Raw genomic sequence first — 125,158 nt, 5'->3', positions numbered from 1 at the left:
ATTTCGTCCACCATGACAGTCGACATAATTATATATGTTGTTATATTTATGCGTTCGTCCACTCGTGTACCGCACGATGTACCTACCCATAATACCTATTGTAATATTATTTTACATATCATTGTACAACGACTATACCAAACCTCTAAAACGGTCGTCCGATATGAGAAGTTGTGCTCGTCTGTTCCCCGCGTATTAAGTATCTAGTATATAATATTTACGTATTAATAAGACCCTCCGTCACACAACTTGTACGTATTTTACAGATTTATATAATATTTACATCATGTTGGCTGTGATTATAAGGCATCGCAAGCTCAAACTGTTTCCCTCTACATTTATATACCTATACGTTATACTTGTATTTATTCATATTATTACAGATATCCGGACAACGTTCTGTCCTTAAACAGGATTAAGCTCCGGCTAACCGGCTGAGATCGAACCCGGCAACTTGCAGCTTCGTTCTCGTCTGTCCACCCATGCGACACGGCATTATAATATGTACTCCGAGTCATCGCAGTTGTAGCAATGTAAATACATCCGTGTCTATTTTCGGTATAAGAATGATGAGCGATCAGTGATGCATAAAACTTTTCCTCTGAATTTTGTAATATACAACAATTTAAATTATACCAATTATTTAGCTATAACTAATTATTTTTTCTGAGATTTCTACAATATAGCTTTTTATAAATGTTTTTTAACACCTTAATTCTTATTGGATTATTCGCAAGGTTCTTCTATGATATGGCTTACACAATACGTAAATAAAAAAGAAATTATTATAATTTGTCAGATTAAAGCATCGGAGTGTATAAATATTATTATGAATTAACTTTACTATATTTGTCTATAATTCTGTAATTTAATATCAAGCAGACTTAATTTCACTTATAGAGTTACGTCACTAATATTTTTTGGTTAAATTATCTTAAAATGTAATGTGTGAAATTATGTATATAAATGCAAACAAATATGATAATTGTTATGATAATAACAGTGCTCCTGAATGATAATAAGATTAAACACAAAAATTAATTAAGCAAGATTGCCTTTAAAATCTTTAGAAAATGGATATTGCACAAAAAACGTCAATGCCCACAAATAGAAATTCTATTGTGTGTACTTACTAAGAGATGCATTTTTCCAAATGTATTATAATAGTATAATATATAGAATAAGACGAGTAATTACCGACCACGGTATTAGTTTGTAGAACTTATCTAAACTCTGAATTCAATGAGACAGATTAAATGTATGTACAAATATATTCACATACCAAGACGTATAACGGAACGTTATTTGATAAGTCGCCAAAATACAGATTATTTGCAGTATTATGCCGAGATAGTGTAATATTTCTAAAAAACTACTTTTATATAAAATAAGATTTAAGTATGGACTTTGAGGAATATTTTATCCGATTTAATAATAAAAATTTGGCCATAGCTATTTCTATAATTAACCATTTTAAATTTACATTTACATTTATTTTGTAATAAAATGAATACTTATTATTATTATTATTTTACATCATGTAGCAATTAAAACGATTCTAATCGGAAAGCTCAATTAACTATATCATATAATTAATTGCATAACAGTGTGTTTTATTTCTTAATTTCTGATGTTTATAATTTATTTATTTCAACAAAATAATAGAATCATGATAGCTTTATTAAAACACTACTTGATTAGATTTCTTCACAATATTCTGTTGAATATAGCATGCAAATTTTACTTGTATTTAAGAAATCTAATAAAAAAATCTAATCATCACCTCTTAAATGAACCAAAGTAGACTAAAAAATGTTCAAACTATAAAGGTAAACAAACTATCACATGATACTTTTATAGATTTTTGATGAAACAAAAATGTTCATAGAAAAAAAAACTATGCACATACCTTGCTTTAATAAAAATCTATGTAAATAAAACAGTTAATGTATTTCAATTAAGCAATACAACAATTTATAAAAAAAATTTCGACCGTTTTTCCAGTAAACCAAACTCTGCTCTTAATCATTTAAAAATTATTTATTTATTATTATATCGTGTACAAACTTAAAATAAAAATACACATCCAATCCTCGTTATATTGTGTACCACGTACGCATGGTCCGTATGTCAGTTATATTTATATATTAACTTTTTTGAAATACAAATTTAATGTATTCTTTTTGTTTTATTTAAACCTACTTAATAATATTATTCACTATTGTATTTTACTATACTTTAAAATGTATAGAGTTTAAACTAATTTGTTACAGTAGAATCGATGCACTTATGCTGTATCTTAAATTACATTTTGTAACTGGCATATTTATACTAATTTAAAACATATGAAAATGTGCTAATGTGTGATACCTTCGATGTAACATATTATTTTTAGATGGTCTAAGACTTATAATCCGTGACGAGTATATTATAATAAATGATCCATTTTAAATTGCATTTTATTATTTATTTCTTTGAGGAGATAATGAGTATTACCACATAACGCGTGGGGGCCAAACAATATTTAATAATTAGAGCACATAGGTCGAGATTCAGCTTACCGTAAATAGAATAATCAATTTTATAATTGCAGATATTTATTGACATTTAATTTAACTCAAGTAACCTATACGTGAAAAATTAATAATATAATATTATCAATGTAAATTATAATTTCATCTTGCTACCGCGATGAATTAAATTGTTAGTACTCATCACTTAGTATATACTGTACATACTGATATATTTTATAATTTATTTAATATTATACAGTGTACACTACTACACTGTATAATTGAAAATAATTAACGATTTTATATCTTCTGAATAATTGTTAATAACAAATATTTTTAGACACTACTTAACCAAGTGTAAGACAAGTTCATATAACATATTTATTGATACTTTGATAGCTATCCAAAAACGATGCATTTGTTTTTTTTATTGAAAAACAGATTTTTTAGTACGCAATTTGAATCATTTACTAAGACTCAAATTAAATATTTGTATTTCAGTTTTTATTTACAAATTTTAATATTTTAAGATTATTAGTTAATTTTTATCAAATTTTCCCATTTCATATCTATATACATTTTTATAAATAATAAAAACTAAATAAAATTGTTACTTTGAAAATAAAGAAAAGTAATTAAATAAATATGTAGAATGTATAATATTCACATTTTGTACACATTATTGAAAATTTTAATTACTTTTATATTAATAATCATTACTATTATTATATGGAAATTAACTTTAAACAATTTTTCTTATTGACAATATTTTACTTACATCATTTTTCCTGATAAAATTATTGATTATCAATATTTTAAAAATTCTAAAGTATCAGTAAACATTTTTTTTTATTTAGAAGATATTTTTTTTCAAGTTATTTTGAATTTTGAGGATTTTAAGTGTAATTTGTTGATATTTTAATAACACAATATTAAAACTGTTTTATGTACATTATTTTCATAGTTCCAACTACTAAAACACAATAAAAAATGATAATATCATAATGCTCATTAATCGTTATTATAACCGTGCTTGCATAATATTGGTATAGGTATACTATTTTGAACAAATTTTGCATTATTAATATAAATAATTTGTATTTAAATTAAGAATAAATAAAGACATTTCGTAAAAATGTAAATTTAATGATCAGTAATTCCTAATAACATCTACTACAGAATACACGTGCTTATTATAATATTATATTAATATATTACTATCAATAAACATGTTCTATGAAAAAAAAAATATATATATATACGATTTCACTGTTGACTCGGGGCCACACCACCACTTTATTCTACTTTCACATTATTATATTATATTAAATTCAATGCATTTTAATGGATAAATATATATATATATATATATATATATATATATATATATATATATATATAGTGTATATATACGCACGTGTAGTGCCGATAATGCGTGATTTTGGAAGACTCATTGGTTCGTTAAACTCTCCACGTCAGCACATGTATTATATAAAAATATATCAGATCCGAACTATACTACACAAGAAATTACAAATATTTAGCGATGATAAACTATAATACCTAATAATAATATGTACCTATAAAATATAATAACATATTTTTGCAACCATGCCCTGCTCGCATCCAACCGGATCTGTAAGAAGCGCACAGGAAACAGGTGCCCTTGTTACATGCATCACAAGTTTATTTTTTTTTTCATTTTTAAAAGACACCAATATCGTAACGTTAACCGTTATGTACTTAAATATTAATTTTGAAAAATACAGTATAAAACATTATATACTTACATTATAACCATACATGTATACAAGAGCAGCTGCGTAGAGCGCAAGTCAAACACAGATGTATGTATTAGTAATCGCACACTGCGTGCTGGCGCCACCACCTCTACTCACCACTTGCCACTTGCTAGTGGTGTATCTACGCAATGGTGTTTAGGACAGTAGTATACTGTGTAAGCCTGCACTAAACATACATATATGTGACACTTTTGTTAAGTTGTTTATGTACATTTATAAAATTCAAAAACAGTAATCGATATATTATGAGACCGACTATCCGCGGTTATTGACTTCAAAATCGACATCTGTGGTTATAAATTGTATTATAATACAAAATGAGACAACACAATTTTTAATCAACGTAAAAATTAAAAATATTGTATTTATTAAAAACTAAAATTTGTATTATCTTGTATCATTTTTTAAACACACTATACGTACTATACGTAATCTTAATTACCATCATTTTTAACTAATTGTTAAAAGATATACTTTATAATAATACGGATATTTAATTTTATAGTTCCCATATTAATTTAAAATTATGATTCTTAAAATATATTCACTTGATTTGGTAATCATATTAATACATTTCTTATTCATCTAAATTTTAACAAAACAAGATTTTTTTTTTTAATAACTAATTTCTTATAGAAACCGGGAGTTAGAAAAATATGTATATTAATATGTAATCAATATTTTTAAAAAAAAGGTAGTCTCTAAATGCTGTACACTGTACAGTAAATTTTAAGTTCACTTCATAATTTTTTGTGTAGAATATATTAAATTTGAATTCATTGATAAAACACTATAAACAATGAAAAATTATTCTGAGTAAAGAACTTCCATCACGTATATTTCTAAAAATATTTTATTTTGTATTTATATTTTTATTAATTATTAATTTAATATAATAATGGGTTGAACTATTTTTCACAAAAAACTAGTTATTCATATTACAATATAGTAATTATTAAAATACCATTAAGTATAAAATTACTATGTAGTTGTCATTAATTGAATGGTCATAATGTAAAAAGCTGAAAATTAATAAGCTTTTTTATTTGCATGTCATTGTTATTTTCTACTCCTAAAAATATTTATTTTATTTTAATAAACAATATCTGATTTCTTTTTTATTATCATCATCATATTGTATTGTGTATAAATGTAAATATAACAAAACATCAAAAATCTTGAACGTCAAGTACCTACGTATTATGTTCTTTTATTATGCTATTAAAAATTAAAATATGATATTTATTTTACATATGTTTCCCTGAATTACCTCCCTAACTTTTAAAATATTACAATTTCTGTATGCGAATAACATATCAAGCAATTAACATAAATTTGTATGACTATTTTCGCAATTTGCACAAGACATTTTTCCATTTTTTCAAAAAAAAAAAAAAAATACAGCGAGGAGTTGGACCTACGTTTCTTTAGTCCTGTCAAACATAAATATGTTTATACCAGAATTTATTTTTGTACTAATATTCAGCATGTGCTTAGCATGAATTTGCACGACTAAATCTGAAATTCGCATGATATTCCTACGTCCTATAAATCCGTTTTTCTTTTTTGTACATTTCTTCGGACTCCTCGGGAAAACAAGGGAAATACACGACGGGTGTGTCGTGCGAATTTTGGGTTTTGTCGTGAAAATTCGTACTAAGAACTTGCTAAATATTGGCATAGGAACAGTTTCTGATATAAACATATTTATAATTGACAAGTTTGGAAAACGTTTCTCCAGTCCCCACTGGTCATCACCAGTCATCACTATAATTTTTTGTTTTTCTGCAAAATCTTGCAGATTTCAAAAAAGTCATGCATTATTAATAAACAATAATTCGCATAAAAAATTGCAGTATTTTTAGGATGGAAGACAAAAAAATATACGTGTATATTTTCTTAATCATTAAAACTTTTTTCGTAATTTTTACATTAAATGGAATAAATAAAATACAGTAGCGTCGCAGTAATCCAAAGGGAATTGAGGAAAGGACCCGTTTGGATTTACTATGAGCTATGACTATGCTTACGTGGGACCATTTTCATTTACTTTTTTTAAAAATACATGAAACCACTATAAAGTATGACACACAACTAACAATCGTTATCGACTTGTGGAATCTAACAACACACGTGTGTGATATGCAGTCGTAATAATCGTTATGATTATTATTTTATTGGTCTATACAAGTACGATAATAGAACGATGGTGATGTACACTCAAAGCCGTTCAGATTAACGCGGCGCTACTGTATAGTAAGTAAAATCGTATATTACAGACATAATCATTCGTCGAATAAATAATAATCAAATAATATCAACAATTTAATCAATTTTACAATTTACCTAGTCAAGATCGTAAATATGCAATACATAAAAATTAAAATAAAACAAAATCATACGTTTTAACAAATTGTTCAAGTTATAAGTAATCTCATACAAGATAAATTATAATAAAAAATATAAATACAAATACAAATATTAAGATCAGCAATAGGTTTTATGTCATTAAGGTCAAATAAATTTAATAATAACGCAGGATGACAAAAATGTCAGATGGAAATTTGTTTTCGACTACCCACGTATATATAATGCTTTATTGTAGGCGTTTTGTGTAGGCAACTAAATGCCAATATATAAACAATAGGAAATATAATTTGTCGTTCTCTAAACTTAAAATGATTGGTAATAAATTAATATTCATGTCGTAAAGATTTTTCTCATTATGCAAATGAATAGTTTAATATTAACCAAAACTCAAGTGATAAACACATTCATCATTTTATTCAATGAAATAATGAATTAACATAAGATGGTATTTATTCTATTTAACTATTAATCATACAGAAAAATTGAATTTAACCCTCATCAAAATATTACCAAGAGTATAGTAGTTATCAGTAATTATTTATTGTAATGAACAGTTAATACTTTTTATTAATAATTATTTAAAAGGTTTAATGGAAAAAATCAATATTATCAAAAGGTTATTATTAAATTTGATGATAAAACGACTTATTTACATTCGTGAAATATTATAATAAAAACTAAGTAAATTATATAAACATATTATTTTCAATTTAATACCATGTCATTTTCAGTTTTAAGATTTGGTCATCCACTTATTGTAATAAAATTTATTTTTAATATAATCGTTAGTGTAAAATTCAATAATTAGAATATTATTACATTGTATTACCAAACAATTATTATTTATTCAATTTAGTTTTAGACATACAAATTATAAATACTTAAAGTTCCAGCAATTTCACTCAATAACCATCAATTGATTGAAAATCATTTTATTTTAATTACTCAATGTAATAATTGTGTATATTAGTTTAATATAATAGACAATGCTTGTCATCTACCTTGTTGCAATAATAACAGAGTATAAATTATAGTAATAAAAATAAATAATAGGAAATAATAAATAAACTATTAGATAAAAAAAATCATTATTTTTATTACACAAAACAAAATTGTTACTGTAAAACATTAAAATGTCAAATCAATGGATGATAAAAATGCACGTTCGCGTGACGGCGAATTGGCATTTCAAAAAAGTTTATAATAGGTAAATAATAATATTATAATATGTATATTGTATAATGTAATAAATATCGTGCGAATTATTGAGATCGATTTCTGTGGTCAAATTTTATTGCAGCGTCACACAGCATTAAGACCGCATCAATAATTTTACAATATATTTTGCTGTTCTTATTTTTATGGTTCATATGAGTTTTTATGTTCATACGTAAATGGAATTCCTTAACGGCTTAAAAAATATTGAAATAATTATCAAATATATTCATCTACTAATTTATTCTCATATTTTGTAAAAATATTATAATATATTTAACTAATAAGATTTATTGTCTTTTCTGTATCTTTAACAAAACAAATTAGGAAATACCGATTTTTTTTTGTTAGATTGGATAAAACTATATTATTAATACTATTAATTAAAATGAATTCAAGATTAAAAGATACATGGAAGTTTTTTTACAATATAAAAACTAATATATTGAATACGAAGATAACAGTTTTAATGTTTTATGTGTATTATTTGGTATTTATTGTTATGTAAATGTGCAATAGATAATATTATTTATATTACCTTAATATTATGCTATTTTGTTATTAATTTTATTTTAAAGTAAACATCTCAACATTTAATAGTAACACATTATTGTCTCAACTGCTAATAAAAATATAATACTATGTGTGCATTTAATCCTAAATATGTATTTTTTTTTAATATTTCTTAAAAATATTTTAATGCATCAAGTCTAGTAGGTGTAAGTTTATGATTAAGTTAACACTGTTAAAATCGTGTATTATATATTATAATTAGTGCAAATCAATGAACACAGAATAACTACATCGAACAAGAAATATGTAATCTTCTTTGACAAGATCTTGTATTGGGAAAGTAGCCAACACAGTTGCATCATAATAATAAAAAAATAAATAATTCATTGAATTTCGATTTCACCACCTTAGAGTTTCCTACTACATAAAAACTGTAAATTATAATATATAAGATTATAGCATTATACTATTAGATTTAATATACTATTCTATTCATTATTCTTATTTTATTTAATATATATATTTCTGTGTCATAAAGTAATATTTCTTCTAGCAATAACCATTATAATTTGAATTCATAATTTGCAATAGATAAATAATTTTTGAAAAACATAACTTGATTACATAATATTACATAACTATATAACTTAAATTTTGTTAAAAATTACATATAATGATATGAATGAATGAATTTATGTTTCTCAAGTTTTAATCATTCATTAATTTTGTATGTACTAGATTCATACGATATAAAGTAAAATACATAAAATTAATTACGAGTACTAAATTATAAACTATAAGTTTAAAATTCTTCGTGGAATTATGAAAAACCATGATTTGGAATCGATAAAATACTCAAACAATAATTTATTCCTTTAAAAATGTATCGACAATATTCGCAACACAGTAACTCTATCTCGTCTGGTATTTAAATTATAGTATTGTGTTATACGGCGTAACGTATAGGCAATAAAGGTACACCCCTGTATTGGAACACGTTTAAAAATAAATTTTAAAACATTCAATATTCACTTATTAGTTATTAATTATTATGATATTATTCAAGCTCATTACTTATGCATAATAATTTTAGAACTAAGTTAAACCTAATTTTGATAAGGGAAAATTAAAGCTATACCTAAATAACCTTAACATTCAATAGGTACGACTTTATAAGTCCACTTGTTCAAAAAATTAAAACTAACAGTAATATTTCAAATATTGTCTGAGGAATACTTCTATATTATTTTTTATAAAATCATGTATCTAGGTTTTGAGTGTTTGTTATAACCCAAAAAACAAATTCATCGTACGATGAATATGGATGAAATGTTAAATAAAATTTTTAGTTAAGTGGACATCCAAAGGCAAACATTTATTAATTTTTTATTTCTCTTGTATTATAAACTTTTATGGGAGAACAATATTTTTCAAAGTCAAATAATAAGCATCGAAATTACTGACTGGTTCGTTAGAAATTGCATACCCTTTACCGATAAAGTTTAGAGAAACTTGTGTCATATAACCAAAAATGTGAGGGGGAAAACAGTGATTTTATAAGAAAATAATGTAAAGTACATCCTGCTATGAGTAAATAATTTTTTTTTTCAAGTTTTGTGTATTTTCATTGTTCCTAACATAGGAGTGTATTGGAAATTAAAATAGACTTTTAATGGTCAAAGTTGTAAAAGTAATGAAACAAATAAATATATTACCTATATAATTCAACTACCAACAATTTCAGAAAAAAAATCAATGTTTTTAATGAAATAAAAAGTATACCCACTTTAAAAATTATTTTTAAATCTAAATTTATCGATTATAAATTATATTTCATATAATTATATTATGGTTCTCAAAAACGAACTTTAAATTGGATACTTTTCTTTATTTTATTATTAATTGTATATTGAAACTTTCGAGATAGGTAGTCTACAAGTAGTATGTAAATATCTACAAAATTAATATAACAACAATAATAATTTATTATAAACTTTAACATAAAACTCATATTTTAGTAATTTAGTGTACTGTGATAATATTATGTTAATAATATAATTAAAAGTAAGATTGTACTCAATTAAAATTTTTATTTATTTTATAATAAATTAATAATTATCAATTGATATTAATATATTATGTACCAAATGGAATCTTATCTATACATCTATTTCTTTTATATACTATTTATACTACATCCTAAATGTTTAATTTACGTCATACTCGCTTTTGTGCTTATATATGTTTTTTAATAAAATTGATAGGTATTTAAAATTTAAATTATGATTATTATTTTATAATATCATATTAAGATTTTAATTTCAAGCTCTATTAATCACACTGATGATAAATCATTAGATTACCAAATTATAAACAAAATATCCATAAAGTCATATGATTTAGCAATAAATGTTATCATTCTTATTTTTGCAGTATTTATTTATTCTAAAAAATACCGAGTAACGGCAGCCAATATTATATGATATAATATAACAACCATCTATGAAAAGTCCGTAATCTATTATAATGCTACATTGCGTATAACTCTATAAGATATATATATATATATTAGAAAATGGGAATCTTTGCATATATTTTAATATAAGTACTTAATACGTATCAAGTTTTATAAATATAATGTATAGCAAAACATCGATACAGTAGTATATGAGATTTAAACTGCAATGTTTTTCTCTTCGACCAAAATAATATATGATATTTATTTTTACTATTTAATTTCTCAGCTGGGACCTATTACTTCAATAATCTATATTATGTTATATATTATAAATTTTAATAATGATTTTAAATGGGATGCAATATCTTGTAAGACGACTTAATAGTATATTATGTATACATCGTTATAAAACATTGCATTTGAATTATTTTTACATATCTATAATTTATTATTAAACACCCATACTGAAATTAACTACTTAATTTTATATAGGTAACTATTAAGAATTGTATGATAGAATAATGTATTAATTTACAATGTTGGAAAGAGTGTCTCTTGGTAATTATTCTGTTTAGGTCTATGTTTAACCCATATTATTAAATAATATAGCAGGAGGTTGCCAACACAGAGCTTACATAGAATTTTAAATTTATAAGTCACTGTATATATGATAAAATAATAAACAAAAATAATTTGTTTCCTAATTTTTGAAAATTAAATTATTTAATATCCAATACCTACTAATGTAAATGTATATCACAATTTAATAATTCAATGTGATCTTATCTAAATTCAACATCATGTATTTAACTTCTAACATTATATGATTATAAGGAAAATATAAATATTTTTAATAATTTGTAGAATATGTATATAATATATTAAAATATAATCTAGTCCACTATAATAAATTAAATAATCATTATCAGTTTAATTTTGACTATCTGATGCGGCTAGTGAAGGTCTTCTTGTTGACCACGCCTGCAACTGCAGTTATGTACCTATGTTATATATAATATTAAATCGTATTACTAATATTTTACATAAATATCTTACAAAAGCACCCAATATTTCAGCACCTACCCACTTGCCAGCTTACAACTTATTCACTACATATCAGATTTACTGTTAAATTATTAAATTATTTATTTGATCTGAAATAACATTAACAGCTAGATGATGACTTCATTAAAGTTATATTAACTTTTACATAATATTATGTCACGTCCAATGTGATATTGTATTTTATACATTTCCATATGTATAATAGTTATGTATTTGTGTCACAGCGTGGAACATGTTGTACCGACCTCTACGAAAATATTAAAAACTAATTTATCGATATTATGCTATACAGCTATAAAACAACTGGTGCGGTACAATAGTAGCGAGTGGCGACGACCAAACGGCACCTTCGGCAGTCTAAAATCAATAACCTTATCTGTGCAGGCGGACGCGCATCTTATCGGTACGGTTCCTATGATATACAACAATAAATAATATAACATACAAAACTAACAGCGACTATACACACGATCAAAAACAATATATAATTGGTGGCAAACAACGGACGAAAACCCGTCGAGGACGGAAAGGTTATCACGCCGACCAACCGAAAATGAGATGGTCGAGATGATGGTCGTAGAGCCGGTTCTCGTATGAGCATAATTATGTTTTACCAAAACAACACACGACGGTTCTTATCCCGTACAGTATTAAATAATAATATAATTCTGTGTTAAATACAAACACGATATTAATATTATAATACATCGACCTACTGCTGCAGGTACGATGTTGTCGGTCTTCACTTCGATATCATCGTAACCCGAGAACGATAATAAATGTGTGCGCATTTGTCGTCTGATGGTCGATGTCGGTTATCCGACGGGATATCGACTTTTGTTGGAGGGGAAAAAACAAACACAATAATATTCAATTGCGTGGGTGTATAATATGTCAACTTTCGTGGGAAACTATATTCCGTCGGCCATACGACATTCCGCGCTCAGACCTACATGCATTGGGTATATAACAATATTCTGGTAAATATATTCATTGGTTATTGCTTATTATAATATATTTTTTATAGACGTTTTATACGAGCTACACTGCTCCGGTATATAATAATATATTACAACTTATTGGGTATCTCAAAAAACTTCTCGCCGCGGCAATGGTTCACGGTAACCCGTCATATATTGATATAACCGGTTTTCTGGTATGTCGTACACACCGTCGTCATCCTTTCGCAATCGTCCGTAATCTCTTGTACGCGCCGCAGTCCTATATTTCTCTCCAGTCTCCATTCGGTCTTGATCCTTCGCCCATATATTATGATAATGACGACGACAAAAACAACAACAACAATCACGTCCAAATCCTTTCATTATAAATTATAGTAATGTTAGAACCTACCTTTGATGTCAACGTGTTAGGTATTTGCTTAGCGCGCGTGCGTGCGCGGTCCGTAATGGCCTATACCAAATCGTGCATTGGTACAAGCCGGTCACAAAACGCCGGTTAGATGGAACGTTAAAACGTTAGGTACCTACCTAGTATATTGTTTGTTCGACTCGGACCACGGTGGTGCTCCGGAAAGGCCCGTCTACCGTGGTCGTCGTCGCCGCCGTCACAATATAATATTTCTACGACCGTTGACGTCCGCTGCAGACCGAGTGGCGGAAGCGTAGCACCGGTCGCGGTGGCGGCTCGCTTATTACCATGCGCCGCCCGCCGAGTGCTAGCGCTGCCACCCGAACGTACCGTCGAGGAAGCGGCTACGGGCCGAGCCCACGCTATCGTGCGGAGGTGGAGAGTGTGGACGGTGGTCTGAGTTTCAATGTTAGCCAGCCGCACCGTGACCGCCACAGACGTCGGAACGGTCGACAGTTCGCTTTTATTTTCGTATCGACGAATGTTCGTGTTTCGCCGGATGCCTTCGGAGTCCGAAGACCGTATTTTGGAGTGAACTGGACGACGATCGACGGTAGTGAACCGACAATAATTATTACGCAAATATCGTTAACGGTCTTACGCGTAATATATAATTATATCATTATTATGTTGAGCTCGGTCCGGTGTTGTACCTATACCACGACAGATAAATAACCGGCGAATTTATAATTCGTACAACTCGCGTGCGCTCGTGTTGTAGTAATTATTGTAACAACAATAACAACAACAACAACAATAATAATAATATTGTAGAATATTATAATACTTGCGGGAAAAAAATAAACCTACTACGGCGACAGTAATTATGGTAAATATTTTTTAACTATACATATCTTTATTTATCGTATATAACCGTACACAATATTAAAATATGTACCTACTATTATAGATTAACCGTAGTTTAGATCGATATTATAATATTCCCGTGTTATTATATTATATGTTTATACCGTAAATTGTAATATTATAAACACTTTAATAATAAGTAACATCGACTTATACCTGTATTACGGGTATTCTAAATTACTTACCACGAGTATCTCGTATGTGTAAATACTAAGTACACTCAGCATACACTATCCATATTATTTATAATATGCACGTGTACTGTGTATAATAGTGTACTGTGGAGCGTACGTATAATTTTGTTTTATAACTAACAGTTTTATTAAGAATAATAATATAGGTTCTTTGATAAAGTATTAAAAAATACTATTCAAATAATTATTAAAAACATTCAAAATAGTTTATTTTTTTTTTTTTTAACTCTCTATTTATAATATTAAATTATATTATTTTATGATACCTTTTTTTTTATATATATATATATATAAGTCATTACTATTTTGTAACATTATTTATACGCCATGTTCATCCATACATTTCCATTGTAATTTCGAAATTTAAAATTGCATATATAGACACGATCGTATTCAATAATTTTAAAGTATTAAAATACTTTTACTCAAATAGGTACTTAACAATACTGATGAGCACGTGTGCGTGTGTGTATAAAGTTGTGGCGAGTAATGTACTAATATATGTGCATATAGGTATACTTATTATTACTATTATCAGTAGTAGTAGTAGTAGTATTATCGTAGATTATAATGATGTAACTGCTCAACACAGACGTAATCGAACGGAGAGGAAAAATATTAATAACTACAGTAGTGATATTATCATAAATGTTAAACGTTGCGCAATATTTTCAAGAGAAGAATATAGTAATAGAGTGCACTCTTCAATCGTGCGATCAGTAGTACATGTTGTGTTGATGTTTCGCGTATGTCTATAATGTATTAAAATTATATTAGATCTTACTAGTATATTATTATTAAGAGTTACTTTTTTCATTTCATTCGTCGATTTTCAACCGAACACCTGAGTGACAGTTTATCAGAGTACCTACATACGAGTATATGACATACCAAGTATATGTTATTATAATATCGCAGCAGTCATTACTACTAAACACACGGTTTTATTAATTTCTTTCGATTCCGTGATTTATGGCATTTAAGTCGCGCGCGTACAAGCACAGGGTGCTTTTGGAAAGTTCGGCCGATGACACAGACTTTTCGGTGAGTATTTCGTCCTAAGAACAGACCTTCGTGGTACCTTTATATTTACATACAGCTTTACAATTAAATATTAATACAATATAATAGATTGTGTATTTCCGTTTAGAACTCGTAGCCAAATGAAATTCGTGATTTTATTATTTTAGTATAATGTATAATTATTACGTGGTATATAACGTGATATGTGTATAATACATTTCAACTCATAAGGGGAAATAAAACCCACATACCCCATGAATATATTCAACTCGTTACACAGCTATGTAATATATACATATATGTAGATACACATAATATATATTATATAATATTTTAATACTGTCTGATTTTTTTCATTTATTAATTATAATTTTTATAGTAAAAAATGTCCCCTCGCACATTATTTTATTTGCTCGTAACATTATTTAACGGTGTCCATTACAAGATACTATAGGTGAGCATATTATGTTATGTGAACGTTTTGCCTATATATTGATTGAAACCTTATATTTCGGTTGCTTATGAACTGTAATACTACAAATGGTTATAATCTTAAGCCAAAGTTTCAAAACTTTCAACTTAATAAAGTTTTACCATCAATAATATGCGTACCAACTTCCCACGTTCGAAAATATTATACTTTTGTAAATATGCATATTTATAAAATTCGTAATTTAATCATTACGTGTTTACGTTTAATGTTTATTATTTGTTACGTAGAGTTATTAATATGATAATTTATTAATTAAAATAAATTATGGTTTATTTGCTTTATAAGTCAAATATAAAAACTAATATTTAGACGAATCATCTGATTCTTTTCAATCCCTTTCACTACATACCTTAAAAACAAATTTGATTATTATTATTATTATTATTATTTATTACTGAATAGTTTGATATCTTAAAGTCATAAATTATAATTCATGTTAAATATTTATAATTTTAAATATAAAATATGTATACATTTTTTAGGGCCGAGTTATCAGAATAATAATTATGTAATAATACATAGCATTTATTAAAAGTAAATAGGTTATTTATAAATATGAAACGATATATATTTATTATTATATAGACGTATGATTAATTATAGGTATAGCATAAATTAAATAACGATATTGTTTTTCCTCGTATATTATTGGTGTGAACGGTAGACTTAATATAAAAACAAATCGAAAGTAAACGCACTAGTGCATTTATTAAATTATTAAAGGCAGGAAGAAAAAAGATCGATAGGTTTGTTTTACGAGATGTAATATAATAGGCGTATACCAGGAAAACTCATTTCTTAAGTGGTAAAGCTATATAAAATTAAAAACAACATTTAATATTAAAAAAAAAATAGAAAACACATGCGAATTCAAATTCTGGTTTTGCATGTATTATTATATTACAACATTGTATAACATTATACAACAATCACCTATCGCACGTAGAGAACTATACGGCTATTTTACTAAAGAAATTCACTCAGTGTAAATCCATATAGAATATAAATTTAATATTTGATACTTTTAATGTTGGTTATTAAAATGTTCAAATACCTTTTATATTTATTATAATATGTATGAATAATGTATGCATTTTATGTTTACTGAAGAACCATAATTTTATTCAAATTTTATTAAAATAATAGAACACCTGCTAACATAATATATTGTAATATATTATTACTACTATATGACTATTACTGAGTAGTACATAAATAAATAGACTTCGATTATTTCTTGTGTTACAAAACACCTATGTTCAAACTTTAATAGCAAATTAATGTAAGGTATTTAATTACAATTATTTATGGACTAATAATGTCGTATATATTATTTTGTTTTAAAACACTTTTGGAGTTCTACAGATTACAGATTCAAACTTTATTTTTATGAAATTATTCCTCAATAGCTATATTATGTGTCTGCGTGTTACATGGCAACATGCTTAAAGTATAAATTAAGTTAATTTATTTATTATAATTATTTATTACATATTATACTAAATTATAATATAGAGATACATAACACATTCATATATGCACAGCAGTACAGCACATATGTGTCTCGTGGCTTGCTTATGCTTATATTATTATAAATTATAATTATTACAATTATTCATTTATAATTAAAACAATATATTATAATGATTAATAATTTTGAAACTTTTTTTACTTTTGTACAATTTCTTTATATTATAGGTATTCTATAGTTTTTTAGGTTATCATTTTTGCGGTCCTAGAAATAGATAGTAGGTACCTCTGCCGAAGGTAGACTACTTACCTATAAGTACGTTATTAATAACCGTTAGATAAAAATGGCATTAGTATGATAAATTAAAATATAATTAAATATATATATAAGCATATAAATTGAGTAATTAAAAACTATGTCTTTCACTATCATAAATCATTGGGTATCAACGGTATCGCAATGGTTTGAATTTTAATCCATAATCTATAAAATACTAAAATGTTAAATAGTAGTAATAATTTATCAATTTATCATGATACACAAATACAGCTGAGTTTTAAATAAAGATAATACCTAATATAATGCGTGACGTTTATTCAAAATTATAATATTCATATTCAAATTCAAAGCTATAAATGATAATAACCGTTTGGTGTTAATTAGTGTATATAAATATATACAAATAAATAAATAATGGTATATCAACTTTAAATAATGATTATGTATAACATTTAACGAATTGTATATTTATTATATTTTGATAATATTATAGATTGATTTATTTTTCCATTTCAAGGTCGTAAAATAAGAATTATGTGTATCAACATAATACATAAAATATTTTTACTCTAATCATAAACCAAAATTCCGATAATAAAATTGTAAGAAAACTACAACACGAAATCCTAGTTTATGATGTATACTATAGGTGTCAACTAGCTACACGTATTACACTTTTACGATTGTAAAGATGAAAATATAATTATAATTATTTTTTTAATTTAAGTATAATATTTTGTACAAAAATAAAAATATTTAAAATTATTATATAGGTACAAAGTGATTCATCAAACATGGTCACCCCCATTTTTTCCTTTAGTAATTATTTTATTCAAATTTTGGTTTTGGCATTTTTTTAAATAGGTACTCTGACCACATTTTCAATTTTTTTAATTTTTTTGTATACCTACTTAATAAGTGTATTGTGGTCTGTGATGATACCAACTTATCTTTCTCAAATGAAAATTGCCGTTTACTGTAAATTATTTAGTTGGTAATTTTTTTTCAAAACGTTAATGTGCCTAATTCAAAATTTGAACAAGTAATTTCTCAGTTATTAAAATATTTATATTTATAATAATGTTATAGTCCTTAAAAATTATTTTACAAAAAATATAAATTAAATGTAATATTAAATTTAGTACCTATATTAAATTGACAAGTAACAACTGAGTATTAGATATTAATAGACTAATATTAATCATTAACATTTTAAAATCATCATAGCACCCATATCTTCCAAAACTATTATCATTTATCGTGGGCTGTTTAGAACCCTTTAGTACACAAAATTAAATAACTAATAAACTACTCACATGAATTTTAATATTCTGATACGTCAACATTTTACAAAAATTGTCCGCTAAAGAATTTACAGTAGAAAAGAGGGGTTGTCATTTAATAAATAGAAAAATTATATTCCTCCAAGATATTATTTAATTAGGTAGTATAAAAATCACTAAAATTTGAAAATATATTCTTTAAGTTTTTTTAAACATTTCAAAAACTAATTCCCTAATAGTTGCAATATTGAAGAAGATAAAAAAGAGTAAGCCGTAAGCATGCTATAGTAAATCACTCTGTATAATAGGCATTGTAATCATATAAATCATTTTTAATAAATTCAATTTTGTTACGTTTTAATGAGCAGTCGAGAAATTCATCATTGGCTCCTACAGAATACCTGTTCAAGATCTTAGTCATCGGTGAGCTTGGTACCGGTAAGACTTCCATAATCAAACGATACGTGCACAAGTTTTTCTCGCAACACTATCGCGCAACAATCGGTGTAGATTTCGCATTGAAATCGCTTGAATGGGATTCCAATACTGTCGTCCGATTACAACTATGGGACATAGCCGGTGAGCATATAATCTATATATTATAAAAATCATTGTACTTAATCTACTCTAATATTGTTTTGGATAAGCCACCATGTTCTCCATAAAATTAACAAGGTTAGATAACCTAACCTAACCGAAAAACACGGAACGGGTGCCCAATAATATATTATTATACACTTCTTTGTTATATATTTTAAAAAATATACTTCAACGTTTAATTTGAACTACTATTCACTTCTTACGTTACTCGTGCAACCATCATTAATTTATCTTAAATAACTAATGTCAAACGTGAATATGGACCTAAATTTTAAGTTTATATTTTTAAATCTAAATATTTGTTGTTTTCCTTTTTCTCTTTTAAATTTTTATGGTCGTTTAAATAACAATACTTAAGTACTCTTCGCACAATAATTTTTGTTACAATATATTTACATTGTTAATTTAACCACGTTTTATATTAGATAAGCATGGTCATATTTACACAAAATATGTAATTACAAATTATATCTACACCTACGAGTATATAAAAAAGTTACCAGCCTTTGGAAATAGAAAAATAAATATTGGAGGACAATCGTTTTATATACACACGTTTTTGTTTAATTGTTTAATACTTACATAATATAATATTATAATATAGCTATACTCAACTGATTGCCACCCGAGTAGTGAATTAGTAGTAAATAACATTTTAAATGTCATAAAAAATATCAAATTTGTAGATGTCTTTATCTTTAACTAGCTGTAATAATTATATTCCTAGAGAAAATTAATTTAATAATACATATATTTATAATACTTTAAATTTTTTTTAAAATAATTATTATAATGATATTTGATTATATTATTATAATTGTTTAATTGAGTCAATAAGACAATAAAATATATTTAATTTGGTTGTGATATTTTGAATAATTTATAAATTTGACACCATTGGAGCTTATTTAGTACACAATCGTACCATCTTTAAGCAACTGAGTTCTGCCTTTTAAAATACATTTTCTAATAATTTAAATCCAATAGATATCTATAAATTTACCTCGTATTATTTAAACTTACAGGTCAGGAAAGATTTGGAAACATGACCCGGGTGTATTATAAAGACGCACTTGGAGCATTCGTAGTTTTCGACGTCACGCGACCAGCTACGTTTGACGCAGTGACCAAGTGGAAACAAGACTTGGACGCTAAAGTCTCATTGGAAGACGGTACACCGATACCATGCGTATTACTTGCAAATAAAGTAAATATATACAATTGGACAATAATAAAATAATGGGTTTAAGTAAAAAACTACTAGGTAATTTTTTGGGAGACAAAAGAAGCGTAAAGTAATATAAAATATAAATACCAAGTAAAAGTAATAATAAAATTTAAAATAGGTTGGTATCTACTTAACGTTTAAATATTTTACATTCTGAACGGTGCAACGAATTCATTGATTTTGCAATGATTTGTGTTTTTTTAGTTTCTTTGCAAACATTCCACTAGTATTTAAATTTTCATCTTAAATACTCAATGATATTATTAAAACATTTAGACTCAATTTATTTAAGTTATTTGTAGATATTTGTAATGGTTGTGAATTTTTTTAGTTTTTTTTTAAGATGTGGATAAAAATGTTTAAGCTCGATTAAACAATTTGAAAACTTAACATGAAGTTCCTCATAATAAGTAGTTGATACTGAAACAAAAAAATCAAAAAATACATAAATACAATTTTTTATGAACATTTTATGATCAAATTTGGTTTAAATTTGGTCTTTCAACGAAGAATAATGATTTTAGTCTTTTCGTTGCAATCCAAAAATATTATAATTCGTGGGTACTCGAAACTCTTACATTTATTATTATATTTTTTACACACAATAACATTTTCACAATATTTAAATTAATTTTATGCTATTGCCTCTTTGTACCACGGTCCTGTTTACACCGTTCAACAGTAAGTCTAAAAGACTCAAATACTAATAAAAAGAATATAATATATATATATATATATTATTTTATCCCAAAAGATAATGGGCCCACTAAACATATTCGTGTGGGTCCCATAACTTTACATTTTAAAATGAAAATTTAATAAATAGATACTACAATTAATAATTACAATACATTTGTCTTATATAACTAGAACATTAATGTTTAAACACATGTTTATTATTCATATAATATAATTTAGTTAACATTATAAAATATAGAACCACGCATTGAAAGAATACAATATAAAGCTATATAACTATGAATAATTACTAAAATCATCATTTGTTATAATAATTCAGTAAGTACAATGCTGTAAAATTGTTATATAACTTTATTTTATTTTTGAAAATTTTAAATGAATACCTAATTGCTATGTTTAATTTCTAATAATAGTTTACTTATGATATAAATATATTCTATTGTAATACCTAATCAAATATTAATGGTATAATACCTAATTAAATATTAATAGTATAATATAATATGGAATGTTTTCAGCAAAAACCTAATAGTAAATATCTATACTGTATAGCAAAGCGGTTACCTACTTCCCCCTTTTTTTAATTTGGTTTACACACCAATTATACATGTGTTATTCAACTATTTTACTGTTAATTTTTTTATTTCTTTTAATTTGTTATCATTTTAGATAAGCATTTTGTGTCATGACCTATAGGCTTATGTGTTTAGTTACACACTTGGTAGCTTATTTAGACACTTATTGGTTGCATAAAAATATTGATTAATTTAATGTTTCATTAAATATCGTGGGTTAATAAATCATGTTTAAGGGACCATTAGCTCACAACTGATTAATTTTATTAATTTCAGATACATATGATATACTGATTATTTGTAAAACTTTCATTAGTTTTTGATGCAGTTACTATATCGTATGCTTATATGCTTATATAATGTAATTTACTCTAAAAAGTTATGAAAGTTAGAAGAATATAGTACCTACCTAACCTTAATATTATTACCATACACTTTATATTATTGTGACATATGTAATTTATTTTAATTTTTCACACAAGAATAATGATACAACCAAATTAGGTAGGTATCTTCTAATAAGTACCTATAATGACTTATTATTTCAAAATGTTTTTATTTTGCATTACTTGAATTACTTATTTAATATAAAAATCGTGTAAGTAGATTTTAGAGCTATAGAAAGGGGTACAAATAAAGAATATATAGCAAACATTTAGCAACTGATCTAATTTTCCATAATACTAAATTAATGTATACCTTATACATAAATTATAAAATATTCGAAATTTGAAGTAAATTTTCGTAGCATGAATTGTTCATAAAGTAGGTATTTACAATAAATTCAAACCTATTTAATACTTAAATATGTTTTTAATTTATTTCGTTGTTTTGTAGTGTGATGAGACTAAAGAAGGTATGGTGAATAGTGTGGCCAAGATGGACGAATTTTGCAAAGAAAATATGTTCACCGCTTGGTATGAGACGTCAGCTAAAGAAAACGTTCACATTGATGATGCGGCAAAAACACTTGTGTCTCAGGTAACTATATAAATTATACTGTTCTAATATTTCGAAATTCCAATACGCATAGTAAAAATAAATACATATTAATTTTGTTACGTATACATCACTGATTACTATTACAATATTATATAATTACTAACTTATGTATATAATATATTTTGTTACCCATACAAAAACATTCAGGTTGATAATTATTATTAATGGATAATGGACTCATTAGTGTTTGTGTGTTTAATATAATTTAATTACTTTATAGTTTAAAGCCAGTAAAAATATATTTTCCATGTATGAATAATGCTATAATATAATGCTAATATACTCTACCTATACTTACTCGGTTTGTTAATTATCCTAATGACTTTTTTTTTTTTTTTAAGATATCGTAGAATTTTTATACAACTATCTCCTGGGACATATGTCACAAACTAACTCTATTATAGTAGGTAACTTACCTAGTTACCTATAACACAATTATTTTGCCATGTATGAGCTATGCTTATGCAGCTATACTATAATTATTTGGTAGTTGTGAATTACAAAATTATTAAATATAATCTGACAAACTATGGACAATGAACCATCAATATTGTGGGTGAAATACTCAAATAAACCTATATGGTTACCTATATTTATAATTACAAGAATTTTTACTACTTTAACCAATAACCATATTCTTATAGAAGATTAAGATATAATATAATATATATATATATATATATACTATCTATAGATCAGGTTAGGTTATAACCTAACCTGGTATATTAAATGTATAATTTATGTATAGGTATATTTTGTTTTTGTATATACCTAGGTATATTATATTACAAACAATAAAGTAAACACACTTAGGTAGCACTTCAATATTCGTTGTACTTACTTTGAACAGTTTGTATAAACGCACTAGGCAGATACGTGAATAGTGAATCGGCGGTACTTTATTATCGCAGGTCGTCTGTATAGTTTGATATTATAATAATTGACAAATTTTTTTTCCAACCATCGTGGATATTATCGAACCGATTACACATTATCCACTTACAATTTGATCGATTTGAGATTAAAATTAGGTATCAATTATACATCAACTACCAATTTATACACACCATAATAATATTACGTTCATGTTATACACAATTTATACTTTTAAACATTTCAATGACATAATGAGTTATATCAATAATTATTATAACACTTGAAAATGTCTGTTATCGGTCGTTCATTTTTACTATTGTACCTATACGTCCTATACTATTAATTATTGATTAACCTAAGCGTGTGCACACATAGATTCTGAGTATTTACATTTAAATTTACGGTATCTTATCACATTCCAATAATTTTGAGTACTTCAGATTTTGAGAAAGATTTATATATATAGGTACCTATATATTATTTTATTAATTGCATAAATATAGTTATAGTATCTATATTTATTTTATTTTAGTTTTCTGCAATAACTAAAAAAACTATTATTTTTTTCAATAATATTACATATTAGCATTGAGTATATCATCCTGTATACCTACTCAATGCTGTTAACTACTTTATGAAAACTTATTTTGAGGGAATTTTACACTAATTTATGTCATATTTGCGCAAAATATGAGTATAAAGGTATTTACAAAAAATAAAACAAAACATACCATAAATTATTAAATATTTATTAATAATTTATGTTTTTTTAAGAATTGCTTAAATGCTAGACAATAACAAGGTATCTTCAAATTTTTATAACTCCAAACAACTGCTAACTGCTTGATTCAAATCTATTAGTGAAGCTGTTTCCTTCTCCACTGCTATAACTAGCAAACCAATAAACATACAGTCATAGATACCCTATGATTATTTACGTGTTAGCACGAGCCACGAATCATGGTTAAATTTAATTTAGCAATGACATGGATGTCATGAATGTTGTTTGCGGACTTGCGGTCCAAAACTATAGCACATACCCGGCCTGCTACTGTTAGGGGGGAGAGGGAAATGTCCCCTGCTCACCACAAATTACACCACTGATTTATACTTCAATAGGTACCCAGTCTTCGCGTCTTTCTATAAATACATCATAATATACTTATATACATTTATAATTATATTTTTATAGAAATGTCCTTGAGTCTGTGTACAATGTGTAACATTATAGTTATTACCTACTATAATAATAATTATAGTCAAAACTCAAAGGTCTCCCTCCTATAACTATAGTATGTACAAGATAAAATCATACTACTTACCCAATACCCATTTATCATGATATGATATATTATGGTCTATCAATAATCGACAACGGACAATGTAACAAAAAAAAAAAAAAAAACATATAAATAATCCATAATAGGTAGTCAACAGTCAACCCTGAATACTTGGCGCGTGTTTATGCCTATTAAAATTTACAGTATTATGTTTTATTTATTAAGTAAACAAATTTACAATAATTACTAATATTTTATGTCTAATAAAACATTTTTAAAACCATAAATTTATTTCAGATTTTGAAGTACACTGCTCAATATAAACCGACGTACTTAAAAACAAAGGGTCAAGTAATATTAAACAGTGCCTCAAACGATACGCAAAAAGGTTGCTCCTGTTGATTAAAATTTGATGAAGTTAATTAATCATTGTTTATTTGTTTATATTATTATATACTACAGTACAAATTGATTTTTCTCAATATATAATGTCAATTATTATTAATGTTAGTGTCTCAATAATATATTAAATAATTGTAGACATCTATTTCAATATTAATTCATAGGTAAGCAATAAGCAAATGTAATACTATAGGTATTAGTGCATTACATAATAGTTAGAACAAAATTAAATTACTAATGAAGCCAACATTTTGTTTCTAACTAACAAAAACTATGTAATAACTTATAATCCATACATTTTTGCATAGTATTCTGACCTAATATATTTTAATGCAATATTAGGCATGTACCTATATATAATGTATACTTACACCTACTACGTACTTGTATTGTAAATATGGTAAAATTAAAGCAGATTTTTATTTCGTAGCTCAACTGTTTTTATTCAATATGTAAAATAAGTGCCTTACTTAATCAAATTTATCGTTTAATATGTGTATTTTTATGCATTTGTAAAAGTGTTCAGTTTATTTTATGTTTATTATTATATACTCTTAAGACCTAGGTACTTAACCTACGTATATTATATTTTTATAAATATATAAATTAGATATAGACTGTTATAAGTTGGATAACTAATTTAATATTATTCAATATTGTTGACATATGAAAATAGATTTAAATAAAGTTTTTACCTTAAACATTAGGTTGCGTTTTATATGTTAATACAATTATAATAAGATTTTTCAACCTTGTTTCTAAATTGAACAAAGATGTAGAATTTATATAGACTCTAAGGCATCGCAACTAAAAGGGAAACAGGGAGGCAGATAAACCAGTCAGAAATACAATCAATAACCTTAATATCAGGGGCGTATTTTTATGTTTACTGCTAGTATATCATTGTCTACTGTCCAAATTTCACTTAAGCTATAAAGAAATTAATTAAAAATTCTAGATAACTTATATGAAACTATTAGTTCATTATCATTTATCAGTTACTAAATACATAATTTTCTATCTTAAAAAAGATCAAAATGTTAACTCAATATATATAAAATATATTATTATTAATGTTAAAATAATATCCTTTGTGCTATATAAACAATATATACAAAAAAAATAAATTAATAATTTCTTTTGAAAAAATTTAAATTATGTCTATACATAAATATATAAGCAATAAGCACTATCTAATATTAAACTGAAATTCATCAATACCTTTAATATTATATAATACTCAAGTATAATAATTAATGCAAATATATTATAAAGACAATTTTTAGATTGTAAGTAGATTAGAGTAATGACAAATGAATAACTTTTAAGATTATCATTTAAGACCATAAAAAAATATACTATTTAGCATTTTAGTAAGTATCTAACTTTAATATAATATAATTGATAAGTATGTAATAAATAAAAAACATACAATTTATTTACAAGTAAATTTAAATTATACATATTATATTAAAACTAAAGATAGTAAAATATAAGATAATGTTACTTATCAGCTATTTTTTACAAATAACATATTAAAAATGAATACTATCATAAGATGAAAAAATGCACATTAATTATAATCTGAAAGCCAATTTAATTTTCCAATAGCCAAATGCTCAGATTTATATTTGATCTTGAATATCTGCCGAAATCCCATTATTTCACATTTTGTATATCAATACATAATTATTAGTTATTAACGGATTTTTGATATTTTTTTGTTTTGATAAAATTATTCTCTGTATGGATATTGACATAGTTATTAATCATCTGTGAAAAAAATATATATTAATATTATAATAACACTTGACATTATTCTTTTGCTGATGGACCATACAGTACATTTTAAATACTATCCATACTACAAAAACCTTAATAAACATTTCAAGAAATGCAATTCATTTATAGATAAACACACATATTTTTAAAATATATTTTAGTTTTTACACATCCAATTTTAAAAAATAAGTGTTCACCTATAAATAATTACTTAATTTCTTCTCATTACTTCAAATCACAACGAAACATCATTTAAAAAAAAAAAATGAACCCCCAGGTACAACCTTGGTAAAGAGTATTTAATGCAAAAATAGAAAGTATCTGAAAGACGTAAATTTAATTTGTAATTCAAGATTCATTATATGACTTGTGGTTGGTAGTGGCACAATTTTTTTTTGTATTGTGGTGTGCTTAGATTTAAAATACTATTTTTAATAATTAATAAATGAACAACTAATTTGTGATATTATTTTATGTTATATCATACTTAGATTTTTCATACAACTAATAACTATTTATTGTTTTAAACATTTATTTCAAAATATTACCTGTTTATCTTTTAAATACAAGTTTGGATCACATTTAGCACTGCTATGTTGACCTTTGTCATGGCATACAATATGTACAAGTTTAAGATTAACTGTTGTGAAGAGCAAATCATAGAAATAATTCATATTAATTGAACAAGCAACTTTAGATGCCATTTCACTGGCTTCAAACAGTGCTGGTATTACAGATCTAGATCTCTCCACCCTATATAATAAAAATAAAACCAATAATAAACTTTGAGTCTATAATAAAATAATATAACTGTAGTATTTTAACTTAGAAGGAAATGTATTTTACTATAATAGTATTATATACTATACCAATGGTCCAAGTTCCAAGTAGAAAATATAATTCTGCTCTCTCTGTTTTGGTATGGATTGATTTTGTGACCAGTACCACGTTCATAAGAACAAATAGATTGATTCCATGCTCCTTCGCAAATAAACATCCCAGTCTTGTCACATAAGCAGTTTGAATTCGATCTATCAAAATAATATCCATGATGTTTGTTTTTTGTTAAAAGTTCATTGAATTGTTTATATACTTCATCCAAATACTGCCTGCAGTTTTTATGTTGTATGTAAAAGTCTGACTTAATCATATCTGTTTTTGTTTTGTACATATAACTCCGAATTCGTTCTTGGCAGCGCTTGAACATGAATTCTTCCTTTGTTTTTGCCCTAGTGTCCAAATCTTAAAAATATATATATATATTTATAAACGAAATACCTAAAATTATATACAGTTAATTATTAGTAACTTGAAATTGAAAATGTATGACAAAACAGTTAAATTATTAAGAATTTAGATTAACAATGGACTAACATTATTAAGATTTGTTGTCATAACATTTTTTGATAAAGAAAATTATTTAGTTAAAAATTTAAACTTTAAGTAAACAATATTTTAATACAATTACCCTATAGTTTAATGTATGTATAATGCATATAATATAATTATGGGTGCTCATAGGTAACATTTTAAGAAAAGGCAAAATAAAATAAATTCTAATTAGTACAAGAAAAAAATATAATCAAATGTATTATTTGGTATCGGTAAGTAAGAATTGTACATTTCTTTGTTTTATGATATTTAAGTAATATACAAAAATTATTTATACAATAGAGAAATAATTATTATATTTACCTCGAAACCATTCTGGATCTTTTGATCTTAGACTGCATGATGTTAAATTGATTTGTTTATTATGATCTACATCCAGAACTGAAGATAATATTCTTATTTTTTCTTTGATGTTTTCATCCATAAACGATTTTATTTTAATTGAAGTTTTTAATGTATCATTATTTATAGCTGCAAGCACATTATATACTAAATCAGCCCCTGAAAAAATAAAGATAATACAATTAATTACACAACTAAAGTGATAATTTAGATATTATGTCATTATTTTAATATTGTTACAGAATAATAAGAATTTCTTTATTGACATGCAATAAAATTATTGTTTTAGGAAAATGGAAAAAAAAAATATTTCTGGGGATAATAAAATGGCTTACTAAAAAAAATTAAAGAAAATATTGTGTTTATTGTTTATAAAAAAAATTATGATTTTTACAATGTTATTACTATTTTAACATAAGTTGAATCTAAAATAAAATTATCTTTATTATAAAATATTATATAATACATGTATTAGCATATAATAAAATAATAAATTCATAGTCAAAATATAGATAAAAATAATAAGTAACCAAACAATAATCTCATAATTTGTTATGATTGTTAAAAAATATTACTACAATACAGGATGTCAGTATGTAACATATTGTTTAATATTAAAAACATTACTATTTATTAGATATACTTGGCAGGCAAATGTAATTAAAACATTCGGTAATTATTTCTTCATAATTTATATTATTTGTTCTATAGTTATACTAAATTTAAAGGAAATGATTGTGCAAAAATAAAACTATATATTTAAAAAAATGTTATAATGTTAATATAACTTTATTTGTACGTTCTCAGTCATGATGTGTAAATTAATTTATATATTATTTACTATTTACTTGTCGTCTGTACAGAGTTCCAGAATCAAAGAAGTTTTTAATTTAAAACAAATTTATTTTTCTCCCATCAATGTGACAAAACTTAAAAATGACACTAAACATGAACCAACTAATGTAATTCCATTGGCTTTAGAACGATGGCAGAATAAATTATTTTTGGTTACACCCAGATTCAAGCTTGATGTACCAGTAACGCTGTCATACATCAATATAACAAGTAAGAAAATAACTACATTAATACATTACCAAAAGTATTAGGTATAAACATATAAAACAAATGTTTGATCATTATTTAGACATGGAAAGTTATAAAAATAACACACCTATCTTAATTCCTTATCCTAATCAGAAAATGCATGAAATATCTGAACATAATTTTACATCAGTAGTCAAAGTAAGAGCTGATGTTTGCGACCGCTTATGGATATTAGACAATGGAAAAATAAATAACAAACAAGAAAGTATTCCCGTTATACATGTGTACGACTTAAAAACTGATTTGCACTTGAGAACATTTGATCTCGGACATTTATCAATAGTGGATTCAGATATCACCAACATTGAATTAGATGTAACATCTTCAACTTGTGAGGATGCATATGCATACATACCAGATAGCAAAACTTATCGATTATTGGTTTACAGTTGGAAAACTAATAGCTCATATGCAATAACACACAATTTTTTTCATTTTGATCCTCTTTGTGGCGATATAAACTTGGGTGAAATTCACTATCAGACTCAAAAAGGTTTATATGGAATAGCTCTATCACCAACAGCAAGAGATGGTTTTAGAACCATTTACTTTCATAGTATTGCCAGTACAATGGGTTTTGCAGTTAATTCAAGAATAATACGTAGTGGGAATTATGATAATGATCGAAATGTATATGATTTTAAAGTGATGGGAAATAGAGGTACTAATAAACAAGCTACATCATCATCATTTGACATGGAAACTGGTGTTTTATTTTATGGGCTTCTTTTAAAAAATGTACTTGGTTGTTGGAATTCATATAGGTGAGTTAATGAGTATATTAGTTATATATAAAATATGTATAATTAAATAATTATAAATAATTACAGTGGAGAAGAATATAATGAATTAACTCAAGGCGTAATAAGTTTGGATAATAGTATTGATATGTATCCAGCTGACGTCAGAGTTGATCGAACTGGTAATCTTTGGGTGTTATCAAATTCATTTCAAATATACAGTAAAAAGGATTATGATCAGAACCTTATTAATGTTAAAATATATATGACTCCAGTTCGACAAGTGATTAAAGGATCGATTTGTGACGAAATGTAATCAACCGTAAATAAATACCTGTTTGAAATGTTTCCCCGTTTGACCGAAATATAAATAATGTTTGTGCTGGTAATGATTGAAAATAGTCTTCATCATCTATCACAGTACCATCAAGTGTCATCATAGTCACATTCACACCATCTAACTATAAAATAATAAAACAAAACTAAACATAAATTGTATGTAATTAGGTTAATAGTTAATCACTAGATATTAAATTAGTATTATATTCATATACTAAACAAATTTCACAACTAAGTAATTTTTAAAAACTTACATTATAAATTACTTTAAGTAAGCATAATCCAAGCCTATTGCATTCTATTTTATAAGAGATTGTTGATTTATCTGAATTCAAATATCTTTAATAATATATGTCATAGACTTTAAGAGTAAAAAAAATTGAACTAAATAAAAAATATTTTAAAAACATGTCTAATAAGAGACAAAATTATATATTTTATTAAGAATAGTTAATGACACTCGATGTTTGATTGTACGTGGAAATATTATTATACCTACTATTTCATAAAACACTGAAGTACCTACCTAAATAGTATTATAATACTTTTAAAATAATATAAGAGTCAATTGCTTGATGAAAGTAAATCAAGTCAAGTAAAACATAATAATAACTCTACAGACAATTTCAAAATACATAAGTGCTAGTGTAAGAATGAATATGTTTGTGGTTACCTTTAATTTCTGGCATCCTTTAGCAAAAACTTCCTTCAATGAATTACCGACAATACCAATTCTTTTATCTTGTGCACAATTAGTGATCTTATAGCCTTTCATGTTTATAAATACATAAAATTAAGTTACCTAATGAAAAAAAGCATAGTAAATATGAATTAGAAAAATGAATATTAATATAAATGATGTTTAATAAGTATACTTATAACTGAATTGTACTTACCTACAATTAAAATTGAAGTCAATATTAATGCTTGATAATATTTTATTATGAATTCATAAACATCGCAGGTAGTTGATAAATATTAAATAATTTAAATGTTTTACTCTGTGCAATTGCAATAAAAATTTTAGTTTCACCTATCACCAACGAGATCAGCACTCAGCGAAAAACCGTTTGGCTTTGGCACTCGCTAACTGTGTGTCTTGTCTTGTGTAAACAAATTTTATTATTATTTAAAATTTCTTCTTATCAATCGGAATAGATAAGTGATAACCTCGATTAAAGATAGACCGTCTCTATTTTAAATCGTGCTAATTACTAGATCTTTTAAAGCCGTGGACCAATGCTTTTCGGATATTATAACAACAACAATAATAAGATAATATTATCTAAATAATAATAAACTAAGAATGGATTGTAAGACATTTTTAACAGAAAATTGGATTTGAAAGTGTGGTGTTGCATTATATATACCTATTAAATAGTACCTATAATTTATACATTATAGTCTTCAATCGTGTTATAAAATGTTGATAGATTATTAATTCTAATATCCATTATTTTTGTTGAGAGACAAAATTATTAATCATCTCACTTTTTCAAATATTTTGAAGTGTAAAAATGTTGGAAACAGAAAACGTTTTTGATGAGTGGTTTTTTAACTCTTTCAAGAGGTAAGACTATTTTTGATAAATTTTATTTTTAAACATAGGTAATAAATATCATATTGTGACTGATAAATATAATTTTTTTTAAATAAGGTATCATAAGTTGCAAATGTTTGGTGTGGATAAGCCAGTATTTTCAATGGAACTGAGTTGTAATTCCTCAATATGTTTGGCATGTGAAAAGCCTGAAGAAAATGGTTTTGAAATATTAAACTTGGAACTTCCTAATAAGCTTTACCAAATTGAAAATGAACATGATTCTATAAGCACAAGTAGAGATTTGAAAATCAAATGTGGCACATTAACTGATAATCGATTAATAGATGTAAACAAAAATTATAAGTATTATGGTATAGTACTTATATTATCATTGAAATTAAACATTAAAATAAAAATAATAATTTATCGTTTATTATTTGAATAGATGAAAACTCTCTTTGGAAAATCCAAAACAATTTTATCTGAAGAAGGAGCTGGTAAAGTTACAATTTATGAAATGGATCCCCATAAATCAGGCAAGTAAACTAAATTAAAGTAATGTCTTATAAGTTTATAATTTAAAAATATCAAGTCATTCAGGTGTCTAATATAGTAATATATAACAAATATTATATATTTTTAGATCAAATGATTCCATTGGTGAATATTGATAACAAAGTAGAGAGTGGACGATTAGCCGTTGATTGTACAACTGATACTTTAATAATTTGGGGAAAAGAAAATGCATGCTATACTGGTTGTATATTTAACATTGAAAACAATAGGAAAATGCTCATGATTAGAGATGTGCCGAACGACCCAGTATGTATTTATACACCGCATTTCATGTCTAAAAACGAACTGGTTGTTCAAAATTCAGATAATGGATCATTTGATCTATATGATTTAACTAGCGGTCAACATGTGAAAAACGTTCATTTACCTGGTAAGTATTTGGTCGTATTTAGATTTCTAGTTAGGATTTTAAATAAATCTATTGGTAATTTAGGTAAATTTTTCTAGAAACATAATATATAGTATATTTACTTCTAGGTATCTTTTATTCTGATATTTGTATTTGAAAATAAAAAATATTTTTTTTGAAACATAGGTATATTATTGAGTTTTAAAGTATTTTATATGAAACCTAACTCACTTTTTAATATTATTAGTTTTTAATCAGTAGATACATAAGTTAAAATATAATTAAATTATATAAAGTATTCTAAAAACAAATTGTTATAAAATAATCTAACTAATGTGCTCATCTACTGTGAATCATATTTCTAATATAAAAATAAATAAAATATTGATAATTCTAAGTATGTAAAAAATATTTTATGTATTAAACTCTAAACCGTGTTTTGTAACATCGTCTATTATAGCAGAGGTGGCTAACTTAAATAGACTTGTGATCAACCTCTGATATTTTCCCTGGTTATTGCAATCGACAAAAAAATAGGTTGTCAATAAATAAAAATATATTTTGTATACATGCGTGTTACATTTATAAATATTGTTTAATAACACAGTTTTACACAACACGTAAAAAAAAAAATGCTACTTTAGTTATTTATTTTTGTATTCATAAGTTAAACAAAGATACATAAATTTGCAAAAAAAGAAAAATATTTTTATTGTTTTCTGAAAAAAATCCAAAACTTCAAGAAAATGTCTAACCTAACCTGTTGGTCACTCCTGTATGACTGTATTGTAGGAATAATTAGACATAACATAACAGCATTAGGATTTTGAAGTATTACTTTGTTTTAAAACTTTTTTTACTTTTTATTGTATCTTTGTACATTTGTACAGTTTTTCTATGTTCAGATTCTAAAATGATATTATATTGGTAACATTAATTAAATAATAAAAATAAAACACCTTCTCAAAAAGTATAAAATATAATAAAAACTACACAATTAAACTAAAATTTTGTTTCTACTACTTTATATAAATTATAAAAATTAAAGATACTTTTATGTTTCAGAGACTGATAGTAATGGAAAATGGTTTTTAAATACCTGCATACACAAGTTCTAAAGAAATAACCACATTCAATTTAACGTTAGTTTCTAATTCTGGAACTGTACTTTCATATGATTTAAGAAATTGTAAAACTCCGTCAATTTATCAAAAAGAATTGTTTTTAAAATGTAATAACAATATAAACATTAGTTTTGATCCTTGTAATTCACAAAATTATGCTGTTAGTGGATTTGACAGTAACGTGTATATACTAGAAGAATCAAATTGTAATAGAAATATTATGTACAAGTTTAAACACGAGGGCCATATGTTCACTGAAGATGAAGACTTATGTCCAAATACAGTTACAAGTAGTGCATTATGGTTACCAATGTGTGGACGTAACACACTGTTATCAACTGCAAATAATGGATCAATTCAAGGATGGCAATATATTTCGTAAAAAAAAATAATAATAATTGCATTTTGATGTTGTACAAAAAGTTTGGTGTATTTAAATACTCAATTAAAAATAGAATTAAATTATAATATGTTTTAATTATTTTTTGAATTAAATTGTTTCCAAACACAACAAGTATTATCCTTAGACGCTGTCAAAATTGTATCACCAAAGTAACTCATTACAACCGAGAATACATGATCAGTATGCCCTTTTAATTCTTGTAAACATTCTCCAGTTTCTGTGTCCCAGAACATTGAACTATGGTCTTGTGATGCGGTGAGCAGATAATGTCCTGCTGGTTCCCAAAAAACCTAAAATCACAAGAAGATAATTATTGTATTTTATTAAATTCATTCTTGACAGATAAATTTAATAGATACTTTTGTAACTTCTTTTGTATGCTCAATCATTGCGGAAATCAAGTCGCCACTGCTTACATCCCATATGCAGGCGCTACAATCACTGCTCGCCGTGGCCACTCGACGACCAACTGAATCAAAACAAATGTCCAGTACCTATAAAATAATGAATCATTTTAGTTATCTGAAACTAGCAAACACAATATTAAATATCTAACTACCTCATCTGTGTGCCCAGGTAATTGTGTGACGACAGCTATCAGTCCTCCTCACATCCCATAACTTGGCTGTACCATCCAATGAACTGCTGGCGATCGCTCTGCAGCTGAAGTCATAGTGACAAGCAGTCAATTCAGCTGTGTGGCCGTTTAAGGTTGCTATACATCTGTGAGTAATTAGATACAATTATGTACAAAGCTTTAAATTCAAATGAACAAAAGCCATTAAATAGAATAACTCAATTATAATTTTTAAGAATAAACAAAAATTAATTGCAATGTCTGAAACTCATTTAAATGTACAAATGTACAAATAAATGTTGAGCTGAATAAAAATTCTCTTAAGTCTAAAAGGTGTATATCAAGTATTTAAGTATATTGTACCTACCTACTTACCTAGAATATAATACTTAGGTAATAATAATACATATAAAACGTTATATCTACTAGTAATTAATAAGTAGTGTTTGGCAAGTTCCTTATAAAAAGGAATAAGTTCGTTCCTTGTTTCTTAAGAAAAAAAAATGGTTCCTTAAGAAAACGAACTAGTTCCTTTTTTAGTTCCAAATAAAATAAAAATTCTAATTTAATCATTTTTTTTTCTTCGTGTATATTCCTACACTTGTACTTTACAGAAATAGTAGTAGTAGGTAATACTGGTTAAATGAAAAAATAAAAATATTCAAATAATAACCAATTAAATAGCGTTGCAAATTATTAATTTTTGAGTTTAGTTTTTAATTATACATACCTATCTAAAAGTACATCTTTTTAAAGTTACTATTTAGTTATTGTAGTTAAAAGTTAAATAATAAATAATAATTATTGTAGTTTTTTCTTTTATTGATATCTTTTAAACAATACAAATTAATATAAAATAATAATAGACTGTAATATAATTTGGTTTTGTTTAAGAAGAACTATTTTTTCAAAAAGTTCATCATTTAGTCTATATTGTTTTAACAATTAATGTCGATAATCGATAACTTAATATAATAACATTAGTAATATTGGCAATACACAAACTAAGAAAAAATATATTTTAATTTCAATTATTTAAATATCTGTGTAAATTTAAACTCGAAAGGAACAAACAATTTCGTTCTCTTTCCTTGAAGAAAAGAATTCGTTCAACGTGCTGGTCCTTCCAAACACTGCTAATAAGTAATAAAAAAACAATTAGGTTCAGGCCTTCAGGGGAGGATTTACACATAGGGCGCAACATCTTTCGGGGGCGCCGCAATTTTTCACTATATTCCTACTTTTATTTATATTCTATATATGTGTATAATAATGTATGTGTTATAATGCCTTGAGGCGGAAAAATGGTAGTCCGTTCTTGATTAGGTTTAGTTCAAAGTAATTTATTTTTAATTTTAAGTATTTTATGTTATTTTAGATAATGAGCAGATAGATGGATCTTATGGTTTTACAATGGTGTTTTTTTTCATTCTCTGGATATTTATAGAAATTGGAATTTTTTTAATTTATACTGGAAAAATTTTAATATATCGGCTGACCGATTTCATTAAATTAACTCACCGGGCAGTGCGGATGTCCCAAATCTTGATCGTGTTATCGAATGAACCCGTGATCACCGTCGACCCACCTCTGCCAAACTGATTGACCACCACTTCGCCAGTATGTCCTCTCAACGTGACAACAGTTTTGGCCTATGAACAATTCAACAATGTAACTATGTATAGTATACTTTTTTGTTTATCTATAATATCATGTAGTATAATTGTGTAGTTATAATAATATATTAATATGTACTATGTTTAATGTTACCCAGGGTCGGACTTTGGACTATCTAGTATAAAGTATAACTAATATCTATTGTCTATAATAGTAGTAACTACTAGGTACAACTAGTTATTTAGATACTATATAAGTACTAATAGTGTATTCAAGACCGTAATTAAAAAAAAAAAAAATTGGGGGAGAGGGTTCAATATTTTTTTAAATATATTTACCCGTATGCTCTAGGGCCTCTTGTTCTTTATAATTAAAATAATGAATGGTGTAAAATTATTTATTGCCAGAGTAGAAATAAAAATTGCGAAATACCCACAGGCCACAGCAGTCATAGCTCAAATATTACCGCCGGATCGGTTATGAGTTGTTAGCAAGGCTGAGCAAGTTAATGTTTTTTTTTTTTTAACTCAGTTAAGTTAATAAACATCACTAAGAAAAAGTTAAAAGTTAAAAGTTAATAACATTTTTGGTTAACTCAGTTATGTTAAAAGTTAATACACATTTTTTTAAAACTTTTTATGAAGTTGAAAAAAGTTATTTTTTTTTATTCGTTAGCGTACTTTATTTCTTATCAACACACAACTAAATTATAAACTATAATGCTTATACTTCATACAACATACAGCATTTCTATATTTTCTAATATATACAGAGTGTTCCTTTAGAGTACAGAGTGATTTGAAAAATAACATTTTTAACTAATAAATTCACAATAAAAATATTTTTTGACATAAAAACGACTAAATAGTGAATGTAAAAAAAAAAAATTAATTAACTTAACTTATTTCTTAAAATGAAAAATAAATTCGTTAATACCACGTTGATTAAAAAATAAATTTAGTAAGTTAATTGTTAAGTTAATGAAAATCTAAACGTAACTAGTTAAGTTAATGCCCAGCCTTGGTTATTAGTTTATTACACACGTTGACGTTAATATGCGTTTGATATAATATTGCAAAAGAAAAAATATTTTTGATTTGTTAAAAAAAAAAAATTATGATATTGTGATGGGAAAATTATATAAATTATGATCGTTAGGAGGAAAGATGAGCTCTAAAAACATTTTGTCTATGTTGTCTGCGTCATTAAATCATATAACTTGATAACTTGGGCAACGACGTAGCTTTTTTCCTATATATGTTTATATATTTAGCTAATTCTTCAATGAAAACCTGTGACGGCGCTGAACAATTTGGTTGTTTGGTCCATTGACGAAGTGGCGACAGTCTGCGTAGACTGGTCAACGGCCACCGCGACTACTTCGGCTGAATGACCTCGCATGGTGCATAGGCACTCGCCACCGTCGTCCAGCGACCACATCCGCGCCGTTTTGTCGAACGATCCGGTCAGCACCCTGAAAAATTATACGTTTGGTTCAAATTTTCACACACACACAGTCTTCATATTTGATCGATGGTAGGGCTGTATGTGTGTGTGGGAAGAGCGTTTGCGCCTGCACAGATGATTATAAGAGTAGGTATATGGTGTCCGGAGCGAGTGTCTTTGTACAGAACTACAGAGTGATTCTTTTATTGCAGGCATAGGTCCCTATGAGGCATGAGTGTATATCGAGTATTCTGTAATAAAACAATGATTCTACGGTATATAGAAATATAATGTGTATGGTAATATACTAATATGGATGTATGTTTAGTGGGTCTGGACTTCCGACTTAGTGTTAGTTTAATTGTCAGATATCGCTCCTCTTCCTCGATTTCGCTTGGGGGTAGTGCTTTGCTGGACATCGATTCTCGCCACTTACACATATTGGATAAAACTCACCTTCCCGCGATGTCTAACGACACAACGTACACCGCGTTCTCGTGCCCGACGAGCGTCGACGTCTCCATACCCGTTCGGGTGTTCCAAATCTTGCACGTCCGGTCATAGCTTCCGGTGGCGCAACTGTATAGTTCACGCAAAAATCTAGTTATATTTCAGCTAAATAACTAAATCTATCAATGTGCAAATACTAAGGATTTAAGAGAACGATTGATTTAATAAATTGATAATATTTTATGATTTATTGCTGTAGATACGAGCTCAGGCATTGAGTATAACTAATATTATGCACTTAAAATATTTGTTGGCGCGCAGAACATATAACAATCCATTATTTATTAAAGAATTGTAGTATTTTGTGTAGATTTTAGGTACCTAAATGTTTTAACTGTTGTAAGGCTAGTACAACATGGATCGGAATTCGGAATATTGAGTGGTAGGTAGGTAATATTAGAAGTTATAACGAAACAGAGAGTGAGTATATAATGGAGATGAGAACCAATGCTAAATTGCTAAGAATTTATGTGTATAGGTGTAATGATTAGAGATGGACAATTTACGTAAAAAAATAAAAATAAATTGAACTTAAAATTTTCGTTTCTATTAGTAAATATGATTTTTATATATCTATTTTTGTATTTTTATCAAATTTATCTTTCTTATAATAACACTAACAATAAAAAATTAAAAATTGTTCTGCATTAGTATATTTTATGAATATTTAATTATTCATAATAAAATTAACGCGTAATTTTCTTTCTTATTTATTTTTACTTAAAATAACAAATAATAACATTAACAAATTAACAAAATATATAGGTACACTATAGCAAGTATATCAATATGACAAATTATAATATCACACTTCACTGTATAAGTTTTTTTTACGATGATACTACCCTTAGGATATATTATGTAGAAAGTTACTAGGTACCTACGTGGCTACATAGTAAATTGTGGTAATACGTACACTATTACCTAACTACCTACCATAGTTCGTAACAGGGACGTACACAGGGGGGAGGGGTGTTTTGGGTGCTCAAACACCCCCCCCCCCCCGAAATATTTGGTTATTTACTTATTCTATTTTAATGTCAATTGTCATATTATAATATTATACTTTGAATTTTGATTAACATTTATGGTATTACATTGTGATTGCGATGATAAACCGGTTTAAGCAAAATAAAAATTTAATAATAACAAATAAAAATAATTAATATAGTTTGAATAAAAATAAAAATACTTAAATATAAATTATAAGCAAAAAAATAAAATAAAAACCTATTGTGTATAATTGACGTGGGTACAAAATAATTCTATAATGTACACGAACACGAGAAATAGGTACCTAAGCTATGACAGAATAATTAGTATGGTTATCCTATTACTCTTATGAGTATTATAAATAACGTCTCTCTTATATTTTGTTATCGACATCACCGTAAATGAAGAAATAAATGAGATGAGAGAAAATTCAGAGTCCTTTTAAAAACGTGTTTAAATGAACATTTCTCGGTGTGTTAAAAATCAAATACATCGTGAAGATTTTATATTATGCAGAAATTATCCAGAAGCATATTATTGTAAATCGATAATTATAAACAAATGTGATTCAACACTGTACCGATTAGTTCGTCAATTTTTGCGTATTGGTGCTACGCTCCCAGTATTCGTAACTACTATAGTGAATGCTCCGTTTTCTTCCCTTTGAATATAGAAAACGTATTTAAGTAACAAAACTGGCGACGAAAGATTAAATGGATTAACATTGTTAAATGTACATAGGGGCATAGATGTTAACTGTGAAGATATTCTTAACATAAAGGCTAAAACTTCACGAAAATTAGATTTAGTATTGTAATTTTTTTATTATATCAATGTTTATACTTAAAAAAGTATTGTAAGTACCTATAACTAATTTTCATAAAAAAAATTCGTATGTTTATTAAAAAAGTTCTACTTTTCAATAACTGATTTTCAAAAACACCCCCATAACTTTTTTCTGCGTACGTCACTGGTTCATAATTTAATCAATAAACTAAATAATATGAAATTGTATTAAATTTGTTTATAATTTGTAAATTTATATTTTATAAAATTAATAAAATTACTAATTAAGTTGAAAGGCCTAAATTATTATAATTTATAATGACAATAACCGTCAATAAGTAGGTAGGTACCAAATTTAGTTTTGACATGTAATGGAATAAATATGTAATAAAAAAGTATGAATTTTTCAATACAGACATATTATAATATAAAAGAATGTATGATATGAAATAAAATAAAATAGATACCTATAAGCTAAAATATTGTTAGTATAGGAAATAACACGTTTTAAAAGAAATTGGTATTAGAACGTATTGAAAAAGAATGAGGATAGAAATAATACTTTTTGAAAAACAATAACAGTGCCAATTGATTCTTTTCTATTTTTCAATAAGAATCGATGCTTAACTCGATTTTACAAAAACTAGCAATACAACACAATTTGGAATTTGTATAGATAGACTTCAGTTTATCTTGATGATGAACATGTTTTGTTTTTACAACCTCTGAAAATGAGGAAACAATACAAAAGAATTTCATTTTGCTTGTAAATTCAAAATCATTTTTTTAAAATATATTTTTACATAGTAATTTTTACCTACTTACCTACCAAAATTATTACTGATTTTTGTCGAATAAATTCTGAGTCAATATTGTATTTTTTTTTAAACTTATTTAAATACCTATAATCTATATAGTATATAAATACCTAATAAATTTTATTAATAACAGTATTCAATGTTCATATTTTTTTCAAAAATGCCTTTTCCTAATGTTGTGCCCTCAAGCATTGCTTATTAAGTAGCCTTGTTACTTACATATCTCCGAATTTATCAACGGATACATTTGTTATTGGTAACAAATGACCACTGCTCAGAGTTTTGTCAATTTGAAAAAAATCAAGGACATTATTCCAGTTTTTGAAAAATGTTTTATCTTTAAGTTTTTGCAAGATCGTTTTCAGTTGAGGCAATATCTTAGGAGTGATCAATGGTTCGTCGCTCGCTATCCGAGCGGCTAATGCTTCTACATTTGTCCTATTTTAAAAACGTAAGATTTAATAAATTCAAATATACTCAGTTTATAGATGCCTACAATTACAATATCAACCAGTGTGTAATTTGTTTATGTTAAAATAATAAATGTTAATTTTAAACTTACTCTTGTTCAATATCAAACAAATCCAAAATCTTTTGCTTAATTTTTCTTTGTTTCTGATATTCAAAAACAATACCTATAAATCACAGATGACATAAATATTGACAAGTATGTACTATGATTACCTATATTAATAGAAAAATATTACCTGGTGGATAATATCTAATGTAAAATTTATTTAATTTCATATAAATCTCATTATTGCAAGTAAGTACATTGCTCAAATTGTTCAATTGAACATGTCACATAAAGCTTTTTCAATGTTGCCATAGTTACGTAAGATGTTGGATTTAAATAATATTGATCCTGGGTATTTTGTTAAAAACATACCATTATAAGCAATAATAATTGATATAGTTTTACACTTGTAAGTATTGTAACTTATTAGTATAGTGTTTATTAATATTTTAGAATTATGATGTACTTATAACATTCTTCTTTAATTCTATAATATTGAAAAACAACGAATAATGAAAATAAATAAATGTATTAAGCTAACAAAATATAATATATAAATATTTTTTTATTTAAAACAAAAATAAAATTTTACAATAATAATAAATGGATAATTATAATGATAATATATATATATATATATATATATACATTTAATTAACTAGATGAAATTATAAACTTTAAATTTGTATAAGAATTTATAATGGATAGAATAAATGGATTTTTTTTATTTCAATATTATTTAATAAGTTGATGTCACTTAATTATAAAATATATACAATTTTCTTAATATAAAAAAAATTTAATTAAATGGAGTATTTAAATTGGTTTGTATGGTTGAACAAAATAACAATTACAGTATTAAATACTGATTATAAATATTAAACACAGAACAAAATATAATAATTTACAAGGACTAAAGATTAAAAAGCTTATAATATATTATACATAACATAAAAATAAACATTAAAATTAGTAATTATCATAATAATTTGCAATACAATTTTAAATAAAAATAAATTGTACATATCTATAATATGTATAGGAAGAAAACATTATATAATTATCATTGCATGTATGTAAATGTCTTATACATATTTCCATCATAATGCAAACTGCAAAGTAAGATAAACAAAATATTGCACCTAAGTTAACAAGCAACACATTGATCAAAAATTATTTAACACTCTTTGCGATCTTAGCTGCTTTTTTTGCTTCATGTTTTAATGTTTTTTTAATGTTCTGATCAGCTTCTGTCAATTCATTAAACTTCCGGGTAGCTAAAAAGAATTTAATATAATAAAATATGTTTTATCGTTATTAGTTGTTTTCTAATAACATACCTGCATTCTTGCGTTTTTTGTTGGAAACATCAGTACGTGTTGATTTTGTTTTTTGTTTGATTAATCCAAATGAAGCAGATAAATTGAAACCATTAGAATTCTGGTTGTTTAAGAATTCATAAACCATCCAAGCTTGTGTAGCTAATGCACCGATTGAAAATATTAATTTAAACGTGGGAGTATTGAAGTCACGCAATTCTTCACTGTACTGTACGTTTTTAAGACCAAACCATAACATTGTCTGGGATAGGATAAATGTTAGCGCTTGTACAGCATAGAAAAACCAGTTGTACACATTTTGGGCCACTAATAAAAACATACATTTTAATAAAACAATTGCTTGTTACTTAGTTCACTAAAATAACTCACATTGAACTTTTTTACTATCTTCTTCTTTCTCAGTGATGTCAATCAATTTAACGGCATGTTTAATAAATCCACAAATATAATGTAACAATAGTAATACAACACCAATACGGTGGAAGCTGAAACAAAAACCCAAGTTTAATTAATACAATTCTTATTTAGTGATTTTTTGCTATTTTCATAAAAAAATGCTTTAAAATTACTTAGTTATATATATGGCCGATACAAATGTTAAGTACAATACAGAATATTTCACTCTGCTAAACATATCTTCTTTTTTAACTTTTTGGAAGTACAGTTCTGGCATAATATGTGCCCAGTAAGCAAATTGGATTATGTAAAAGAATTTTGTTGAGAATGATAGAGTGTTGTATGGATATCCAATCCATATTGATGAAAGATCAGCCAACCAATTTCCTCTGGAAAATATATAGAGTATAGTAATTATAAAAAGTTAGAAAAAAATTATTAATGGATTTTTCATTTTAAATTAAATAATTATTTTTATAAAATGATTACTTCACAACAATGTCTAATGCCCAAATCATTGAAATTGCATTAAATACAATCAGTTGTCCAGATTCATTGAATTGTGAATTCTTCGATTTTGATAAATGTAATTTACGGCAAATTTTCTATAAATAAAAATGATTAGATAATTAATTATTAACTACTATTCACTATTTAGCAATTGCAGATGTATTGTTAAATGTATACAATGATGGATTAGAAAGTACTCATTTTCTAGATTATTTTTTAAACTGTTACTTTAACAACTAAATTAGAACATCAAACATGGTATCTAGTTTGATATTTATTGTTTTTTTAAAACAAAATTACCTATCAATGTTTTATGATTAAGGGGAAACCTCAGAAGTTACGTGTAAGTAACTGTGTTATACTTACATCCAAAACATATTCTTGAATGATGGCATGGAATATGATGCAAATGAGGAAATAGAAAAATATAGCAAACAAATCCTTTAGACCGGTACCATATGTTTGCAAGGCGTTAGGGTTTTCTCCAGAGGACTGAACATATTGCAGGGCTACAAACAACGACGACACTGGTGCAGTTATCTGAAATGCAAATTATAAACAATATAGTACAACAAAAATAACTTGACGTAAGAAATTATTTGCAGCGCCTTTAACTTACATGGACCATGAGACCGATCACTATAACCATGGCCACGCAGGACATGATGTCGGCATGGTTTTGGATGACGAACTCGTGACTAAGTATGGGCAGATTCTTGTTGGCGGCAGCTTTTCTGCCTTTGATTGGGGCCATTTTCCAAACGGTGCGGTTCCTCAGCAGCTGCACAAATATCGATGTTTAGTCACGTACTTAGACAAGACGTGACAATTGACGAAAACGGCTCAGACGGAAGAGACTAAAAGTACGACTGTCAGCGGTTAAGAGTGACTGTGGAGTACATCGGGGAAAGCGGCCGTAGTCGTTGGCACCCGGACCTGAGTGTGTGGCAGTTGCGTTGGCCGCTTACAGGTTGCTGATGTGTCAATATAATACACCTGTCGGCGTGTGTTTACATTTTCCGTTTATTTTTTATTGATAATGTTGGCGGCCAGTGATAACCACATATCGGTCACGGACATAGTGCGTCGAGCGGCCGCTAGATGTCACTGTTGAACCGCTAACCTATTATTTAATGTTATTACTTATAGCATTGATTAATGATTAATTAATACAATATTTAATATCGTGTATGTTTATTATTTAATCAATGCTTATAGTGTTATATTAGTAGGCAAGGATTTTTATGTACCTAATAAAAAAAGTCAAAATATGTATTAAAATAATTAATAAAATGAAATATAATATAACAAAATGTTTTTTATTTGTAATTAATTTTTAAACTTTGAATTGTAAAAAAAAAATAAAAGTACTATACATACAAAGGAAGGCACATACAACTTACAAGACATCGACTTACATGGACATTGAAATCTAGATGTGTAAACAGGGCTATATATACCTATATGACGTTTATAAGTTACAAGGTTACAATTTTAAAAGACGTTGTAAGAACTCGAAATTCTAATACTTAAAAAATTGGCGTGAACGCCAAACTAGATTTATTTCTTTATTCCTGTTTTATAAATAAAATGTAACTATACTAGTATCTACTGTTTAGTTAGATACTCACCAATTTTTCTCAATCTGGTTTTGATATTTTGTCGTCGTTAAAAAACGAATAATAACTGTAGATAGGCACTTGACATTAATTATTCTAAATATGATAATTTTGAATTTTCTAGACATAACATAAATTTTAAAGTATTTTGATTATGTTAAAGTTTTTTTCTTTAGATGTCGATGCAAAAATGTTCGTTTGGATAAAAAGTTTAAATAAATTGAATATTAAATTCATCACAATTCACAAGCACCTATCTCAGAAATAAAAAAATCTAAATTAAGTAAATAAACTATTTTTACTTTTTTTTATAGATATTTTAAGTTCGAATTTGGACGGAATTTCGCGTTTAAACGAAGAATAACGATTTTAATTATTTTGTTGTGATTTAAAAATATTTGTCGAGGAAATTTGAAACTATATTACGTAAATAAGTTATTAACCATTATATTTTATATAAATATAAGCAATGATATTTTCAAAGTATTTGGATTAATATTTTATGCTATTTCTGGTGAATTTTTATTACACACGAAAGACACTTTTATATAATTAAAAGTGCACATTGGATTGGCGTTTAGCCTATTTATAGTTTATACCATAATATTACTACAAATAATAATATTCTGACACACCGCCTCTGCTCAGAATCATTTTCGTATGCAGTGATTTACCATTGAATTAAAATTTAACAAATCCATTATAACGATGAGGTACACTCGACTTCTACTGTACTGGTTTTTTATTATCGTCCTTTTTAATTTTATTTAAACAATTCTTATAACTCTAAATATAACAGTTATAACTACTTACGAAGTATTAAAGGGAGATTGTTCTTAAAAAACTTGTCATTTTTCACCCAATATCATTCAGCTAAAGGTTATTTGTGTTCTTGATACATTAATGTTTATGTTTTGAGTTTCTAAATTTGTTTACATTTATTTTATTTTTTTTACAACAATTTTTTGAATACATCATTTTTACTTATTATTTTGATATAAGAAAATAATAAATAATATCATTTAAAATGTAGGTATAGATAGGTATTAATTGGCGACTGTAAACACTTATCGCTGTAAATTTATATTATATATTATGATTGGTAGAGTAGGTAGGTACATGGTTTGTTCATAATTAATTGAATGAACAAATTACTTGTCGTTGGCATTAATAAAATAAACGTTATGCTCTGTATTAAACAAGACGTATAAAAAACATTTTGACGTCTTCATTTGCTTTATTCCAACTTCCTTTTATAGCTGTATAAAATATATTCAAAGACTTTCTTGTTTTCTTATCTATGTAGGAAACTAGGAACCTTCTATATTAGTTTATTACAAACAATATACACGGGAAAAGCATTTTGATAGTGGGAAAAACTGACAGATGTCTGTTCATGTATTTATATTTGTGGTCTTACAACATAGGTATGCATCATTTTATAATATTTGAATACGTTCGACATTGTTCGTATAATATAAATATGCAAAATTAAAATAAACTGGAGAAGTATTTTTGTTGAAAGTATCGAGTGCAGGTGTCTACTTTGTAATTTATTTATACAAGTAATTGCCGCAGTAATGAATGTATTAATTTTTTTTGTATATAACTTCTGACGAGTTAAACAACAGGCATATCTATTTCATTATAAATAACTAACCTAATTAAAATATTTAAACCCATACCTTATTATTGATCTATTGAAATTAATAAAAATAATAATAATAATTAATAGAATTATCTCAATTATTGCGTTCAAAAGTCTATTACATGCATAAGTCTTACATAACCATAAGATTGAAACTCAAGTAAGTATAATATAAGTTAGGAAATGTTCGTTGGTTTATGGTAATATGTATAGGGTGCAATAAAGAGGGTGTGGCGGAAAAGCCACCCATGGTTATATTAGGTATATAGTATATTATTAATTATTAGATTGAGATGCTAATTTTTTCTGTGTCGTCAGAGTTCCTACCTCTACTATTTTCAATGCAAGTCGAGCACTTAATATACATACTCATATTCAAATGTTCTCTGTCTGTATTATAAATTTGTGGGTCAATAAATTAACAACAATAATTGGTATTTAACTAGAATGATTTCTGTAATATTGGCGAAGCCATTATTTGAATTATTGAATTATGTATTTGTCATTATTGGTTATTTAGTGTTTATTAAGTTTTGAAAGCTATTGTATATTTTTTGATTAGATAGGTAGTATAAATAATTTAGAATACAATAATGAACTATTATACTAAGACCACTAAATTAAAAAATTCAAGATCATAGAAGCGCCTTGGATTTAATTTTTTTAGTTTACTATACAGAATATAGATTAACTGGATCAATGTTAGTTCTATTTAGATATACGTTCACCACCTCAAAGACGCTTTAAACGCGGCCATACACACGATCTTATTAATTAACTATCATATTTTAAATTAATCTTTATTTTAAGTCATAGGTAATTAAATAAGGTTGGTTAGATATTATATATAAATAGTAAAATGTTTAGAGGTATTATTACTATTGTTATATTAAATTATTTAATTGTTATTTATTATCATGTTAAATACTCATAAATTTATTTATTTGTATTTATCCACAGATGTACCTTTATAATCTGAGAATGTCTTATTTTATCAAAAAGAATGAACCATTGTGAGACTTTAATGTAAAGTCTCAAAAAAGTTATTTTGCATCGTCGCTGGAGTTGATGTGGGCGGGTAACAGTAACGTTATGATCTATTGATATAGACGGTTATTATTTATTTGTTTACCGTTCAAAACAATTAAGCATTGATTTATTTAAAAAAAAAAAAATAATGTAAAAGTAAGATAAACGATAACTTACTTACTAATCAAGTTGTTTTTATTTTTCAATATTTTATTTTGTATAGCCGGTATTTTACTGTTTTGTATTTTTAACTTAAAATGTTGTCTGTATTTCACAATCTCTTGGTACGTTTTTTTTTCTTTTTGACAAATGGAATTGAAGTATTATATAATATTATATTGAAAAAAAAAACAGCACTGAATCTTCGTCTCGTTGAATGAAATTCGAGATTATAAGTATGAATTTGAGTTTGCTATTTTATATAAAAGTAAAAATGTGTATAATTTAATAAAAATAAATATTAAATTAAATTGTTAATTTAATATAAGTTATAAATGATGTTTTTTCTTATGAATTCTGTCGATTAAATTTGTGTTTATATTTTTATTTAGAATTCAAAGTTATTATTGTTTCCATTTTATTATAATATTTCAACCTTTAAACGAAAATCAGTAAAAAAAATTTTTAGTTACGGATATTGAGTTAAAAATATAATAACATAAATAATATAATATGATGAATGGACATTTCTATCCAAGTATTGAATATTTTTCCTCTATAGTCTATAATAATGATATTTATTACCTCTGATATACATAAAACTATAAAAGTGTGTATCTACCAATACCACTGAAGCTTATGAAGCTTACAATGTTTCCGCTGTATTATAGTGAATTAGATAGGTAGATTTTATACAATTAAATTGGAATAATGCTGAACAAAAAATATGAGTAAATCATAAAATAATAATAAGTTTAATGATTGTATTTATGATTATTGTTAAGTTATCATGATATATTAATATATTATTGGTTTTCACCTTGAAAGCCTGCATATAATTATAGCTATAATTATAACGTCAATGCATTTTTATTAAATAGAAGTTTTGAATTTAAAAAAATGTCTTACAAAACCGTAAATATATTTTAATTATCAATGATAATACTATGTAGATGAGTGAATTTCCAGTTTATTATTAATTAAACTTTCTAGTTATGCAAAATATATAAGAAAAAATCAATATAAGTTCCTATATTAAAGTTCTGGTTTTCAATAAACCTATAAATAAGATTATTTTTTTAAACTATTCATCAATACTGGTATACTCCCGAGTACAGGTATTACATGACTTTACTTTTTTATTTTATTATTTTTTTTTTTTTTTTGAGACCCTAGCTAAGTTATTTTCTTTATTAAAATATTTGTACCTTTAAAAGTTGAATAAAATAATATTATGATGGCTATAAGTAAGATATAACTAAGTCCACGGTAAAAATACCATATATATACACTTATATATTACGTACTTTAAAAGTTTGATACTATAACAATTAGGTAACATCAAACCGGTTCATTTGATCAACAAACTATTTGCCGTTCATCCATTTTTCAATACACACTTTATTAATTATTACATTATTTACGTGAATATCAGTGCACAATAGTCATATTCAGCACGTATAGTACGTGTCCTACTCTTTTGTACTTAATATTTTTATTTTTACTAATCGTTTTTGCATAAATATGTAAATTTTGTATGAATTTAGGATTATTCCCAAATTTAATTTTGAGAATGGTTATATATACCTATGTGTGTGTTTACATATCCACAAAGTGATTCTTTTATCACAAACCACTCAATATTTCAAAAGCTATTAAAATTTTAGAAAATATGAAAATATTTCTTTTGTATAATTTACAGTTGAAATAAAACAATTATTTTTTATTATATTTTCAATATTTTTATCGTTATATTTTTTTAAGTTTTTTGAATAACATCCATACATTAATTTCATATTCTGAAGTTCGTGATAAAAAAAATCATCCTCTAGAGCTTATTCTGTTAGCAATTTCATAATTCAATGTAAGCACCTAAGAATATACGATATGCCAAATACACCTATATATATATAGATAAATAACGTAATAGTTTTATTTGTAGAAACATCACATACATTTAATAATTATTTCTTATTCAAAATGTTGGGTCCAAGACTACGAGTATTATTCATATTTGTTAATTTGTTATGTATAATAATACATTTTAATTTGTAAATTTACTATGCTAGTGTCTCGTATTCTCTTAAAATGTGTTTGTAGGAATAGAAGATACATCAGCAATAGGGTTATCATATTAAACAATTGAGTCAGAACATTAGTACCTGCTGTGACTGCTGTCGTTTAATTAATACTTGTACATTAATTATAATTTATATTAATATTTAAATAATAAATAAATAAATTTAAAAAAAACATTTTTTTATGTATTGCAGTTGTATATTGGCAGAAATCTGTTTCGCATCATATTTTTTAATTTTTAATCATTTTATACGCGAGTATATTTATATTTACATACATAGAAATCGTTTAGAAGTTATATTTAAGGTATATTGCAAACGTCAAAAACTTAATTTTATTTTTTGTAAAATTATTAAAATATTCATATTATTAAGCGTAGCTACGTAAAAGACCTACCACAAGAATCCCAAACCTTAATTAGATTATAAAATATTTTTTTCCCATCGGTTGTCAATTTGTCATGTTTACCGAAAAAAAACATCCTTCTAAAGGTTTGCATTTTTTTATATCACGTATATTATAATACGTATAATATAATAAGTACCCTCAATATTATTTTTTTCACTAAAATGTAAATTAAACTTTATAATGGTCCATCATAATAGACAGTACACATCAATGTACGCACACTCATATATATATTTTATGCACGGTATAAAACAGAATTTATTATCTTCAATTAAATAATAATTTGAGGTCTATATTTCTCCCGCTTTACGCATTTATGTACTACTCGTGTGAACACTGGTTGTATACCTCTTGTACCTATAAAAATATATGACTATAGAATGTACGAATGTGGTTCATTATATTAACAGGGCGTTTGAACGAATCTTGTAGGTTGTCAGTCATTAACACAAAACAATTCTTGAAAAATTGTTTGGATTAATTAATTCAAATCGTGTATATTTGGTTTATGAAAGTGGCGGACGGACGTCGAACACTAGCAGCGCACGGATAATATAATGTCCATGTAGTTATTACCTACGGATCGTCGGATAAGGGTGACGGAGTGAATGACGTACCTATAATAAACTCAAAAGACGCGATTATTTGTCGCGCGTACAACGAAGTCATCGACACGCAGCGACGGCAATCCAAATAAACCGAATGGTAATAATAATATAGTTGTATTTTATTATGCTATATAAGCATTAGGGACCAGGATTGTATTGCACGTTTTCATGGATTATTTCAATAGCCGTTGAGGTACCTGAGTGGGGTCGGCCTGGGCACTTGCTCAGGCAGGAATACCGGCCCCGAACCTAGGCTAAATGTTTTTTTCCATATTTTTGACAAATATTTGGAATATTTTTAATAATTATTATAATACCTACACATACACTTAAAAGTTGTTCTATATTAAAAAAATATCGTTATACCACAGATATATTATAGTATCATCACAGTCGTCACATTTTGATAATTTTCAAAATATGTATTCTTATACTCGCGTACGATTTGGCCTTTCGGTAAACACTGTTGTAACAATCTCTATGCCGACACGAGCTGGTTAAAGGCAAAGTCGTACCGCGACTCACAAATTCGGATTTATAATAACGTTTTCGTTTAAAGCACAAATCATTGATTTTATTCTTGCCGGCCAAACGATAAGCACGCCGAGGGCCGAGCGCGGGCGACGGGTTTATCGCTGTTGCGCAGTTGAAAATAATAATAATAATAATAATATAATATTATGACATCACGCTGTATACAATGTTGTTATTATTGTACGCGTTAAGGGTCGGCGGGCGGGCGGCGGCGGCGGCAACCGGTTCGCCGTCGGCGGCGGTGGTGGTACGGGCGGCCGGGTAGTGGGACAGCGGTGCAGATGACGATTCGGAAGAACCGCCGAACCGGCGGCCGCGCGGACCACTGGCAGTGTATCGCGAACGCGTGTCTCCGCAACGTATTCGCAGTAGCGCGCGCCCGTCTCGCGCGTCGTTGTCCGTGTAACGCGCTCGCACGCCGCCCCGACCGCCGTCGTATCGCCGCTACGTCACTGCGTCCCCGCGGACCGCCGTCACAGTGGCCACCGTCGTTCCCGCCGGCAGCATGGACGCCGCCGCCGCGGCTTATCCGGGTTTCTCGGAATACGCGGGCTACTCGGACGACAAAACCACCACCACCACCACCACCACCACCGCCGCCGCCGCCGACGCCGACGGGTCGGCCGCGGCGGCGGACGGCCTGGCCGACGATGGAAAACGCCTGCGCCGGCGGCCCCGGACCACCGTCTGGACCGGGTTGCGGGCCGTCTTCGAACCGTCCATGAACCGGTTGTCGATGAAGATCTACGGTAGCGAGAAGGCCGTGCTCAAGGAACGGCTCAGGCAACGGTCGCTGGGCGCCTGGGTCATCCACCCCTGTTCGAAGTTCAGGTAATGGCGGTGCACGGCCGTAGCGTGGGGCGTGTATTCTCGAGTGTCTGTCACCGGCCCGTAACCCGTCTAAACGGATTACACGTAACGCGATTAATTGCAATAGTTATCTGCCAAGATATATTATCACGTGGCCGGGGATCGTGGCGTTATGTGGGGGGGGTGGGCGGGCGGGTGGAGGGTACGACCAAGTGTTTACCACCACACCTCGTTAAGGGCGTTCGGGCGCGCCGAACAAAGTTTACAGGACTTTCACACCTCGTACACTAAGCGTCCAATCCAAACAACATTATGAATGCGTTGTGTATATTATACTAGAATTATATATATATAAAACATCACATAAAAAAATGTGTATAATTGATTTTACACTAACCGTCGACTGCGAACTGTTTTTGACTTGCGTTGCGCGTTAGGTTCGTCCTATTACGTTTGTCCATTTAATAGATGTATAACGTGTAATGTTGTAGAAGAAAACCACCGCAGGTCTACGCGCCCCCATTACGGTATTCTACGCATCGTTGACGGCAGGCGCTCCTGGTAACGATGTTCGAGTTATTTGACAATAACCTTTTTTAAAAAATATCACTTGTTTCGTTGTCTCGTAACCGGTTTCGATTCGTACATAAAAGGTTGTTTCGACAAAGTCGGTTGGGGCCACCTGCAGTTCGGATGTCCAGATGTCCTAAAATATGTAAGAAATTCGAAATCTGACTATAATAGGTATACTTTTAAAATCGTATGTCGTTTTCTTTACATTTCACGATTTTTACGAATGCGCCGACCACATTGTCTCGTCATGAGTTGCGATCTGTGTGCGATTTTCAACCTAGAGAGAGTTGCTTCACGAAACTAAGTTTTTTAATGACTTCAAAAGTCTTATCTGTAAATATTATATTTCAAAAAATCTTGAAAAAATACACATTATTGTATAACTAATCGTCTTACACGTTGGTTTAGAATTTAAAAAACAGGAAATTGTAAACGAGTTAATTTTTTTTTTTTAATAGGTGTGATTGCAAATAATGATGTCAGTTTGATAATTGTTCATAGTTAATCATTGCCTAGTTTTCATAATACATTTAGTGATTTAAAAAAATTAGTGTATAAGAACTTACATGTTCATATTAATTATGTTAAAATGTAATATGACTATACAAATATTAGCATTATCATACTATATATGTACTTGTATACACAATTTGCATTGATTAACTTAATAATAGTTTATTTTAGTATTGAACAAAATATGTTAATTAAATTCAGTATAAAATATTATAAAATAATACTATGTGTCTATGTATGTTCTTATATATGTTCTTTAGTTTATTTAGTGGTTTCATTGAGTACCTGACAGTATTACATAATATGAATATTTTGGCATGAAAACTAATATTATATTTTTCTATTTGGTAAACAATTCCACTTGACTCAAAAGAAATAAAACACATTTGAGTGGAAATCCGTAAAAAATTTGAAGGAGGTGTACGGAGTTGATTAACATATATTTACTTACTAATAGTTAAATTATTTGATAAACAAAAAAAATATGATACCTAACGTAATATGAACTTGTTTTCGGGGTTTTAAATGTTTGGATACATAATTTTTGAAATGAATAAATGCATTTTATATTTTTACGTGATATTATCTAAGTTCTCGGATGTGTTCGTTATACCAGTGTCGACCACTACATATAGTAGTAGTCTATAGTAGCCAGTAGATATAGACTAGATATGGACAGTTTGACAGTCAGGACACATTGGAATAGGTATCGATACGTGTAATGTATTTTTGAATTGAAACATCGAAAGGGTATTAACGATATTCATTGATTTATACGCATTGTACTGCATGCGAGGCTTGCAGTGTACTCTACAATTTTTAATAATGTTATTACAAAATATTGATTTTGAAAAAAGTAGTTAAATGCATGTTTAAATTATAATATTATGTCATGGTTTTTTTTTATAACAATCGTAATCTGTAGTTGCGTTTATAATTGTTGTAATTAAGGTAATATAAATACATGATTTATATTTAACGTCAACGCGTATAATAAGTTTCTACCTAGTTATTTTTAGTATCAATGAGAAGCGTCACGGCCCACTTAGTAAAATATTGTTGTTAGAGCATACCCACCAAAGATTATAGCGAACATATTTTTCGTCGTTTGTCTATGTGCTTTGATGTTTATACGGCAGGTCTAGTTGACATGGAAATATTTGCTCATTTTAAATGCTTTCAATATATTCTATACACATAATTATTATTTTCGTATTGCATTATCCATGATAATATAACAAATTAAAATATGATTTGTCTTTTGATAATTATTTTAATTATTAGGTAGGTATATTATGTTATTAATTATTATAATCGTCAGGTAAAGCTGTTGTATTCATTCGATGTTGTGCAGATATTGAAACTTGTAAACTCTACCATTTTTTTCTTCTAAATATTTAAAAAAATATCACAAAATAATTTGACGAAAAGTTTAGGAAAAAGGTGTAAATATATTAGGTAAAATGGTTCGAAAAGTATTTTGGCGTTGTATACTAAAATAAATTTGTCTCTCAAGTCGCCGATATGTCGTGTTTAAAAAACAATTGTTCAGATATCAGTTTTTTTCCGAACAATCGTTTTATTTATTTAGAGCAGACTAGACGAAAATATATTCTAAATTGTTTTCATCGAAATCCTCAAACTTAGATCTATTATTATACCTACGACATGTTTTGTGTTACGTTACATTTTTTCTATATACGATTGGGAAAAATATTACTCTCAGTTGTATTGGTGTTCAAAAGTCTGCTATTATTAAGATTTATTACTTACTGTATTTATTATTTTTTACCGAATTTCTGGTATTATTCAATGTTTCAAACCTACGTCTATGGATGAGGGAGGGGTCGAACAGCAGACCGGTTCATTTTACGCGCAACTCAACCCCACCACCCATTAAAACCAACCCGCTCAATCTCGCTTACTACTAAATACATCACACAATGTAAAGTATAGTACATGTACTACGCATTAGGTGTCGTCATTTTGTGCGTTTGTTATAAACATTAAATTTATTCATCCGACTGCATAATATTTCATCGGCGGGGAGGCGGTGTATAAATATGTGCGTGGTATTTTCAACGTACGTTGATCAAACGTATTATACGACTGCAATCGTACAATAATAAACCTACATAAATATTCAATACACATTTCATATACTACAGTACACCGATGCGGTGTTTCGTGGCAAATATCACGTTGGTGGATAATAATTCATAACCAAAGCTTAAAGGATCAAAAACTGGTTCATTACATGAATTATTTTTTTAAAAATATTTTCCACGTTGATTTAAGTTCCCGGACTAAATTACATATGTTAGTACACTAGCTAGTTGTTCATGATTCATAACTCATAAGCCATAACGCACGTATATAATCGTTTGAACTGTCTGTGCCAAATTGAATGTGTATAATATATAATTTTGGAATTGATAACAAGTATAATATAATACACATAATGCAGCTACAAGTATTATTAGATTTGCAATATAAGTTTTTAAATTAATTTATAAAAATCTTATATTTATTTTAATTTGATATTTATAATAATAAAAATAATAATAATATTTATTTAGCAAAAATTTGATTATACACAAGTGTTTGTTAAAAAGTATTTACATATTTGTAACTCCTCTTTAAGCAAAGTTTGTGTTGGGGGGTAGGCAATCTGAGTTCAATACAACACAAATTTTGAAAAAATAAAAATAAATGAAATATGTATAAATATTAAATATTAATATGTAATAGTAATAGTGAGAAAGAGAAAAAAATATATATAGCTTAATATAGATTCAAGTAAATTACAATTGATAATACAAAAAGAAAAAATATTAAATATTTAAATAAAATAAAAATATAAAATTTATTATAAAAAATTAATTTCAGAGAAATCCAAGTTTTTTACAAAAGATTTAAAAATATATATGCTATTAAAATGATAAATATTGATATTAAGTTGTCTACATATTTGAGTTGCAGTTAAAAAAGAACTATTAAGGGCAAGTTGTTTTTTAAAATTAGGTATACAAATATTAACATTTATAATGACAACGGATATTTCTAATGTTATTGTTCATATTAAATGTTTGAATAAATTGGTATTTAAATGTATTAATCATAATTTTAAGTAGTCAATTTAATTTTGATGTGTCTTTTATTCCAATTTATCGTAATAAACTAATAAATATGATATTATTATGCTTCTTATAAAAAATAATTATGTTCATAAGAATAATTCGTTACTACTAATTCGACGTTGTACGTTGAGGTTTGGGAACAATTATGTATTAACAGTAATATGTATTGCTAGTTACGTAATTTTTGCTCTAAAACAAATAAACATCATATTGTCCTTTTGTATATTAATTATGCTTGCAAACTAATATACATATTATATTATTGTTCTTTGTACGTTTATGCCCGTGAATGAATAATGCTATATTACGCTTGGAAACTTAAACGTATTAAATTTATTTGTTTAGTTCCTTAAGGTTTGGGAACAAAATGCAGTTTGCGTTTAAAAAATAAGTTATTGTTCTGTTCTCATCCCTCGTTTTACATTAAAGCGTTGCGATGTGTAATTGGTATGGATAAACTTTGATACATAATACATATGGATACGGATTGATAATTTATTTAATTTTGTGTCTGTTTTATGGTAAATTAGTGCAATATTTGTAATTCAGAATACGCACGGGAATTCAAAGATGGTTTTGAGCGATTCCTAGTACCTCGTATGGCTTATTTGTAATTCATATTTCCATTTAAAAATTTTTGCTATCATACGATTATCTAATTAAATGTAAACATAATGTTCTCTGCATATCACTGCGTCTTGTATAACATACAATAATGCACTCTTCCAGCAGATGCATATGACATTGCAAATTTAATATAATTATGTTATATAATGTAGGTAATTATAGCGATTACTGAATGGTGATACTTATTCCTCTATAACCCATTTGCAATATTGACGTTTTGATTTATAGAAATATTACGGTAATGACGACATAATGAAAAATTAATACTATAGAACGAAATTGAATATTTAGTAAATATTGAATTTCGTCACAAAAAGTATTATATTATGCACATACGCATTATGAGTTAAGTGTACATAAATTCACATCGAACCTTTTTATATGAATATCATAATTATATTTTTAATATTTGCTCAATAATAGTTGAATATCTCTAGTTTTTATGAATAGTATAATATGAATTATGAAATTGACGTTTTTTTCTTTTGTAGTCGAACATTTGTCCAATTATTATTTTCTCTCAGGTATTAAATCTCTCTTTTATAATAATAACGTTAATTATTGTTTTGAGATCAGTTTAAATTTTTCGAATAAACACATTTTTACTGAAGAAAATTCATCAGAAAAAATGAAGTCGACGGGTAATATGGGTAATTCATATTTATTATTGAACTTTTAATAAATATCTGTTGGATTATACTATAGTATATTTACTTGTTGTTATTTAAATTTAATCTCTCTCTCTCTCTATATATATTGGTTTGTATAAATATACACAATAAAATATAATAAATTCACTAGTAATTGCATACAGCTAGTAATATAATTTGAAATATGAAATGAGTGATCCATTTTGTGAATTTTTATTTTTTCAGTATGCATAATTAATATCATAAGTCATAACTACTAATTAGGTATTATAGGTTATTTAAGTTTGGAGAGGAGGAAACATTATTTTTACATTTAGTATTCATCTCACTTTCATGATAAATTTACAACCATAAACGCCGAATAGAGAACTTAACTTGATGTTTTCTTCTCGACATTAAGCTATTAATCGTACCAACGTAATAATGTATTATAATCCGCAAGTATTGTATATTATGCCATTTAGTTAAGCTGTATATTTTATATTACCCAATTATGAAATATATGTATATTATTTATGTAAATTGTATCAATATTATTATAATATTTATATATAATATTAGACTGCATTGAGAATGAAACTATGGGTTTAAACAAAAATTATCAGAATGTTATCAAATGATATATTTTTTTTTTAAATTGCCCAGTTGTTTTATGAAAACCACAAAGAAAGTTGAAAACTTACTTTTGTAAGAATTATTACACTGATATTTGTGTAAAATTTATATTTACAAGAATCCTGCTAGAAATTGTTTGAATATTTTTACTAAGATTTTTATAAGCTAAGTAGGAAGGTATTACTGAAAAATGTAGTTTTTATTTCTAAATCAAAAATAGTTGAAAACTAATAGAATTTTCATTCAGATTTATCTGTTTTTAAGATCTTAATTTAATATTTGTTTTAATTAGATTTTGAAGCGTTTGCTTAATACAATTACAATATTAATTAAAAATTATAATATATCATATATATCTATATTAACTTTATTTCTATTAAGTCATATTTATGGAAAAAAATGTTAGTTTAAATTTTTCAAATATCACAATTAAAAAAATATAAAATTAATTTAGAAAATTTACATACTTAGTATCAATGTTTTGAATCTAAAACCTAACCTGTTAAATTTTATCAAAATTAATATTCAAAAATAATAAGTAAATATTTTTTTGACATTTTTCTGTAATATTTTGCTTCGAGAAACTTCTAAGAAATCGAAATAAAGTACAAACTATAGACTCTATTTAAAATCGATTGATACTTGACATTTGGTCCTTTTTTTGTATGAAGTATCTGCAGTGAAAAAGATACATCATTGTACAACTTACACATTTTTCACTTTGCTCAGAGTTTAAAATTTTTAAGTGAATTTCTTACCCACTGTACTGTGTCGTTGTTTTATACTAACACATAATATTACATAGCATATTTAATAAGATATCTGTATAATGTTGGTCCTACATGTGTGAAAGGATGTAACAAGAAATAAAATATAGATCTTTGATTTGTAGATTTGAATTTGAGTTCTTATACACCCACACATAGGCGGCCTTGTGACTGTATATTATATTATAATACATATAATATAAACAGATAAACATTGATAGAAGGTAATTTAGTGTACCAATTTCTAGAACATTTACCAAATCAAAAAAACTTTTTTGAAGATATTTCGTGTTTAATGGGAACAATAGTATTGGCCATAATAATACATTTTGTATGACCCGTCAAGTTTAGTTTGATTTGGCAACTTACAGGATCCGTATATTTTGATTTATCATAATAAGTATATAATTTATTATAAAATTTCAAAATCATATTATGAAATTACGTTGCCTATAGTATACATATTATTTGTACTTAACTTAAGTTATCGTTCGTTCAGGACTTTTTTTCTTAAATTGTTGGTTTAAGTATTGTTGGAATTTTATTACCAGTACATACATTATTTACTAAAGTTTTATATTTTTTGTTTCTTCTTCTCGTATATTCTTCAAAGCATTTTTAAAATCCATTAGTCATTACTGTTCTTATATATTATAAATTGAATTAATACTCTTTATAATTTATAATTTATATGAAAACGAATATTGTATGAAGAAAATAGTATTTATATATACATACATAAATACATAATACGTATAATTGTATCGAAAGATTTTCTAACTTTGAGCAATATTTAAACGAACACATGCGAATTTCGAATAAAATTAGAAACTCTATGAATGATTATAATCTACATTCATAAATTAAGTTCAAATTAAAAATATAAATATTATAAATTCGGGAATGCAAATGGTTAATTTTAAGTAATCCTGCATGAATTATAAAATAGATTTTAGCATCTACGTTGTGTAGTGCCCAGTTGAAACGCACCTGTCGAACCCGTCGGTTTTGAAATATCTTATAATAAGTCATGTGTTGTTTTTATGCCTTTTATCAAAAGTCCATAAAACCAATGTACAAATAATATGAATATTAAATAAAAAATATAAGAAGTATATTTTATTTTTATACTTTGTAAAAAGTAGTTAGGGTAGGTTTTAATTTATTTCAAAATTATATGTTCAAAATTGCGTGTTTTAGAGATCGAATGGGACCGAAAATTTCTTTGTTTTTAGAATTTAATACAATCGCAAGTATCCATTTAGTTGTTTTTAAATATTTTAAAGCGTGGTAAAGGCTGACTATTTATATAGAAAAATATTCTTAATGAATTATATTTGGAAATTATCGAAATAAATGTGTCATAAAAAAGTCAATTTATGGGTTCAATGTTGGATAAATTATGAATAAATTTATTTATTCCATTTAAAAGTAATATTAAGTATTTATAAATTGGTGTAATTTTTTCAAATTACATTATAGAAATATTATACCATTTTAAAAACTAACAACCGACAAACGTGTCACACTTCATTTAGACCCTAAAGAATACCTGGGTACTTATTACGGTAATATATTGTATTAGGTTTTGTTATGGGTTTTAGGGTTTGTATCTTATTCGATTTGATATTCGGGGACATTAGGGACATTAGAATACTATATATATATATGAATACAGTTAACTATAAAAAAGTACGAGTATTCTCAAGGACAGCTATTATGTACATCTTGATTTAAGTTGGATAATAGACATATATCTAGTAATACGCGATAATATACGGAAATATATATATTTTTTTTTTTTTATGTTAATGTTATTTGTTGTTTTTTTACCGTAACATTGAAAATATTATTTATTTATGATTATCCCCAACGCGATCAACAAAAATCATTGGGTAAAAAGGTTTACATTAAACTGTTAAACTATGTCCAGTCATAAAGAATAATTTAAGGTGTATATTATTATACATATTATAGCATTGTAAACTATATTATAGTTTAATAAAAGTTTGAAGAATTCGTAAAATTATTTGGGTTCAATATAATTTATAAATAAAAAAAGCAATTTGTTTAGAATATTACTGTTGTTAAACAGAAATATATATTACTTGGCTTAACTTCAGTCCTAAGTTTGATATACAGTTAATTACATTACGTCAGTTTTTTGTTTGTAAATGTCAAAAAACAAATTATATTTTTTTCTTATACACAGGTTGCAAGTATTATTAATAAAAAAAAAGTAATTTAACGATAACTCAACGAAATGTGAACAATTAAATTCATATATTGGTAGTCCATATATAAATGAGTTAAATTGGTTTAGAACATAAATGATGAAAAATTCATTTATAAGCTACACGTAATATCTTTTTAAAATTAGTATTTGTTATAACAATTTTATAAATTATTGGTGCTTAAGAAACGAGATGCATATTAAACGCATTTATATTTGCATATAAATAAACGTTTAATATAAATTTTATTAATGTAATATACGGTTAGTTATAATACTTTTTAACGAGAATAGTAGACAATAATAATGTATGAAAACACGAGTACCTACATCGTTTGCATTCAGTTTATTTTTAAAAATATTTGAATTCCTAAAAATTTATTATATTAATACATTTCGGTATAACATTTTTTTGTAAAAGAATGTTTGTCGACCGTAAATCTATTGTTTTTTTTTTTTTTGTTTTTAAACTAATTATTGATACCCGCGCCGCGTGCACCTATTAATTTCGTAGTTTCCGTGATTTGTAAAGCAATGCTCACGATTTTATTTTGCTTTGATATATTTTGTTATGCTCAATATACATTTATGACGTTAATCCGCAATACTGTAAAATATCTTTCTTTTTATTTGAACAAATGTATAGATATTTTTATTTTTCTATTATATGAAATTATATTTAATATAAACGTTTTGTATTATTGTATATATAATGGATATTGTTAATTATTATGATTATTTTATTACGTAAAATCGTTAGTATTTTATTTAGAATACAAAAATTAAAAGGTTATATACCTGAAAATTGTATGTTAGTTATTTTAAGAAAATTAATTATCGAAAGAACTGTGATATTTATAGAATCTTTTTTTTGTACTGTACAGTTATATCTTAATGTTATTGATGAGATAAGATTAGAAATTAGATTGAAAATAAGTTGATCAATTGATTTGGGTTCATATATTAGTACACGTACATCATCGTATTATTTTTTTTCTTTTAAAGCTCATATTTAAATTATAAATTAATTTGTGTGGTAACTAGTATTTTTTTCTAGTATGGAATAGGGTTTTTTCTTCAATGTATAAAATTATGTTTTTCATAAAGCTTAATGAATCGAGATAGAAAAAAAATATGGTGCACTCGATTAATTAGTTTATCGTGAGTGTAATTACTTTGTATCATTAAGCTTTTATAAGGATGGTTTTGCTTAATTTTATTAGTAGGCGTGAACTAATGGAATTTTAATTTTTCAAAACTTTAAGGGTTTAGTAATCACTTACTATGTTATTAATTATTACAGATGAAATAATATAGTTAAAATTATTTTTTTCAAAACTAAATAACAATTTTTGTGTACTTCAATTAATATTTAATACTTGTAATTTACTTAGCTTAGTTTTGGTTGAGAATTAAAGTAAAACAATAAAAATATATCTAAACATATTTAGGCTAAGTTAAATATAATATATTACAATTGTGCCAACTTCTATAAATAAATTACTATTTTTGTATTTATTTATCTAAGATGATCTAAGTATAAAACAAATAATTCAGAATAAATTACATTATAAATTTTATAAACGCTAATAACATGCATGTCCAAAATTATAGACAAATATATTATCATTTTCAGTTATTTATATGTTTCATTTAAATTTTAAATAAAATATATGAGGTGCTTTTAAAAAATCAAAAATTATGTTTAGTAGTTGAAGCAACTTTTTTAAATTGTGATTCACTCATAATATTATAATATTTAATATCATTAAAAATTATATAAAGATACAATTTTTAATATTACTTTGGTGTTGATCTTACATTTTTATGATGACTATTTTATAAAATAACTTTATGTATTGTTGATTTATTGGTTTGATATCCTATACATTATACTCAAATATATAAACGTTAATTGAAATATTTTTTAAATTATTGGTTTAATGTATTAAAATTTATTCGAGAAAATATAATATTTGTATGGCATTGTCACTGGAATTCACAGTAACAAAAATGATTTGAAAAAAATCAATATTTTTATTTTATTCATCTTCTTTGTGATAAAATCTACTAGTACAATGATAATTATTAAGAAAACTAATTATTACTATTCGCTTATTTGAATCATATGTATTTCTCTTAGAAAATATTTTGTTTTTGTATCTACTTATACTTAGTAAAAGGAAGAAAATAACTTTCTGAAATAAAGTTTAATTTATGATTTTATTTTGATTAAAAATTTGAAAAAGATTGGTTTTTGAAACCTATAATAGACCTAAATATATGCTATACATCAATTTTATCTTTAGTTATTAACAAAATCACAATAATAGGCTAATAGAAAGTTGTATTGTAAACTGTCATAGTATGCTATTTATTGCTTTTTATAATTGAAAATTGCAACTATGAATTAGAAACAGTATTAGGATTATTATTGATAAATTTACATTTAATGCGTTAATATATTGAAATATATATTTACCTTTCATATCTTTGACTTTTAATACTTACAATATACGCAATATTGCATCGAAATGTTCTTAAAACGTCTTCGACTTTAAACGTCGCTAATTATCCAACTTTAATTACCTGTTATTTTTTATGGTGCGAATGAAAGTATTCTGAGTTTAATTTATTTTTATTTTATAGTTTAATAGCGTTTTATAATATAAAATATAGGTTACTTGTTTATAAACATGTTAAGTAATTTAAAGAAAAGTGAAGGTATTTTAAATGTTTGCAGTGTACGATGTTAATTACTTTAATATATTTTTTAGTTTTGGTTTGTTCTATTAATTCCCGTGCACATGATTAGATATTTTGAAAACTTATAAAAAATATATTTTTTTATTCTTGGAAGGTACTATGGTTTATTATTTTATTTATTCGATTTTGGTTTCTATAATTTTTTTGTTAGGATTAACGTATTTTAATTAAGACTTCTGTGTTTGACATAACCTTTGCATTTTTTTATTTTATTTTGCATATATTTTATTTTATGAATAACTATACATATTTTTGTTTATGTTATTATAAGGTGAATAATTTTAAATTATATTATATACTTACTAATCTTACATGTCGTTGATTGTGACAAATTAAATGCCCGTAGATTTATACTTTATTAAGTTCCGTTAAATGTAAACTGCATAGATGGTTTATAGCTGCTATTTGGGTTGTTTTGACCAAATATAAAACACAGGTCTGAAATTATATCCAAACATATTAGCTATTTTATTTTCTATAAGCAACGATTAATACTATAATAAAACGATAATTTTTTGTCATTCGACAAATCCCTTACATAAGCTACACTTTAAAATACAAAATTTTAAAAATTGACTTTGAATTTTTATAGTATCACCTATATATACCAAATTTCAGATCAACAACTGCAATAGTTTTCGCTGTAGATTCCTTATACTTACAATTATTGATTATTATTAATACAAAAGATCATGAGTATAATATGAATAAAGGAGGTTAGGTTATGTTTCAAATACGACAAATAAACTTCTTTAAATTTGTAATATAAATTTTACACATATATTTATGTATTGAGAATTCTGAACATATTTTCGATTACAGTACTATTATAGTTTGGCATATTTATTGTTTTAAATTCTTTAAAACATTATAGTATTAGGACTTTATACCGAAATAGTTATGCACAGAATATATTAGATTCGTTCATTGATATTCAGATTGCTTTGTATTATTGTATTGGACAGGTCGTAGTTCCAGTCAAATTATTTTTCGATAAACTATTATCATACTTATTATAATATTTTATTTTAGACTTTGTTATTTTCTGATTGTTCTGTATCACAAGTAGAATTATAAACTGGCAACACGTATTTAGAAGATATTTTTAAATCTACTGATACGATAATTTTTAAATTATTGAATTAGTTCACTGTAAATATTATGAACTATGAAATGATTAGGTACATTAATTATATTTATATATAAAGTTTTATAATACAATACATATCATATAAATAATAAATGTATATCTGTGGTAGAAATGACAGAAGCAAATAATTGATATGTGTCATTTATTTTTTATGTCACTATTCGAGGAAGTTAATTTTAAGTTTATTTAGTCAAACAAAAATTGCAAAAATAATGTTATTTTTATTGATAAGTTTAAAAAAAGACTACCAATTACATGGTTAAAAAGACACCTATATATATTGCCAAGTTTTGCTACTTCGTAAAATCAGAATTTTATTATATTAATAATATAAATAATATACACGTATAATATAAATTAAATAGATTGTATTTTATAATTTTCATCTTCTGTCATTATACCACAGATATTAGTTAATTTATTTCTTCGATTGAGAATTGATAAACATTTATATTTTAGCTTTTTAGTTATTTATCAATCCCCAAGTAATTGATAAAGATGCAATTATTTTGTTATGCTTTTGATAGGTAAAAAATTGAAATATTTGCTACTCGTCTTTACATTTGAAAATGTATTCAATTTAAATAAATTAGTAACTTGTTTTATTGATTTGTATTGCTGTAATGCTGTACAAATACATGCAAATTAAAATAAACTCATAAACCATAAAATATAGACATCAAGTGAAATCTATCATTTTTGTAGATAGATGGATACAAAAAATCGATACCACACAATATTTTTTAAATTTGACATAATGATGGATGAATATGTGTTGTAATAATGTATTATCAATAACAGTATGTAACTTAAAAACTAAAAAAATACTTATAATGTTTAATATTGATTTAATAACAGTACATAATTTAATTTATAATAATACTATTACAAATATTTAACAATTATGCATGATGTGTTTTCTATATAACTGTATTTTTTGATTTAAATTTTATATGAAATTTCAGGCAAATTAATTATTTTTATAATCTTTTCGGTGGTAGATTGGTATCGAAAAACATGCATTTGGTGTAATGTAATTGTTTTTAAAGCTGTTTTTTTATTTTGTTTAATCCTTTGGATTTTTTGTTCAAAAGTTAATAATATTCCATTAATATTGTGATTATAAAGTGTTCGTTTCTAATTTTTTTTTGTTATAAAAGGAATTTTTTACTGGACAAATACATTATTGAAATGTTATGATTGAGGAATTGAACTGTTTCAAATATTATGTATGATTATTTACATTTTGATATCGGCGACATTAACATAAAAAAAGTGTGTCAGTCAATACGAAAATACAACAAAGTTTTCTCTTTAATTTATGTACAGATATAATAATTATATATATATATTGTATAATATGTGCTATTTGTTATAATTTTCACAAAAACCATTAATTTCGTAACTAGTTTCAAATAAATAATTCATAATAGATATACTTATATATATATGACAATTAGTTAAATTCTTGAGTACAATTTTATGTACTCTCAGATAATTAACCAGATAGTTAGTTACTATTTAATTATAATTGTATTTCCACCATTAACTAAACATTAAACCTTGTTTTATGTTTCTGTAAATCATAAAGTATTTATAAAGTTTGAACATTTTAAAATGTATACAAACTACAAATTAACTAATAGCAATAGGTCATTGTAAGACTTACGTATTTAATTAATTCATATATACATAATATGTTATGTATATCAACAATACAAATATGTAATAATTGTCAGTTACGAAATAATTGGACCTGACTGCCAACCAGAAAACGTTATATTATTTCTCAAGTGCACCGAAATAGAGAAACAAATTTAATATAAATAAATGCAATAGTTTAGTAATCAAATATCTTTATTTTATAATCATAATTTTTAGTAAATGTATGTTAAATATAATATTATCTAAAGCTAATGGCCCATATTATCAAAACTAGTGTAAAAAATGAAAATAAGTCTGTTGTAATGCTTATTTTAAGTTTGAGTGTTAAGTCTATAAAATTATTTTGCAATGAACAACAAAATGAAAGTTATATATGTAAAAGATTATGAAGATAAATTTATAATTTATAAAATTATTTTATTAGGTATAATATTAAAATTTCAAAGTAACTTTATACTTTATTGATGGTATGTAATTATTCAGTTAAATTGATTGTCAATCGTAATTTAGAATTATTTTCATACAAAATTATATGGTATATGAATATGTATATATAACATATTTTTAAATGTATTGATAGGTAACAATATAAGTACAAAGAAATTTGTAAATAAGTTATTATGATGGTAAGCTGACTGTGTGAAACTAAAGTGATTACTACGGACAAACGATTTCAAAAGTTTTATGTAATCTGTGTTATAAATTATAATAGCCGATCGAATTTCAGTGGCCATCATGTTTGGTTATTTTTATGGTTGTTCATAAGTAATTAGTCAATCGTCTGTACTTAAAACATTGTCAGTGAGTTACTTCTCTCAACACCTTGAATTAGTTTGTCATTTTTTTTGTCAAACAATAACTTCAAGGTCAGTATGTGTTACGTACACCATCATAATGAGACTACTTAGTGGCCATACAATTATTATTAAAGCAACGGTAAATTTGAAGACAAAATGTGCTTTAATAAATGAGTCATTAAAAATATGTGAATGTTTCCGTAGGTCGTAGCTATCCAAATAATTAGGAAAGTGCATGCATATATTATATATACTTCCCTTCGCCTTGCACTTTAGAGTAGCATCATTTTTAACCCTTATTTCCGAATGACCTTTGTTGTCAAGTATTCTAAATTGCAATAGTGTATTTTTTCATCTCTACAACGTGAACACAGGAATCCGAGACATCTTCTTCTTCTTAGGTGGCTAAACCGTGTTTGTCAATGTTCTTCTCTCTGACCAGCGTACTCTGCTAACAAAAAATAAAGATAAAAAAGAAACAAATAAATAACCATCTGTGCACGTTTCTCAATGGCACGTCCTTTTTATTTAAATGTATTCGTCAGCTTGCCCGAGCAGTTCCTTTTAATCTAAACTCATTGTAAACGAGTTTTTTCCTGACAACCGTCCAGACCCGAACATCTTATCCTGTTTGGAAAATTCATATCATATTTGAATACATTTTTATTTGCAAAAATTAGAAAAACTTCATGCCTAGGAGATGTATTAATATAAATTGTTGTCAGAAAAAAGTAATATTTTGATTAGTCAGAATGTCTTTAAAAACAAAATCATATTAAAAATTGTTTTAGACATTTAAAGTGTATCAGTAATCACATATAGTATTATATTTATGTAGGTACATAAACATAATTTACTTTTAAAATCTTATTCGATTTGAAGTCTATTTTTGTCTACTGATTAGTTATGTACAATTTATATATGATGCGAGTATGTTTTATAAATATTTGATCATACAATGTAAATACAGTACTTTTAAAATTGAATTTCATATATTTAAGATTTAATTTTGAATTAACTAATTGTATTTTGTATGAAAAAAGTAGTATATATATATACATATATATACATTCATAATATTATATTTGTTCATGTCAGTGATTTAAAACACGTGTTCGTGTTTTTTTTTTAAGGAAGTCTGCAAATTTTTAAAATTAATGGTTAGTGAAGGTCTAATAAGTTCACGGACGTCATCCATTAGCTTAAAAATAGTATGTTAATATGACAACTGCAGTAGATGTACCGCATTCACATGTATGTGTTTTGTCTATGTATTATAGTCTACAATAATACATTGATGAGACATTTTTATTTAAAACAATTTCAAACGTCCTAATGTAAATGTGACCTACACATCATAATAATATACTCTCTTAATAGAAAATAAATAATATTCATAATCTAATTATAAAAGTTATCAGTTATATATTAAAAACAATGTGATCTATTAGTGTTCATAATTATAATGTTTAATACAATATTGAACAATCATAAATAATAATAATAATTTATAATCATAAGCACAATGCACATAGCATACCTACATTTACATTGCTAAATAATAAAAACATTTTGCAATTAAGAATCTAGTAATCAATTAAGACTATGTGAAAAAAATTAACGATCATTAAATTTGTATTATTACTATAAACTATGATTTTAAATCTAAAAAATAGTATTTATACGCAATAAAATACATATATACAAGATTCAAATCCAAATGAACAATCTAATTATTTCTTGTCTTTTAAGTTTTAATTTCTATCTATTTGTTTTGAATTTTACTATCATATAAAACTTAATTATCATATAATAGAGAGGTGACACATGGAAACAATATGAAACAAGTTGTTTGTTTTAAGTGCCAGTAAAATGTGGTAAAATGGGGTATACGATTTGTTTAAGCAGCTAAAATTTATTTATTTTTATTTATAATTTGATGTTAAAAGAAACCGTTTTGAATTTGCCAACACAAATGTATTGATTGTACGAATTTATTATACTTAAAACAATAAGAATAAAATAATAATTATATTATTTTTTTTTAATAATTCATCTGGTGTTTTTGTACGTTAAAATTAATAGCTGGAAATTAGTGTTGTTAACACTCACATAATTATATTTTGAGTAATATATTAATTATAGTGTAGGTATTGCATATTATTAACTATAATGTATATGATACTGTGATGATATACAATAATAATATGTAGACGTACATACTTATTTATAAATATTATTTTAAAACTGAAAAGCATTGAAATAGTTTTATTTATTATTAATTTAATAATTAAATTGTTCCACATATATCAGTATTTGTCATAGTTATACGATTTTATTTGTGATATAATTAGTACAAAAAATCCATATGCAAATTATTTTATTATTCTATTGTTCAGGTACAGATATTGACTATTAAAATATTTTTATAACATTTCTAAGTTTAAAATGCCCGTATCACATAAACAGCATTTTTTAATTTTATTTTTCTGATTATATCAATTTTTCGGTTTACTAGTGAAATCAAATATCTAACAATGAATTTCTATCTTGGTTAAATGCAGTAGAATAAATTACATTTTTCAAAGGAAATAAACTTCTTTCTCATAATTGAAAATTACAGAATTTTATTCACTAACTTTAATATTTACTTACTCTAGTTGTTTATGCAAAAGTAAATGTAAACTCATTACATTTATGTAAATTATTTGTGTAATACTATTCGTTAAATAATTTTATGTTTTTGTTGCAGGTTTTATTGGGATTTGTGTATGCTTCTGTTATTGGTTGCCAATTTGATTATACTTCCCGTTGGAATATCTTTTTTCAATGATGATTTTGATACGAGATGGATAATATTTAATTGTTTATCGGATACAATATTTCTTGTGGATATTATCGTAAACTTTAGAACGGGTAACAATACTAATTATATTTGAGATAAACTTAGATTATGATAATATAAAATTGGATGGTTTTAATAAATGGTGATGTGAAATGTGGAACCTGTATTACTAAGTTTCTTAATTAAATTTTTTTCTTTGTTAATAATTATGCTTAATGAAATAATATGGTTTTATGACTTTGCACGTTATATGAATATAGTTGTTCATTATTAATACGATTAATATGAATTAATAATAAAAATATACATGTTGGGCATCTATATTCGTACATATAGTCATGTGTCGGGTTATTTGTACGGACATTATAAAAACATGGCTTTGAACCCAAATCAGATTACAAAAGTTATTTTAGAATTGTAAGTTTCCATTTTCTAATAATTTAATTTACAGTTAATTGTAAATATAAATAAAAATTTAAAAAATGTATTAAATGTGATTTAAAAATGACTATTAAAATAGAAAAATAATAACATATTATAACACATAATACTTACCTGAATAACAACTTTTAACGAATGTAATTATTTTAAATTTGAAAAAAAAATTATGCTACTTTTAAGCAAATAATTTATTTGTTTAAGTTTCTAGTATTATCATCTAATATAATAAATATCATATATTTTATCAAGAGATATTGTAAGAATTTATATTTATATAGTTGAAGTAAAAAAGTAAAAATGAAACTATGTCAACATTTTGCCATAGTTAAAAGCTTAGAATGTTTTTTATAAAACAATGATAATACTACAAATTTAAAATAATGGTTTATTTTAAGTTAATTTTTATTTAAATTATGATTTATTAAATTTAAATTATGTAGTACTTTTATTTTATTAAGTTACTTACATTAACTATTTTTTTTTAATTTAAATTTTAAAAATGTTATTAAATTAGTTGCTCCCACTCTGTGTGTGAATTTAAGCTTAAATGTTACTGTCAATATATTCAAGTTAATTTTTAAATTGAAATTATTTAAACTCTGTTTTTATGATAAACATCAAACATTTATTTTCTATTAAAAATGTATTAATTTAAAAACTATTAATATACAATTATTTAAACAAATTCAATTAATTGTAATTTTATTGTCAATAATATTTCATAGTGTAGAAACAAATAATTATTTAATTTATTAAAATTAGGATACTAAGAAAATAAATGACTTATCTAACTATTGATTAATTTTGTTAGAGTATTTCGTTCCACATTATTAAGTAGTAGTGTTTATGTTCATTCAATTTAAATTGAAAATGTGTAACCTTCCTATCCTAACTGAATAAGAAATTGTTTTAGTATTACATTTTTTTTAGGTTGAGAAAATTGATTACTGACTGTCTGGTTAGTTTAATGTCATTAAGCATTTTTTTTTTTTTGAATATTTAAAATGTATCTTTAAAATTAAGTAACTGAAGTATGACTACTACCTTATATTAGCATGATACACAGAGTGGTAATCTAAAAAAGGTTATAAAAATTCATAAACAAATTCAATATGGGACATGTTGTTACAAACATATTTTTAAATTTGTTAGAAGTAACTTTGTGATATGGTTATTAGTTATAGATTATTAGTGTTGAAGGGTTAATAGTTGATATTTCATGTTCTATAAACTATTATAATGTTTTAAGATATGCATACATTTAAAACATTATTGATATTCAATTTAATTAAGTAGGTAACTGCTCTGTAGTATAATAGGAGTCAAATATATCTTGTTGTTGAATAGATAACTGCAATGAGTATGCTAAATTTAAATTTAATGATAAATATTTACATGATATTAAAATCGATTCTGAGCAGAGACTGTCAATCAGTCGATATTTCTAAAGATATTTTATTAAATATTTACATTAATCTTGCAAACACAGCGTGTTTGATTAACTATTATTTTAACAAAACATTTAATTGAGTTATATAACTTTTATTGGCAGTATGTAGTTGATGACATTTTTTTAAAGAAATTTTTATCATATTATTTTACAGGTATTTTACAAACTGACAATTCCGAACAAGTGATATTAGAACCAAAATTAATAGCTAGAAACTACTTAAGATCCTGGTTCTTCTTGGATTTGATTAGTTCTCTTCCGTTGGATTATCTATTTCTTATGTTTAATCAGGTACCAAACTACCAAATTGAAAATAATGATTTTTAAATTAGTCAAACCTTAATGATTAAATAAAGTAATCGATATGTTATATATTATAATATACAGGATGTAGGTGAAGGCATACAGATTTTACACGCGGGTCGAGCTCTTCGTATTCTCCGACTTGCGAAGCTACTCAGTTTAGTTAGATTACTCCGCTTATCAAGACTGGTGCGCTATGTGAATCAATGGGAAGAAGTATATGTAAGTAAAAAAAAATTTAAATTGAACATTTATTTGGTATATACTTGTATATTTAAAGTATGTAGATGTATAACAATCACGGTCGATTAGTATTAGACATTATTGGTAGTATTATAATATGAAAAAAAGATATATAAACATATTACGATATTACAAAAAATCAAAGATTGCCAGTTGTATGTTGCTCACAATTTATTCTTTTGTATTTTTGATTTTATCACGCTGATAATTTTATAAGAAAACGTTGTAATTTAAATGTTTATAAGATAATAATAATAATGACTCAAGTAATAATAATAAATTAAAATACTCTATCATTTGCTGTATAAGAAGCATGGATTAATTTTTAAAATAGATTTCTTAAATATTACAAAAACTATATTTATATACGTTTTTAAATATGTTAAATTAGCTATATACAATTATATTATAATATATTAGAAAATAAATATATTATTCACTTTAGTATAATCATTTTTGATATAAAATTTAAAATTATCTTGTTGATAACATACAGTTCTTAAACTATGTTTATATAATAATAGAAAGTAATCGTAAGGTAGTGGTTTAAACTACGATATTTAAATAATATCACAAAATGTAAAGCTGACATTATGTACAAAAGTATATACTAAAAAAAAAAAAATAATTTATTAAACTATTTAAAACTTTTCATCGATGCTTTTTTTTTATTAATTTTTTAAATTTTTAAATTAAATTTAAAATAATTTAACAACATGTGATATTTTATTTAATATCTTATTTTATATGTTAAAATAAGAAACACATATGGTAAGCCGTAGGCGATTATTTAACTTTAAAATTTTGAAGAAACTCAGGTCTTAACTTAATAGCACCCCCAATTTCCTAAATTTAAAGTGAATGCTTCATTAATTTTCAAAGAATCAGTTTTTTTTTAATTCACCAATTTATGTAACAGGTTAGCATTTTATTGTAATTATGTTATTATATTTTTATGATTATTTTACAATGGTCATTCATTATATTATTATGAATTATTGTTATTTAAAAATTTTTTTTTGTCATTATAACCTAAACTTATTACAAATATTACGACTAACTGTCATAAAATAATAATTATGTATATTTGAAATTAATTTAGCATTTTGATTCTTTATAGTCTTTTATTATTAAAAGTTAAAAAAAATTTGATTTCATTATAATAATAGTTTATTCGTTATTTTTAAATTTTCAGAAGGGGTAATAATTATTACGTTTATGGTATTACATACACGATAATCGCTTAGGTATAAAATATATTAATCTCTTAATATTAATTTTATATTTTAACCTTCTGTATAAATCGTAATTTATAATTTAAAAATTTAACAAACAAATCGTTTTCATATTCCTGGTTAAAATATTACGAACAGTAAAAATAAATATTAAACGATATAGAGTAACACGTTTTTGCTACACTCATTAAAGGTATTAAGTTTAATACATTATTATTATTGAGAAAAATATTTAAATTTATTCAATGTTGAATAGCATATTTTGGTACTAAATATTTTTTTACATAAAATTGTAATAACAAAGCAATTAAAAAATCAATTTTTTACTTAAAAATAATTTTGCACTCAGTTGATCCCATTAAATAAATAAAAATAGTGTCTAGTCATTTCATTGTAAATAATTTACTTCATGGTAACATAACACAATTAATTGATAGAAAAATACTTCATCATATTGAAACAGTAAAAATTTTACGATAATTGACTTCAGGGGTTGTTTTTGGTAGTAGATTGAATATAATTCGAATCTTAGTGAATAAAAATTAAGTTAGTATCTAAGTCTAGTGTTTTTATAAATAACAGGAACAACAGGATTTTACAAAAAAATTTGTTAATTCAAAAATAAAAAACTGTCGAGATATTAGTGGCATTATGAGTGAATTCGATACAAAAAATACATACGTACATACAAGGTAATAAAATAAAAAAAAAATAAAAATAAAAAGTTTAATAACTCGTGTAACATATGAACCGTTAGTGGAAAGCAATAAATTTATTAGTGACACTTTTGTGAAAATACAAACCATTTTTATTTAAACTCTTAAGATTAAACATTTAATACTAGATTCCTCATAAGTTTTTGTTGCTGAAAATTAAAAATAAAAGTTTAGCATAAAGTTCCGTACATATTTTATCAGCGATCGAAACTCAATTGTTTATTTAATTTATTGGATATTCAAAGTATTATATTGATTGGTGCATTAACATTTTTTGTTATTTTGTGATGGTTGAAAACTTTAAAATTCTACTATTACTTAATGTTTTATTTGAGCACAATTTAGTATATTGAGCGGGTTTGGCTATGTATTACCTAACCTGGATAGCAATATTGTTTTTGAATTTAAAAAATTTGATAAGTACTTGTTGTTTTTTGTAGCACTTATTATATTATTCACTAATTTATAAATAATATATTTTATTGGATTTTCAACTATTCAGAAAGATTTTATAATAATTGGATGTCGTTGAACTCTTTTAACAGTTTAAACCTATATGTATGAAAGCATATACTACATGTCTGTATAGTAATAGCGTGTATGTATAAATTATAATCGTGTAGGTTTTTTATATAATATAATACAAATGCTGTATAAAATAATAGAATACCTAAATTAAGTGATAGTATGTTTGATGAATTTTATCGTTTTTACGCGAAAAATAGAGAAACGACGGTAGCTAAAGAACAAAAAAAATTTTTTTTTAGTTTGGAGAAACGCATGTAATTGCATGCAATTATAACCAACCCATGCCCTTAATTTTATTGATTGGAAAACAGTTTAGTTTTTTCTAAGTTAGATATTCGGTAGAACAAGGAGAGCCAACTTGGTATGTCTAATTCGTATCTGTTTAAAAAGCCCAAATCGAAGTAAAATAATGTTTTTTTTTTTTCATATAAATAATTAGCATGAGGCTTATATTATTACTAACCGCTAACTTGTGAGATTTAGTTTTGTTTGTTTCGACCGTAGCGTATGTTTCGCAGCACGAACACTAACATGCCGGCTTGTTTCCGTTTATTATTTTTTTTTTTGTAGATGTTAAGAATACGATCGGATATGTCATCGGGTCAACAAGGTCAGATTGAAAGCCGATCCATGATCAAGGTAATAATCGTCTGTACTTGTTTCTCCTCTTCTTTTTTTTTTCTTTTTTGTTGTTGTTGTGATAATATATATCACTACTCAGTACTCATCTATACATCATCACTTTACTTTTAACTTAAAAATCTGAACACGTTTTTATTATGCCGATGAAGAGTAATTTCTGTTCAGAGTTTGATACCCACCAAAGGAAAAATGTGATTTGTCGGCGATTTATTAAACGCGTTTTTCCTCCCACGTCCTATGTGGAAAATATGTGACGTGAATTATAAAAGCAGACGTGGATGGGTCATTTTTCTGTGCACACAAACACACACCATTCACATCCGGCTTCGACACATTCATTAAAACCGCAATTTAATTCATAGTGCGGTACACATTATATTACACAAAATATATTTTACATAAATTGAAACGTAACAATCAATATAATAAAATATTGTAAGTGTTGTTATCGTCATAATTAACGCACGGAGCCGCAGCTTTTGCGCCAAAATAACAATTATTGTTCCGTGCATTTTCATTGTTTGATCACCTGGTAAATATTTTGGCTGCACAATGCACACTGTATATTATACTCACTCATTCATGCTACTGAAAAGCCTTTTTCTAACAATATACCAAATCATCTAATTTAACACACTTATGCACATCATATGATTCTTTAGTGATTTTTAGGTACGTTACTAATAATGATTATTTTGTTAATATTTGGTTTTTCAAATATATGTAACTTTTAAGTTTTTTTTTTTGTTTGTTTCGATGCGAATCACTGTATGGCTTATACATTCACTTAAAATGAATTATTTGTGTTTGGTAAAAATAACGCTAACTGATTGTGTTCTATATTAAGTGTATTGTATTAATTTATTTTTATGCACCCAATATAATGCATGAGTTATAATAATACTAGTATATCAAATGAGAATAGAATTAATTTCTAATAATAATTATTAAATATAATTTATTATAATGTTTTTTTGATAATTTCAATTAGAGTATACATGTAACGTGTATATAATCACAAGATTGAAATAAGACTTTGGAAAACATCTATGATATTACGTAATTATATTGTATTACCTGTACTTTGTAGTCAGTGTCTAGTCATGGATAAATACACATATTAATGTTTAAGTAATTCTTAAAGAACGGATAATTTATGGTATTTATTAAATTAATATTTAAAATTATACAAATAAAATACATAATATTATTATTATCTTCCATACTTTCGTAGTATAAAATGTGTATTTATGATCACATAATTATTGATAACTGTATCTCAATGTGAGATACATTAGTAAACGAGTTTGTATTTCGCAAACAAAATAATATAATTCTTCACGTAAGCGCCGTAGGGTTAATGGCCTTAAAACTTTTTAAAGTAGAATAATTTAATAAACTTTAAGCCTTCAAATGCATGACAATGACATCTTGTAAAAAACTTTGCTCGTAATTATATTTTGTGAAAACATTGTTTTATGATAACTTTTTATTTACGTTTTTTTTTTCACACAATTATTTTAACTTAATAATATTTGTAAGTGTTGGAATTTAATTCATCACATTAAATGGACTGTAAACAATTTAAACGGTAAAAGACCTATTAGGAACGTAAAAATTTAGTTGTACATTAGCTTTTAACAAGAAGACAATTTCATATTAAACTTTAATAACCAATTATGAAAATTAAACACCTAGTTGAACTGACGGAAATTTAATTTTAACTTATGTTACTTCTCTCTATACATGCATTTTATGATTTTTAACTTTTTGTGAAATTGTGTATTTATATCAATAATATACTCATCCAATATTCAAGTTTTATCGTGCTAAATGTTTTATTAATTAATATTTTCATTATACAACAACCATTTTTAGTTTTATTATTTACTACTGTACAGTTTAAATACTAAATAATATTATAATGTATAAAATAAAACGTGTTGGTGAAGTATACATAATTCTCACATTAAGAATGAGGAATAGAAAAACTTAACTAAAAATAACTGGTTCTGGAACCCAAACCTATTATAAAATTAGAAAACGGAATCGAATTTAAATGTTTTCATATAACCGGAATTTTACTTTTGAATAAAAAATATACGTTTTGATTATGATTATTATTTATTTAACTTTTTCGGGTTTATGGAGTTCTTTGATAAACTGAAATTATTTTTGTTTAGAGTAATAGAGATGTTCATTTCTACATAAATATTAAAATTTAAATAGCTATTTATATTCACATTTTATTTTGTTACACATACATATATATATTATATATATTTATGCATTTATTATTATTTTATTTATATATAAAATATTAAACAAATAATAATGTATATATTTTTTTAACAATCAATTTTATTACACAATCTATAATATGTTTTTACAATAAATGTAAGTGTTGTAGAAATACAGTGGCATTGTATATTCTTGAATGAATAGATCTTCTGATAAAAGCACATCGGCGTAGGAGGGCATGTATAAATAAATAAAAAAAAAATATATATAAAAGAGTTGTTTAATATTGGCTTTAATTGGAACCTTACCTTTAACCCTTCATTTATATTTTTTTTATAAACTTTAAAATTTTAATAAATTAATTGAGCACCAAAACCAGAACTGGTACCGAAAAAAACAAATGATACCAGTCTTTGATAATATATATTTAATAGTCTTATCTCAAATATTGTAAAATAATTGATCAAAAATATTCAACTATAATAGTTTGCATATTTTTATGACTATTGAATATTAATTCATTATATATTTCTACATTGTGAAGGTTTTTCTAAAAATATTCTAAGTATACTTAACTTTTATCATTGATACAAAATTATAGGAATGTCTAATCTGTTAATGGGTTTATAATTGTTTGTTACAGTATACTTTAATATATTTTTTTTAAATTATTTATGAGTATTATTATTTAAGTTATTTTAATACCTTAATATTGATCATTGACATTATTTTTCCAAAATGTATTATTTTGTGTATGCTATTTTATGTAAATGGTACTATTTTTAAGTCTTGAGAGCAATTATCACGTTTTTTTTTCATTATTATTATAACGATTTAAACTAAAATACTTTTATATTTTTAAAATTTTAATATTTTTTGCTAAAACACGCTACATTAGGTTAAACTTTCTAAACTTAAATAACAATAAATTTGAATTGTAAGTATTTATGCAAAGTAGGTGTAGACATAATAAATTGTATTTTAATTAAAGTAAAACTGTTGTAAATATTGAATTTATAACAATCATTGTATAATTCAATTTTCGATTTTCTTAAATAGTTATGATGCATTTGACACAGTACCAAAACAATTTATCTACATTTTACAATCAAAAACATATGGCACGTAAAACTTTTATTTTAAAATACTTTCACTACTATTGTTATTTCTATTAAATAAAAACAAATCGTTACAAAAATAAAAATAAATTTATAAAAATTGCTTGAGAACGTGATATAGAGAAATAGTTATTTGTGTTTATAATAAATTATATTTTATGTACATTATTTTAAAATAAAAAGATATTTTTTTAAAAATATTTTTAAACTGTGGAAATTGGCGTTAAAATAAATAATAAACTTTATTCGGTCATAATATAGAATAAAATTGAATTGCACCAATGCTTGTGTATAATAGTGTGTTTTAATCTTTATTAATAAAATACATATTGATTTACTAAGTGACATTTAACAAGAATGCAGGTATTATTAATCGTCTTCATTTACATAATAATATTATTATCATCATTATAGTTCCTGAACATGGCCAGTGTGTTTATGAGGATATTCAATTTAATATGCATGATGTTGCTCATTGGACATTGGTCTGGATGTCTACAATTCCTCGTTCCTAGCTTACAAGGATTTCCGGCCAATTCGTGGGTTGCTATAAACGAGTTACAGGTAATTAATTTTTTTATTATTTTCACCAAAAATAATATAATTTTATTAAATTAAAAATAATAATAATAAATAAATTGTGAATGATATTATAACAGTGTATAAAGATATTGAATAAAATAAATATTTGAAGTAAGTTATATTTTAACGGATTTTAACGACGTGAAAGGATAATATGATAATAATTAATAATACAGTAAATATAAGTTCTATATCATAAGAATATGCAGCAATTCATCATCTTTATTTTCTAATTATGTTAACATGTTTTATTGAAAGTAACTCCATAATTTATTTTATTTTATTTCTCAAAAGTGTATTATAATAATTACAACAAATATTATTATTGTACTTCCTAATATTTGCAATTTAAGCAAAGTTTAAATTCATCAATATAATAGTTGTAAAATTGATGATATTAATATAAATAATTCGTTCTAAATATTATTAAAAGTGACACTTGGATGGTTTAAATTTGATTGATATTAGCACTTTAATAACAAATTCAAATACTTTTATGAGTCAGTAAAACTATAACTATAGGTTGAGCTCTTGTTGAAAGCTATATGAAAATATTTTTGAAAGATAAAAATGCAATAATTAAAACAATTTTTATTATGGGTTGCATCTTTTTTTATACAGCTATTAATTGTGCAAAGTCATTATACCTACTTTTAAATTAGCTGTGTCAGTTCAGCAATGTCATATTTTTATAATTATTTTATTATATTTCCTGTTTAAATTTAATTTTGATGAATACCAGACCTACTGTGAATCTATGAATCAATTAAAATTGCATTTTAATTATACTATATAATTGAAATGTATTATGTCACTTAAACATGTCAAGAATTTATCAACATTTTTCAGATATGTGTATACCTATATATTACTATGTAATGGTATACATGTATAATACGTGTAGTGCAATTATATGTTATTTAATATTTGATCAGTATCCTTATGAAGTCTTAAATTCGTTTCAAATGTAACGTGAATTTTATTTATATCTATAAAATATGTTGAAAACCTAAACAATGTTTTGTATTGTAGAACTATATGATTGCGTAACTACACCTTAAATTAAAACCAGCAATTATGTAAAAAATAAACGTACACTTTATAATAACGTATGTAAATATAGACTATTTTATTAAGTATAGTTTATATAGTTTCTATTGTTAAAAAAAACGCTAATTAAAAAAAAAAATTATCATCGATTTTATATTACTTGTTTCATTTTGTTTATAAATAAAGTAAGATTAATTGATGAAACGTTAATTAAATTTATTAAATAGGCTGAAATTATGACTAGCTTTATTTAAATACAATATTAATAATTATCATCATTAATAGCAATAGTTTATTTAATTATTTTTGAGGGTCGGAAACTCCATAGTATATATAAAATAAAACTAGGTTAATGAAACTGGTTGAACACACGTTTTCTTAGTAAAAACACGACATTTGTAAAAACCCTCCCGAATATCAGAATTGTATCGATTTTAAAATGATAATGAATCTAATAATTTCAATTTTTTCTTAATGGATTATATTTCGTAAACTATAAATCGAACTTCTCTTAAAAATTATTTTTTTAATATAAATAAATTCAGTAGAGTAATTTTAGGTTTCAGCATTTTTTTTAGATTTACGCGATTATCGTTATTTAAAAAATATCTAGTTGGAAAATGTTGATTAAACTATTTTAAGTATACCTATTACCTATTGTATCTGGAAAATTACCGTATAACTATGTTAATCATTATTTAGTTTGCGTTAAATACCAATTTTTTTTTGTAGACTATTTAAATAATACACAACAAAATGCTTTTAAAGGCGTATATTCAGTACGCTTATGAAGTCGTATATTAAGTCTTATGTTTATTTTATAGAAGTATAAAATTAAGTTCAATAATTATACTGTTAATATAATATGTTATAGGACGCCAACTGGGCAGAACAATATTCGTGGTCCTTGTTTAAAGCTATGTCGCATATGTTGTGCATTGGTTATGGTCGGTTCCCTCCACAATCGTTAACTGATATGTGGTTGACAATGTTGTCTATGATTAGTGGAGCAACGTGTTATGCTTTATTTTTGGGGCATGCTACCAATTTGATACAAAGCTTGGATTCGTCCCGTAGACAGTATCGTGAAAAGGTTTGATAAGCCATACAGTACTAATTTATATGATTCGATATTTGCAAACTTGTCTGATTTCTATAATAGGTTAAACAAGTAGAAGAATATATGTCATACAGGCGGCTGCCATTAGATATGCGCAAGAGAATAACAGAATACTTTGAGCATAGGTACCAGGGAAAGTTTTTTGACGAAAAGTGGATATTGGACGAAATGTCCGACAAATTACGTGAGGTAAGTATGGTAGATTATTGATCAAATTGTATTTAAAATTTGTCAAATGTGAATCTCGCATTTTTAAATTTAGGACGTTCGAAATTACACTTGCCGGAGGTTAGTGACAAATTTGCCATTATTGCAGAAAGCTGACACCAACCTTCTTACTGAATTGACTGATTGTTTAGAGTTTGAAATGTTCCAGCCTGGTAATTTTTTTATGTATTTTTTACTCGTAATTTTTCTGGGAAAACAATGGGTAATTTTTTGTTTATTTTTTGTTTTAAACACTATGTTTTTTAACGAGAAACGCCATGATGGCTGGGTAGTTTAGTGAAGAAAGGGGTGAAAGAAAACAACAGCGTACTGCAATAGTATGCGAGATTTAACGATTTTCAAATAAGAAATTCTGCTCGGGGCTGGGTGATAGATGGCCTAGCTGTAGGCAAGATGAAAGAAGAGTGGGTAAAAAAAAAATAATAAAAAAAAACGTACAAAAGTAAACACACGAGGAAAAAATGCGTAACTATCTCTGTGAAGAGAATTCAAAATAATTCATTTTCGAAACAGTATGCGCGACATGAGAGTTGTGCTTTAAGCACACGTAGCATTTTTGTGAGTAGTTGGATATTGCAGGGTAGTCTGCTCGTGGTTCACTGATCGTGTAGTTTAAAGATCTAAATATGTAAGACAGTAATATTTATAGTTACGTATTATGAATATAGCACCTAAGAATTGTATAAAACAATTTATGTGCTTATAAAATCTCAAGTTCAAAGGACTTAAAAATTACTAAAACTATTGATTTTATCAAAACGTCACGCTTAATGTTACCTATAAATTAAAATTAATTAAAAAGGTATTTAATTATTTCAATGAAGTTACATCCTTTATGTTATGGCATGTATACACTTTACTCAATATTATAATAATAATATATATATGTATGTATTTAAAAATAACTGTTATTTAATATGTATGTCTTATTAAAAGTATTGGTATTGAATAATACAAAAAATCGAATAGTTCAACAATTTAATTTGTGATTAATTGATCGACTAATGGCTATAGAGGAATATTATATTCCTTATATTCTGATAATTATTAACCACTCAATGTTCGATTTAGTAAACAATTATAATAAATTATTATTCTATGCCGTATGTATTTTGTGCACCTATCTTACATAATAAATAATATATGCACAAATTAGAGAATATATTGTTATTTGATCCTATTGTTAACTTATAGTTTCCAGATTACATTAGACTTTACATTTGGCTATCCGATAACTTGTTTTACATATCTAATGAAGCACTATAATTTAACGTTATAAATGTTGACTAATTGTTAAATTAAACTGGATATCATATTATATAACAAAGACTAAACATTATTGTTATCAATTGTATTTCATGGTAAAACCTATATGAGCATATTGACACTTGAAATTGTAAAAAACCGAAACACTAAATAATAGTGACGTTTTATCCTATTCAATTCAATAATTCTATAATGTACTAGAACATTTCGATGGTTTTAATTCTAACTTAAAAAAATGTTTTCTAATCAATTTCGATTTAATAATGAACGTACTGATTTCTGGATTTCTTCTACCAGTTGATAAAATGGACTTTTTCGCTTTAAAAATAGTATTACGATATATCACCAGGAAAAGCCTAAAAATAAAGCCACCTTGGGATTCGATTTCTTTTCTTCTTTAAACGATAACGTTTATCGGTTTTACCATCAATATTATTCGCTGACAAGTATAAAAAAAACTACATTATCGTAAAAAAATAAATCCATCTTAGATTTCGAAGTCTTAGTAAAATATATGTGGCATTGTATTTAAAACTCTTAACCTTTTAAAGTTTTGTACAAAAAAAAAAAAAATATTCAAATCTTGTGCAGATACCATATAGTTAAAAATAATCCATAGAAAAATGTGTATGTTTAAAAACTTGCGTAGTATAGAATTTGTACATGGTAAATCACTACATGTTCAAAGAATGTCGTTACGAGAAGTCAGAAAATGTTTATCTGAGAAGGACGTGTGTGCTGTCCGTGGTTTGTCAAATTTATATAAAAGCTCTATAATAACTTAACAACAGCAAACCCATCTGGCGGTAAATAGGTGAATTCTCCCAGGGAAAAACCCGTGTAACCTAATCTCATGATGCATTCATTGTGACAGCGGTCAGTTTGGCTATATTTTCTTTCCTCATATTTCGATACCCTTGAGTTAAAAAGAATGTTACCTGAAACTAAAATGCCAACATCGTCAAAGTTGTTTTCAAATCTTTTTTCTTATTATTTAAAACAAATATGTATAATCTACACAGCTTTTAGGCTCACAATAAGAAAATAAGATAATATTAGAACGAAAATATCAGATATGAGGTAGGGGCTTATCGTAAAAGAGTTGCATAACATCAATAGTTACTTTCAATTTTTATAAATTTTTTTATTATTCATATTTCTTTAAACGATGACTGTTTCAGAAGCTACAAATTTAATTTGTAAAAATGTATAAGATTATTAATTTATAAAAATATTATTATATGCATATTGTATATGTGATTATTTTAACGATATATTTTCAATCGTGAGAACAACATAATCGGTAGCTGAAATTTGTTAGTACTTATATGACAATATTTTTTGCATTTCGTGACGCTCGTCTTATTTAAAAAATACTAATTTATCATTAGGAAAAGTATTCTTTTTTTAGCAATCATTTATTCAGACAATTTAAGATACATGTAATTCTAACATTTTATATTAACCCTTCTATTTTTAGGAGAAATTACTATAAGCTTTACATTTATAAATTTAAAATTAAGTAATTGCATATATATATAATTAATGTTAATGAATAAATATTTTTTTTGTACCTATTTAAAGTTTTAAAATTATGTTAAGAGAAATCTGTTGAGTTAAAATAGGTGCTATTTAATAAAATACACAAGCATGAAACACTCTAACTCTATTCTGTACTTGAATCAAATCAAATAAATAAAAAACGATGATATTTCATCGATTTTTATGCCCTAAGACTCTTAAAACCTTTTTATCTTTTTTGATATAAATTTGTACTTTTTTGTCTTATATCACTATTTTTGATATACATGCAGGTTTTATGTATTTTGTTTGTGTTTATAATTGCAACTGTAATCATCGATATATACTTTGTAAAAATATTTACCTGAGAACTTTAAAATACCATCAGACTTAATCTCAATGAATACTAGTAATAATAGTAGACGATAGTAGAATTCAAATATAGTATTAAATTGTAGTTGTATTATGAGTATTATATTACAGTAGTGTACAATGTACATATTGCTATTCTACTACTATTATTATATATTATATCTATGGAGTAATGCTGCTGAAATGTTTGAGTATTTTATGAACAAATTAAAAATTTATCAAAATTATTGGATTTTTAAAGGGTCGTGTAAATATTGAAGATTCTTTCGTCAAAGAATTTAGTAGTTTAACACAAATAAACAACAAATCTTTAAAAAGCTTAGTTATAGAAAAAATATTTTATGTATATCATATTTTTTCTATAACTGAAGTACATACATTAAGTAGGTAATAACAATAGGTAATATAAATAATAAATGATATTTATAATTATAAAACAAATATTATTTTATAAAATTACTATTGAATTTTACAGTTATTTACATATTATTTTTTTAAACAGTATTTCATTTGGAACAATAATATTATAATGTTAATACAAACTTTTTGTTTTGATATGCACATAAATAAATTGTTGACCACCGTATGTTTTCTAAGTTGTTAGTTGAACCCGGTGTATAATTAAAATCCGAAACTGTATAAACAATAGCTTGTCGTTTTGTACGTTTTAGTTATATAATAAATAATGTATGTATAATGTGTATATCATTAGCTAATTTTACAATATGTTACATCCAAAGCTTAGTATATGATGTTTATTAATGTGTGAATTTATTAGCTATAATTTGTACAAGTTATAACTATATTTAAACTATTCATATATATTTTTTAGATTTTTTCGTTAGTTTTCTATAAGATCTATAGGTAATATATAATTCATATTTTATTATGTTCTATGGATTTAAAGTGGCGTAAGATAGTAATTAATTTAAATGTATATTTGCATCGTGATTTGCATGAACCACGGAAAACTTTTAAAATTTAAATTTAGAAAATTAGAAAATCAAGATTATTTTGTAGATTTTTACATTATACAGCATACATTTATATATTTAATTAGTTGAGTCAATATCATGATTGTTGTAATAAATCATAATTTTTTCTATAAAACTATGTAAACAAAATAGACTTTTTTTATTATGTTCGTTAACATTATGTATAAACTATAAAGTCATAAACAATATGTCTACTATCTGCTAAAAAAAGCTGTTTTGTATTTTATTTTTATACATATGAATATGTTTAAATTTATAAACTGTCTAAAATTTGTGAGTGCAATTACGAGTTTAATCAACCAGGGTATATGTATATATCGAGCTGATCGATGAAAAAAATAATTCTAGCTATCTGTATTTTTGAACGAAAACATTTATTTTGAATTATCTTAGTGACTAAAGAAAACAATATATCATAATACTACCACAGGTTCTGAACAAAGTTATTGGATATAATATCATAAGTGCATCATATAAAATAATAACCATTGAAATTTAATGTGGTTTCGTGAGCTTAATTTTTAAAACTTCATAAGTTTAATATTGCATCAAAATATCCGAGTTGTAAATGATTAGTTTGATTCATAATTTGTAATCTTAATCAAAAGTTTTTAAGTTGATAACATACAATTTACGAGAATTACGTTGGTGAGTAATACCAAAGGATTTGCGTGTTCAAGACATATTTTATATACCTTATGAAGTTTAACGACGTAACTTATTAATTATACATTTGACAAATTACGGGGGTAGTTGGTATTACACGGTTTATTACTCGACTATTGTGAATACCTATTAAACGTCAGTGTCAGTTATTGTAACGTATATGTTATTTTCGCGAGGCAGTTGAACGATTAGACAATACAATAGTGCAGTTTTACGGTTTATGGACGAGTATCACAAAGTTTAAAAGTTTTAAATACATTACCGATATAGATAATACGTTTCTTGGACGCACGTCCACGCGGCCATCTGATAGGATTTTTCGATTATTGTTTGACTCAAAAAAGACAAAGATTTACGACACAGTAATGTGTATTTAGATTGCCGTAGCCCTCGATTCCCTGCACACACATCCCTAATCGTCGCTCTATAGTTTTGGACTCGTGAACCTAACCCTATCTACGACACATTATCATAATGAATCCAAGAGCTCCACCGAATCGGGTTCACGCGTGGAAGTATAACCCGTCTGGTTTATATCGACACTAATCAGTAATCGCTTCGATTTCAAAACAACAGTGGTCAAAAACTATATCGAACTCACAGTATATCGAAAAATCGTGGTTTTTCGGAGCACCGTTTTTAAACCGTGTTACGGTCGTTGTCAAAACGCCCAAACCGAATTTACTCGCTTTAGACTCGTATAGTTCTCAACCGTCGCGGACGTGAACGTGCAATGTTTGTCGCGCGGGCCGTATAATATTATTATCTGACGTTTGGCGTTTGAACGTGTCGTCTTTTCCACGCGTTAGGTGTACTATATAATATTATAATGTTACTTCCAAACTATTATTCGTTAACTTTATCATATCACTGAACTGTACGCGAGCCTCAAAGGCTATCAATATCAATAAAATAAAATGAAATATGACGCGTCGGTGGTTTTTCTTTTTGTACCGTTGCAGGTGACACGATCATGCGCGAAGGGACGGCAGCCACGAAGATGTACTTCGTGCACGAGGGCGTCGTCGAGGTGTTGGTGGCCGGCGGCAGAGAGGTGGTGGCCACGCTGAGCGACGGCAGCTATTTCGGCGAGACCTGCCTGTGGTCGTCCGGCGCCCGGCGTCCCGTCAGCGTGAGGGCCGACACGTACTGCAACCTGTTCTCGTTGTCGGCGACCGCGTTTACCCGAGTTATGGACCGATACCCCAAGTTCAAGGACCACGTGACCTCCGTGCTGGTCGACCGCGCCAACCGGATGGCCAACATCGGCCAACGCGTGGCCGCCGGAGACACTAATCTGTGACACGGAGGAAATAATCATTACTCGTGTGACATGGAAAAACAAATTGTCACGTTGTACAGTGTTTCGGTTTTTTTTGCATTACACCGATATTGTTGTTTTATTCTTCTCGACTACCCACCACAAACTAAATATTATATATTTGTGTGTTTTTTTTTTTTTTTTTGATTTTTTTTTTTTATAGTGCTGAACATTCATTATTGCCATAAGATTAATATATTTATTTATAACTATTATATCATACTATGTTTTACAAATTATTATTTTGATTTCAGAAAAATTAAACATAGTTATTTATAAGCTAATAATTGTATTTTATCGCTATTTAGCGTACATCCTCCGTAATATTTCGATTATTTAATATATATAAAATAATAATAATATAATATATATTAAATGGACTGCCAAACATGGATCGACGATAAAGATGATTGTTGGCGAATAAAAGAAAAAAATGTGTAGCAATGGACCGATGAAGAAAGTGACCATCGGATAACTTCGACACCGAACAATTGATTTGTTGTCCTTAAGGATTCGAGTGCCGGTTGACGTTGAATATTGTCATCGGGTTTGTGTGTGTGGTACGGGACTTAAGGGATCTAAACGTTAAGAAATGTACAGTGCCGTATATGGTACATATCGTTATATAAAGGCCTTATCACTCGTTTATTTATAGGAAATTTCGAATAACTTACCCGTCAGATCATAATATATTATGCGGTGTTACGGACTTCATTATAAAAATACTTATGACTTTATGAATTTGGCCAAATGAAAAATATCTGTGTTGCTTTTTCGAATATTTAATTTCATATCGAATGAAAATAAATGAATATAGAATTACGGAAACAACAAAAATACATTTTAAACCTGCGACAAAAGTTTTAACACTTTAATTTGATTTTCCCGTTGCCATATTTTTTCTATACACAAATGTTTTTTTTTTCTGAGAAGTGTATATTGTTTCACTTCCCGTATTTATTTCATACGATTTAATAATACTTATGCAGTTGGATTGTCTTTTAGAGAAGACCTTTGAAGAATATTATTCAATAGTATGTAAATCAGGCGTGATCAAACATACTTAAAGATCGAAATTAAAATGTATATTGACGGAGAATTTACCAGTGGGGATAAATTAATTTGATCCACAGATCTGCAGACTACAGAATATGAATAATTTATAGTATATAATTTATATTTCAATATTAAATTAATTATATGATATGAAACCAATATGTATTCACAGTATATTATAATGTGATTGGTAATAAAATAATTAAACCTATTCATGACCAAAATTAACTGATGTTTAGTGTACTTGTATGGTTTATTAATGGTTTTCATCAAAATGACAAGATCATATAAATTAAAAGTACTTCTGCCACATGGTTAAAAAAGTGACCTAAAATGTAATTCTTTTCAAACGGAATGCGGCGCACAAAATTGTTTAATTTAAATTTGTTCCTATATAGTTTATTGTACTCATCCAATCATTTATGAGCTGTATAATTGTTTATTTCAATGGAGCGAATAAATTAGTGACATAACAGTTCAATTAACTACACGATTGACGTCTGAGATAGCATACGATTTAGAATATTCTAAAATAAAAAAGTTTGTTTTTCGATATTATTAAAAAAAAAAAATAATTATATAATATATATGATTATTTATAAACAATTTAGAATTTATTATTTATAATAAATTCTATCTTCCTAAAAATATCTATGTACACTCGAATATATATAATATATATAAGTTAAACTTATACGGGTTTCTATTGAATAAAAATCAGTTGGAAACAAAATGGAAAAAATACATTGCTGTTTAGACGATATTTTTCAACCGATTACATTGGATTTCATCCAAATAGCTTTAGCATTAAACTCTCGATCGAGAACCTTCTCAATCCAAATATTTAAATATTATAAAGTAAATTAAATTTTATCTGTATCTAATTGTGTGTATTGTTTAGTTGTATGTATGAATAGAAATTGAGTACACGGTCTCTGAATAAAATATCAGATTTCACTATAAAATATTTTTTTGCTATAAGAATATAGATTATAATTTATTAGAAAAACTACTACTTTTAAAACCTTATTAGGTGCCAAGTTGTGTAAGGGTCATACTCGTATTTAAATATTGCCAATCAAATATACTGACATACACAAATATAATAATAATATATATATAATATACACGTTTTATGCATTTATAATTATCTTTAAATTATGCTGATATTTATCGTTTATAATAAAATTGTATACTATCTTACTAAGCTATTTATAATATTTTCCAATCAAAAAGTAATTATGTTGACCAAATGATTACATTTTTATAAAGACCAGAAAATCTATATTTGTACTTTTAATAGAAAATTAATTAAGTCTAAAATTAACATTTACTACTCTTCAATTTTAATATTACGAAATAATATTGTAGACTACCTATAAATAGTATGCTTAAAAGTTTATTATTATTTATTTATTTGCATGGATAATAATTTGATAAGTTCTTACACACGTATATTATAATAAAAACTATTATAATATTTTGTCATTTGTCAGATATTTACTGCATTTTAGTTTAATGTAATTGTAATTGTAATTTAATATTTGACCAATTATGTAGGTACATTTATAAATCCTAGCCCGTTCTATTTTAAAATGAGACATGTAAACTATGCATGTGTAAAGTTTTGTGATATATTAATAATAATAAAAAAAAATTACTGTATCATATTATTTATATTTGTTAATTTGTTTTTATATACACTGTCAGTGTTGATTAAATAAACGCACAACGTAGATAAATAATTCTTATTTGACCTGGGTATTTTTAGCACACTCTCAATAGATTTAATATTTAATTTCAAATGGGTTGCTTGTATTTAAATTTGAAACTTGACACGAGATGAAAATCGAGTAATGTACACATCAAAGAATTAACCACAACGATCCGCCAGTTAGTCATTATCTGATATGTTAGGCGCTTTACATTTATTTACGGATAGAAAATGAGTTATAAACTTATAGTATAACTCCACTTCCGTGTATATCAGAATATTACAAACGGTCAACGGCCGTTATAAGACATGTATTTTTAAATGTTATTTTGCATTATACTTTTTTCCCGATTGTCATTTTTAGTTTTATGTACAAATAATAATTAAACTGTTAATTATAGTTAGTTTATTGTTATTATAGTCTTATAACAGGGGCTACGACATGTTGCGGTTAGCGAGCTAGATGTGGCATTCGTCATTGACAGATGCGGTTCGCGTCTTATTAATAAAATAAAAATGTACTTATTATTATTATGAATTTTTTAGGTATACAATTATAAAAAAGCATCAAAGTATAAAATGTATTTATAAGCATTTTGGCTTTTGGTATCATTGTATTTATTCATATGATCTGCGAACTTATTCATGTTGGCCACGCCGGATTTATAGACTACATAATCCTATTACATGTTATTATTTATATTTATTATAATAGTACCATTATAAATTATAACTGTCATATTTTAAAATATATTTTTGGAACGTTAACATGTAAATATTTTAAACAAATTAAAAAAAACAATTGTAAAGTAAAGTACCGGTGATCTTAAATGGTGATCTTATCTCATCTTATCTCAATATGACCTATGTATAATATATCATATGTACAGTGTATAATATTAGTTAAGGTATACAAAAGAAATAGTATGAACAATACGATTTATAAAAATAAAAGGCATATTTATAAACTACCCATATGATATTTTAAATTTCATTATATAGGTAACATCATTATTACTTATAGATAATGATGTTGACAATTATTTATTATGATTATCGATTAGTATAGTTTTTGTTTCCAATTTTCGGTCTATAAAAAAATATTGATTTTACAATGATGTGTGGTCAAAACTTTTTTTTTTATATTTATCATCATTCATCATGATTTGAAGCAATATAGATGTTTCAAATTGGGATATGGTATTTTGCGCCAATTTTATTACCTGTAAAAATACGCCACCAATAGGCAATTTAAGTATGTATATAATTGGCGTCAAAATATAACATGTATTTTGCGCCACATCTAAACATTAATTTCAGTAATTTGCACCACGACAGAAAACGAAATAGAATATTTAATCTGCGCCACACTTTTAACTTCAATTGTTGGAATTTAAGTATACTTATATCCATTTATTTATAACTATAATATGGTTGAATTTTAAATATTGGAAGTATACTTATTTAATACTTTTTTTAAAATTATTACTTTTAATAATTTTCTTGAAATGTATAACTATTAAAATGAACTTGATTAGTCAAAGATTAAAAATACAATATTTTAATCTGTAAAAATAAATTTTTTAGTTATTTTATACTTATATACATTTATTTATAGTTATAATATTACTGATTTTTATATTTTTTTTAATTACAGGAAAATACTTTTTAAATTATTTTCAAGAAATATATAACTATTAAAATTAACTCAATTGATCAATGATTAAAAATAAAATAATATGTTTATTTGTAAAAAAAATTGTTCAGTTATTTAATAGTGGCGAAAATTACCATTTGAATAAGGCGAATAATTACAATTTTTGAAGGTACAAAATAATGAAGGTTGTATAATGTCCATTTATTTAGTTTTATGTAGAGCAAACTACAACCTTAAAAAGTGGCATAAATTACCAAATACATTTTTAAATGTGGCGCAAATTATACAAATATTATTTTCTTCAGGTTGTTTTTGGCGCAAATTACATATGCCCAAAAAAGGAGCCCCTTGCATGAATACGTCAAAGTGCTTTCCGTCTTCTGGATATCGTATATACCTATAATGTCATCATAAACAAGTATTTAAAAATATGATAATAAAATATATCTTAGACATGGTGTACAACACGATAATAGAAAGTCATTTCTGGCGTAGATTAGAATTTCAGATCAAATGTCTTAGAAATTTTAAATACAGTAACTATTCTAATCGCGACTTAAAAATTAGGGAATAAAACAATATTTAAATAAAAAAACAATATAGATATATGGAAAACAGTTATAATATTTGTACAAAAAAAACAAAAAAAAAAAAAAGCATCTGACAAGACGACGACACAATAAACGTGGACGATTGGGGGGGGGGGTACTCGAATTCGGTGTTAAAAGGTCACCTGCGCACAATCCTTCCGATCGGTCTTGTGGGCAAACGAGTGCCGCGGACGCGTCCGCTTGGGCTCCCGACGAGTCTACCACAACGGCGTGCGAGCGCCCTCACCACCGTCGGAGGGTTGACCGCGTTACGGAGACTCGCGAGCTCGCGACGACCGCGAACCCGTTTGCGCCCGCAAGTGATCTCTCTAGTGAAATGTGCACAGGTGACTTACCCGCCTTATCGTATCCACCACCCCTCCCCCGTCCTTCGTCATCGCCGTCGTCCTGTCATATGCAATACCGGCCTGGGGGCCCCATCTCCACCCGTCGCCGCTAATCCGCACGGGCGCAACATGCACGCAATACGGCTTGTTTTACGCGTTTCCACACCGCCGACAGCGGGAAACACGTTTTGCCTTTTTCGTTGTGTCCGGTTCTTCCACGTTCTTATCACCATCCGCAGCGCCCTTCTGAATGATGCTGTCACCTGATCCGCATGCCGCCTCATCAAGCATCACCCCACATTCGTCTATTACCGAATACCCGTCGCGGTCCGCTACCGTTCTTGTTTCGTCGGCCACGACGGATTCGATTCTATTACGTCTCTCACCAATTCTTTGCAAAACATTCGGATCGCTGAAGCAGAAACGACATTTACTCCGAACATATTCATCGATGCTTCCATTTTGTTTTCAAGACTGAAAAATTAGAATAGTTATGGTACGTTGGGCGTCTGGTAACTTAATAAGCTTATTGAGTTTATTTTTTTCGTACACCGTGGCAGATCACCCGGACAACGAGCCCACGGTGTCGTTTATTACTAGCAGCGACTACCACCGCGTTCGTAGATAGTTCTAATCGGCCGACATTATAGGATTTCGCGGGCCCGTTTATTTTTTCAAACACTATTATTCCTATTGTTATTTATTTATATAAATTACATGAATATTTCGATTCATACTGTACCAGATTTAAACATTGAGGTGGTCTTTTTATTTTATTTTTCAATATACGTCATTCGACTTAACTCTTTACGCACATTTTTTCAATATAAAACAATTGACGATGTCGAGAAAGTGCACATATTATTATCATATTATTAGTACATCATATTACCGTTATAACACAGTTCATTATATCTGTGAGAAAATTATCAATTTGTATTGGACTTTCATTTAATTAATTTATAACAACATTTAAAATATCAAGTAGTACATAGGTAGTAGAATATTATGTATATTTTCAACTTTTTTTAATTAAAAATTTACCTAACAATTATTTTTAATCATTCAAAATGCGGTATAAATCTAGTTTAGTGCCCACGCAGTTTTCTAAATTTTTTTTCACCATATTGATGGGGGGTTTTACGTTGAGAACGATGGAACAGTTATAATTTAGCGGTCAAATTTAGTTTTTGAGATATAACACTTTGATGTTGTAAATATATTAAGTAACTCAATAGCCAATAGAGCACTGTTATAAGTACATTATCGTATATTGATATTTATTCTTTTTTTTTATTTTTAAATATTATATTCCGTGTATAATATGTAAATGAAGCATTGTGCGAACACGTATAATCGCGAACTTCATGAGACAGTAATTTAAAAACAAATGATTTTCGCTAATTTGTTTTTGGACCATCATTCTTAAAAAGTTGATTTACTAAAGTTGACTAGGCTTACTTGGGGTGGTGTTGCATAGCAAATCGAGGGTTATTTTCTTTTTTAAATGTACGAGCGAGCATTTATTGCCATGCGACGGTCATACACCTTAACATTAATATATATCAACCTACCGTAATACTAAAAGTAAAATAAATGACTTAGAATTATGTATAAAAAAAAATCATGAATATAACTAGGGATATTATTGGATGACAGATCGTTTCCGTTCAGAATTGTTTTCCTGTACAAAATATAAATTATAATATAATCATTATATTATCATTGAATCCAAATTTTACACACCTATTAACTATAATGACCTACTCTATACCTAATGTACAGGTTAGGTTATTGGTTAGGTATTGTTAAGTAAGACATCAAACAGTATTGGACAGCAATGTAGTGAATCGTGATATTTACAGTTAGTCCGATATAAATCGCGTGTGCGTTCATGTTATTTTCACATTTCAAAATTATATAGAAGTATAAGCAATGGATACAAATATTGGTGAAATTATTAAAGTGTAAGAGATAAAGATTTATTATTATACGCAAATTTTATCGATCGAAAAGTTCACGAATCGAAAAATTGTTCAATACGATGGCGTTTACAATTATATACATTTATTTATAATTATTATAATATGACTGATGTTTATATGTTTTATTACTAAACGAAAATTTACTTATTTAATAAACATGGAGTTTGTTTTTTTTATACATTTACTTATAATTATAATATTAGTTGCGCTAATTACAATTTTAGTAGGTACACGATGGCATAGATTACATAATATTTAGTTTTATTTGGCGCAAATTACCAAAATAAATTTTTAGATGTGGCGCAAATAACATACACCCTTCAATATTTAGGAAGAAAATAGGATTTAGTTTGTACTTACCTATACAAATTTAAGTTATTTATTTGTAATTACAAAAAATGCTTATTGTGTAGATCGAGCATTTTTATCACTATGTATAATTATTAAAACAATTAGATTATATTTAATATATTTAAACCATAAACCTGTTTTTGGGTGATTGTAAATTCCGCTAGAATACCGGTTAAATAAAAAGGTAATAAAAGGTCTAATGTAAACTCCGCCAGTTTTATTTTCTTACCTGCAACGAGTACATGGAAATTCCGCCAGTGTTAGGACCTTCCTACATTAAATACGTTAACATCCGTTGCGGTGGCATGCGTTAAAATTGCTAAAATTGATATTAGTTTAATTATATACCTAACCCACATCATACCTACATATTTTATGGTTATCACGATTATTTAACATAATACATAAAAAAATTGTATTTTTTTTTTTAATAATAATATACTATGTATATTATACTGTTAAACCTAATTTTCTTTTTTGGCGGAGTTAACATGCACCCCTTATTTTCATCAATATATTGTATAATAATAATAAATACTTATAATATGATATAACATTTTAACAACTAATAATATTATAAATGCAATGTCTTTGGAAAAAAGTGGTGAAGTTTTCAGTATTACTATTAGAAAAATAAATTATTTAATGATTACATAAATAAATGTGTCATTTTAAAATTATTTCTAAAACATTAATAGCAAAAACATAACAAATAATAAAAATATAAGTATGACCAGCAAAATTAATAATATTTAATTTTATTCTTTGAGAATAACAGAAATAAGTAGTTATTTTGGAAATCATAAAATATTTGAATTAATAGATTACTTTTGATGTCTTAATGTATTATTATATTTTATTTTGCATGTATTAGGTTTATGCGATCACAAAATATTCTCATAAGTGGAAATGATTAAATTTTTGATTGTGTTAAAAAATTATTTTGTTATTAGTACTTATTATAAGTAGGTATAAAATATTAATTTATTATTTGTAAAAAAAAAAAATTATGATTACTTAGAAGTTATAAATTGTAATTAATTTTTAAATTGAAAAAAAAAATACTATTAAATAATGTCTTATGGATTTTAATGTATTTGTAATTAAATTTTTATTTGAATTTTTATTATAAAATTTTAATTATAAAATGTTTTGAAAATTTAATTGTGTGTATAAAATATTTGTAAAAGTTCCACGAAAAATAATTTTGAATTATCCATACCAAAATAATTAAAATTGTTATTCGTTGTTTAACCACCGTATTTTACCTATAGTATTTAAATGTCAAATATTTATTGACAAATCCAGTTTATATATTTTTTTTTTGATTTTGATTCAACAATTAAATACTTACGAGGAACCTTGTATTAAATTTTAAAATATTAAGTGTAAAAAGACATTTTTTGAATTTCTTATTACAAAAACATTTGTTAATTTTCATGATTTTATGAATTTATTAAAAATTTTAACTTTAAAAACTTACAAAAATATTATAACAAGACAATGTATTTTGATATTTGTACTTGGTAAATGAAAAGTTTATGAGGAACCTAATATTTTGAATAAGTGATATTATTTTTTTATAAAAAAATGATAAATTTAAAATGTTTATGAATAACTTAAATATATTAAAAATATTCGGGAAATATATAGAAAAATATTAATAATAGTAAATTATACTCAAATATTTTTTAAAAATTTAAAATATCTATGATTTTTCGTTTTCGCATTAAATAAACCAGCGTTTTTTGTCGAAAACTGGTTTAGCGTAAAAATGTATGTATTTTCACCAATTATTAAAAAAAACACTGGAAATTTTCTAGTAAAAGTACCAATATGATCCAATTTTATATAAGAAATCGTCTTTAAAATTAGTAATTCAAACATTTTTTTCTACTATTTCTCGTGTATACAGATTATATGAACAAATGAATAATAATAAAAAAACACATCATAATCAATACATTTATTTCTCTCGCAAAATCTTAAATTGTTTATGATCAAATATTATTACAGAATTATTTATTTATTTAATTTTAATAATTTTTTTTCAATCATTGTTTAAATTAGCATACAGCTATTATAAACTATAACGTTATTTTCAAAGTTAACGGTTTTTGAAAAAATAAAAATTTATTGTTATTTCTTGGTATATTAATTGAATGTGTTACTCCTATATACTAAAAGTTATATACTATTATTGCTATAGTGCTGCTTAACTTATAACTCGTCTAATTAGTTATGAATATAAATCAATAATATAATGTACAATAGCAATTATGTTATTAAGGTTATAAATATTAATTACATTTTGTGATTTTAAACAAAACTTTCAGAAGTGAGAATTACGTTTTCTAAAATTATTCGGAATCATCGGTAGTTTTTGGATTGCTCAAATTATAGATGTATAATATTATGAATAGTCTTAAATTCTTGAATCTAGGCAATTGGTGTGTACAAGTTAAATTTTATACTTTTAATATACTCATTAATTGTATGTAGAATTTTAATTTTAGTTATTTATTGTGTAGCTATTCAAATATTATTTATTGAATAATCAACAGATATTTCCATTGTCATTTATTAGTACATATCATATTATTTGTTAATCAAAGGTATAATGGATTGGTTTTAAATATAGGTCTTATTAATTGATTCACGATAACAATATATTTAAATAATATCAATTCATTGAATAAATAGATTTAGTGTTTCGATAACTGATACATTTCACAAAATATTAATAAAATTAAATGAAGCAATAAAATCCCAATTTCCATACTGATTTTTGAATTTTTATTATTTTGTATAATTCATTATAGTATTCAAGTTTACAATTTTTATGCTGATTATGTACATAGAAGCTCGTATAGTGTAAACATATTATTATTTTTATTTGACAGAATATCACACTATACATAAATGCACCAATATTGCATATACACTTCGCCGTGTTACATTTAATGTTAACATTGTAAATTTGTAACTAATGACATTTTGTAGATGTAAATAATATTAATGGGATTCCGTCAGTCTTTTTATGTGAAACTATCAGCCAAATAATAATTATACAACTGTAAATAGATGTAAAATCAAATAAATTAATGAAATAGTTTTCAATAAATAATATAAATATTTTATATTATCCATAATAAAATCATTAAAATGTATTTAAATACTATATTATTTGTATCAACAGCTGTAATATGTATTATATATTATTATATTAAGATACTTACATTAAATCCTAATGATTTCGTCCAGATTAATAAACATTTTACAAGCAAATAGAAGTTTAAATACATTTATACCATTATAATTTTCAATTTAGACGATTAACAACTCGAGTCAGGGGATCAATTTCGAGATTAATATTTATTAAATTTGCGTGTACTTTATGTGATAATTTGTTATTAGACGTAAATAACTAAATATAGATTATTTTTTAAGAAACTAACTAGTTTCTTACATTTATTTTATTCAAACTTATTTGTTCAAAATAAAATATAAATTCTTATGAGGGCCGAGGTGCTTATATATTGTTAAACGTTTTTACTTTTGTTATAAACATTTAATTTGATTGTTTGTGAATTTGAAATAAATTGGTTGTAATATTTTATAGCTACCTATAAATAATATAATAGTTTAATCAACAAACCTTTAGTTGGCGTATTTCTTAATTTGGATTTATTAAAATGTTTTATTATCAACATTTAGTTTTAGTGGATATTAATGATGGTTTTATGTAGAATTTACATAATTGTGTATAGTTAAAACCACTGAAAAGAAAACTTTTATATTCAACACTTGATTAATTTTTATATTTTAGTTCAATGGTTTGTAAATAATGCTCTCAAATATGATGGTTCTGTATAATTGTGCTAATACCCTTATAAATATATTATGTCATAATATTAAAACTCGCAAGTTGATATGAATAGAAATTAATAAAAAAAAAAAAAAAAAAAACAGGTGTATTGTTTCAGTTTGAAAACACATCATATCGTAAAACGTTACGGAAGTGAAAAAAAAATGTATTTGCAAATAATTTACTTATAGTTACAATACTGAAAATGAATAAATATTAAATTAAATAACGATCAAGTGGATTGGGAAATAATACTTTTCGTACTTTATAATTAATAGCAAATTCGATTAAAAAAATAAATCCATACGCTGTTAAATGAATTAAAATTATTGGATACATATTATTTTGAGTAATAAAAAGAGAGAGACATTCATACAACAATTAATAGTTAAATTGAATACGTACTGACTGTTTACGTGAGTAATGAAAAATATTATTCGATCCAATTTGTTAACTATCAAAAAATTGCGTTTCACCTAACCTTGAAACTATTCAGCTTATCAGTTAAGTTAATGAAAATGTCAGTGATCTGAAGGGTGCGATCAGACCTCCGATGTTATATTATTTGAATCACTTTTCTTTCCCCTACGTGATAATTCTGATCACGGCTACTAGCAAAAAAAAAAACGACGACGAAGATTTATGAAGCAAGTAGACAATTCGCGAATAAATACGTACAAATGATAAATAGGTATGTTGTAGTTTTCAGTAGAAATACAATATTGCATACAAATTGAATATTGATATCTTGTATCTATATAATATTTTAATAAGATTACTGATGTAAATTATCAATCATTCTAAGCTCATCAAAATTAATCTTGTACAATTTCGTTCAATGAATTAAGTTTATTATTAGTTTTTTAAAATGGTAAAACATAATGTTTCTTTGATATTTATACTGAGAACATAATTTTATTTTTTCAAAAGTTTAAAACTTTAAACAACAACTAACTCATTAGTAATTTAATTATATATTTTTTTTTGAGAAACTTTTAATTATTAACTATTATTTATATTATTTTTATTTTTCATATATAATAAGGGCTCAACAGTTTAGGTTATTATTTTAAATTTATAGTAACTAGATTAATATGGTAAATTTTTTAGTATACAAAGAGATAATATTGTAAGAATACATTTATTACTATTAGTTATTTAAAATTTGATGAGGACTATATAGAAATTTTACTGATTATTTATTAAACTGCATTTGGTAATAAAAACAATTATTTAAAAATCTTGAAACGTATCATAGTTATTTGGTAAGGGGTTGAAAATTGAGTGTATCATTTCATAATTTGGGCATTCTTCAAAAATATGTTTGATGCTGAGTCGGTATCTTGTCAGTCAAGTCAGTTATTTGGTAGGTGTTATAGCTTGAAGTAGAGTCTTTTGCTAAAGAGTTAATTTTTACTATTTTCATGGTGTATACTTTAAAATTAATATTATAAAAGTTGACTCGTAGAATGAAATCAGTGATATATAATAGTTAGGTGTTACTGGTTAAGGATTCAACATCAGAATCAAAAAACTTTCATTTAGGAACAATCGGAACTATCAAATTTGATTTTATAGGTAGGCATAAAAAAAAAAACATTTAAAGGAATTGAAGTAAGGGGTTTTACAAAAAAGTGTTTTCATAACAGTTAATTTGTCAATAATACTAAACGTTCTACGGTATTTATAAAACAGTAAAACAATTTCTTAATTTGCATCGACACAAAAGTTATCCATTTTCTGCGACCAACAGACGCTGATTCGTCTGAGATACTGCATGTATACTTGCTGTTAGTGTATAATGGATCGTGGTGCGAACAAAGGATATATGACCGACATTAATGCTTTAATTCATTAAAATAATGAAATCACTAATGTAATTAACCTGTACGTGACAAGAGCACAACTCTAGACTTTATGTTGTAACTTTGGTGTTTCACGTTGCATTGTAATACGCTTAGAGATTAAATGTGTATACTATACAGCTACTTAAGCTTTTATCCACGTACTAATATGAATAAACCGTTTCGTTCAAACAACTTATCATCATATTGGATTTCGTTTTTTTTTTTTTTTTTAAAACATTTATTTCGATAAAATTAATAATAATGATAAAAAAAATAATAAGCTATAGCTAATGCCAAACTCGCCGAGAGCCATAAATATATTTTGAATGTAGATATTTACATCGCCCCTATTAATAAGCCAACGTATATTTTATGAGTCTTATACTGAAAAACTATTTCATTAATCTTCTGTAATACGTAAATCAGTTAGTTCCATATTATTGTATGATACCTATAATGATATAATATTTTACTACAGAAAAATACAATAAATTTTCATAAATGTGTTTTGTTGTATTTGTTTCTAATATTAAATATATTTTTTGTACGGTATGGATTAATCATAACAATAGAAAAAAAAATGGTCTAACGATCAATAGGTTTGACTTATTGTACTTATCTTTTCTAATAAAATAAATTAAACTTTGGGCACCGTTATTTTAAGTTATCTATATCTTTGGAACTTTGCCCGAAAATACGTATTTGTTGGAAGGCCTAAATATGCATTTTATCACACACACACACACACCGGATACGAAATGATGCCATGGTTATTATGCAGCATTCACGTTGTCTAAGTCCAATATATCTTTTTCCATACTTCCTTGACTATAAATATCGTGTAAAATGACATGATGAATGGAACGAGTAAAATATGTATATTGCAGTAGTAAACTGGGCGGTACTATTTTGACTACATTGTTCTAATAATCCGGGTTTTTTTTTTAAAGTTACTGTCGGTGTGTCATAAACATATGCTTTTGGAACATTTTCTCGTGATGAGTGAGAGCAGAATTTTTCCGCCGTTTCATATTTTATAACACTCCGGGGGCAATAAAGTATAGGTAGGTACTTATGTATAGTAAGTGCATATGTCCGTGCAGGTACATGTAGTAAATTGACCAAGAAAAAAAATAATGTTAGTACTTATTTTACATAATTCTTGCGCAAACCTTGGGACTGTGCTCACAATTTGCTGCTGAGTTTGTGCGATTATTTATCTTCACTAGATTTGCCCACAAAGTCAGTTTATCGTAATAAAAACTAACATTAATTTTTTGCAGTCGAGCTAATATTTATGCTAGTTTTAAATTAATTAGCTCGTACGACGCCGTGCAGACAATAATTTTAAATTAAAATATAACTTCTCCGGAGTCAGTTTTAATATATTTTTTTAGTTTAACATATTTTATGTGTCTGTTATACAACACAAATCGAGGTTTAAATCAGTTTTCCGGGAAAGAAAATGAGCAAAAAAAAACTAAATCATAATTTTTATCATGCAATACTACTGCAACATTTTGAACAGACACCCCGCAAAACAATGCCTTGAGAATAAATCGCCAAAACCATTAAAACGTGCGTAAATCACACGTGCAAAGAAACTATAAAAAAGTATTTGATTTTTTTTTTTTTTTTGATACATACATGTGTTTATTTTCGATATATAATATACGGTATAGCTATATACTTTTACGAAGATACATAAAGTAAAGTTTGATTTTGCCGATAGTTTTCACAGCGTGTCTGAACGCTAAAATCGTTTTTATCGTAATGTAAGTTTTTGAGTTACTGCCAATATGGCGTTGGTGATGTGTGTACAAACGAAAAATGTCGTCAAAATTCTGCGGTAGTAAATGATATTGCGTGTATAAAAATAAAATATCTTAAACAAGCTCGACGAAAAAAAAAAGCATAAAACAAAAGCTATATAATAATAAGCTGTGTATAATAATGGCACGTATAATAGCCGGCCATATTATGCAGAGTCACGATTAAATACTAGAATATTATAAACGTTTTATTCGTCGAATATAATAGTGTTATACATGACGGACGTGTAGGTATTATTCCCCCGATATTATTCGGTTTTAAATAGTCTAATAACTCACGAATACAATATTGATCGAAAATATTGTATTTATTCGACGATTATACGGAATGTTATTAAAAACATTTTACGATTCATGGAAATCGAAATTCGCTAAATATTTTGCGATTATAAACCTTCGGAAACCCTTGTGAAACGTTGTACCTATTTACTACAGTACATTAGGTATTATAATTATTATTTGATTTTTAAATAGCCAAAATTAAATTTACCGAATGGCATAACACTATGGTTTTATTGTGCTGCTATTATACCATAGTATCCGACGATGCAAAATGTTTAATAAGCGACGATTTAATTAAAAATCAAATTGTTCAACCGATACGTATATATAATAACGTGGTTTTTTTTTTTTTTTTTTTTCACTAAAATACTTCTTCAATTCGCATAAATTATATTGTTATAATAGGCGTTATGGTTTTGATCGTATTTACGGTATGTGTCTGTAATAGGGGTGTATACTCTAGTATTGATATAACCCTCTGAATAATTATGCATATTATAAACGAATATATGCCGTCCACACGGGACGTGTTTCGTTCGCAGGTCCTCACACACACACACACACACACAATATGTAGTAGGAAGGTACCTAACTACCTACCGTGTAATACAAACCATAATATATTATTACTGTGATATTATATATATATATATATAATTATATACGTACGTCGTGTACCTCCCCTGTGTTAATATTTAATGCAAAAACGTCATCCGTTAAAGTGACGCAGAAGGAATAGGACGGGCAGCTAACCTTGGCGTTTAGATGTCGTCGTTGTTGTCAGCGATCCCAATCGATATTCATTCTAATTGTATAGAGTCTAAAACGTACCATCGTTTGACACGGTGTGATCGATAATGAATTGCGCATATACATTGTAAATGTTGTCTTGGTAGCGGTTCGTTCGTGGGCATTGTCTATCGTGTACTAACTATTATGGTTCATAAATATATAATGGATATGAATTGTTTCACTGTTGTCTGCAGTTAGGGCTGCTGCCTGGCGCGTGATCACCGCTAATTCCATAAGATGCGTATCCTAATGTATTACGCTAGTTGTTCTTATTATATAATAGGCTAGCCCAGTGGTGCCCAACGCACGGCCTGCGGTCCACATGTGGCCCGCGAAGGTATTCTGTGTGGCCCGGTCACCAGTTTATAAATCAGATTTTTTTTTCATCTGTCGATGTACTGATCATTGTACTATTATATTTGGTGGCCCGTCCAGAGATGATTGTTTTCCAAAGTGGCACGCCGAACAAAAAAGGTTGGGCGTCACTGGGCTAGCCGATATATAAGATAAGGTAAATAAGAGAAGAAAAACAATAAGTCTGGACATAATTTTATCGGAGACAATTTTTTTTTTCAATTGTAAAGTATGAATTAAAACAACTACGTATATTGAGTATATTATGTTAAATAATTTAAGCAGTATATACTGCTTATTATATAATTATAATATACGAATATATCAGAGCGAATTTCAGGGTTTCTCAAAGATCAGCTGATGGTTAAAAAAAGTAGCCGAAATAGCTAAAAACTATTAACTATAATAATATTTTCTTTATCGATAAAGCTCTATAAATTGACAATTCATAATATATATTTATGCATAACAAATAGTGATATTTTATGTTTTTATGACCTGTGTCTATAACGTGTACACATCTATACTGTAATTATTAAAGCGAAAGATAAAAAAATACACTTAATATGGAGCATTGAAATACTATAACTGTATTGAAGATAGTAATAATTTCTCTCTGTGAGAGTAATACAATTAATAAAATAAATGAAAATCACGAACAGCATAGAATGTTTCAAAAAATATTCAAACAGATTCAAAAAAAAAAACTATTTTGATATACGCATTTATTGGATAAGTAAGACCGTTCGTTACGGGTAAAATACTGTTATCAGCAATTTATAAATAAAAAAAAATGATTATAATAAAACAAATCGATAGAAAATGGTAAATTCAGCAATTTATTACTAGTTGCCAATTAATGTTACGCTCTATACCAGTGTTTCCCAACCTATGGGTCATGACCCAACATTGGGTCATGAAATATTTTTAATGGAACTCATAGTGTTTGTAAGCTAATTAGGCGACAACATTAAGAATGATATATAAAAAGAACCAGGAAATTTTTTTTTTTAATGGTTCGAGTACCCAACAAACAGTACATTTGTGGGTCGCGGTCGCCATTACAAGAAGTTTGGGAAACACTGCTCCGTGCAGCTTAGTGGTAGATACTAGTACATAATCTGCATTTGAGAGGTATTATTCATCACGCTCATTATAATATTCTCTATATCATCATAACTTAATAGCTATATTATATATATATAAAAAAAAAACAGTTTTTAAAATGTAGCCTTAGCCATTGAAATGCTTTTTAAATTCAGCCTAGATTATACCGGTGTGTACACAATACTTTGGATATTCAGTGTTCGAGTTTTTGAAATTATCACCCTGACTTTGAGACGCGCGTGCCTCCTGCTAGTTACCATCACTTACCTCTATCATATACGTGAACAATATAATATGTATAAAAATATAATATGTACACGCGAGACATTTTCCACGTTACATTATGTACAGTATATTACATTGATGAAAGTCGACACCGATAGAAACACTCTTCAAAGCATGGATATGTATATAACTTACTGTACGTCAGGTTAAACCCTCCATACGACAGCGATCTCTCAACGATCCAATTAAAAACATCGGATACCGTGTCGGCGGAAAAACGAACCTCTCGATTATCGTGCGTGCTAAGGACGTGATCGGCGTCAGTGGAAGTCTGCGTGTATACATATATAGTGTATGTACACACACATATTATATGTGTCTAGTGTATACATATGATGTGTTTATGTGAGCGTGTGTCGATAATCATGTTTACCGCCGTCGAAATCAATCCCGAGTAAATTAACAAAGCTAGTAATGGGTGGCCGGCAGTGGTGGTTCTGTTCACACGATCAACAAGTCCTCTAGCCAGAAGAAACTCTTGTTGATAGTTTTATTCAAACCTAAATGACATCACATACACATACATAAAAATTCCGTTCCATCTCATATTGTGTTAGTGACGTATATAAATATTATTTTTATCATTCGCAAACAGCAAACACAGACACACACACCACACAAAGGGAATAGAATTCAAACACTGCCACATAGCTAAAATAACTTTTCAAATAAATAAGGTTTTTTAATCAGGTAGTGGATAGTGTTTATTGACTTCGGTCGTAATTATATTGAAGTTTGAGTTGATAAAAAATAGATACAATTAAAGATTTTGAATTTTGACTTGTATGAGTAACTAAATATTAATTATATTATTATTATGTATGTAAAATCACTTATCATAAACAAATCCAATAATATTTTTGATAACAATTTAACTTTTTTGATTTATTTTTGTGTAATTTTTATGAAATTATAGTAATATATAAACTATGACATTCAATTTTTTAAATTATCCGATAACTTATAATAATAATATTAAGGAAATCAAAATGTAACTGATTTAAAAAAAAAAGACATGATAGGATAAGTTCAGTAATTTATTGGACCTCTTTTATTCAAACGCAACAGTAGTATGCATATTCATTAATGTGTGTAGAGTTGCACTTCTCTTAGCCATGACCAATTTATTTCAAAATTATGTAAGTACTTTTCAGGCAAATCATTTCCTACACCGTTATAGTAAAATAAGATTGCTGAACGCTTGGGTTAACTTTACGCATATTATTATATTACCATAGCACTATAGTGTTATTAAAGTTTATATTAGCATTTATAAACGAGTCAAAATTATTTTTTTTGCTAACCATCATTATCCTTAGATTAAATTTAGACTGCTCTTAGGTTGTCTGACAAATCAGATTTTTTTGATTTTTAATTTTTTGTTTAATGAACTGTTGTAGTTTTTAAATTCTACATTCGTATACAATTTAAAGATTAAAAATTTAGTGAAAATGTGAAATATTTAAAATTATTATTTTGCACTGGATTACAATGAAATAAACAAAAACGATATAGTGATGTCAGAAATACATATGTTTTGCTTACCAGAAATTTCATATTTTAAGGAACTATGATCTATGTCGAATTTCCAATTTATCGGTGGATAAGAGTGAGGTATAAATACTGACGTACAAATGAAGATAGGAGTGATACCTTAACTGTGTAACGACATTAAGCCTTTCTTCTTCACTCTACACTTGTGATTAAATATGATACAACATAAAAATTATTAAATTATTAAATATTATACGATAATATATTATTTAATATTTAACAACAAAATAATATGAAATCATAAAAATTATAAATAAACTGTTCCTGAATACGGCCATACACGTGGCACATAATAATATGACAGAACTGACCACTTTGAATGATATTCGCACATGGTAAGAGATTGTTTTACTCATCAATGTTCCTTTATCAGTTCTCAATTCCTTGACTACATGTCTCGTTAATATTCCTTTTTTTTTCGCTCTAATCTCCGATTATGTGCCAAAATATTTCTAAAAAAAATAGGATGTCGGGAATTTCAATATCATATACAGATGGTACACACTTCCTCTCACTCACCTGACTACCATACATATCAACTCATCTTGCGTCGCCAATAATTCCATCCTTGTCCAGCTACGTAGCTCGTATACATACTGTATCCGTGTACCATCATCAATCATCCAACGTCCGACATCATATTTACCCAGTTTTCCACGCAGCCAACAGGTTGCATACGACGATCATGACGGCAGAAACGGCGGAAAGTGGGGACAAGTGCACATTGAAGATAAAACGGCGGTGGAATACTCTGGCCGTTAATTGGGGTGAGTAAAATACCAACCACGGTCAATTACGACTGTTAACCACTAAAATATATACTTACTTGCTTCTTATATTTCTTTTTAGGTAGGTCGTCGATGTTATACATAGCGATACTTTCAACGCCGAAAGAGTTCCGTAACTGGAGTATACTGTATAACACTAAAATATATTTGTATAAGCTATTATAGCTTTTATTTTATATAATTTGTAATTATTATTTTGGTTGGGGATATTTATAAGTTGTTATTTTTTTTTTTTAATGCTATTAAAATATTTTTAAATATCATATATTTGAATAGCAGACAATTTTTCTAATTAACAAATGTAATAAATTATCAATCACTGATCCAGTAACTCTGTTTTTATAATAATCACTTTTAATTTAGATTAGAAGAGTGCAGTTAAACATACACCTGCAATCAGAAAAAAATACCTTAAATGCTTAAAATATTAAAATAGTAATTCGAATTATATAAAACATACAAATTTATAATGACAGTTATAAGCACTTTGTATGTACATTTTATTAACGATCACCACCACTTCGACACAGCAGCAGTAGTAGTTTCCCATCGATATCTCTGACCCACAATGTATAACGTGAACAAATATGTTTGTTGCATACACTGTATACTATAATATAATCGTACACAAAAACGTTTTAACATGACATATTCGTTTGCATAAAATTAGTTTTGCTTTTTTTTAATGTTATAGGATTTTATTAATTTTTAAATTAGAGTAAAACAATTTTTATCAAAAGTAGTTAAGTATTAAATTCTTGTGAATTGGATCGTAGTACACATATTTCAAAATAAATCTAAATATTTTGAAAATTTTCATGATGTATAGAAAATAATATGACATGACTGACAACAGTTATATTGACAAACAAAAAAATCATACATCAAGAGTTAAATGAAATAGAGATACATTTTTCCTTCGATCAGAATCAATAATGTCCTTATCAATAAAAATATTCGTAAGATATAAAGGTTTTGAGTTTTTGAGATAAAATTTTACCGTCACTTTTTTAATAAATCAAATTTCACACAGACATTTTTTTTTTAAATTTACTATACGCCTCGGAAACTATGGCTTTGGGGATTTTCGTTGCGATAGGGTAAATTACAGTAAGTTTTGGAACACTCGTTCCGATATGTGGGACATGTATTCGTCACTAATAACTCGGGTGGTCACACACCCGAGAGCTAGTACCGCCGGGTGGTGCTTGGCCATTGCACCATTCAGTGACTGCGTCTAAACACTGTGCCACATCATGCCCCACACTGAAATTCATACTTATTTATTGCAACAAAGTCTTACATTTGCAGATGTTTATAACAATTAGTTAAATCATTTACCTTTTGAATCATTTATATTAAATATACAGAGCCGATAATAATGTCGATGATAATAAATTAAATGGAATGCTACCATAAATATAATATCATTTATTGATATTTTTAAATCTTCAATGTTTTAATAATATTTTCCATGAAAATAGTTAGATCAAGTCTGACGTCAAGTGGTTTAAAAAAAATATATGTCATATCTAAGTAAACTATACTATTGTATAGATTACAATAGTAATTTATATAAACATTTTTAAATTACATTTAAAAAATTGAAGTCGAGTTAAACTTTTTTTTTCTGTTAGTTTTAAAAATGATGAAGTGTATAGGTACTGTTGCTTAAATAAAATAGCAAATTTTATTTAATAACTAATAAAAATATTTGAATATTAATATATGGTTTGATAAAAAGAAATCAAAATGAATGTGATAGCTTATCAGAGGTTTTAATTATTAAAATATAACATTTCAGTTAAACAATCAAGTCAACTGAATAAATAATAAGTTTAATACCTATCTGATAAAGTGTATTATTTTCTATTAGTCATTAGTAAAGCTTGGAATTTGTAGAAATAGCATATGTTTCATATGCTTTCAGTTTATAGAAGACTAAGCTAGAAATATATTCTTTACGCTGCAAGTTTCAAAATTGAAAATTGAAAATACATATTTTGTTTTATTTAAGAATAAAGTACATGTTTGATAATTGTTGTGCAAACGGTGTATGTTTTTATACATATTAATGGTTCCTGCAAAAGTTTCTGTTTTATTTTATGACTTATGTAAAAAGTAATAACTTATTCTACATAATAATATGAAAACCATTTTTTTTATTATTATTATTATTATCACTTTATTTTATTATATTATAATATATTGTTATGTATTAATTTATGATAGAAATTTTTTCAGATATCAAAAAAAAAACAACTTTTGAGAGTAATCGATTGTTATTTGTTAAATAAACAAAAACATTGTGACAACTCGTATTGGTTTGTTTATGGCATTTATATATTCCAGAGCGTTTTGAAATCAATCCTTTAAAATACTACTGTGCCAAACTAAATCAACGGTGGTAAATAAGAGAACATAATAAAACTGTAAATGACGCAATGTATTCGTAAGGAAATAAAGTAGTATATAAACAGTTTAAATCTTGTAGCTTGTATGTACATTAAATGCAGCAACAACTATACATACTATAATGACTACATATAAGAACTGTTACGACAATAAATTGATCGTTTTAGGAAGATATAATAACGATATTTATATACGTCATTGAACAAATACAAGGAATTCACTCCGTAAAACGTAAAATTCTTCCGCACAAAAATATATTATGATCTAGTATACCAGGGGTGGCCAAAATGAATATGCATGCAAGTTACGTGGACATATACAGTGATACCAAAAGCCAAAATGTTTTATAAAAATACATTTTATATAATTTGTCTAGTTCTTATAAATGTTTATCAAAAAATTTAAAATTCTAAATAACAAGTACATTTTGATTTTATAAGCAAGACGTTAATCGCAAGTTGGTCACTCCTGTAATATAAATGTATAAATGAAGTTATATATAGGTAATATATATATATTTAACAACAATTTTATTAAATGACAACCAAAACAAAAAAGAGGAGTAGATAGTTTATATATATAATTTTTTTTTCATATATTACTTGAACTCAATTTCACAAAATTATATGCTCACTTTGAGCATCTATATTTGTCTAACGGGTGTGAAATTGAGAGCAAACGTTTGAAAGCGAACCGCAGTAAACACTGTGGTTTGATTATACAAGTCTTTTCATTTGAGGAGTTCACTGAAAATAACGACGATAAAATAAGAAAATTTAGTTTATATTTTTATGGACCATTAAGTAAGGATCTTCATTTAAAATATATTTTTACATCATTTTCAAATCGTTTAAAAGCCTATACAGATAGAACGAAACTATTATAAATTAAATATAATATTGTGTGCTTAACACATTATATTATATAATAAAAATTTATATTATAGTAGGTATATATAGGTTATCATTATTATTATATATAACATAGCATGTGTATAATTTAAACGAATCGTTGGTATGAAAATATAGTTTAAATGATAATTATGAGATTATTTAAGTTTTGAATAATATTTCTACTAAAAATTGTATAGTTGGATTATAATTTTTAAAGTTATGTAAATATGGCATATAAGGTATAACACCATGTTACTGTATGTATACATGTAGATGAATAGTTATTCTAAGCTAGTTAAAGGTACATAATATAAATTAGTAATATTTTATTACTTATTTATGGCTGTAGTTGCATTTTTTTAATTTCTACCAATCTATAATAAAGTTTATTTTGTCTGATCATTGAAAAACTGGATTTATTTGATAAATATTTTTATAAAAATGTAGTATCTATTTAATGCACATTAATATTTAATTATCAATATTTTTTAATAATAGTATAATGCGAAGGTATTTATTTATTATTAACTTTTTTTTAATAATTTTCGAGGAAACTGTATTGTTTTAATATTTTAATTTCAGAATGTTAAGTTACCTTATTTATTAGTAATGAATTTACAAATACTTCAGTAGAAACAGTTATAAGTTATTTGGAAATAATTATTTATAATTAGTACATTGATTAATATTTATACTTATTGTCTATTGATAATGACTATTTAACACTTATTAATTAAATTTTATTATTTAAAATTGTATATACGGTAACTAAATTAAATAATTTTTATCAGAATTGTTTATGAAAAAAAATATTTTTCTCATAACATATACAATAATATAATAGCATGGTATGCTGTGCTCAACCTATTTTGTTAATTATTTTATGGTATTTTATATAAATAAAACTATGAAATTATGGAATTTAAATTTATAACAAACTATTTTATAACTCACTTTTTAAAAATGTTTTTATAGTTAAACAATACAAAATGGTTATATAGTTATTTGTTACAGTTGTGAATAATATACAAGTGCATGCAGTTCTATTAAGATAGAATGGATCGACAGTTTATCGTTTCATACTCTTATAGTATTTCTCATGAATCATGATTAAAGACGACTGAAAGACACCCACAATTAAAAAATACATAGTTTATGCATACAATTTTTAACGTAAAATTATTTAATTTTATAAAAATAATATTTAATATACTCAGGAAACTAGATTGTTATCTTATTAATTATTACATTGATAATAATTATGAGAACGCTAAATATTCGAAAGTCTTAAACATATAGGTAGTATGATATAAATTATAAACATACAAATTTAAAAATCTAAACAGAAAAAAGATTCAAAAGGATTGTTAGCAATGATATTTTATAATAACTCATAATGTATATATTATGGTTCAAAAGTAGTTGTATAGATATTTTCTACAGTACATTTAAAAAGATTTTGTTGTTAAGTTGTTAGTTTTCAAAATATGTTTTTTTTTTTTACATTTTCTATACAAAATAATTGACACCTATATAATAAATTACAATTTTATTTTGTGTATCAGTATTATGGTTAAAATATTTTATTTCAAAATATTATTTATTTAAATAAATAATAATTTATAAAATTTTTATTTTTTAAATTAATAGAATAATTAAAACAATTTTAAATAATTACAAATAATGATTTTGATAAGTAGTTCAAATAGTTCAATAATCAAAATCTTCCACAACTATACATTAGTTTAACCGATAATTGAGACCGTAAATTTACTAAATTAAATTAGCATTTATTTTGTAGTGTATGATATTTTATTTTGATAGAAAATAAATTATACAGTAAATATGATTTATACAATATCACAGCTGTTGAGATTTATACTTTTGCGAAAGAATGTCGTTATTATGAAAAACCCACAGGGGTTGGTTTTCTAGCGCATATTAAAGGACATTTCTTATCGTGGATACAGCTATAGGGTTTCCCTTTCGTAATCCCGTGAATAGTCAGCATTTTTACTAATTTATGGATAGAAAACGTCTCTAACAGACCGTGTAAATAGTATACTATCATATGTTCACAACAAAAGTCATTACGATTTTTCATCTGTTTAAGAATTTTGTGTATTATTGTAAGTTATAAACACGCAATATAATTTTTAATTTTTCAACTACAGGAGTTTGATTTATTTATATTATTTCTGCGATTTAATTTAAATTTTATTTTATTCTTTTAGGACCAAATCTACAATAATAATCAATTAGTTTTATCACGAGTAGATTTTTTAGTGTTACTATACCAAAGATACAAAATGCAAGTACCATGAATGAAATATTACAATATTAATGTTGTGGAAACGAAGTACATTGTTATTGTTATCATACTGTTAATAACGGAGAGAAAATGCTGGATAATCAAAAAGAACCACGTACAACACAAATTGATAAAACAGTTATAAAATACTGTACGGATGTAACAAACATTTTGAATTAATTTTAAATTAAATAATGCTATCTAAAAGTATGATATTATGATGTTATTATAGGTTAAAATGTTCACTAAAAAATAAAAACAATCACATTTTATTTTTCAGTAAAAGAGATATAAAATCAAATTAGTTATATGTAGTAAGAAAAAATATTAATTAAATCCATAAAAGATAATTAAAAAACATGTATGAAAATATGTAGTTTTATTATATTATGATAAAAATGTTAACTAAATACCAATGTTGTAATTTAGAAAAATGAAATATCCATACTTTAATATCAATCAAAATTGAATATATTGAAAAATAATCTTGTATTATATTATGCGTATATCACTTAGCTCTAGGTTATAATATTTGGAATATTTCGTTGCGTAGTAATATATCACATAAATATATTTTAAAGGATTTAATTTAAATGTTAAATTATTTTGTTATTATAAAATATTTACAATATTGATTGTATCATGTTCTTAGATTTTTTTTAATAATAGATTTGTTGTACAATTTATGATAACTCATTGAAAATTATAGAAATATGTAACATACCATGGTTTTATTGGAGTTTGAAGAATTTAGAATTTTACACGAGCTGTTGTGCAGACTGTTTAATTATTTAAGTTTACTTTTAAATAAAATAGTGTTGTTGAACATTGCAGTTTTAAATTGTATGCCATTAGTATATAGTAACATTGAATACTCAGTTTGAGTGTTTATTTAACTCGTTTTTACCTAAATAACAGAAATTAATAATTTGAAATGATATTATCTAAAACAACAAAAATTCTATTTACATTTAGAATATCATCATAAAAAATATTCAAAATCGATATAAAAGGTATAAATAATTGTATAAAAAAATGTATGATAATATAATAACTTTAAATCGTTCCATACCGATATCCATTTTATGTTTTACACTAATTTTTATTGAATTTCTATCAATAGTTGGTTTTTTCGAAGTAGATGATTTAATTACTGACTTTTTACACACTAAAACCAGCAGTTTATATTATAAGACGGACATTTTAAGCAAAACACATATTGTACAAGTAAGGTAAAAATGTATATTATATATAAATATCTTGAATATATATATACATACATGATTTATGAGTGTGTGTGTAATATTTACATTATATAGATAATAGTATATAGGGTAGCAACGAGCAGAGGATTGTATTAAAAGGTGCCGGTGGCGACAAGTGTGGGTTTGACCGACGTGAAGAGGGTAACGAGTAAAATCGATGGTCCGGCGGTGGCGGTGGCGGTGGTGGTTGAGCACACCCTCTTACGCTGCCTGCACCACGTTGATTCCGGTACTGCCGTATCCGAAAGAGTGCGAGGGATTGAGGGAGAGCGAAAGGGGAGGCAGTGAGAAAAGACAGAGAGATATGGTGAGAGGGAGGAAAAGGATGCGTCGCAGAGGGGCGAAAAACGGAGGGTGGATGACCGAGCAGGGACGACGGCAAGGGTTCGCGGCGGGGGGCATCGCGAGACCGCTCTAACAGCCCGTCGCGTCGCTATGGTTACCAGGCGCGCAGATCAATGGTAGGTGGAACATTTTCGAAAACCCAACTCGTGTGCGCGCCCGTAGTACTATCGGCAGGACGATCCGGTGGTGGTACACCGCGGGTAGTGCTATAATATATATCACACATACACGCACGCAAAAGCAAGGTATACACCGCCGTTCGAGGTGAAACCTAAACTGGAATTCTTAGAAAATATGATGGAAATTTCGAGTAAAAATGTATTTCATATATAAGTAATCAATGCATTAACGAGATCAATTAAGTTTGTTATAAACGTATACATTTGACATATTTTACAGATGAATATTTTTATTTTCGTTTTATTCGCAAAATAAGCCCAAGACAAGGAGTTTATTATAATATAATTATTTGAAAAGTTTTTTCTACAGATACTTAATAACTTATCTATGGATAATTAATAATCATAAATAAGACTGAAAACTGTAAAGTTTAATTTTCTTCAGTTTTTTCAATGTTTAATTAAAAAAAAAAAAAAAAATATGGTAAAAACAATAAACGTTAAAAATAGCAGCGAGTCAACAATAATATCAAACAAATTTAAATAATATTATAATATAATGTTTGCACATATATTACGAGTTAAATAGTGTACAATACCATTCCAACGTTGACAAATATTGTTCTATTGGTTGTAGTTCCGTGCGATGAAATGTTGAAAGTCATAGTAATCGTCTGCGCAGGACAATTAAACTCTTATTCTCACGTAGTTATTCATGTTGTTAATATTACCATGTTGGACTAAAACATTCATTTCAAATTGCAATATTATGAAATTTTCTATTTTTAATCAATTTTATAGTTAAAACTTTACTCAGTTATTAACATAAATTATCAAGTACATGATTATTCCTGAGCATTTGCAATACGGAAATGAACGGACAAACTGACCTCGGTTATCCATCAGTTAACTTAAAATACTAACAATGGAAATAATACTATCGCAATAATATTATATTGAGTCTTTTTTTAGTTTCTGTGAAAAATGTCGCGCGCAAAAGAAATTAATTTCGAAATTATGGTAAAATATAATTTGTACTATTGCTGACGATAAATCGTTTGGCACCTATGGAATTAAAAAACATCATCTTCAACTAATCGACGAATTTTACGTATCAATTCATGCGAATTGCAATACTCAAATGTATTTTTTATCGACGGATTTTGCGCGCTGGTCTGTGGTGAAATGTCGCCAATAAACAGGTCGGTCTCCCGAAAAACTAGGTCAACTTTGCATATAATACGAATACTTTCTGCGGTTCAGTTAAATTAGGTATACATCCTCACCCTCACACCGTAGGCACTACTATAATACTCGTCGTGCCTGTGCCCTCTAATACTCCATCCGCTGGTATAATAATGGTCTTGACAAATAATTAATCCCGTCCCCGGGGTGAGCAAATCCCATCCGCAGCCATTGTGCACTGCATCATCGCTAGTAGTACTACTATTACTATTACTACTACTACTACTACTGCTGCTACTGCTACTACTGCTACTGCTACTACTACTATTACTGCTGTTACTACCACTATTTCTACCACTATTGCTAATATCACAAGGTATCTTTATTATAATATAATAATATACTAGCCAACGTCACCACTATTATTGTTATTATTATAATTTTATGTGTGCGCGGATAGTGGTTGTTGGTAGTGTGCTATGTGTAGTGTGTGGGCCTTTAAAGTTTTCCACTCTTCGTCTTTTCACGTCATCAGTTATCGCTGTTAAAATAATACTGCGCGTTTGGTATTATACTATAATGATGATCACGATTCTTCTGAAACGAATAGTAATAAGAACGTGGAACCGGACGTCTTGCCAGTGGATGATCCAGAAATTATTCAAAGTTGGGTAGGGGTCTAATTTAAATGCACCCATTGATGCTTATATTATAGTCTTGTTCAATAGAATAGAGTTAATACTTAGTACTTACTACCGACACAGTAATACCTTCTAATAATTTTACTCGATTCTTACTAATTTACATAAATACCTATACTAAATAGATCACAAATTTTACAGGTCTATTGCAGAGAAATTTAATTTAATTATAATACTGCAATTCACAGTAACTGTGTAAAAGTATCTACAGCAAAAATACAAAATTCATCAAAATTAATAGAATAGATAGCATACGATAATAGTTATTCGAAATAATACTAATGCCAAGAGTAAAATATTAATAGTATTCACCGTTTTAATTTTTTATTTTTATATTGCCAAAACGGCCAATAATTTCTTGTTCGATTTTTATGTCATGAACATTTGGTTAACAAATTATTCTTTCTTTACCCGTGTCTACCTATCGCATTTATAGGATTCTTCACATTTATTCAAAATGTGTGTTTTGACCCAAACTAGTCCCGATCTACTGTCTACCGCATAATTCTTTTACGATAACATATTATGTCAATGTTTAAATTTATAGGTATTACATTTTCAAACAAATAACTACGTTCCGTTTAAGTTTTTGGTGTTCAACTATATCGTATATGTTCGAATTGTCGAGGAGTTGTAGTGCTATCCAATTACCTACCCTCCCTCCGAGATACCTACGTACCGCTACGTCTCGCGTCATCGTTTATGTTTCTCTCTCTCTGTTTAATTATCATCGGTATTTCTATTAATTATTCTATTTAATTAGGCGATTATTATTATTATTATTATTACAACTCTTTTATTTTAGCCGCACACGACACACGCTATGCGCGGTTATTATACGTACACGCGACGACCCAATACAAGCCGTATTACACATGCATATTACATGTGTGTATATGTATTATATTCGATCCACATTCGGCATGCGAGCGGCGGTACAGCAGCTGTTACACGCGCGCGCGGGACACGACCGAGACGACCGTGCGAAATATTTAGCAGACACTCGAACACATTATTTATGTATTCAAGTGCAACGATGTTCATGTTAGATTCTATCGGAGTGTACGGGGGCGATATGGGAAAACTGAATTGTATTTACATAATATTATACGAGTATGTTATTCTTGCGAACGCGATTTCACTGTTCTACAACTGCCGCCGCCGCCACAGTCGTACGGCGTGTAATGGACACGGAATAATAATATATATATATATATATAATATAGCTCTACATAATACAATACACCGATAAGCCACACTCTACGGTACCGTTGTGCATGGTCTGGTGTGTGTGTGTGTGTGCGAGAGAGTGTTATTAGGTTGACAAGATGTACGAATACGGAGCTTAGTGGAATTTGATTGATTCTACGAATAAAATAATTACGCGTTACCTATTGTGTATCGCGACGGAGATGTATTAATCGCGGTATTATATTGCAACCGTTCGATATCAAAATAATAATTTGTAAGTTATAACTTGTAATATACGAAAAAATAAATGCTCAATGTAGAAATATATGTACATACATCATACTTATACTATGTACAGTGTATAGTAATAATAACGTCCTTATTGGTTTTTTTTTTTTTTTTACTGTACCTGATAAATATTTCAAATTAAATTGAATATTTTAAGTTACAATCTTAAAAAAAAAAACGTACAGAAAAATAGATACGAAATGTAAACAAGTTGAAAATGTTGTCCATGGTCGTAAAATAAGTACATATATATATATATATTATGTTGTATATTATAAAGGTACAATATATTTTATCAACTATGTGATATTATACATTTGTAGATAAAAGTAGTTTTGAGACAAACGCACAGGAGTTGAATTATATTTCTTTATATATATATTTTTAATTATACCTGCATTGAATATAAGTTATAATTATCATTCCAATAAGTAGTAATCAATATTATCAACAGTTAATGTTTTGAAGTTTAATGTCTAAAGTAGTTTTATTAATTTTTTTCCAGTAGCAATTTTTTTTTTTTTTTTTTAAGTTGACTATCTTTATTTCAGTTTAACTCAAACTTGAAAATTCAAAACTCTTGACCTCTCAAAAGGACGAAGAAAAAATTCTCCTTTAAACTGTCAAAATTCTTAAAGTTTTGTTGACCATAGTTCACGTCAGATATTAGACAAAAAGTTTAATCCATTTGACCTTTGAGTGCTAACAATCTACTCTGTGTTTATTCGAGGTCGAATATACCATAATCCAGCATTAAAACATTTACTTTTAAACATAAAACATTAAAAAAAATGTGTATAATAGGGTTATACACAGGTAAATAATGTCTTGACTTAAATTTTTTTTATAATAACTAAAATAATTGAAATTCTTATGATTATTTGATACAAATGCATAATATATGTATTATTTTTTATAAGTTAATCACATCTATTTAAAATATATTCATAATTCTAGCTTTTAAAAATATAATTACGTATAAGCCAAAATTTATACAACATTTGTGTTCCATTTTTCTCATTCAACGACTTAGCCAATGTTTCTTTATTCTGCCTCATGCCTATAACAAATACAAATTGAGAACACTACTTTTAAATATAATTATGATTTTTCTTTTCTATTTATATTTGTAATCGTATAATTATATTTTCGTTTTTATAATTTACTGTCTTCTTATTAATTACTATATCAGGGATGGGCAACTGGCGGCCCGCGGGCCATTTTTAACTGGCCCGGTGACCCGTGCTATATTTCAAATTACTTTATAAAAATATAGAATGGTAGGATTTACCCGTGTTTTATTTTATTATATTTATAAAATCAATACAATGTATTTTGTAAAACTAAGGTATAAATTCTTATCTAGTATTGAACTATAAATGTCAATTGTAGATTTTATTGATATTTTTTTTTAGCCTATGTTCTCTGGCCCGCTAAATATTCACTTAAAACAATTTGGCGATTTGGCCCTCTAGTAGCATTGAGTTGCCCATTCCTGATGATAAGATAAGATAAGATTTATAAGATAATATATAGCTATATAGGTTATGATTATATGTACGAAATGTATATGTCTTATGCCTGAAACGATTTTAAGTACAATTCGAAGAGTTAGTTTTTATTTAACTACATGAAGCAGAATATTTCTTAGATTTACCATACAAATCGTAATTAGAACGAGTTATTTTTGAGTTAAAGTATTTAATGTTTAGACCAGAAAAGTGAAGTAGTATGGGGATTTTCTGTAAATGTTGGTCTACTACTCCGCTCACATAAAAAACATAATTTTTTTTAAAAATGTTGTTTTATTTTAACTGCAAGTTATGTAAGTCAAATGTTTAAAAAAAACATTTATAAATATTTATATAGATATGGTCCATGATAAAATAATCACTCATTATAGCTGAGAAGTAAAACCATCAGTACATTTGAATAATTAACAAATTAATTTTGTTATTTAAAATAGTTATCAGTTTCTTAACACTAAGAAGATAATATTAGTCATAAATATATGTTATAAAATAATATTTTTTGAAATAGGTTTTTTGAAAACGTGATATAATAAAGCAAAAAAATGTACATTTACAAATTTAGCTTGATGTATTTTTCTTAAAAGTATGTATTATGTATAAAATATGCTGAATAATAAATATTTTTCAAGTTGATCAAACAAGTATTTAAAGTTATAAAGTTTTATCAAGAAGACTAACTTAACGCCTATATTAGTCATTATCAAATATATTGAGTCCTTTATCGTTTATATTTTTTAAAGATGGTTTTTCATTTTAAATTATTCTGGGAGATTGTCTGACAATATAAAAAAAAAAACTATTTTAAAAAAAGTGTAGAATTAATTTAGGTTAACGTCGGATCGTTTGTGGTATTATGAAGCAAGTTATATTACAATATTTAGATTCTCTAATAAGTGTACAATATATAATAGACATAGGTATTAATTATTTTTCAATTATTATTAATAATTACAATAAACAATTAAATTCATGGAACTCTATTAAGCTTTACATAATATTTTTTTCTTCTAAAAACAGTTACATTTAATTGTTAAAATATAATAGCTAATTAAATAAGAAAAGATAAATATTTATTGATGCTTGTGTTTATTATTATTACTTAACTTCTTGTAAGGGTTTAATAAACAAATATTTCCACACAGTTATAATATTAATTTTTCATTAAATTTAATATCATGGTGTTTTTTTTTTGGGGGGGGGATTTACACCATGTGCTTATTATATCAGTGGTGTAGGTAGTAATTATATACTAATGAAAATAGTGAGAACTTAGTGACTAGGCACCGTTTAGAACCTTTTGTCGTTAAATGTTATTTTGTTGATCGTTCGGTGCTTGACTGAACACTGTCGATGTGGTGCAAACTATTGAGCGGCTAATAGAGTATTATTAATTAAAAGGCGGATGTTTATGTACTAAACAATTGTAATATATTATGTTCTAAAAAAATTGTATTAATATGCTTGATAAAAACGTCATTATATGCGTAGAAATATGGGCAAAATAATCAAAATATGGAACAGAATATCAAATTATATTATTTATAAAGACTTTTAAACACTTAAAATATAAATAAAAAAAATACTTTATGATAATTTTAATAAAAAAATAATAATGTATTTGTACAAAAATTATAGATTTATAATATTGAAAAAATTAACTTGTTTTCTTTTATTGTTGATTTAATCTGAAAAATTAAATTATTCATTAAAATTATTTTTTATTTTTTTATAATAATTAATGTAAAATGTATTTTATTTTCCTTTTTTAAATGCACATAGCACTAAATAATCACTGTTTTTGAAATAATTTTGAAGTGCATAGAACGTTTTTTCAAAACGCTTATTTTTCAAAAAATGTTTAGGCATAATTGGGAAAACTTAAATACATATCTACAGATATGTGCGTATTTTAAATAATTTAAATCATCAGGAGTTAGGTTTTATTTGGACTTGATAGTATTATTGTTAACATTTTAAATGTTTAAAATTTTATATTGTACATAGTGTACTAAAATCTTTGTTATTCTATATTTCTAAAATGCCGATTGAAATAAACTAGACAATAATTAAATGTTAAATGTCAAGTAAAATCCAAAGACACAAAGTATGTACTAATATACACTAATTATATAAAAATGTGCATTGGAATAAAAAGGAATCGAAATATGCAAAATAAAAATTTTACTTTTATATTCTTAAGGTCACAAAACGAATTTCTCTACTGACCCTACTCTGCAACTTTAATTGTTAAACAAAAAAAATATCCAAATGCATGAACATCCATCCTTTAATTTATGATTTATTGTAGTTATACATGTATAGTGCTACAGGTGTCCATGTGAATATTGTGACTTGCCAATATTGACTAATACACTGACTTCAACAATCGACACTACGTTGTTTCGTGCGTCGTTTACAATAGACTGTCCATTATGCTACCTCTTTTAT

The 125,158-nt window shown here is 26.3% G+C and overlaps 7 protein-coding genes across 10 annotated transcripts; 4 read left to right on the top strand and 3 right to left on the bottom strand.

Moving 5' to 3' along the window:
- The first annotated feature begins 13,666 nt into the window (after positions 1-13,666).
- Positions 13,667-26,008, top strand: LOC113559168 (ras-related protein Rab-38-like). 2 transcript variants are annotated; one of them, XM_026964795.2, is made up of 5 exons: positions 13,667-14,136; positions 19,286-19,496; positions 20,543-20,724; positions 22,857-23,000; positions 25,475-25,610. In XM_026964795.2, exons 1-5 carry the CDS (start codon positions 14,134-14,136, stop codon positions 25,577-25,579), a joined length of 645 nt encoding a protein of 214 aa, XP_026820596.1. In that variant the 5' UTR covers positions 13,667-14,133; the 3' UTR covers positions 25,580-25,610. The 2 variants fall into 2 exon arrangements, with proteins under 2 accessions (XP_026820596.1, XP_026820595.1); XM_026964794.2 differs by lacking the exon at positions 13,667-14,136 and adding an exon at positions 15,070-15,412 and having other exon boundaries at positions 25,475-26,008.
- A 1,079-nt stretch (positions 26,009-27,087) lies between these two features.
- On the bottom strand, positions 27,088-32,352 carry LOC113559167 (DNA fragmentation factor subunit beta). Of its 2 annotated transcripts, XM_026964792.2 has the most exons (7): positions 32,175-32,352; positions 31,952-32,080; positions 31,274-31,400; positions 29,057-29,254; positions 28,231-28,603; positions 27,910-28,114; positions 27,088-27,352 (listed from the first exon to the last, which is right to left on the bottom strand). In XM_026964792.2, the coding sequence occupies exons 2-7, from the start codon at positions 32,051-32,053 to the stop codon at positions 27,272-27,274; spliced, it is 1,086 nt and encodes a 361-aa protein (XP_026820593.1). In that variant the 5' UTR covers positions 32,054-32,080; positions 32,175-32,352; the 3' UTR covers positions 27,088-27,271. The 2 variants fall into 2 exon arrangements, with proteins under 2 accessions (XP_026820593.1, XP_026820594.1); XM_026964793.2 differs by lacking the exon at positions 31,274-31,400.
- LOC113559164 (protein yellow-like) lies at positions 29,908-31,364 on the top strand. The gene is made up of 3 exons (XM_026964790.1): positions 29,908-30,160; positions 30,240-30,963; positions 31,030-31,364. Exons 1-3 carry the CDS (start codon positions 29,908-29,910, stop codon positions 31,253-31,255), a joined length of 1,203 nt encoding a protein of 400 aa, XP_026820591.1. The 3' UTR covers positions 31,256-31,364.
- A 111-nt stretch (positions 32,353-32,463) lies between the features above and the next one.
- LOC113559165 (WD repeat-containing protein 73-like) lies at positions 32,464-35,315 on the top strand. The gene is given in 6 exon segments (XM_026964791.2): positions 32,464-32,848; positions 32,936-33,167; positions 33,267-33,357; positions 33,465-33,767; positions 34,812-34,846; positions 34,848-35,315. Coding segments are annotated over 6 exon segments (1,119 nt in total). The 5' UTR covers positions 32,464-32,795; the 3' UTR covers positions 35,253-35,315.
- Positions 35,316-35,344: 29 nt separating this feature from the next.
- On the bottom strand, positions 35,345-42,785 carry LOC113557721 (dynein assembly factor with WDR repeat domains 1). Its single transcript, XM_026963274.1, is given in 10 exon segments — positions 35,345-35,563; positions 35,633-35,767; positions 35,833-35,862; positions 35,864-35,996; positions 37,372-37,502; positions 38,767-38,941; positions 39,370-39,492; positions 42,240-42,458; positions 42,583-42,655; positions 42,728-42,785. Coding segments are annotated over 10 exon segments (1,278 nt in total). The 5' UTR covers positions 42,768-42,785.
- A 476-nt stretch (positions 42,786-43,261) lies between these two features.
- LOC113556908 (translocating chain-associated membrane protein 1) lies at positions 43,262-45,775 on the bottom strand. Its single transcript, XM_026962127.1, has 7 exons — positions 45,403-45,775; positions 45,150-45,323; positions 44,763-44,878; positions 44,447-44,662; positions 44,247-44,362; positions 43,878-44,183; positions 43,262-43,814 (listed from the first exon to the last, which is right to left on the bottom strand). The coding sequence occupies exons 1-7, from the start codon at positions 45,535-45,537 to the stop codon at positions 43,711-43,713; spliced, it is 1,167 nt and encodes a 388-aa protein (XP_026817928.1). The 5' UTR covers positions 45,538-45,775; the 3' UTR covers positions 43,262-43,710.
- Positions 45,776-53,224: 7,449 nt separating this feature from the next.
- Positions 53,225-90,252, top strand: LOC113559469 (potassium/sodium hyperpolarization-activated cyclic nucleotide-gated channel 2). Of its 2 annotated transcripts, XM_026965320.2 has the most exons (10): positions 53,225-53,698; positions 71,926-72,089; positions 74,064-74,200; positions 74,297-74,434; positions 77,505-77,573; positions 81,350-81,499; positions 83,442-83,660; positions 83,730-83,876; positions 83,950-84,067; positions 89,698-90,252. In XM_026965320.2, the coding sequence occupies exons 1-10, from the start codon at positions 53,373-53,375 to the stop codon at positions 90,036-90,038; spliced, it is 1,809 nt and encodes a 602-aa protein (XP_026821121.1). In that variant the 5' UTR covers positions 53,225-53,372; the 3' UTR covers positions 90,039-90,252. The 2 variants fall into 2 exon arrangements, with proteins under 2 accessions (XP_026821121.1, XP_026821122.1); XM_026965321.2 differs by lacking the exon at positions 77,505-77,573 and having other exon boundaries at positions 53,226-53,698; positions 89,698-90,250.
- Positions 90,253-125,158: the final 34,906 nt, after the last annotated feature.

This window comes from Rhopalosiphum maidis, chromosome 1 (genome assembly GCF_003676215.2).
Source record: "Rhopalosiphum maidis isolate BTI-1 chromosome 1, ASM367621v3, whole genome shotgun sequence".
NCBI lineage: Eukaryota > Metazoa > Arthropoda > Insecta > Hemiptera > Aphididae > Rhopalosiphum > Rhopalosiphum maidis.
The sequence above is the reverse complement of the archived record's forward strand: the minus strand, read 5'-3'. Positions and strand labels throughout refer to the sequence as shown.

Bases quoted from the DNA above. Each gene is read 5' to 3' on its own strand.
- LOC113559168 (XM_026964794.2), top strand. From the start codon at position 15,341: ATGGCATTTAAGTCGCGCGCGTACAAGCACAGGGTGCTTTTGGAAAGT. The intron at 15,413-19,285 runs GTGAGTATTTCG...TTTAATGAGCAG, and splicing joins CCGATGACACAGACTTTTCG to TCGAGAAATTCATCATTGGC. The intron at 23,001-25,474 runs GTAACTATATAA...AATTTATTTCAG, and splicing joins CAAAAACACTTGTGTCTCAG to ATTTTGAAGTACACTGCTCA.
- LOC113559164 (XM_026964790.1), top strand. From the start codon at position 29,908: ATGTGTAAATTAATTTATATATTATTTACTATTTACTTGTCGTCTGTA. The intron at 30,161-30,239 runs GTAAGAAAATAA...ATCATTATTTAG, and splicing joins GTCATACATCAATATAACAA to ACATGGAAAGTTATAAAAAT. The intron at 30,964-31,029 runs GTGAGTTAATGA...AAATAATTACAG, and splicing joins GGTTGTTGGAATTCATATAG to TGGAGAAGAATATAATGAAT.
- LOC113559167 (XM_026964792.2), bottom strand. From the start codon at position 32,053: ATGAAAGGCTATAAGATCACTAATTGTGCACAAGATAAAAGAATTGGT. The intron at 31,401-31,951 runs GTAACCACAAAC...ATTATTTTATAG, and splicing joins AAGGATGCCAGAAATTAAAG to TTAGATGGTGTGAATGTGAC. The intron at 29,255-31,273 runs GTATTTATTTAC...TTATTTTTTCAG, and splicing joins CGGGGAAACATTTCAAACAG to GGGCTGATTTAGTATATAAT.
- LOC113556908 (XM_026962127.1), bottom strand. From the start codon at position 45,537: ATGGCCCCAATCAAAGGCAGAAAAGCTGCCGCCAACAAGAATCTGCCC. The intron at 45,324-45,402 runs GTAAGTTAAAGG...TTTGCATTTCAG, and splicing joins TGATCGGTCTCATGGTCCAT to ATAACTGCACCAGTGTCGTC. The intron at 44,879-45,149 runs GTAAGTATAACA...TTTTATTTATAG, and splicing joins TTCAAGAATATGTTTTGGAT to AAAATTTGCCGTAAATTACA.
- LOC113559469 (XM_026965320.2), top strand. From the start codon at position 53,373: ATGGACGCCGCCGCCGCGGCTTATCCGGGTTTCTCGGAATACGCGGGC. The intron at 74,435-77,504 runs GTAAGTAAAAAA...TTTTTTTTGTAG, and splicing joins ATCAATGGGAAGAAGTATAT to ATGTTAAGAATACGATCGGA. The intron at 83,661-83,729 runs GTTTGATAAGCC...TTTCTATAATAG, and splicing joins GTAGACAGTATCGTGAAAAG to GTTAAACAAGTAGAAGAATA.